This window comes from Dioscorea cayenensis, chromosome 9 (genome assembly GCF_009730915.1).
Source record: "Dioscorea cayenensis subsp. rotundata cultivar TDr96_F1 chromosome 9, TDr96_F1_v2_PseudoChromosome.rev07_lg8_w22 25.fasta, whole genome shotgun sequence".
In the NCBI taxonomy this organism is placed as follows: domain Eukaryota; kingdom Viridiplantae; phylum Streptophyta; class Magnoliopsida; order Dioscoreales; family Dioscoreaceae; genus Dioscorea; species Dioscorea cayenensis.
Genome location: NC_052479.1, coordinates 878,037 through 1,000,437, shown reverse-complemented (window position 1 = coordinate 1,000,437; position 122,401 = coordinate 878,037). Strand labels below are relative to the sequence as shown.

Genomic DNA, 122,401 nt, shown 5'->3' with positions numbered 1-122,401 from the left:
TGAAAAGAGAACAAACTTTTTATAAAAATTTGTGAAATAACTAAATTTATTGATATGTGAGATTCAGATATTTATAACAGATAAAAAAGAACGGAGGGAGTAATAGATTTGTTGTTTTTTTATTTTAATATATAATATAATATGATATATATATATATATAATATACTTATTAATAAAAATATTTTTATAACAAGGGGCTTATAACGTAGCGGTACTTGGTTTATGTGAAAAACAAGGGTGAGTGGTTCAAAGATCTCAAATTTAAAATTTATTGGAATCATTAGTTGTCATCTATTGACGATTGTGAGTATGAGCAAGTAACCCAAACTTCTAGTCCCTGATTAAGGATGCACACGATGGATGGTCAATTCTTGGTTCATACACACGTTTCTGGTGTATGTATCGCTTGTTGCTTTAGTAAAAAACGATATTTATATTATTTTTTAATATTATTTTGAACAATAATCAATAAATAGATTTTTTTTTTTTTAATATATAATATAGTATAATACATACTATTAATTTTTTATATATTAACATACATTAATAGTATAAAAGTAAAAATTGTTAATAACAGCCTCTGTGTGATAGTTCTTCTTTATGATACTTGTCATTCAAAAAGCCTAAATATGATATGAAGAAAAAAAAAAAAAATAAAAAAAAGTATGAATATTAATTTTTTGATTTTGTGCTCGTCCAATATTTTGACATCTTTTTACACCACATAATTAATATGTTAACCTGTTATAAATTATTATGTTGTAATAATACGCCACATATATTGTTATCTGTTAATGTTAATATATATTCATCAATAGCAACCTATGAATAGTATTTTGTTCCCATTCCATAAAACCCTCACAATAAACATTGGCTTCATACTCAGTGATCGTGAAACAAATATATACTCCATCCGTTTCCTTTTTAGTTATCACATTTAACTAATTCACACCGATTAAAAAAAAGTTGTTAAAATTAATTGATTACCTATATTTTATAAAAAAAATCTATTACATTTCAAAATCATCCCTATTTAAAATCCAACTAATGGAGAATATAATTTAATACTTAGTTGATTTTGATATATTGAAAATTATACAAGTACATTAAATTAAAAGATAAATTTTAAAAAATTATTTAATACTGCACAAAATTTCTAATGTGACAAGTAAACATGAACATGGAAGAACTCTAAAATGTGACAACTAAAAAAGAACGGAAGGAGTATATATATATTGACAACTTTCAGAAGATAAAATAACAACATGAGATACATGCACAAATTTTATTTATAAGTTCAGATGGCAGCTTTAGGTCTAATCTATAAATATGAAAAAAAAAAATTCTAAGCCGATAGTTATATTTATGCACATTACATTCACAAGAGAATATTTTTATTTTATTTTATTTTATAAATAAACGATAAGAGAGAATATTTTTATTTTATTTTATTTTATAAATAAACGATAAACATCTCATATATAAAAAAATTAAGAACATACATCAAAACACAATTGCCACACTCATATATAAATATCTATGTTTTTATTTTAATTATAAAAAAGTTGAGATTCTATTTCTAATCCTCCCAAATTAAACACTTTATATATATATAGCCATTCATTTATAAACGTCTATTATCAGTCATTAGATCTCGATCCAACAACTAATATTAATAAACAGAAATTAAATACAGTAATAAATACAATAATTATTGTTTCAAGCAGTTTGATATACAACTCTACCGTTCATCAATATCGAATCCAACGGCTGATAATTGAATATCCATATATTTCGTCTATAGATGATATTTTGCAATATATATATATATAATTATCTTCTACCGAATGAACCAAGTTGCATGCCACCCTCGTTGAACTGAATTGCATCATATAGTTACAAAAATATTGTCTCAAACAAAGAAAAAAAAAAAATCAAACAAGTTCACATCGCATGCATGCACAGGTATTATTTGCTGCTGCATCATAAGTGGTAACAACACACTTAAAATTTTGGAAATAACATTTCTAAGGGTTGAACTACCTCAACCATGCATGAGAATGAAGAAGGTGGCAATATATGTTCTTGTCCTAAACTTATTTATAAAGCAATGATGCATACATACATACAATCAAGTGTCGAATTAGAACTGGATCGGTTCTCGTTGCAATGCCTTTTGGACAAGCTCGGTCTGCTCCTGAACATGAACAGAATAGAAACCGGTGGCGGTGGCAGCTGACGGTGGCCGACCAACGTATTTGATGTCGTCCATTGTTCCTCTGCCAAGGGCCTTCATTGCTGTGCATAGACGGGGGCTTATATAAGTGTATCCGCCCATGTTCATAGGCTCTTCCTGGCACCAAACAATCTCGGAATCTGAAGTATGGGAATAAATGACACTCAAGTTAGATGAAATTTCATCGGCCAAGGAGAATGGTCACCAAGGCTTGCATTAGCTATAAATATCTCAAAAATCTAAATAATTTGATCTATAATTTGCAGTTTCTTCCTGAATTAGCATGATAAAGGGTGTAATAGATAGTTTCAAGCAATAATTTCCAAAATCATTAGTGAAGAAGGCACTCAAGAGAATCCTACATCAGGGTACTCTAATCTACCAGCAGACTTGTGTATGTGTGTGTTTATTAGTGTAGAAGGCACTCAAGAGATTCCTACATCAGGGCATTCCAATCTACCAGCAGACGTGTGTGTGTGTGTGTGTGTGTGTGTGCAGCTAATTGAAATTAAAACAAGTTGTAGGCCTAATTTTTCGTACTTGGATATCGCTTCAACTCTCGCTGGATAAGGTCGTAGGGGAATGGGCAAAGTTGTTCAACTCTACATATTGCAACATCCTTGCGCTCGGTTTTCTTCCTTGCTTCATCAAGTTCATAATAAACCTGTAAGGCAGAAGTCAGTTACAGATTTTCCACAGGGATTCTGATGGAAGAACTATTATTTCCATCAAACTGAACCAATGAGAGAATATGAACACAGAGAAAATGCTTACCTTCCCGGAACACAAAATCAGACGATTAATACCCTCCTCGAGATCTTTGTGGTCATTCTGATCTTTAATTAGGCGTTTGAAACGTGTTCCTTGCTTATCAAATCCTAGGTGGCCTACAACATCATCAAATTCGGAAAGATTTGATTTGCAGTCCTTGTGCCGCAGCAGATTCTTGGGAGCCATAACAATTAGAGGCTTCCGGAATTCCCTGTGTATCTGGATAGAAAACCATATTTGAGCAAAATCCAAGAATCACAGAAGTACTGGGAGCCAATATGCACACAATGTCGACTAACCTGACGCCGCAGGACATGGAAGTAATTTGCTGGAGTCGTGACATTGACTACTTGCCAATTGCATTCTTGGATCTGCTTCCGCAAAGTTGGATCCATCTCAGGGATGACAAAAGGGTTATCATCACTCATCTGCAAGAGTAACATAAAAAAAAAAGGCAAATTGACAAGAATGATTAGAGTCAGCTATATATCACAATAAATATGCAAGACTGAGGTCTCATTTGGATAAGCTTTTTTCGGCACAGAAGCACTATTGGAGTTAGCTGAGTGTTTTTTTTTTAAACATTTGGATTGGCTTCTTTGGATCCGGAAAAGCAAAAGTAGTTAAAAAAGCAAACATTGACAATTGGATTAGAAAAATGTATAACAGACAATACTGCAGGTGGTTGAAACAAAAGGGCGAGCAGTTGACATAAGTTACCTGAAGGAAACGCTCTAATCGTGCACTTGAATGTTCCGGACCTTGACCATCATAGCCATGAGGAAGTAAAACAACAAGCCCTGTTTGGCGAAGCCACTTTGACTCTCCACTACTCACGAATTGATCAAATATGACTTGAGCACCATTAGCAAAATCACCAAACTGAGCTTCCCAAAGTACCAATGAATTAGGATTCTCCATAGAGTAACCCAATTCAAATCCAAGTACACCAAACTCTGAAAGAGAGCTGCAAGAAGAAAAAGAGAAGAAAAACAAAACCACCACTTTAGTTGTCTTTATATATGACTATAGTTTAAATTGTGGAAAAACAACAATTGAAAATATAGGAAAATCCAGCCAGAGGATTAAAGAGGATTGCACCAATGAAGGCATATGAGGTTGTGCCAAGAAAAGAAGGGACAATGAGCAGAGCAGGAGTCAGGGTGACACATGAAGGTATAGTAAACTAATCAATGTTTCTCAATGTATACAGACTATGATAAACATAACAGAGTTGTGTTTATCAGAAAAGTGAAAAATAATAGAAGCAAGACATAAAATCACAAAACTCAAAGACAAACAATTACACACACACACATATAACATATATATTGAAAGCAAAAACAATGAAATAAAAAAAGAAAGAATAAAACACAAAAAAATAAATCTATCAATGAGAAAATAAAATAAATATATATATATATATATATATATATAATAAATAGCTAGCCTACAATTTCAAGACTGATTACTATAGAAACTTGCAAAATCATTCCCTCTACTTATTATACAAACTTACAAAATCATTACACAAGGATTATCTCTTCATAAGAACCTTTATCATTTAGAAAAACACAGACCAGGATATACACAATGGCAAAAACCCCACCCTAAAACATTTTGATCAGAAGATATTTTGTGAAAGAAAAAATATGCAAAATATTTAGAAAAAATCATTCAACCTCAACGCAGATGGGAATATTAAAATTAAAATGCACATACCTGTTGCTTACAGTAAACAATTCTTCATCTTGATTCATGATGAGATGGTCCAAAGGACAGTACTGTTGTCCAGTCTCCTGATCATGAATGACAGCATGCCTATGACTGAATGTACCCCTTTCAACATCCTGGCCACTCAACCTTACATGGTTACCTTCCACTATAAGGGTAGCAAAAGCAAGCGCTTCTCCAACAGCCCAATCAATGCCTTCGCCAGTCTCAATCATCTGAGCACGCTGCTCAAAAATCTTCTTCACCGCTCTGTGAGGCTTGAAATTCTCAGGGATAGTTGTGATTGCTTGGCCAACACGCTTCAGTATCTCTGGCTTGACACTGAAAATATGGCAAATGTTTAATCAAAATGCCATCTGGATAAAAGTGAAATAGTAGAATAGAAAATTCAGATGGGAGAAAGAAGTCAGTCAGTATACCCAGTATTTCTAATACGAGATATCTGTTCAGGTGATTTGAAACCAGCCCAATATGCTGAAAGCCAGTCTCTTCTTCTGGGCACATAATCTTTGCTGTTAATGAACTCTTCATTCAGGATAGTATCAACCTTTTTGTTAATCCGCTCAATGTCTTCTTTAGAAATCTGTCCTGACTCTAGGAGTTTTTCTTGGTAAATATCAAGTGCTCTTTGGGTGGTTTCTAATTATCTATTCAAAACAGGAGGAGTCAGACTGGTGGATAATCATGCTGATAACAATCCCATGATAACTAAGATAAAACTCAAAACCACTATGGAACTAGAACAATAATTTCTAATATATATATATATATATATATACTTTCCCAGTACTGAATTTATCCCAGACGAAGGGAAGCTTCGTCACTGTGTATAGTTCATGCCCCTTCTCTATTGAGCAAAGGGTCTGTAATGCTTTGAAATTGAGATGGATTACAAAAGACTGAATAAAAACGGGCCAATCTTATGCTTTTGTGCAGCATAGAATGCCAAATATCAACATATACATGTGAAGTGTAGAATCTAACTATGCAAACAAGTATGCATATGCTCCACATTCATACAGAAAAAAAAAATTGTTCATTGGAGTGCTAGAATAAACATGAGAAGTGAGAACTCACCTGGTACATTTTAGGCTGAGTGAAAGAGGGCTCATCAATCTCATTGTGACCAAATCGACGATAACAGACAATGTCAACAACGACATCAGAATGGAAAGTTTGGCGCCACTCAGCAGCAAGCTCACAGACATGAACCACCGCCTCCACATCATCACCATTCACATGGAAAATTGGAGCATTTAGGGCTTTGGCAACATCAGTACAATACTGTGAAGACCTCCCAGCCCTTGGATCAGTTGTAGAATGCAACCTGATTGTTGACCACCATATGAATCGTTCCACCAGTAGTATAATTGGGAAGGGCACTAAGATGCAGTGTCTCATAAACAACTCCCTGCCCTGCAAAGCTCCCATCTCCATGAATCAACACTCCAACGTTTCTTGTCCTCTCAGTGTCATTAGAATAGAAACTGTTTCGCACGGGTCTTTCCAACCACAACAGGATCAACAGCTTCCAAATGGCTCGGATTTGCAACAAGAGACAAATGAATTCTATTCCCACCTCTAGTGGGTCTATCATAAGAAGTGCCCAAATGGTACTTCACATCCCCTGTTCCAGTATACAATCCAACCTCATCCACAGGCTTGGTACCACCACTAAACTCACTGAAAATCTGCCTCAATGGCTTCCTAACAACATTGCCCAAAACATTCAACCTCCCTCGATGAGACATTCCAATGACAATGGTCTCCACACCAAGATCAGCTGCTCGATCAAACATCTCCTTCATTCCCAGGGATCAATGTCTCAGCACCTTCAAGACCGAATCTTTTTGCTGCAGTCCACTTGGTGGCAAGGAAATTCTCAAACTGGGTGCTCCAAATAAGCCTATCAAGGATAACTTCACGGCGATCCAAACTATATGACCTTGGCTTCACTGTCTCAATCTTGTCTCTCAACCAATTGCACTTGTCCCGATCAGGGATGTGCATATACTCATATCCAATGCTCCCACAATAGGCCTGCTCGAGCCTGGTGAGAATCTCCCTTAGGGTTTGAACAGGACGGTTCTCCGACAAGAACCCAGACATCCTCCACACTCCGAGAAAGAACTCTCGATCGAGATCAGCCTCAGTGAAGCCATAAGAGGCAAGATCAAGATCATCAGGGATCTCACGCTGCTCTAACCCTAACGGATCTAGCTTAGCTTTCATATGGCCATTCACCTGGTAAGCACGGACGAGAAGAAGAAGACGCATGCTTTCCTGAATGGTCTGACCGGAGATGCCGGGGGAGGTGGCCGCCTGGCCGACAAAGTTGCGGAAGAAGTTGTCCCAGGACTCATCGACGCTATTAGGATCAGCCTCCCATGCTCGCTGGAGTTCCTCGAGGTACACGCTGCTCGTGCCATCAAGGAAGCTGTCGGTGAGCCGTGAGAGCGGGACCGGGCGGGGAACTGGAGCAGCATTCCGGCGAAGCACCGTCGAGTGGAATGGCCGGACGGCGGTGCTCCGATGAGGCCGTTGAGCTAGGGTTCTCCTCAACGCCGATCGAGCAACCGCCGATGCGGCCATCGCTCTGAACCACACCATCCTGATCGAATTTTCCACCAAAAAAACACCAAAATTCTCGGATTAAAATATCTCAGAGACTGAGAATCCACTGCTCATTCGTAGCTGGATTGAAATTCCTGCAAAAATTGGGAAAAAATTGGAATTTATGAATTCAATTGCAAGAACAACATCGCGAAAAAGAATGGATGAAATCGAACCAGATCGTGAAGAGAATGAGAATGAAAACTGGAAATCAATGCACGCGCGCGCGAGAGAGAGGAAGAGCTCTTTCTTAGATTCTTCTCGCGCTTTCGGAGACGGAGGTCGGTGGACGGCTGAGATTTAATCGGATGGAGATGAACGGTGAGATGGTTGTAAGTACATGCCCCATTAATTGGGAAAGCAATCACTAATTTTAATGTTGAATTTGAACGGATAATGTTATTTATTTATTTATTTAATATAAATTATTCTTCTAGAACCTTTCTAATTTTAATTCCGTTAAAAAACTATGTAAAAAAGGGGAAAAAAATCCAAAGTTTGGCACCTGCATGCACTGTCCTTATGTCAGTTTCAATTAACCGCATATTTTTAGTCAATTAATTGAGAGATTAATTTATTGTTAATCAAACTGAGTAATTCAACCTCTAATAAACTATAAAGTAAAACAGAACATTCGTTGAATGGGTCATATTTCTTGTGTAAAAGTTCAATAGGAAATACAATAACGTTTTAAGGTGTTATTTTCAGTTTAAAATTGGAACATTGAATTTAATCATGATTAAATTAACTTCATATGTCACACTAAACAAATTAACTTTTTTTTTAAAGAATAGCAACTAAACTGCTAAGAAAGACAGAAATCCGTACATACGTACGTGAGTGCTAGGATCACTCATATACAATTACCGCTCACACTCCTAAAAAATATATCCATATCTAGTGATTCAAACTCTCACCGCTTGTGAAAAATTCTAACAAGAACCAGGATATCAATTGTCAACCCTGTGTTAGTAAAATAGGTTTCAAACATACAACCTTCCCAATGTGGAAGACCAGCTTTTTTTATTACCAAAATGAGTGGCCTAACCACTAAGAAAGACAGGGGCATGCACAAGCCTTGACGGAACAAATGGGAGTGGGGCCTGCGCATACATGAGTGCTGGAACCACCCGCACACAACCACTACTCACACTTCCAGAAATATGCTCTCGCTCATGTGAAAAAGTTCTATTAAAGACCCGACTACCAATAGACCACTTGGTCGTTGGTTATGAAAGGTCAACTTTAAAGACATCTTTGGTGTGGAATGCAAAGCAGTTTTGTAACTCCAAGCAAGTTCCATACAAAAATACAAGCAACATAAAACATGAAAAAGGAAGTTGATTTAAATCCTACATTATGAGCTAAATACTCGAAAAGAATGATAGGATTAGAAATACAAGCAGTAGCACACTGTATTATTATCATCATCTCCAATACATCATAAGCTATATGAGCCAATTGGCTTCGAATAGAGTTCAAGACAAATAACTATACTATGATTTACGACTTCATGTAGCACCGCAGCAAGCTGATCGCTCAGGAGCTTTGGCATCACCAGCCACCTCAGGCCTGTTGATCTTGATTGTTCGATCCTGGAATCATATAATTGAAATGCAATGTCAAATAAAAGCGGAAAAGTAAGCGGGTCGAGAGTAAAAAGGTTTTTACAGTGAAAATATTTGTACCTCAGCTTTAGAATCTGTTTCTGCAAGTCTTTGTTTGATATCTCGAGCTATTGAAAAGAAAACCTGCTCCACATTAAGGTCGGTTTTTGCACTCTGAAAAACATGATATTTAATTTCAATGATCTCCACATATTTCGGTTCGGCATTGTCACTGTACAAACCAAGTAAATCTCGAAAAGAATTACTTACAGTCTCAAAAAATTTGATCCCATATTCATCTGCAAGTGCTTGTCCCTTAGCGGTGGATACAGCCTGGGGTAATGAAATTGGTTTAAGTGAATTACATTTGGAAGAATAGAAAAGATAGAACAAGTAAACACCAAATGTAGCAGCTGTTTATAAACCATCAAAGAAACACAAGAATAATAGAAATGAGAAAGAAACAAAAAAAGCACAGGCCTGTCCTAGGACAGGTTGAACATACCCTTTTGCTTTCATCCATGTCAGCCTTGTTGCCAACCAAAATCTTGTTTACATTATCAGAAGCATGCTGTTCAATGTTCCTAATCCAATTCCTTATATCTACACAAAGCACTCAGGACAATGAGAAACCAACAGAGGAGTACTTGAGAAAATCAGGTTTAAGTAAATGTGAAACAAATGATTACTGTTAAATGATGACTCATCAGTAACATCATAAACAAGCAAAATACCCATGGCGCCTCTGTAGTAAGCTGCATACAATATAAAGGAAAGAGTCAAAATTCCAGTACAGTAAAAAATTTCTGCTGTTCCACATGTCCCAAATCCCAGTTTGAAAGCTGATAAGAAAATTGAGTAAATAAGTACAAAGTTACCAGTTGTAATAGTTCGAAACCGTTCCTGACCAGCTGTATCCCAAATTTGTAGTTTGATTCGTTTGCCATCCAGCTCAATAGTTCTTATTTTAAAGTCAATGCTATATAGAGCATGCTTGTGCAATTAGAAACTAAAGATAGAAATTATAATAAAAGCAGGGACATAAAAGCAACAGTAGCAACATACACACACAAAGTAACAATAGAAACTAAAAGCAAATGCGAATAGGGAACTTACCCAATAGTTGTAATGAAACTGGTGGTGAAAGACCCATCTGAAAAACGCAAGAGAAGACAACTTTTTCCAACACCTACAAACAATAGATTGCATGTCAAGGGATCAGCTCCAACAGTAAGTTCTTGTCATATGGATCTTGTGATGAATTGTGTCTTAATGCGGCTACAAATGGCGAATATATGTGTGTATATGTGTAAGTAACTAATGGGTAGGTTTCTCCAATGACTGAAGTTTCTCCCAGTAAGACAGCTCTCAGCATAAGCCTATGGTCATCTTCAGATAAAGTTAGCACTATATTTTGATCCTTGCATTAGTTTAATGGGGCTATCATACTAGAGATTTTTAGGTGGTCCAATCTAACTTGTTTGTTATCCATTAATTTAAGCAGACTGATGTCAGAGGATTTGCTTGAGCAATGGGTTAACCGGATCATTCATCAAGTAATATGATAAATTCTGCATATTAACTGAATATATATATATATATATATATGCAGAGAAACAGAAGACAATATAATTTAGGGAAAAGGACCTGCAAGTCATTCAACATTTACAGTATGACCTGCAAGCCCCTCTAACAATTGCAAGGCCCCAGCAGATAATTGCTTTTACCATTATTCCTCTGCAACCCCAGCAGACATCAAATCAATCTAACTAATTCCTTTCATACCAAAATTATCCCTATTTCTTCTTTCTCTTTCATTTTTTTTTCTTTCTCATTCTTCTTCATGTTCATCATTTTTTCTTTTTGTACATATTCCTCTTCTTGTTGTTCTTTTTTTTTTCTTCTTATATTTGTTATATAACTCCAATAACAACACCCATTTCTCTTGCATGAGTTAAGATGGTGGGGAGGGAAAAAAAGGAATAGAAATAAAGAGTGATTCTAGAATAGCTTGATGGCTAAGAGGTAAAGGAGAAATAAGGAGGAAGAGCAATGGGCGTGAGTCTAGAAATAGCATGATGGTTAAGCTGTTGGGGAAGACATGAGTTATTTTCCACTCAGAGGTGTCCACTGCCCGCTCATATTACAAGCGTGTTCACTCTAATTATTAAACTGCCCACTCATAGATATCCACTACCCACTCAGATTTTAGGTGTACCCACCCAGAGATGTCCACTACCAACACAAATATCACTCAGATTTCAGGTGTATCCTCTCAGAAACATCCACTAACCGCTCAGGTATCATGTATACCAACTCAGAGACTCCACTACCTACTTAGATATCAGGTTTACCTGCTCAGAGATGTCCACTAGCCGCTTAAATATCATGTGTGCCCACTCAGAGACATCCACTACCCACTCAAATTGCAAGTGTGCCCATTTTGAATCATAAGTACCTTGTTCAGAAGGTAAAAAGAGTACATTTCAAATCTATAATTTAACTTTGAGTCATAGTAAGTGGTATAGCTTGATGGTTAAATTGTTCGGTTTCACTATCCAAATATGGTTTCAATCCCCATAACTACAATTTTTTTGCTAAACAAATAGGTGAAAAGAATAGGTTCAAATATATAAAAATTTAACTTTAATTATAATTAACAGGATAGCTTGATGGTTAAGATGTTAGGTATCACCATCCAACCATAGTTCAAATCCCTCACACACCAAACATATGGGTACATAAGAAATCTAAACATATAGATGTGGCTAACTAGTCAGAGAAAAGATACTTTACAGGTTAAAAGAAGCTTTATTTATCCTAAATGTACTTCTCTAAAATTCAAACTTATTAAAAAAGAGCAACAATGTCATTTCCTCTAGCATTAACTAGCCGTTATCTTTCTAAGGAATGCTTTCAGGGGGACTTTGAGATCACCTACAAATTTGGAGAGACTCAAAGTTAAGTGAAAATATATGGACCAAATGATTTTCAACATTAGTCCTTGTGGAAATTTAAATTTAATTCAGAGGGTAGCTCCAACAACTACATAGGACCCCATGAAGAAAAGAAAAATGGCACAGATAACCTCTCACAACTACATAGGACCTCATGAAGAGAAGAAAATTGGTACAGAAATTCAATCATGCTTGAAATAGAATTAAAAAAGCCACCAATTGACTGTTACAAATTTAAGGAAACAATAAATTAGCGCATATTAAAAGAACTCTAAAGTGGATGGATGGTCTCTAGAGTTAAGCTTAGCACATCTTTCTCAGATAGTCCCAAACAAGATATCTTGTTATATCACTGTGCCCAACAGGCTGGTAGGCAAAATTTCTAGTCCAAATATCACCAGGAACTCACTTGCTAAATGCAGAAACACAAGTGAATAAAAAGGAGATTCGAATTTCATGCAATTTCAAGACTTAAAATAAATACAGAATTGCTGGTCATGGTTATTTAAACGCATAAACTGCGTAACCTGTTCTACTCAGTAAGAATAATAACAGGAATCAGAAAAAATGACTAATGTCAGATCAGCAAGTTTGTCACTTGTATAAATATCGAACAAAAATTATGGCAGCCAACTGGCTTAGAAATCTAAGGAACCACCAGCCAAACTTTATAGTTTATTCATATAGTTCTGATTAGTTACTTGACAGAATATCTTCAAAAACTAGGCACATAATCTTGCCAGAAACATATAGAATCGAGAATAGAAATGATATATGACAAGAATAAAAACACACATGTTAACTGCAACCACTGACAAGGAGGAAGCAAAGAGAGATTTGAGCCTTATGAGGAGATTCAATACTCTAAGCCTCCCTGGTTGGGAAATAATGCATGAATTGCTGCCCTCTAAATTAGTGAAATCAGTCTAAAGAAGCAAAATAAGTGAGATTTACAACCACAAAATTCACACTTCAGCAATCAGAAAACCATATTCAGCACACTCTCAATTGCACCTTCTAAAACTCAAAGAGGCAGGCACCCACAAACTAGTCTGCCTACGAAGTGAAGATACGCATCACATCCAAAATGTTAATGTGACAAGGGCAAGGGGATTGGTGTCATGGGCTAAAAAAATTCCATTTCCTCTCCCATCATAATAGGCCTACACTGGTGTGTTACCTGCTGCTCAAAAAGAAAGTATTTGAATATTGGCTAAATCATAACTTGCTTCCCTCCAGACCAACTTTGTGAGATACATTATAACAACCAAATCACAATAACCAGTTTATTTAATTAATAGAACCAAACAAAACACTAATAATGCAACACTGAAACTAGACCCACCACAGCAAACAGGCAATTATTGCAGAACAAATTTCCAGAATAAAAAATGGGTTATAGTACACCAAAATTAGTAATTTCAGTAAAAAACCAGACGCAAGATCATGCTCCCATATACCAACCAAAGCTAAAAACAGAAACGCAGTCCATAGTGTTCTTACGAGCATGATATCACAAAACAGTTAACAAAAAAGCCCCACCAATGCCACAAAACAAAAATCACATTTTTATGCAATCAATACAAAAATCACCAACAATCGCCTAACATGGAGCCTCCCATGATTACCAGACAAAATCATATAGAACTACAAGCTGCTTCAGATCCCCAACCGATCATCAATTTCAACACCAAAACAAGCATTCCAACGCGCAAACAATCTCAGATTAATCAACGAAACATAATAATAATTCACAGAAAAAGAAAAAAAAAAATCCAAGGAATCAAATCGCAGGGCTTACCACTGTCGCCGATGAGGAGGAGCTTGATGAGGTAGTCGTAGTCGGCCCGAGCCCTCGCCGGAGGAGCAGCCATTGGAGACGATGAGAGAAGAAAGAAGCGATCAATGAGACGGGAAAACCTCCCAAAGTTTATATAACAAAATCACAGATCCGTCCCTGAAAGAAGATCAAATTACAATAAAAGAAAAAAGGAAAGTGAAAATTTGACAAATTTTAGAGGGGGAAAGCGAAAAAAGTACTATAGAACGCCGAGATGATGAACAGATCTCTGAGGGAGGGGATGATGGAAAGGGCGGTGAGTGTACCGGGGGTGAGTTGAGAAGGGGAAGAGAGAAAGGAAGGAAAAATGCTGGTTTTATGGGGAGCTGGTTGGACCGGTTCCGGTTCTGACAGCTCGAGTGAATTGGAATTTTCTCCGGCTATGGACCGGGTTAGTCTTATGATCTCACATGACTTGTTTTTCTAGACTGTTATATATATATATATATATAAAATAAAGAGTGAGGGTTTGAATGTCTATTGATTTTATTTCACACCGTATAGTTATATGTATTTTTTTTATTTTTTTTAAATGGACGAGGATCGGCACCTAAAAAGTGAGAGTATAGATGTTTATTGAGTTTACTTCACATCTGTATGATTATATGATAAATCCAAAATTTTTATACAGTGGAGGTAAAATTTATTATATGTATATTTAATGGTGGCAAATGATAGTATAACTATGTATACAATAATGACTCTATAAGCATAGCCGATATTTCAAGTTTCGTTGCTCCTGCTAACTCTTATGTCGATCCATTCTTGATTGTATACGTTTCTGGTTTTTTTTTAAATAAAAAAAATCATCATCTATTCATCAATATATATAGATGGATATGTGTGTGTGTGCGCCCGCATGAGGGGCTAAAAAAAAATTTAAACTCATAAATTAGACTTTTGATTTTTCGAAGGGGAAATGAAATGTTGATTCTTGTATAGAGCCATTATTAAAACCCTTTTTATTAAGAAAAATGTACGTTGAGTAGAATATAAGAAAATGCACCGTGTTGAATAGAGCATAGGAAAAAAGTACAAGACTGTTTCAAGTTTCAATATTATTTTAACATGGTGATGCTTTGTTTTCTATGAAATACCTTTTATTGTAAAAAAATAACTTATTATTTTAAAGTATAGATGAATTATACTCCAATGTTTAACCGTCTTTAAATGGTAAAAAAAATGTTGTTAAAAAAAAGTGCTTTTTTTTATTTTTGAATGAAAAAAATCGATCCATTCTTTTTTTATATATATATAATGTACTTATTTTTGTCATAAATATTATAAGTATGAATCATATATTAAAAACATACGTGAGATTTTGAAATAAATCATGTAGCCTCATATTATGCAGTGACAATTAGGTCTTTGGTTTTCACCCATGTGTAAAAGACTCATTACCAATAGGTTAAAAAGCCATTGACCGATTATTTTATAATTTTTCAAATAAATTAAATTCAAAGTTAAAAAAATAACTAAACAACATTTTCCATACAATGCATAAGCCAAAAAAGTCATTCTATTGATTTATGAACCAAAAACATATGAAGGCAGTTTTATTGCTGACGGTTGGATGGTGGGCATTCATATATATTTCATATATGAAAACAAAATATAAGTGATCAATGATTAAATATCATGAAATTTACCCAACTCCCTTTATAAGTGAACAAAATTATGTCAAAGAAAGCTAGGATGAGAGATTCAGTTATCTCAGCCAGGCGCAGTCTGAAATTTCTTAGACAGCTTACAAGATCTAGTGATGAATGATCAGCAGTTTAATGAGCGAATGCCTTCGTCTGCTCGCAGCCTTGCCCCTGGCTTGGTTAAGAATTTTGTTTCCTTTGTTTTTCATTATTTCTTTATAGTGATCTCATATTCTTTTTTTTATTATTTTTCGTTTGTGTGTTATTTTGTTGCACATTATCAGTTTCCACTACTAGTAGGGGTGGACATGGGCCGGGCGACCCATGGTCTAGCCTCTGAACCCAGATTTTAAAAATACAGGTAGCTGGGCTTTGAAAGTACCAAATGCTTTGGTACGATTACGTTGAAATTTCACTGGGTTTGGGTCGATGAATTTTGACTCGACCCGACCCTGCCCGACCGAATAAATAAATAATATATATATCATATATTATTTATAATATATATAATTATATATATAATATTTGTTGATAATATTACTACTTATTTATATAGAATTTATTTGAACCATTTTATAATACTAGTATTGCATTTTTTTAAATGTTTGAAAAAATTTTAGGGGTTGTAGTAGTAGTTTTATTTAGTTATTTCAATTATTTCATAAAAAAATTATTTATTTTTTTGGGTCGGGTTGCACTTTGGGCGCTGCTAATGACAATCAAAATGGGTCGGGGTTTGGATCAAAAACAATTTGGCGACATACTCGTACCCAAATTTCGAATATATGGAGTTATATTTTTTTAGTCCCAAATTTGCAGCCGACTCCCAGCCCACGTCCAGCCCATCCCCTAACTACTAGTGGACTATTTTGCTATTGTTGTTCTTTTCTTTTAATGCATGGAGTTTATTTATTTATTTTAATTTTAAAACTTTGAAAAAAAAAAATCCAACAATCATCCAAAGAAATCTATTAAATTCATGATGCCAACTTTTTTATTTTTTATTTCTTCTTAAATATATAAATATTATATATATATATAGCATGCTTGGGCATGAAGTCTAGCTGGTTAGGCTCAACCACTTCCTCTCGTCCAGCAAACACTAGTTGGCTCGTCCACCCTCACAACACCCCAAGTAAGTGCCGGCCGGGAACCAAATTGGTTAGACGGCAAATCCCAATCGTCCGATTAAAAAAACGTACGATCCAGATCCTTCTTCATCGTATCAGCACAATCAACCAATCAAAACTCACCACGTCACACTCCTTCTGGAACAATGTCGCACTCCGTTTCCGTTACCCTGTTTCTTTCCAATCCCTTCCGTCCCGTTCCGTTCCGTTCTGCCATTTGCCAGCTCAGCAACCGGAGTTGCTTCTCACGAAGACGAAGAAGTCGAAAAGAAGCGGGAAATCTGGCTCCGTACCATTTTTCAACTTATTTACCGAAATGCCATTCCTCTCTCCGCTATAAATACCTCTTTCGAGCTTCACTTTTTCTCCAGAGCTCGAGGTCTCGCAGAGCCATTGTTTGGGATTCGTGATTCCTTCCCATTTTGGTACGTTTGGAATCAATCTCTGATTTCTTTGTTTTTTTTAATTGTCTTTTTTCAATGTATGTGGTTTGGTTTGAGATCTACGTTGTAGTTTATGGATTTCTTTCTAGTGATTTGTTGTTTTTGAATCTCTGATGTAATGGATTGGATCTTTGATGTGTTTTTCAATGTATGTGTCTTGGTTTGGGATCTACGTTGTAGTTTATCGATTTCTTTCTAGTGATTTGTTGTTTTTTTGAATCTCTTGCTGCAATTGATTGGATCTTTGATGTGTTTTTGAGGTTTTGATCCATGGTGTAGTTGTGATTAGTGTATTTGAGCTCTGTCATCGATGGAACTTCTCACAATTTGATCTATTTTTTTGGTATTCGTTGTTATCTCAGCATCAATGTTCAGTGTTTTCATGATCTTGTACTGAGAACCTTGATGTCTGTCATTCTGTGGTTTATGGATGGGAATTTGAAGACTCTGTTGATACTATCAGTTGTTATGCTTACATTGTTTTCATTTAAGCTGTGAGTTGCTTGCGTTGGATTATTATTTATTTATTTATTAGTATTTTTCAGTCTGAAATTTCAGAGTATGTGATGGATCTATGCCACTTCATCAGATCGGAAGAATTTTGTAAAAGAGATTATTGAATCATACGTAGCATCTGTGTGCATTGTTTGCACCATCTTTTACTGGAACCCTGATTTCCATGGTTTCTGGATGAAAATTTTAAGATTTGCAATCATCTGCAGTTGTTATGCTGATATTGCGTTGGATTTTGTTTTTCTTTTTAGTATTTCTCAGTTTGAAATTCTGAGTATCTGATGGAACTTTGCAATTTCATTGGATAGAGTTTTCCGAAATAGATGATCTAATAATGAATGAGATTTTTGTGTTGTTTTGCAATCTTATTGGCTTATAAGTTAATCACTGATGAGATTTCTGTCATCTTATTAGGCTAATGTGTGAATAGAATTAGCCTATAACTTGTGAAGTTTTAATTGTGATCATGATTTTCCTATCATGCTTAGCACTTTATGGACACATATGTGCGTACTTTATTTTCATTTCTTCATATTTTATTAGATGTGAAATATTCTAACATATTTGAATATAAACTATGCTGTCCGTCAGCTTGCAACTTATGGCTCCAGGTCTTGAAGTTCAGAGCATGTTTGGGGCTAAGGGATCATTGCCTCTCAATGAAAGAATAATTTCAACCATTTCTAGAAGTTCTCTTGCAGCTCATCCCTGGCACGATCTGGAGATAGGTATTAGCTTGTGCTCTCTGATGGCATTTATATCCTAATTTATTATAAATCTTTGGCCCTTTTCAAGTGTTATTGAATGATCAATCCTTGAGCCATTCTATTATCTTGCATCACTCAAGGGGCACTGGTTCATGGTTTCTTACATATGGATTTCTGCCTGCAGGAGCTGGAGCACCTGCTATCTTTAACTGTGTGAGCATGCTAATCTCTGTAGATCAAAATGATGAGCTGTTTTATTATATTTGCTGCAAAATATGAAATGTTGGTTATGGAAAAAGATCACCTTTGCTAATCTTTTGTCATGGGTCATAGGTATTCTCTTGGTAATAACAGGAAACTCAATTTTACAGTGACATTTTGTTTTAATCAATTCCTTTGTTTATCTTAACCCATGGTATTGCTTGCATAAGATCACACAAGCATTATTCAGTGTATAATCCTTAATTCATTTCCCCCTGCTTTTCTTGTTTCCTTTTTTTTTTAACAGAAAAGATGCTCGTTTGTGGATTTTGTTGTAGCTGTATGTGTTATTCATAGGGTTGGAAAAGTCAATTTAATTTATTTTTGTTTAACTGCTTAAAGAAATGAAACATGGTTTTTACACGGACCTATGTTCTTTCTCATTCTATGTTTTGTTTCTGCCTCTGTTTATAATTTATGTCGCCATATCTACACGAAATGATCTGTGGGCATATTTCATCTTTGTTTTATAATATTTCTGTCTAACATGACTTCTTGCGTGAATGTAATGGATGTGGTAAGAAAGTGTTTCAATTGATTTGGTGACCAATGCAGGTGGTGGAAATAGGAAAAGGAAGTAAGGTGAAATATGAACTTGACAAGAAAACTGGCATGATAATGGTAATAGTACTGATTTGTTACTGGATTTCCCTTTTTCTTTTCTGAATATCTATTTTACTAACAGTGGTGGGCATTGTATTGCGCTATTTTTCTTTTTGCAGGTTGATCGCATACTCTACTCATCTGTGGTATACCCCCACAATTATGGTTTCATCCCTCGCACCCTTTGTGAAGATAATGATCCTATGGATGTGTTGGTTCTCATGCAGGTATGATTTTCTTGTAGTTATGGTTACCATTTGAATTCACTTAAACGTATCTATCTATATGAAATCTTGTGCATGGGCAGACACCCACATGCTGAGAGTGACCCGTTATAATTCTTAAGCTGTAGTTGTGCATCAACATCCATGTTCACTTTGTAGATTTTTTTTTTTCATTAGAAATTTGTCCAGCAGAGAGGAAGGATCATCCAGGTTTTAGCCGTCAACTGTAGTAACAATATTCACGTGATTTCTACGATTCACTAAATAATTGATGAAATGCATTGCCATATCCAATAATGATGTAATCCAATTTATTAACATTTTAATGGGCATTTCTTTCTAGTTTTGTATCTTGTTTTAAGTTGAAATTAAATTGTTCATCTTCCCATTTTGCTGATACTGATGCACACAGGAGCCAGTTGTAAGTGGTTGTTTTCTGCGGGCTAAAGCCATAGGCATTATGCCTATGATTGATCAGGTAACCTTCTGCTAAGATCAATATGCTAAATTTAATTAACCATTTTAAAAACACCTAGTTGTCATCTGTCAAATTACCTGTGTAGCATGAAGAGCTAATCAGATTCCATGTTTTCTTCTTGAAAACAGGGGGAGAATGACAATAAGATAATTGCTGTGTGTGCTGATGACCCTGAATACCGACACTATAATGACATTAGTGAACTGCCTCCCCATCGCTTGGCTGAAATCAAAAGCTTCTTTGAAGACTGTATCCTTAATGGTTTCTCTTTTTGGATTTTATATGGTATTTTGCAGGGTCTCATGTTATATACAAGGTTGCTTTTAAGATCAGTGAACTGCAGGACAGTTTCTCATACATACATTTTAGTTCGCTAGTCTTAAAGTATTTGATATATGATCTGATAACTTCTCTTAAGATGCGAGGTTCGATTTATACTTACAAATTCTAAATTCTTGAACCAAATTCTATATAAATTTATGTGAAACCACTACTATGTGTCAGATATCAAGTTTTTTTTTTTAAAGTTTATTTTGTTCTTAATTTGGTTTGTTAGCATCTTGGTCTGGTTATTCCTTGACTGGTAATTGCATCAGATAAGAAAAATGAGAACAAGACTGTGGAAGTGGGTGAGTTCTTGTCTTCTCAGGATGCTCGTAATGCCATCCAACGCTCAATGTAAGTAATTCTTTGACACTAAAATCTAGTTCCATTATCCTCTAAAGTCAAGTCTATCTGGTAGTGCTACTAGCATAACCAAAAAGTCATAGGTGGGATTCATGCAAACATAGAGTTTTAGGGCCATTGCCTGATGCTTTTAGAAAATGCTGCTTCTATAAAAGTGATATATTAAGTATTTTCAAATGACTTATAATCTCATCCAATTTATTTTGAGATAGAGCTGAAGATAGTGCTGAAGGTTTATTAATGATGCTTTTAGAAAATGTTAATTCTATAAAACTGATTTATGAAGTATTTTCAAATGACTTATAACCATTCAATTTATTTTGAGATAGTGATCTGGGCAATGTCTTGCCGCTAGTGCTGAAGATAGAGTTCAAGGTTTACTCATGATGCTTTTAGAAAATGCTACTTCTATAAAAGTGATTTATTAAGTATTTTCAAATGACTTATAACCATTCAATTTATTATGAGATAGTGATCCAAGCAATGTCTTGCCGGTAGTGCTGAAAATATAGTTCAAGACTTATTGATGATGCTTTTAAGAAAATGCTACTTCTATAAAAGTTATTTATCAAAAATTTTCAAATGACTAACACCATTCAATTTATTCTGAGGCAGTGATGCCAATGAGTTTTTAAAACATTAATAGTTATTATTTATTTTATCATTTCATTTTCTGCATGCAAGCCAACATAAGTAAATTTATGGCCAAATTTTTTATTATTTTCTTGCTATTTTTCATTATTTCTACAAACATAAATAATATTATTTTTTTAATAAATATTATCCTAATAAGAACTTAATTTAACTCAAAAACTTAATTGAATGAGAGATTTATGGTTACTAAGTCAAATGATGTGGAATTATTAATTAGTCTTTTCAACGGCTTTTTAGTCTATTGGCATTGAGTCTCTTATGTTGAGCTTTTGTTTTAAAGAAGATCAAATCTTAAAGGCTACACTAAAATAAGGCATATGTGCGTCGAGATATTAATTCCACACTTTTGCACATCTTTAATTATCTTTAAATGGGAAGTGTTTGACATTAATTTGTTAAAAAAAAATCAATTTGTTTAATACCAAAATACACACAACTAAAATGTGAGGTAGTCTCTGAGACCAGCGTATTAATGTTGCACATTTGGATCCACATCAATATTCTTATTTATAAATTTCTAAAGTTTTCATTTTCCGCGGAGTAATGTTTATGCACTGTTTATCAGTGTCAAATAATGTACACTGAGACTCAATGTGTGCCAATCCATTTTACCATCTAGAAATAGATTCTAAAAACATCTACCAGCGTTCTTTTTAGAAGTTTTTCTGGTAGCATCTATCCATTCAAAGATGATTCTAAATCAACTTATTATTGTAACATTTCTAGGGATCTTTACGGACAATACGTGGTGGAGAGCCTAAGGAAGTAGTAGATAAAGATTTGCATACACTTCAAGGCTGAAAAATATAAAAGGTAAAACATAATCGACGTCATATTTTCATACTAAATTTACATGGTGAAATTTTCTTCTGTTTCCTTTCTCATATGTCTCAATAAATCAAAGACATTATTTCTTTCCCATATTCATCCCTCACAGTTCTTTCACTTGCTTGCTATAACTAGTCTTTTATCTCTATAACCATGCAATTTTTCTTAAGTTAAACCATATGTATGATTTTAATTCATTGCAATGAGTGGTTCTGCTTGATAGAGTGTACATTGCAATGAAAATGACAATAATTAGAGACTATCAGTGAATTAAGCATAGATTACGGAGTTCAACCAATCATTTATCAAATTCACACTAACTCATTGTATCTTTAACTTCAAAGGCATAAAAATAAAATAAAAAAGCACATAATAAGCTTAAAATAATAAAAGAAATAAAAAAAGCACAAAACTAAGGTGGATTCTCACAAAGACATGCTGAAAAGAAGTACACCCATGAGGAAGCATATGCTTGGAAGATCCTTCTCCACTTATAACCCACCAGCTGCTCTTTCCCCTCATGCTTTTATATGTATATATATACACACCCATTCTGAACCTAAATGAGCCCTCTTTATCCATGAGCCATCTCCAGTTCCAAATGTGGTTTGGTCTCTTGGATTTCCCCAGCAATGGCTTGATGAATTAGAGCTAGTGTTGAAGATGAGGCTTTGAAGGACCATCAGGGATCAGTCAGGCCATGTAGGGCAACTTTAGACTCTTTGGCATTTACTAATTGGTTGCATCTCTTAGTTCTAGTTCTAGAGATGCTGATCAATGTTGTTATCTATCTCTATTCTATATGTTCTTGAAAATGCTTTTGTTCTTCATATATATATTTATATAGAAAGAGAGATATTATAGCATATCAAGTTTGGGGTCATTATTTGGTTTGAATGGATGGAATTTACTCATTTAGATCAGTTTGTTTTTAAATTTTGTTTGATTGTCTATATATATACATGTGCATATATTCTAGCATGTCAAATTTGGGGTTCAACCGTTCAATAGTTGGTTTAAATGGATTGAATCTACTCAGTAAGTTCATTTTGTTTTTAAAGTATGTTCGATTGGGTTTTCTATTATGGTTTTAGCAGAAGAAAATTGGAAGAAAATGAATTAACTGATCTTTTATTGCATGTATTTTAGGTTATATAAATTAATATTGTGACTTATGACTATATCATATTCAACAAACAGAACCAACTGAATATATGCCTCCAGCATGATACGTGTACTTGTTCGGATAAGCAGGGTAGAACTCATATGTATATATATATATATATATATATATTATTAAACATCATCTAGATGAAATAAGTGAGAGAGAGAGAGAGCTGTCTGTAGATGTCTACAGGTGATGAAGAAGTAAGAGAGATCGAGAGTGACGGGTAGGGTTAGGATTGAGAGAGAATGCGGCCTGAGGGGCTGAAGGAGTCATTAGATATTGAAATCTATGGATATCTATAGATGACGTGGATTCTATATACAGATAGATTATGGAAATCTCATGTCCATAGATGACGCAGGTTATATATATATAAACGGATAGATTTTGGAAACTTCACCTATTTGTTAACTATGGCTCTCAAGCTATGGTGGAGTTAGGAGGGCGAAAAAGGGGCCATGCCTCCAGAGCAGTCAAAATGGGCTGGCAGGGGCGGGCCGGCCCATGCTCACCAAAACCCGCCATTTGAGCGGGGCAGGGGTGGGCACGAAAACTGCCAACCCGACCCGGACCCGTTTTGGGTTATGGGTTGGGCGGGTCGCCCACTAAAAATCAAAAATAATTAATTTATTTTTATTTTTTTATAAACGTTGTAATATATAAAACATTAAAACATTCATTATAAATTCATAAAAAAAACTAAATTAAAAATTAAAACTTAACACATGCAATAATTAACAAAATGAAAACATTCATTATAATATTCAAAACCTAACAAAATCAACAATAATTACTAAAAATCTCTAAATAAAAAAACACTATTATAAATTTACAATCAACAAAATTTAAAAAAAAAACAACAAACCACAACATAAAACATCTATTACAATTATAACATTCACTATTACTAATCAACAAAAATTTAAGAAAATTAACAAAGACAAAATAAAAAGCATCCATTACAATCATCGTAATATTCATCAAAAATCAACTAGTCATTAAAATGTTTTTGTTATCTCCGGGATTTCTTTTTAAAAACATAATTAAATGCATATTAAACTTCATTAAAATTATTTATTTATTTTTTAATTTAAATCCTTAACAATATTTCAATATCAATATATATATTTATTATATAAAAATATATTATATATAAATTAGGAGGCGCGGCCCGACCCGCCCAACCCACGGCCCGCGCGGGTTGGCCCATTTAGGCCCGCCTGGAGGCGGGCCTATAAATGACCAACCCGACCCGCCCATTTTTATTGGCGTGGGCGGGCACTGACTGGCCGGCCCGAATTGACAGCTCTACATGCCTCCCTCATAATGAAAAAAAGATAAACTTAATTATTCTTAATAAGAATTTAAATAAAACATGTATTGATTGTTCAGATGTCATTCAGATAGTTAATTTTTGGAGCTAAAATCTAATGATATTGGGCATCCCAAATCTTTTGCTTGCGGATAGTTTTTTTTATTTGTTCAAATACAAGAAATTATTTTATCATGTAAGTTTTTATTTTTTAATTTGTATTGGTAATTGAAATTATGTGATTTTTTTATGTATTATTAATTTTTTTATTTTTTATTCACAAATTATAATAGGTCTAAGAGATCCAGACTAGACTTTTGAATAAAATAAAAGACTAAATTTTAAATGATTGCTTGATTGTTTACAACGAAAAAAAAATTGCTACTAAATTTAGTTCTCATCCAATTTTAAATGGTTTCAATAGCATGAAAGAGCAATGAATTAAATTAATTTATGTAAAAATTGAATACTAATTTTTTTTTATCCGGCCTCTCCTTAAAAAAAATTTCTAGCTCGCTCACAAGAGGGCCATAGAAGTTAAAATTATTAGCGGCCTACAGACAAATTGCCCTAAGCATTTATGTTTTACTTTCATTTTTTTAACAAAAGAAAAACAGAATTTGTTTCTTTTAAAATAATTCAAAATTCTTCATGCCACTTTTGGTGGCAAAACTTGAAAAATAAAAAATCATTCACAGTAGAAAATCTCCTCCATACACAAACTTGGATTACATTACACAGCAAATGACTAGTGAGTGGCATTAGTCAGCTTGGCGATCAATTGCTTTACATATTTAATGGTTGAAAAAGATTCTTTGCTGCATCACTTAAACGTTACTCAATTGGAAGCAAAACCAAAAGTCGCTTTGCCTCATCACTTAAAAAGATCACTGCAGTACAAAAGTACAATTTAAAAGTTGCTATTCCTTTATGTCACCATCTGTTATTATCTAAATGATCATTCTGCTTTCTTTCCTCTATGGATTTTAGTATTTACACATATCATAACCTGTATATTTTTAAGGCATGAATAATATTAAGTTACCAAGCGGTAGCTTTTGGATGTAAAAGAAAGATTAGCAAAAAAATTAAATACCAATTAAAACACAAGAGCACAGCACACACAGTATTTGTTTGGAATAACATGAATACAACGCATTTGATGAGAAAACAAAATCTACGATCAAAAAAACACTCTTTTAGTTCCACATCACTTGAAGATCTTAAAGAAAATAATCAATGCTTAGCATGAACTTCAACAAAACTTAAAAGTCTAGTAAAAGAAACCAAGCACTTTTCCACCAACATTCTTCTTCCTTGCTTCTTCATGGTCCATGATGCCCGCAGATGTCGTCAACACGATGAATCCAAACTATGAAATAATGTGCAAGATTAGCAATTAAACTTTAGATATAACATAGTTCATGATTTTTAATGCTTAAAAATACAAACCTGACGTGATGGGAGCAATCTTGCAGTCCATGGCTCAATTTCTTTGACACCAACATCAAAGCGAGGGCTAATGACGCCACATTTGTTTAATCTCCCGTTCAACTCCACCACTATTTTACCGGCCCTATGATCATCCACATATTCAAACTCACCAATATAACCTATAACACAATAAACAGCCAGGGAAAATCTTCATAAATGCACCTTCCAAGTGAGAAAAATGAGCACAAAATATGCGAAATATCTCAAACTAACCGTGCTTCTGCATGACAAGAAGGAACTTGACGATCACTTTTGAGGATGGCCTAATCATCACTTGCCGCTTTCCACGCTTCTCAGCATTATACATGCTCTTCAGAGCATCATTCAGAACACTAACTCTAACCATTCTTACTTACCCTGCATGTAATAAGGAACATACATGTTCTGGTGAGAAAAAGATGACACATGCCAGATATTGCAGGGCAGAACTCATCTTCACCAACTTATCTAGATGATACACAATTACATCAAAACTGAGAAGGAACAACCAATCGCTGGATGGTTTAGTCAGCCATGGTGTACAGAAATATATACATATTTGATCAAATACAAACATTTAACTGCCTAAATGGCTTGACCTAACAGAAAATTCCTCATCTATCAAAAAGCATGCATAAATGAAGAAAGTGGTAATAGTGCCTGCAAACTTAAATCAACAACTCATTTGAGCATCTAAATTTCACATGACAGCTTCTCCAGATAGAAGGAAGATGTCCACCTCAAGAAGAGAGTCACGCCTATTTTGTAAGCTATTCCCAAATTACTCCTTATTCTAGTTGGTGTACCTTGCCCCCATAATGCCCTTCAACAAGACACTTAGTACCATTAAACTGTATACTATGTGCTATAATAGAAGAGTCATAAAGAAACTAATACATCAAAAAGCAAAGTTACAAGACAACACCAGTGGCAAATACACACAAACCAAGCCACCAACCATATCATTCTTTAATTTAAATACAGTGCTAAGTACACACAAAGAAAAAATGACACTCCCAAATCACTCTTTCTTCTATTAATTGTAACTTAAAATCCTGTAATCCCTTCCAAGAAAGACATTCAATACCCTAAAACCATATACTATAAGCTCTAACAGAAGAGTTGAAAACAAAATAATACATCAAAAACAAGGCTTTGAGGCAACAACTGCTACAAATGCATTCACTCCAATTCACTGACCTTTTCATTCTTATACTACAATATGATGTTACATCCTAAAAAAAAAATATTCATAAAACACTTTTTCTGCTATTCATTGCACTTCATGGTTCGTAGAGGAAGAACCAAACTAATCAAATACATCATAATGAAGACTCCAATTCATGACCTTACCATTCTTATACTAATACAAGCAATTCTAATTCTCAAAAGCACCTTTCTACAAAAAAGCACATCAAATCTTAGCTCAAAGTCATCATATATGATCAAAAGCAACATCAAAATAATGGCAATTTAACTTGAAGGATTAAAAGCAAGCATATCAAGTACTTGCTTACAAATCACAACTAATAGCTACTGCATGGTTTATAGGAAACAAAGAAAATGCTCAGGATTCAGCAAAACTATGAAAGATCAAAGCCATTACTATCAAACTTATCATCAAAGATCAAACACTTCAATGAAAACATTTGAGATGTAATCAAGTTCAAACATGACCATTCCTTTAATTTCAATCATAAAAATCATCTTCACAGTGAGAATTTAAAAAGAAAAACTATGAATCTAATAACAAAAACTCAAGAAAAACACAAAAACAAATCAATGACACCATCGGATGACTCCTCCTCTCCAGATCTAACAAACAATGCAATTAATACGATTGAAATTAAGAACAATAACTTTGATTGCTGTCGAGATATAGAAGAGAAAAAGGAGTACCGGAGATATCACCGGCGGTCGCTGAACGGAACGGCGGCGGCGGCGGCTGTGCAAACCCTAGCGCGCAGCGAAGACGGGTGAAACTTTTGAGATGGCTCCAAGCGAGAAGAGGTTTTGTGAGACTGAAAGGGCTTTATAGGGTTTCATTGGCTTTTCTGAACCGTCGGATCGTGCTAGTGAAGATGATCCAATGGTTTAGAATTCGTTTAATGGACAAACCCTAAAAAGAAATTTGCATAGACACCCTTCTAAAAATGTTTATTTACATAAAAATCATCTAACATTTTTTATTATGTTTTCTTATATAATTTTCTTTAATATATGCATCTTAAAATACACCATATATATATATATATATATATATATACCTCTCACCTCTGTTCATTGGTCTTAGGTTACATTTGGAATATGGAAATTTGAAGTATATTATAACACAATTTTGTTTATTATTTCTAATATTATAAATAAATTAGAAGTATAGTAAAAAGTAATTATGTAAATCATAATTTATTAACTTTTTTATACTCTAAAACTTATGACAAAAAAAATTGTTAAGTTATTCCACATCAAAAAATTTACTTTTAATATATTTAATCTCAACAAAACATAATAAAAATGTTATGCTATTAATTAAATATTAATCATAAAACACTACAAATGATACTTATTTTGTAATTTAACCATTTGTATTATACACTAAATGTTTATATAATTATCATTTTATTTTAATAATATTTTTAAATAAAATAAAAATATTCTTTTTTAGAATTAAATAGACAATAATATATTTTCATATAACCTTAAATAACCCATTTTTATTTAAAAAAAAGGTTAAAAAAAATAAGCAAAAAGTAATCCAATAAAACTTAGCAGTTAAAAATTTCCATAAATTTAAGGGGTTGAAACATAAATTCCTCCGATGAAAACCAATCTCTCTCTCTCCATTGCTAAACCCTAACCCTAGACTCCATTGTTCGAGCTTCACCGAGCCCTCTCCAATGGCGAGTAACCCCTTCGGAACCTCCTCCCCCTCCTCCTTCGATCCCCTCCTCCTCCCTTCCCTCTTGTCCCGCCTCCAGCTCCGCCCTCCTCTCCCATCGCGCTCCCCCTTGGACGACCTACTGCTCCAATCCCTGTCCACCGTCGACCACCATCCCGATCTCGACGAAGACAACGATGACCTATCGCTCACTGGGGACGAAGAGAAGCGCCGCCGCCTCCTTGCCCGCGAGGTAGCCCGGCTTGAGCGAGAGGTGATCCGTATTATCCAGTCCGGCGACTCCGATCGGCTCCTCAAGCCTAATTCCGGCCGATCCGTCGCCATCGGCGACCACAACATCTGCGTCGCTGCTCGCGATGAGCCGGGATCGGAGTACCGCGTCTGGGAGTGGCATGGTCACATCATGTTCTTTGACCATGAGAATGGCTTCGACGCTGAGTATATTTACGGGAATTACTTCGAGAGGCTGCCGGAGAGGAAGGGCGGCAGGAATCAACCCAAGGACGATGAGGAAGAGGAGACGAAGCTCGGCGGGCTGAGGGATTTGATCGGAGATTCCATGAGTTCAGTGATGAATGGGGGAGGGAGAGTGATTCACAGGAACTCTCTCAGTGCTTCATCTTCGAATTCCAACAATTGATTGGTGAGCTGTTGTTCACTGGTTCTAAATATCATTACATTTTATAGTTTTTATACTCTTTTCTTTCATTGCATCTCTGCAATCCCTTGAGGTAATTTGATACTTTTCTAGTTTCACTACAATTGGGAACTGAGATTTAGTGGCATTGTTAGTTCAATCATACCTTGTGTCTATGATTATTATGGGCTGATTTGCATGAGTTTCACTTATGGAACAATAGTGATTTTTGGCTTAGTTTATTGTAGATAAGCAATCGCATCGTCATAATTTCTTGTTTTTTGTGTTGATTCACTATAACTTGTACCTAGAGTGTGGATTGTGCTAAAGATGAGGTTTTGAAGTAGAATTGTCTGTATGTGCCTTTTTGTTTAGAACAGGACAAAGTTCTTGTCGCCATGATGTCTCTTGATTAGCCGCGGCCTGGAGATAAATGGTGGAAAAGTTAATGCAGTTATAATACTTGGTCGATGGGATTTGTGGCATTTATCTACAATCCTGTTTTTCTGCTTTTTGTTTCTTGGTGTTGAATTGTTTTGTTTGCAGTGCAATGTTTGAATCTACTTCCATTTGGAGGTCTTAGGAGTTTCTTCAAAATATCACTTTTTCCAATTGCATGGCATGTATTGTGGTTAGGCTTCCAACAGTCATACATCGTATTCCTTTAAGGGAAGTATATGTTCTTCTCTCTGAGTTAAGAATTAGTGCTACAATCATGTTTGTACTTCTCTCTTGATTGCAACAAATAAATGAACAATTAGTGCTAAAAAAATGATCGATTTAAAGCATTGGATTGGGAATAATTATGTCATCATATGGAAATTTGCTTTATGTATTGATCTGGACGGGAAAAATTGGATTGATATATTTTGGAGTTGTGGAATGTTTTTGTGTCCATGACATGCCCAGTCCTGTTGTGAATCGAGCTCCTTTTACCGTAGGCATGGGTTGACAGGATTGTGATGGTATGATGAAGGCATGCCTGCTATATTATTATATATGGTAACTACCTCTATTTATCACATGGCAGTTTTTACCTATGATCTTGCTTTAGATTATTTTCTAATTGTTCTTATTAGAAAAACATGCATGGGGTGTCCAAACTTTTCTCCATGCACATGTTTTCTGTGAAGAGCTATGATTGGTTGGCCTTCAATTATTATGTTGAAAAATTTCGAAGCGCATTAATGATTTCCCATTTTTGATTGTGATGCCAAGTTTATCTATGTTAACGGTGAGCCCTCTTTGTGATGCAAATCAAGATAAATTTTCACTTGGGTTGTATTAGGTATGTAAGGATTAACCATGCGTAGGCAAACTCGAACGTTAGTTACCGTCCTGGACTTGAATGTATACCAAAATCTGATGGGAAACAAACTTAATTCATCTATACTTGATCCAAAAATTTTAGGCTCCTGAAAATTGAAACATTTCATTCTTTTATCTTATTCATAATTCTTATGAGAATTTGCTCCGGTTGATTATAAATGCAGGCCCTACAATCTTTATCAAGTAATACAATTGTTGCGAGTGGTTTTTATTATCCACTTGACTACTCTACTTGGAAATTTCTTCGATTGTCAATATTGTATTGGTAGTGTAACCTGTATGATTTGATCAGAGCTAAAATTTTGAATGAATTAAAGAGCTGCCATCTTTAATCTTCTCCTCATATTAGTTTCTTAAAAGGTTTGAGCAATGCTCGATTGTTCATGTTTGAATCTTTATGTTCTTCTTGTCATGTAATATTCTAATATGGTTTTTTGTTTTTTCTTGGTCTTAAAGTTTTATTTCTTAAAGCTTTTCTTGTTTCGGTACTGTTTTTCTAGTACTTATGATCACGAGGCAGATGTGGCATTTCGCAAAATGTTCCTTGTCCGGAGACTGGCACAATGTGTATAAGCCTTTCTTGGTTGTGCAATGTCTTATTTTATTGTGCTGCTTGATGATAAAGAGTGTATTAGCAGGAAGTTGAAATTGGGCTAATATTTGATGAAGTCTTAAGGTGGATCTCATGGGAGGATTTGAGATTGCCTTAAGTTGTTGTAGATCATATTATATTAACAAGTTCATCAAAGGATATATTGCATGGCTCTATGTTTTGTATATTGTTTTAGCTTGTTTCTAATGTGGTTTCTTTGCATTCATTGTTTTCTTCTTTTTCATCAGATCTTGTAGACAAAGTCAAACATTCGCCCTTCACTTTTTCACTTTTCATTTTCTAAGTTAAAAGTTCTCTTAGAATGTTTTTATGTCCTAGGGGAGATAAGAGCCAAAAATCAGTTTTGTTATAGGTGGGGAGAATAAAATGGATAATTAATTAACTAATGGGTAATACCTTTTTTGTTCAGGTTTCAAGTCTGGAAAATAAACGTTGTAATGATGTTTTGGTTGCTTGATAAGGTATTTGCTTTTTAAAAATTTTGGAATATATACTTATATATTCATATTTATATCTGTTCCTTTAAAAACAATGCGAGTAAAGGACCCACGTCCAATACGTTCCTAATTCACCAAAATGGTTACTAGCGTGGTTGGTCACTGTCATTCAATGTGAGGTCCACTATGTATGATACATTGATACTGCTCGGATGAGATTATTGAAGATGATCACCCCATTGTTTTATTGAAAGAAAGCTACTAAAATTTACACTCCTAAAATCCGATATATAAATACTTAAATATTGTAGTACAATATATATATATATATATATAAAGAATTGGTAATCTAGGGATGTTTCACAACAATCGTTAATTCATATTGAAATGAGATTAACATCACTAACCTCACTTCCGAAATTAATAATGTGAGATTAACATCACTAACCTCACTTCCGAAGTTAATAATGAAACGCCAACCTAAATGAGTGATTTAACAATTATTGGGAGAACATCCTTAGATTCACTTAATGGGAATATTTTTAGAAAAAATATTATCATATATATATAGGAACATTTTTAGAAAAAAAATATTATCATATATATATAATAAATAGATGACATACACCTCTCATTTTAAAAGAAAGTTTGTGTATCTTTATTTAAATATTCATATTTTGAGTTTATGAAAGGCTACGTGAAAAAGAGAAAATTTTGAAAAATACACATTTTAAATTGTGAGTCTGCATCATTTTAAAACTTAAATGCATGCGTATATCTTTTTGACAATATGTACAAATCACACAACACACATTCCACATACATACTCAACAATGTTTTTTTCAAAAGAAGTTGAATTATATAATATAGAAGTGAACTACACTACTACTACTACTACTCATCCATTATAACAGTGGTTACATGGAACTCATGGCATCATCTTCCAAAGATGGTTTGTCACGGAACAAACTCATGGCACCACTTGATTTTCACAAAGTTTACTCCACATGTTTGATAGAGAAATAAGGACTATTTTTCTAACTAAACAACTTAGCCGTAACTAATAAAAAACTATTTTTATAAAAATTTAAATTTTAGATAAATATATTTAACTAATAACTTTGAAAATAATATTTGACAGTTAGCCTTGCCTCCAACCAAGCACATAGAAAAATCAAAGTAATGAAGTGGTCATTAAGATAGATATATATATATATTATAAATTTTAATTTAAGTTGAAAGCAGTCAGTCACCTATCATTCAAAAACCCCATATAATAAATAATAAGGTTTGCGGAGAATTTAAACCATGCAAAACTTTAATTCATCAGTCATTTATAAAGAATCAAAACAATTGAGCGCAGATCTTGTTTCTATGATAAATTCTATACAATCATGGTGGCCACTTGACCAAAACATATGTTCCAAGAAAAGAATATGCCTACCATTTGCTTAGCTGGGAATACATTCTATAATTCATGCCGCATCACTAAGAACATTAGTGCTAGAAAACAAACATAATGGCAAATGCCCACACGCCATGACCTGGCCATGAAAGTTTAGTGCCAAAGAAGCAATCAATGTTTCATGACAAGCAAAAGTTTATATATTTCACATGTATCCACTAATAATTAGTTAGTGTGTCACTACATAAAAGGCAATCAGGAAGCCCTAACATAATACATCAATCTTGCTAACTTTGAGTCTTGTCCAATTATTTATAGTTCTGAGCACACAACTCAAGCCACAAAAAAGTATGACATTCCACATGTTTAATGAATGTAAGTTCAGCAATAGCATTCATGGATTAACCGTACTTTTAAAAGAACAGGTAAACCAATACTGTGATATTTATTATATAGTTAATAGCTGATACTTATCATTTGACAGTTATGCCAGAGAACTAATGAAGAAAAGCTCTATGAGAAAGTAAAGAGTAGAAATATAACAGCATGACAGTCACTGAGATGCAGTATACTTCGATCACAACATCTACTTTATGCATGAGCAAACACCCTTGGAATGATTTTGAAGGGAAGAATTTGAAAGAAGCAGTAAAGCCAAAATGATGAACCTTATTATTCAACTCTATATGACAGTGATGTTTGTCAATTTTAAATTTATAAAGCACAACAATAAAGACCAACAATAGCATGAGAAACAAAACTTCATATATGACCTGATTAATAGCATAAAAAAAAAACAGAACAAAACAAGGAAAAGCACACTCAATACGAAAACTTCAACATCACATCAGATTATTGGTGTATGTTTATGCGAAGGATCATGAAATTGACCATATCTAATAGCATTCATTTTGCTGATCAAGGTTCTCAAGTAATAGAAGATAATGTTACATTTGGATGAATATAACCTTGCAGAGTCAATGGATTTTAAGAGTAAATAATTCATGACAGTGACATAAGAACTCAAATTTTATAGATGATCATCCTTTGATGATGATCTTAACCAACGAAGAACGATCATATAAAAGATGAGTAACATAGAAACAATATCAGATTAAAAAGAAAAAACAAAGGTTAATCCATGTGCAAACATTTTTGTCTTCACTTAATTATCCATGAACACAACCCATGAAAACTTGTCAACAAGAATAAAGCATGAAGTGGTGTTATATAAATAATTAAATAATATCAAACAGTAGTTGCACAATCAATGTAAGATGTTAAGTCCAAGCCACATCAAATGTCAAGCAACAGCAACAACAACTTCAAAGGGAAGAGATAACTTAAAAAAAATCATCAAAGACCCAAATCTGATTAACCTTTCCCTTCAACCCTATCCCTTCCAAATTCTGGTCTTCAAATCATGAGAATGAAACACAGATCTTGAAATTCCTTTTCTAACAAGATAATTATAATGAAACCACATCTCATAAGCATCCCCATCAAGAGAAAGTACAAAAAGCTAGCATCATAAAAGAGAACAAACCACCAAAGGTCCTAATCCTAGAAGAGAAGCACAATGTATGGTCACTAAGAAATGCTCATAAACCTTTCATTCAACACCAACTATTTTAAATTTTAGTCTTCAAATCATGAGAATCAAAGCTCACAACTTGAAATTCCAGTTTTCACAATAGTATTATAGTAAAAGCACATCAAAGCAAACAACTTTCCAATAATTTCTAATGAAAACCACATCTCATTAACACTCCAAGCAAGAGAAAGTACACAAAACTAGCACCATAAAACTAATAAGTACAGAAAGAAACAACAGTGAAATACGATGATACCCCAGAGAAGATCGCCACGTCAAGCCTTCTTCGGAGATTTGGTCGCCTTCGATGGCGACTTTGGCTCCTTCGCAGCCGCCGCTGACTTCTTCGGCAGCAGCACAGGGTTGATATTCGGCAGAACACCACCATGCGCGATGGTCACTCCGGCCAAGAGCTTCCCCAACTCCTCATCATTCCTCACCGCCAGCAACACATGCCTAGGGATTATCCGATTCTTCTTGTTATCCCTAGCCGCATTCCCAGCCAACTCCAACACCTGAAGAAACCCTAGAAACCCCATCAGCAACAGCAACACTAGCAAAACGATCAAGAAGATGAGGAATCAAACCAGATCATACCTCAGCGGCGAGGTATTCAAGGACGGCGGCGAGGTAAACAGGGGCTCCGGTGCCGACGCGCTGAGAGTAACGGCCTTTCTTCAGATACCGCCCGATACGCCCCACCGGGAACTGGAGCCCGGCCTTGACGGACCTGGAGGTGGGCTTCTTCCTCGGACCACCGCCCTTCCGGCCGCCGGCGCCCTTCTTGAGCTTCCCTCCGGACTCCATTGGAGCACCTTGCTGTTCCTCTCTCGAGCTCGCGATCTCGATCAAAGCGAAGAGCGAGGAGAGTGCGAATCTCAAGGGATTGCGTTTTATATAGGCAGTGATTGGCTCTTGACCGTTGGATTAAAATTCAGATTGACGGTTGAGATTAACTTTGTGGTGATCCGGAGTGGATGTTTCCTGGCCAATGGCGTTTTAGATAAATAGATGCTTATTAATATTTGCTTGCAAATTCTAATTTTGTGAAATAAAATTGATAACTAAAATTGTTATGATTTATTAAATTGGTATTATTGTATTGATAATTTAAAAACAAAAAGATATGTAAATATTTGACGCTTTATGAAGAAAACCAATCATATTTTCTGTTTTTCAATTTTTTTCTAAATTATATATATATATATATATATAGATTGATTCAGTTGAAGGCATGATGATTTAAATTTACTATAATTTAATAATTGGATTGTTTTATTGTAATTTTTAATTAAAAATTGCCAATTTTTTTTAATGATGTAAAATATTTTATTAAACACATAATTTCAAATATTTCCATCATCTTCTTGGATATTGAACAATATTTGTTTTTTAGAATGGATAAAATAACTATGTTTGAACATAAGATTTTTTATTTTTTATTTTTTTTTAAAGGAGCTACTGAGTATCTGATTTATTCAGCAACAAAAACAAAAAAAACAAGGACTCACATAGGCTAAGAACATACCAAAAAAAAATCCTTAAAAAGAATATAGAATTTGAAAATTAAAATCTAAAACCATTAATAACTGTCACCTCAGTCATTTAGGGTAGGTCCATCCCTTTATGAAACAAAGATAGCATATGAGAGCTTCTTTCATGAGCTTTAAGTCTATCAACTATATGATTTCAGTCTCTTATGAATAATTTTTCAAAGCTCCAAGTGGCAGCTAAAGTTACAATACTGATGTTCAACCCTCCAAGTGGATTTACAACTTCCCTAATGAATAATTTTTCCAAAGCTCAAAACTATCCATAAAAGCATAAGAAACTTGTAATTGTAATTCCCCAGCTAATTTAACACCCATCTCCAATAATTGAAACTCCACATCTAAGCTTGAGATTGCATCAATCAGTTTGCAGCCTACAACACAAATACAAAAAGAAAAGTATCTACAATAAAAAAAACCTAGTTCCACCAATTGTAGAATTAGGGATCCATGAGGCATTAGAGAATAAAATAAAACTAACAGAAGCAGATATGAAGCAATTGCTTGAACATCAAATTCAACAACATGATTTATCACCCTACCTACCATCCAATTGAGATTAATTTGAACACCTTTGGAAAATCTTATTACAACGAGCCTTCCAAACCATCCGGGCCATAACAGGTATGAAGGAAGCTATCTGTTTCAGACGACCTGCTCTGGAAAACTACAACGAAGGCCCAGTAGAGTAGCCTTGAGATAGATTAATATTTATACCAGTCTCCCATTCCACCAAAGATTTAAGAATTTGAAATTTAGAACAAGAAGAGAAGAGATGCTAGACATTTTCCCAACAAAGTCCACATAAAAACACAGTTTTAAATATGACCTATATTGAGCGAATGGAGCAACTCAAAGGTTTTAATTTTGCCATGAAAGAGCTAACCAATTAAAGAATTTAACATGAAGGGCAACATTTAGGGTTCCAACAATTACTCCAACCTTTCCAATAAAGTATGTCCATGTCTTTATCAACAAAAAAATCGATAAATTGAAGCTGATAAATTGTTTCTATGTGAATCAGGATACCATACCCAAACAGAATTTGAGCTCGGATCAACAATACCCTTGTTCAGCGTTTATGAATTGAAATTTTCACTCAACAGAGGGTTTAAAGCATCAATATTCCAAGAGAGATCAAAAGTAAAGTATGAGACTTGCATCAAATCTACATCAAACTCCATGTTCAAAAAAGGTAGGTTTAAAGTGCAACGGAACTTCAAACACTATGGATCATTCATAAAAAAAAATATAGGTAGGATTAACTGACTTCAACTAAAGAAAAGGCCTGATGTCAATCATGTTTTTACACAAAAGCTCCATAAAACCAAGAACACTTAGCAGGTATGCTCAAATTCCAGGGGCTTGGTAGGGCCATATTTGAAAGTAACAAGGTTCGGCCCATAAAGAATCACAGCCATTGAGATACTTAAAAACATTTATCGCCATTAAAACCTTTTTTGGCTGCATAAAGATTACGGATTCCAAGATCCCCCTCAGTTTTTGCAAGTGTAATTATGTTCCAACCGATGAGGTGAACACCACTTTTGTTGGTGGCTTGAAAGATAATATTGAGAAATAGTCATAAGACTGCTATTAATGAGGATATCTTTGCCTGCCCCATACAGAAGCTGTTTACTCCAAAAATCAACTCGACGTTCAGCCTTGGTAATGAGGTTGTCAAAGATGGCAATAGGAAGCCTTTTGGAAGAGATAGAAACTCCAAGGTAACTAAAAGGGAAACTTCCAATCTTATTGTTTAAACTAGAACGAATGCTTTTGCCAATTCTCTCATTCAACCATTAAGGAAAAACGGACTTCAGATTTAGCATCATTAGAAACCTGACTAGTTAAAACAGAATAATTGGACAAACAAAGTTTACAGTTCCTGGCCACCTTCCTTGAAGCACGAGTGATCACAACTAAATCATTAGCATATATTAGATGGTTGAAATTTTTTGCAAGATTCAAATTGAAGTAAGGAATTAAGGAAAGTCTCTGGGCCTAATTACACATAGCAATTAAGTTTTGGGTAACAATAATAAACAGATAAGGCGAAAGGGGATCTCCCTGAATAATTCCTCTCGAGGGATGGATTTTTTTTCTTAAGGAAGCCCATTGACTAAAATAAAATAACTATCAAAGCTAATGCAACATTTGATCCAAGAAATCCACTTAGAAGGAAAGTCCATAGAAGAAAAAGTGACAATAATAGTGTTCCACCTAAAAGTATCAAACGCTTTCTCAGTATCAATTTTAAGCAACATCCTAGGGAGTATTTGTAATCATGTTCCAAAGAATGGATCACCTCTTGAGCAACTTAGAGAAGTTCCTCCAATCAATTAGGTTCTTTCGAGTTCTAACAAGTAGATGAGAAAACCGATGCATAGGAAAAAGTTAGGAGTGAAGTTTAAAGAGTGCCTAACCACTTTAAAACAATCCAAGTGTTCAAGCCAATAATTTTCAAAAAGAAAAATGCTATGCTTGGATTGTGAACAAGGAGAAGTAATCAATAGCAACGGGCATGATAAGATGAAACTCTAGCTAGATGATTTACAATGCAAGAACTAAACTTGGAAACTCAATCAACATTAGCTATGCATCTATCCAACCTTGCCCAATGGTGGGAAAGGCTAGATTGCCAATTACACCAGGTGCATAAAAAGACTAGAGACATTTATATCAAGCAGAGCATTGCAAGAATAAAATGATTGAAACACTTAGCTTTACGGGCATAATACTTGAATTCTCCACCTTTATGTTCCTCTTGAGAAGAGATGCAATTGAAATCTCTCGTAACCAGCCAAGGCAAGTTTAGGGATGCAATACTAAACAATTGCTGCCACAGGGTTCTCTGATCTGCGAGACCTTGAGCTTTGTACACAATAGTTAAAATCCAAGCATCAAGAGAACTAGAAGAAATTATCAAATGTAGAGTACGCTGAGAAATAGCGATCGGAGTAACACAACCAATCGACCACTTCCAAAAGATAATAATGCCTCCTGAAAAACCAAGAGCTATAATCGCAGATCACTCCCAGTGGCTAGCAAATTTAGAGCAAAGCCACATAGGTCTGGTTTCATCTACCCTAGTTTCCACCAAACACAACAAAACCAGGGTTATACTTCTTTATCATAGATAGAACACGATTAAGAGTGTCCTCTTCTTCACACCTTTACAATTCCTAGTAATTATTTTGGTAGCATCCATGAACCACAGTAACGTAAAGACAACATCAACAATTACAAAATTATAGCTTAGTAAAAGAGAGCAAAAACTTCCCTTGACATTAGGAAACACCACAAAAGCTTGAAGAAAAAAAACTTGGAGAGCGACTACTCCAACGAGATTTAAGATTCAAGTCTCGCCTTCTTATGAAAATTAGATGTAGTTATAAGCTACATTTTAAAACAAGAATAAAAACATCACAAATCACACTAAAAATACAAAAAAAAAAAAAGGTCAAAATCCCTTATAATCCATCAATAGTGAATGAGAGCCAAAAGGAAAAAACCGATTAAAATTGACATGTCCAGAAGGTAATTGTCAAAGTTGGATCATCTGTTATAAATGGCATTGAGATTAGATTTACAGTTGCATTACTTAAGTATAACGTTGGTAGTTTGGTTATCAGATGTAGTGATGAAAAGGTCAAAAAAATCAAGGTTTCCTCGTTAAAGTTCTAACTTTGAACTTTTTGTGCCTGAAGCTTCCCTAGAGATTTTTTTAAAATTAATTTCTTTTTCTACATAAACATGAGATTAATTGATATTTATTTTCAATAATTTTAACACCAATATTATGCTAAATGTATAAATAATTTTAACTTTTCCCCAATTTGACAAAATTAATTTTTTATCTGATTAATGCAATATATTTTATGAAGAAAAAAAATATAATTTATAATTTTTTATATTTTGCAATGAAAGAAGTACAAGCTAATTCAACATTACTTATAGGATAACTATTATAATTTCATCATTAATAATGATTCAATGAACATTTGATTTGAAACACTCGTTGACATAGCCAAGCAATTAAATGAAACATATTCGCATTTGTTTTTGTTTATATATATTTTTTTTTGTCAATTTTATGTATTTGTTTGAACATGGTATTAATTTTGTTGTTTGAGTATTTTATCTGTCAGCCCATTTTTTATTTAATTTTTAAATAATAAAACCAATAACAAACTTAAAATCTTTATTTTTATAAACCAATAAATAAATACAAAAAAAAAAATAAAAAAAAATAAACGAAGAGTGGCATCAATCGTAAATAATACTCCCAAAATAGGCGCCAAAAGTAATTTCACTGGTTTAGGAAGTGAGAAATCCAAACACGGCGGCTTCACGAGAATTATAATTGACTCGACACGTGGCGAGCGATTATTGGTTGAACGTTGCTTTATGGCGGGGACTGAGGAACCGCCCACCAAGAAAAGAGCCATTGTTTTCTCTCTTGATCTCATCGCACGCTGATGCGCTCAGGCATCATCCTTTGATCTCGGAATCCCTATATTTCCTCTCAGTTCCTTGCTTTCGATCCTCTTCCTTCTTGTCATCCGATTGCATCTTCAAAAATGGTAGCTTTTGTGGATTTTTATCTGTTTTTTATGTTTTGTGGAGTTTATTTTGGTTTTTTTGATGGGTTTTTAGGTTTTTGGAGTTGGATCTATGATCTAGTCTCTTAGATCAGTTGATTTTGACTTTATCGGTGAATTTTTAACTGGGTTTTTGTTTGGCGTTGTTGATTTTGATAGATTTGTATGCTAGGGTTTGGGTTTAGATCTGATCGGTGTTTTGTCGTTGTTGTTGTTGTTGTTCTTGGTTTGATTGGGTACTGGTTTTTAATTGCTTATTGAGAAATTTAGGTCTGGTGGATCGTTTGATTTAGATTGCTTGTATTGTGATCTTGACCTTTGGTTGAAGAGATAATGTGATTTACTGTTCATTGTTATGTTTGTTTGCTAGAGTTTTAGAAATTATTTAGAACATTCGATTCAAGTTTGGATTTTTTATTTTGATGGCTGCTTGGTTTTGACCCGTTCCATGTGTTATCTTGCAGGCCAATGCAGCGTCTGGAATGGCTGTGAACGATGACTGTAAGCTGAAATTTTTGGATTTGAAGGCAAAGAGGACTTATCGATTCATAGTTTATAAGATTGATGAGAAGCAGAAGGAAGTCGTTGTTGAGAAGCTTGGTGAACCTGCTCAAAGTTATGAGGATTTCACTGCCAGCCTTCCCTCCGCGGAATGCCGCTATGCGATCTATGATTATGATTTTGTGACTGAGGAGAACTGCCAGAAAAGCAAGATCTTCTTCATTGCTTGGTAGTTATTTATTTATTTTTTAACCATCTATCTCATCTTCTTGTATACAGACCAAGTTCATCATTTTATCGATTTTTGTAGGTCCCCTGATACAGCTAGAGTGAGAAGTAAGATGCTTTATGCGAGTTCTAAGGACAGATTCAAGAGGGAGTTGGATGGTATTCAGGTGGAACTGCAAGCCACCGATCCAACTGAGATGGGCCTTGATGTCATTAGAGGCCGCGCCAATTGAGTATGTATCACCCTGTTTGTGCATGGAGGTTTTCTCCATGCTATATGGCTGCTTTAGTGGATTGTTTATAGTTCTATGTGATGGTCCATTGTTAGATCCTTATGGGTTTGTTGTTCATCTATTACAATGTCTTTGGCTTCCTTTATCCTTGATTTTGGTATATCATATGATCTGGTCTTTTGGAAGATATGCGAGGGGTGTTCCTTTGTACCGTGAGGTCTACAAGCTAACGGTATGTAACAGTTTGTTGAATTGTCCTAAAGGTGGCTTCTTTTTCAGTTTGTCTTTAAATTTCGAATGGTTTCTCTTCTTTTTCAGCGCTCCTGGTTTGTTATATTATTCCAACACTTTTGGTGATTTGTGTGATATTCAATTTTCTGTTGTATGTATTTCATTTATTCCTTCACCGGTGGTTAATTTCTTTATCGGGGATCCTAATGTGTATTGGCTAAATATGTAAAATTCTGATCTTCTGGTCTTCAAGAAACGAACAAAGGTTATGAGAGGCTTGATAAAGATAATCAAGGATGAGTTTACTGCATTTGGTTCCTTGGTGCTTTGATAATTTTTGGTGATATGCTTTTGCTTTACCATCTTGATTGAGTTTACTCAATCAAGATAATATTTGGTTCCTAGGTGTTATGAGAATTTGTACAGTAGAATGAGATATGAAATTGGTATATAAGCAAATTTGGAGGCGTACAGGATGTGATGTTGATATATTTGTGGGGTTTTTGGTAGGATCTAAGTTATTATATTAAGATCTGAATTTCGCAAAAACTTTGCTGTGAGTTGCATCTTCTAGTCAAACCTTGATTGAGCTTTCAATGAGAATCATCTTAGATGTTTATTGGTGATATCTTTGCATATCTTGTTATTGGTAGTATTTGGGCAAGTGATTCATGTTTTATTAACTTCCTGGAAACTGGTATTCTATATAAGATCAGCGATATTGTGTCATGGTGTTTATATTAAGGTATTATAGGTTGTATACTTTGATAAGATTATGTTGAAACAAACTACCCTATATATATATATATATATATATATAGAAGTATTGTTAGTTCTGTAATGCTTTGCTAACTTAGTCGGCACCATCCTAGGACAAGGGTTCTGCATTAACCTAGCATCAATACAAATTCTGTTTCTATTGGATAACAATTTTGATATAGATACTATCCATACCTGGAAATCATTGATACTTTTCCAGGAAGCTATACAAAGTCTTGTGTTGTTTACTGTTATTGAACTTTTACTGGGCAATGCAGAAATGATAATTATTTTTAGACAGCTATTAAATCTTGGCAATAAACATTATTTTATAATATATTTCTGTCAATAGACTCCTGAATTGATTGGACACATGTCTAAGATATATCATCCTTGCTTGTCCTTTATGTTTTCTTTTGCCATTTGTCTGGAAGTGATTGGTACTGTGTTCAATTTTGTCCTAGCATTGGCGAGTAGAGTGCAAGCCAATCTTTTCTAGTACGGTAATACTGTAGAGATGAATTGAACTTGAACCACCATTTAAATTGAATTAAGTTCTAATGTCCGCATTGTGTAACTTGGCTTTGTGTTCACTGATGACATCGTCTTCTGGCTTTGTGTTCTTTCTTGTAGTATAATAGTGGTTGTGTGAATTACTGCCCAAATAAGATGCATTGGCTGTAGAAATTACTGCAGAAATACGGTGAGCTGATTATGCTGTGTGGTTTATAATTTATGACGAGATTATCGACTTTCAAAACCAATACTTAACAATTGGATGTATCAAAGTATGATTTTTTTTGCTTAATAGATGAGGTTTGATGAAATTGCTAGAGACCAAGTAAGGGGCTGAGCTTCCTTGGGAGAAGAAGCTTGCTTTTTGGGCTTTGTTCACCTTCATCTCTTGGTGGAGAAAAGGTCTTGGCTGTGTTGTTGGCTCATGGTGTAATCTTGGTTTCAAATAAGTGAGTATGTTTTTCTCTCTACTTTACTTGTCACGGCCTTCCCGATCGCCCCAACGATCACCGCGCGGCGCTCGTCACACCACCTAGGCGCCGAGCCAGCCTATGGCCAAGGATGAGCTACAACGAACAAGATACAAACAGCCATGCACACAAACAAGGAAAGTAGAGAGAAAAACATAAACTCTCTAATTTGAAACCAAGATTACACCATGAGCCAACAACACAGCCAAGACCTTCTCTCCACCAAGAGATGAAGGTGAACAAAGCCCAAAGAGCAAGCTTCTTCTCCCAAGGAAGCTCAGCCCCTTACTTGGTCGCCTTACAGATACCATGGAGCACTGATTTTGTTGTATTGTATATGATGGTTGATTCTACTGATTTTATTGATGGATGTGTAATGATATGTTCTTCCTTTAAATGACTTTGATTAAGTTTGTAGCAAAAGGTTGTTGGTAGTCAGGCTTCTCAGTTCCCTGAACTGGTTAAATATATTACTTTTCCTTTTTTTATTTATTTATTTATTTTAATTAATTTATATCAATTAAGAAGGTAGATTAGTTAGTTGGTACTCTAAAATTTATAAAAAAATATATTTATTTAAAATATAATTTAATGGGATGTGTAGTTGAATATGATTTATTAAAAATTGTAAAAATATATGAAATATTAGAGATTAATATGAAAAAAATAATATTTAATGTTTTATAAATTTTATAAATTTTTTAAATGGATAAAAGAAATTTGAAAAAAATTCTAAAATGAGTAAGTAAAAAGAGCGAAAGAGTTTTAAATTACTATACATTGTTTTCTCTGTTGTGTATAAATTGTTTTCAGCCTCTAAAATTAATAATTATATTTTTGACCATTTTTTAAATTTTAAAAATTATCTACATTTAAATTCTTAAGACCACGTTTGCTTGGGAATAAACCACTCTTCTCCCCGTTAAATATATCAAATAATTGACTCTAAAAAAAATATTAATACTAACAAACACTTACTATTATTTTAAAAAATAAAAATTTAATTTTGAAATATATAATAATTTTATTAACAAGAATCAAATCCTTGAGTTAATAGTATTGTTATATATTTATTTGTCCCTTGACATTTCCTAGAACGGTGTTTGTCACTCCTGTTATATATATATATATATATTTAATATTAATTCAGCAAAAAAAAAGTATATTTAATATTAATTCAGCAAAAATTTGGTTAGGAGTTCTAAACTCATGACTCTTTCTCAAAGCGGATGTAAATCCACGCCCGATAAGACGTAAACAATCCGAAACCCGTTAAGTCCCAAAACAAAGAACCAATTGAGTTTCACCCTCTCGCCCAGAACTCTATCCATTTCGATGTCCTTTTCTCTTGTTCTCTTCTTGCTTTCTTTCTTCTGAGAAAGAGAGCTCGCAAGGTGTTCGATCAATTGCCTCAAAGAAATCCAAGCACTGCTTCCATTGCTCGCAAGGTGTTCGATTGATTGCCTCAATGGCTTTCTCTCCATCTCTACTCCACCATCCTCGGATTCATCCTCCAAAACCAGCGCACAGCTTCCTCAACTCCGCTCGCAAGACACTGCACGCGCGCGCTGTGTCATTTGCTTCCCAGGTTCCTGATTCCACTCTAATTCATCAAGTTCCACCGGATTTCACCCCCAAGGATTTGCTTTCCATCCTTCGCCGCCAGAAAGATCCGTCCTCTGCTGTTCACTTACTCAATTGGGCATCCAAGCAGGAGAATTTCAGTCCCAACCCTTCTTTTTATGAAGAAATCCTGCAGATTCTTGGAAAAGCTGGGTTTTTTGATGACATGAAGCTTGTTTTGAAGGAAATGCAGACCTCTGGATGCAAGCTCAATCAAGGTAGTTTCCTGATTCTCATTGAGAGTTATTCGGAATTCCAGTTGTTTGATTTAGCCATAGATGTTGTTCTTGAGCTGATGCCAGAGTTTGGGGTGAAACCTGATTGTCATAGTTATAATCATCTGCTAAACATCCTTGTTGATGAAAACAAGCTCAAATTAGTTGAGTCTTTGTATTCTTCAATGAGTAGCAGAGTTGTGCAACCTGATGTTTCTACATTCAATATCTTGATCAAGGCATTGTGTAAAACTCATCAAATTAAGCCTGCGATAGCGATGATCCGAGAGATGTCGAGGTATGGTTTGTCGCCTGATGAGATAACCTTCACAACCATAATGCAGGGTTATATTGAGCAAGGTGATATGGAAGGAGCTATGAAGATGAAATCTAGAATGTTGAGTATGGGTTGTTGTCCTACAACTGTTACCGTGAATGTTCTCTTGCATGGGTTTTGCAAGCTCGGGAGAATTGAAGAAGCTCTTATCTTTATACAAGAAGAGTTGTCGAAAGGCTTTTCCCCGGATAAGTTCACTTTCAATGCATTGGTCAATGGTTTGTGTAGGGCTGGACATGTTGAGCATGCTCTTGAGACAATGGATGTGATGCTTCAGGAGGGATACGATCCCGATGTTATCACCTATAACAGTTTGATATCGGGCTTGTGTAAGTTAGGCGAGATCGAAGAAGCCATGGCAGTTCTCAAGCAGATGATCCAGAGGGATTGTTTGCCGAATATGGTCACCTATAACGCTCTTATTAGCACTTTATGCACTAAAAACAAGTTTGATGAAGCCATGGAGCTCGCCCGTGGATTCACTCTCAAAGGTCTTTTACCAGATGTTTATACTTTCAATTCGTTGATCAGTAGCCTCTGCAAAGCGGGGGATCTTGATATTGCAATGGAGTTGTTTGAGGAGATGAAGAAAAATGAGTGCACTCCCAATGTATTTACATACAATATACTTATTGACCATCTTTGTGCCATTAAGAGATTGAACAAAGCTCTGGGCTTACTGAAGGAAATGGAAGCCAATGGTTGCGCTCGGACTGTGGTGACATATAATACCCTCATCGCCGGCCTCTGCAAGAACATGAGAATTGAAGATGCGGAAGACATGTTCGACCAGATGGAAGAACAAGGGATTTCGAGGAATTTGGTGACTTACAACACATTGATAGATGGTTTATGCAAAAGCAAGAGACTTGATGAAGCAACAGAGCTAATGGATCAGATGATAATGGAAGGTTTGAAACCCAATAAGCTTACATACAATTCTTTGCTCACATATTACTGCAAAGAAGGAAACATACAGAAGGCAGCAGATATTGTCCAAATGATGAGTTCCAATGGCTGTGAAGCCGATTTAGTCACTTACGGAACTCTCATCAGTGGTTTGTGTAAAGCCGGAAGAGTACAAGTTGCTTGTAAGCTTCTTAGAAGCATACAAATGAAAGGAATGATCCCAACTCCGAAAGCATATAACCCGGTAATTCAAGCATTATTTAAGCAAAGAAAAACTAGAGAAGCAGTGAGGCTCTTTAGGGAGATGATTGCAAAAGGCGAACCCCCGGATGCCATTACATACAAGATTGTTTTCCGAGGTCTCTGCCTTGGAGGAGGACCTATCCGGGAGGCTATCGATTTTCTCTTCGAAATGACTGAGCATGGATTTGTTCCTGAATTTTCTTCCTTTTCAATGTTAGCTGAAGGTCTCTTGGCCTTGGGCATGGAGGATACCCTTCCGAGAGTTATGGATCCAATTATGAAGAATGCTGGTTTTGCAGACAGTGAAGTTGCTATGGTTGTTGGTTTTCTTAAGATTCAGAAATTCCATGATGCATTGACAACCTTTGGAAATCTACTGAACAGCAAGAGACCAGGAAAGTTTCACAGGTGAGTCTTTTAATCCAAAGAACAAACAAACACTCTTTAGTTGTGAAAGATGATTGCATTGCAGTGAGGATTTAATGGTTTTGGCCAAGAGATTGATTGCATTACTCTCATGGAAAAGAGATCAAGTTAAGCAAGAACTTTGCCAAATTTTGATTTTAAGAGACACTACTTATTAACAGTGTATTATTAATATGAATCATGTTAAATTTTACTTGAAATATTTTGTGTTGTTTGTAGTTATTAACTTATTATAGTGATCTTTTGATTAGTTTCATTTTTTCTCTAAAAAATTGATTCTTTTGAGTTTTTATTTGTTATTTTTCTCCAAATTATTTTATTTTAAGTTGTTTAATACTCTTATAACGAACTTCATAAAAATTAATTAAAATATCATTTTTATGAAAACATCAGTTGATTTTCATTTATATATTTATAAAATATAAATAAATCACAAAAATTTATTAAAGAGAAATAAGTGAGGGATATCAGAGCGTGTATATATATTATATAGAGATTTTTTTAATAGGTTATATACACGTAATTATATTTTCTCAATAATGCATAAATTTTAAAGTCTAAGCGGCAAAGTCTCTAACTAAATGACAACAACGTATGCCTAATTTTTCATTCTTAATTTCTAATCCACTTGCATGTTGGTTACTGACAACGATTGGCAGTAGATATTATTTAAACATTTTTATTTTTATTTACTATGATTATGTAATCTTATCCATATAATTATTTTAAAAATTTTTAATTTTTTTAATATAACACTTAATTTATTATTACAATATCAATATGTAACAAATTTGCCTTAGACCCCGTAATTTTTTTTTTAAGGTTTCACAATTTATTTTTTATTTTATTTTTAAATTTTTTTATTTATTACCATCCAATAATTCTATTGATATAATTATCTTGAAATTTTTAATTTTTTTTAAACTATAACATTTATAATATGCCTTATAAATTTTAAATGCCTCACAATTCATATTTTTTTTAAAAAAATTTACTATTATATAAACCTATCCATATAATTATAATTTTAAAATTTTTAATTGTTTTTAAACTTTAAAATTTATCTTATTTAATTGATTCATGATAAAATTTTTTTTTATTTTTATTATAAAATTTATTATTTAATAAAAATAATTTAAAAAAATATTTGTTATGATTTTATCTAAAACCCCATTTTCTCAAAACAGGTCCTGCCCAAAATAAAATACCATGACTTTCTATGTAATCTTCAATATAAACATTGATTAAATAATAATATTCAATATTTACATAGTACTAAGGCCAAAAGATTTCGAATCCTGAACGGCTTATTTACCATTTTATTAAGAAACCAAGTTACCATGTGTTTTTTGGTTTAGTAATTTCCTTTTGATTTTTATGGATAAATTTCACATAATATTTTATAAAAATTATAATAAAATAAATAAATAAATATATATTAAAAATTAAAAATTGCTTGCATGCCTTCTTCGATGTGACGATAGCTTCAAATATCGGTCATTTGTGACAAAACTTCAAGCTTGGCTCTTCTTCTCGTCTTCATTCATGGCCGGCGATGCCGGCTCTGAGGTCTTCTTCTCCAATCCCTTCTCCCTCTCTATAGATAGCAGTGAATAGGAGCTAGGTTTGCCGGAATTGGATCTCTCTTGGTGTTGGAGATCATCGCCATGGATGAGCAACAGCGAGAAGATACTGCTCCACTGGTGGCTGTGGATGAAGAGCTTGGATCGCCATCGGAGGTGAAGCCGCTCAAGAACCATGCTAGGGATGCCCATATTCTTAGTATTGCCTTCTTGTTCATCTTCTCGGCTTATCAGGCGGCGCAGAACCTTGAAAGCACTGTCAATACGGTTAGGGTTTGATGGAGGTTTGTGGATTCTTTGCTGTTTTGGTTTTGAATCTTTTGATGAGTTTTGTGAATTTAGGAAGGGGATCTCGGGACGACTTCGATGGGGATTTTGTATATCAGCTTTACTCTTTTCTCGCTTGTGGCGTCACCGATTGTCAGAGGATTGGGATCAAAGAAAGCTCTTGTTCTTGGGACTAGTGGTTATTTGTTGTTTATTGCTTCCAATTTGAAGCCTTCTTGGTATATTTACTGCATCTTGTTTTTCAATTCTGATGCACTTTTCTGAGACTTTGTGATACTAGTGAGAATTAAAATTTTGGCTATTGTGAATTGAAGAATTTGACCTTGAAACTGAGTTTTAAAAGCATGTCTTGTAGAATTTAACTCGCATATAGATCAATTAGCTTAAGGCATTGTCTAAGTTTGATGTATAAATTTGTAGAGGCTTGCTGGACTTCTTGGTATATTCAATGCATCTTGTTTCTCAATTTTGATGCCTTTTACTTTTTAGTGTCCTACTGAACTGATGTAGACTTTATGATGCTAGTGAGACTTAAATTTTAGCCAGTGAATTTTAAAGAACTTGATCCTTGAAAGCTATGTTTTGAAAGAATATCTTATTAGAATTTAGCTTTGTATTTAGCTCAAGTTTGTTGTATAAATTTTATGATTCTTGCTGAACTTCTTGGTATATCCATTGCTTCTTCTCTCTCAATTCTGATGTTTCTTAGTGTTGTAATGAAATCTGTGAGTTTTTATGTTAGTGAGATTTAAACTTCTAGTGAGCATCAAAGAACTTGATCCCTTATCTATGATCTGAAAGGATATCTTATAGAATTTTTTCTTGTATTGAGCTCAATTAGCTCAGCTTTGTCTAAGTTTAATGTTTTAATTTGCAGATGCTTACTGAATCATTTTTCTGAGGTATACTGTGCTGCCTCTTGGTTTAAATTATTTATGCGTGTTGCATGGTATAGATTTTGATTCTTGGTTTATTTAGGATGTTATTCAGTTGATTGTTCTACTTGCTTTAGTTTGAGGATTATTTGCTCTTTAGGTATACGATGGTGCCAGCTTCTGTTTATCTTGGCTTTTCTGCGTCAATAATATGGGTTGGGCAGGTGAGGTGTATATATTGTCTCATATGGTTTCCTTGATGTTTATTTCTTCACATGTTTAGTTCTAAGAGATTGATGGGTGATTATTTTTTGGTCTGCTAGGGCACTTATCTCACTTCTGCAGCACGAAGCCATGCAAATGACTCCCATCTTCATGAAGGCACTGTCATTGGTGACTTCAATGGAGAATTTTGGGGGATGTTTGCGAGTACCCAGGTGCAAAAATGCTTCTTCTTTAACCAATTATGAATTGAATTCCAATTTCATGCTATCGTTTTTGGTTCACTTCTTTGCCTGTGTTTGTATACTACATTCTGATTTGAAATGATGATTTTTTGACCCTATATTTGAATATTGCAGGTTATTGGCAATTTGATTTCACTTGCTCTGTTGAAAAATGGAAAGGTGGGTGTCATGGTTTTTTTAAAGTTTTGTGCATATTTGAATCCATCATTCTGTTAATTTTCTTTTACATGATATAACTGCAGGAAGGGGGCAGTGTTAACGGCACGAGCTTATTATTTACTGTCTTCCTTGGCTGTATGATTTTGGGCATCATACTCATGTTATTCCTTTCTAGAAGAGATGACAAAGAGGAAGGTTTACCAACACAGCAACAATCTTTTGGATCCCTGCTGAAGTCCATTATTGCCCCTTTAATGGAAATACGGGTGCTGTTGCTGATTCCACTCATTGGATATTCCGGTTTACAACAAGCCTTTATATGGTAAACTAAACTGCATAGGGTCAGATCATCATTTCTGCTTTTATTTAGTTATTTCTTTTGGTTTTATTGGCTATAATTTCATCTTTTTATTTCTAAATTAGGTCTGAATTTACAAAGCATGTTGTAACACCAGCACTTGGTGTCTCTGGCGTAGGTGGGGCAATGGCTCTTTATGGGGCTGCTGATGCTACTGTATGTAAAACATGCACTTAGCTCATTAAGCTCATCATTTATCTCTCTGTCACTAGGTTATGTCATCCTATCAAATTTTGACCATCTCCCTTCTTCTTTTTTGTTTTTTGTTTGGTCTTGAGGTTTTTTTTAGAAAAATGACAATAAAATAACAATTTGTTTTCCGACCCCCAAAACCCAACCTGATTTCACTTGATCCTCTATGTATTGTATAAGCACTAACATGAAAGTTTTCTGATGCACTGATAGTTTTCCATGTCAAGTGGTGATGCTGTCTGTTGTTTGATTTGTCCTTTATAATTTAACCTTCTCTCTTAGACGCAACCAGTTTGAGAGTTCTTGCATGAACAATTTCTGAGGAAGCTATGGCTTCAAAGATTATTATGTTACATTTGCATCAACATGCATGTTAGAAATCTGTAAACTTTAATCCTGATCAACAATAGAAGTCAATTGACATACCAGTAAAAGATAATGACTATAATTCTGATTCCTCTGTATTTAAGATTTTTCAAGAACCTTGTATCCCTTTTTGTTTCCAAAGGAACATCTTCTCTTCCTGTTGTAACAAGTTTGGTTTACTCGTCATTCTGTTTTAGTGTTCACTGGTTGCTGGCCGGCTTACATCTGGCATCTCTTCAATCACTTTGATTGTCTCCAGTGGAGCAATTCTTCAAACCTTTGGCCTTCTATGGCTTCTATTTGGTACCAGGTAATAATGAATTCAATTGCACATTTTTACCGACTTTTCTTGAAACAACTCTTACCATAGCTTGTGAATAATACACCAATGCTTCTCTTTGCTGCTTTGCAGTACAACTACTGGAACAATTGGCTTTGTATATCCACTTCTCATGGCTGCCTTATGGGGTGTAGGCGATGGGGTGTTCAACACACAACTCAATGCATTAGTCGGTATCCTCTTCAAGCACGAAACGGTAATTCTAAGTCCCTGAATATTTATATCTCGGCCGATGATCTTTTCCTGTATTTCAAATACACTGACAAAGAACAAATGACATTTAATTCAATTGATCATCGTGATTGTCTTTTTTCGAGCAGGAATCCGCCTTTGCACAAATGAAGGTCTGGCAGAGTGCGTCGACCGCAGTGGTGTGCTTCTTGACTCCATACATAACATTTCAGGCGATGTTAATTCTAATGCTCGTCGCCCTCTTCGTCGCAGTATCTGGATTCTTTTATCTTGTCATCTTTGTAGAAAAATCCTTCTTCCAAGGACATTGATAATGTAAGCTGTTCTTTGTTTTTTTGTTTTTTTAGTCCAAGCACGTTATTGTTATTTTCAAACACTTCTTATTCCGTTCAAACTTTTAATTTATTTTGATCTTTTAAAGCAATCCAAAATTTGAATTATGTTGCATTTCTTTATTTTCTTTTGTTTTTTGTTTTCTTTTATAACTTCAGAAAAGATTAATTACATGACAGGTAATTGATTCTTGCATCTTTGAGAACCTCCATTTTACTCTCTTTTTATTTATGTTATGTTATTTCTTTTGAAAAATCAGTATCTTTATATCTCGACTGAGTTTTCATATATTATGTAATTAAATCTTTTAGTAGCTATTTTATAGTTTTCATTTATGTAATTAAACATTTATACTTACTATTTTATAGAAAACTATAATCTCTACAAAGCACTAATATTTACTCATAAGCTAACATTCAATGTAAAATTTATATAAAGAACATATTTTTTATTTTTATTTTAATATCTTCAAAAAAACACTCTCACAAAATATACAAAAACAAAAGGGCCTTGTTGAGCCATACTGTATAAATAAAAATAAAAAAATGGTAACATTTTGATAGAAACCAATTAAAATAATAAAAATTAAAAATTTCCAATAAGGGCAAATCCGTCATTTAACACAAAGCCAATGGCGGAATTTCCCACGTCGCCCCCGCTGACGCGGGAAAACAGTCAACGCTCCGGTAGCCAACTCCATCAATAGAGGAACCGTTCGTTACAAAAGCCACACAAAACCAAACCAAACCCACGCAAAGGGGCATTTCCGTCATTTCAAGTCCCCACCATCAAACTCAAGTATCATCTCCGATCACCTACTCACCTGCCCTTCCCTTCTCCCTTCCTTATTTATATCCCTCTCCAAAACCCTAACCCTAACCCTAACCCTAATCCAATGACTCTACCTTTCCTTCCAGAGGCTCTCCGAGTCACACTACTCCGGCGCCGGCCGCTGCTCGTCTACTCGGTGGCATGGACGGCGCTACTCACATCGACGGTGGCCGTGGCTTCGTTCTCTCCGGAAATCGCTTTTCGTGTGGGCGATGGGGGTGGAGTCGGCGTGCGGGACTGGCGCGGTGAGAGTTCCGATGGAAGGGCCACCGGGGGAAGTGGTGTGCGTGCCGGCGAAGCTCTTTGAGAGGTCGAAGATGGATGTTGTGGTGCCGCCGTTGTTCGCTGCGATGGTGGTTGCCGGATCAGCGTGCTTCGTGAAAGCCGTAGGGCTTGTGGGAAGACGATGAGGAGAGATGAGTGGTTGGGATTTTGTTGTACGTGGACTGAAATCCAATGCTGACCGTTGGATTTTTGGTGGTCCTTTTTTAACCAATTGTTATTTTTATTTTTTATTTTAGTGTTTTTGTTCGGGATGAATAGAGTGTAGAAAGGTCAGGTTCTGACAAGAAAAGTGTATATATATATAATAATAATAATAATAATAATAATAATAATAATAATAATAATAATGAAAAAGGTAATTTAAAACATAGAGGAAAAAAAATTAAAGTTGTAGTTGTTTTAAATAGTTTGTAATATGGATGATTTGTTTGGTTATAGTAGGCATGAAACCGGTGTTGGAGAGCTCTAACTAATTTAAGTAGTTTGAATTTTGTTTTTTAAAAAGAAAATTTTTTTATTTTTTTATTAAAAAAAATACATAATATATTAGATGTTTTACATAGTTTGTAATATGGATGATTTGTTTGGTTATAGTTGGCATGAAACTGGTGTTGGAGAGCTCTAATTAGTTTAAATAGTTTGAATTTTGTTTTTTAAAAAAGAAAATTTTATTTTTTGATTAAAAAAAAAATTTATTGTATATGGCGTCGCCCGGACTCGAACCGGAGACCTTCAGTGTGTTAGACTGACGTGATAACCAACTACACCACGACACCTTATATGCTAATTTTGAAGCTAAAATATAATAAAGTACACAAATCCAATACGTTTCCACGAGTCATAATACGAGAATAGATTTAATGGAAAACATCACCATCATGCTTCATCATACACTCAAAATGATAAGAAAAACCTACATCAAGTGGTACAACCAAAGAAAAATAATAATTAGTAAAAATGACATACAACAACACCACTAAAACAATATCACCATAATACAACAAGGAAACTGTAAGAGATGGTTTGAGTATATCTTTTTTCTTTTTTACACAAAAAAAAAAAAAAGGTCTATGTTGAGATTTACATCTTCTTGCGTCTCATGGTATCCCAACTGGAGAAAATTAATTGCAGAATGGAATAGAAGACAGCCCTAATGCAAGTGATGATGAAGTTCCAACAAGATGAAGGCCAGTACCAAGGATAAAGCAGTCGGAAAAACAAGCTTATTACATGCCTCGGATGACGACCGATCTACACTCCACAAAACAACCGACGACTAGTCAATAGCATTCCATGAATAACAAATTAGTAGAACAATCACTAGAGTCGACAAGATAAACTACTTACGGGGAAGAGTAAATCTAATGTATCCCAGGCCGCATGACGAACAGCTCTTGTTGGATACATAGGACCCCCAGGAGATGTAAAGCTGTACAGGCATGCCTTCAATCTTGTGCTTGTAGTCATCCTAAGTTCCCATCCTTGAAAGGAACAAGAATAAACAAACTCTTACATAATTTAAACACAGCATCAGGTCATTCATGTATATAATGACATGCATTACAATGACATTGCTGATTACCTTGGAGAGCTCTCATGTGTGTTAAGTAATGTAATAGAACTGGCTCTACTTTTAACTTTTGAAGCTGAAGAAAATGGATAAAAATATAATGAAGCCCAATAAATCCATTTAGCATGTTATTGCAATGACTTTTCACTAAAGATACCTGATCTGCGAGTTCAATAACAAATATGTCAGCTGGACCACCAAGTAAGAAAGAGTTTGGAAAGTCCGGAAATTGCTTCAAGAAACTTTCGAGCATATAATCTGCATTAAAAAACATAAGTGATAGCAAAGAACTAACCATCTAAGTATTCAAGAGGTGCTATGAGATGATATTTCCGCACCTAAATTGTAAAATATGATGAACCTGGAAAGGAGAAGAAAAAGGTCCCTATGAGCCTGAGAAAAAAAATAAAATACGTCAGCGCAACTTGGCTGATAAAATTGAGTTAATTAGATCTGCAACCTTTATTTTGAAGGATAAATTTTCTTATAGAAGGCTAAAAATAGTGCAGATAGCAAGCATAACCTGCAAAGAAATTTTCTGGAGGTGGCTTGGGACCAGGGCAACTTCCTCAAGGAGATACTGATGCAACAAAATGTAAACAAGAAAAAGAATTTCTTTACATACCATCATTTCACTTGGACTATAAAAGAGAAAGGAGAAAGTATTGCAAATTTGGGAAGGGATCTACAAGAATCTTACACGAAACAAAGACAAAAAGCGCCTTGTATTTGTTTGAATGTCAATCCTGAAAATATATGTGTTATGTAGATCAGTATAGACATTAGAAATGAGATACAAAACTTTGAAGAAAAATATTATCAGTGAAACAAATCCTCAGCAAGCAAATTTTTTCCTAACTGAATATACTACAATGCTGTTGAGATAGCATCTTCTTGAGGCCGTGTCATATGTGCTAAATGGTTCAAACTTATAGTTAAACAAAACAATATTTAGTTTTTTACCTTTGAAATGCTTGTGCATCGGTGATTTGAACTATCAGTAAAATCAGTCAAAAGTCTAATTATATATCATGCACATTATCTTCATCGCAACCCAAATAAATAAGAAACCAAAACAAAAGGGACAGCCGGATATGAATTCATGAAAAGAATCAATGGACTAGTGCCAAGTTGAGCCTTGACTAGCTGTGGCTTGGTTATCAAGCTAGCTTCATTGGGTTTTCATCTAAAGAGGTAAGAAGCTACTGGTCTCACTATAGCTTCAGCAACAATAGCATGGCACCTTGTAACACACCTTTTGACGTTAACCATGCTTTAAATAATTTAGTTCTGATGGTGATCTGGATGACCCAAAAGTGGCTCAGTAGATTAATCCTGCTAGCATTCTGGTATATACTACGTTCCTAACTTAGGTACTTTCAGCTTATCTGTAAGTAAAATTTTATGCTAAGGCAAGCACAGTGGATGGTTCTCATGATTTGGATGTGTAACACAATTCAAACAGATCCCATAATCTTTACTCACTATGAAATCGTGATTCCACTCTTTGTTTTCTTCTTACAACCAATGATACCAACCGAACTCTCAAGGGATTATATTCTGTTACAATGTTGTCCTCCACAAATCTGATCAATGAACTTATACTTTGAGGAAAGACATGAAGTTGTTCCATCAAAATCAAAGAATAAAACAACCACCATCATATTTTCGGTCCTGTGACAAAAGATAGTCAAACCAAAGGCTGGCTTAAGAAACAATGTTAGGTTCATAAGAGCTCCATGCTACTCCTTCCATTTTTAACTGAATCTCACATATCACATATCAATAAATTTAGTTATCTTATAAAATGTTATAATAATTAGTTATCTTTCCAAAATTACCCCTAATTTATATTTTCACATTTCTCTCTCATATTTAATTCCAAGAAGAGAATTAAATAGTGCTATGGGTAATTTCGAAAAAAATAAATAGATACTTCTTGATGTTAGAAAATGAACAGATAAAAATGAACATGGATTTGTGACAAATAAAAAAGGAACGGAGGAGTATTAGTTTTTCCAAGCTACACATTAAATCTACTTTCGAAGAACAATAAATATGAAAAATCATCGCACCCTCTTCTCCAAAAATTGCTAGCTGGACATTCAGACAGTATGACAATTTATGAATTCACGACTGGAAGTGGCTAGAGAAAAATAAGAAAATGGCAATACCAACTTACACCATACCAGAAAACATTGGAAGAACCTTGAACAAGAGCAGAACCGTATCGTAGTAGGGCTTCAGGATTATCAATTGGAACTTCAAATAACTACAACAATAATCCCATTACATGTCAGGCTTCAATGTATACATGCAGCCATCAAAAAGAATTTGAGACATTGCAATAACATATTTTCCAACACAATTTACGGCTTGAAAGGCTGTATGTGCTATTTTCTTCTATGCAAGAAATTTTACATAATGAAATGCATTGAGCACTGAAGAAACAATAGAAGGAACAAAGTTGTCAGAAATTAGCATCATGAAATTCCTCTATGCTCAACTGATAATAGATATTTTAAAGCACAAGCTATACCAAAACATTAATAAAGGGTATACAGGAGAAATAAAGACCAAACCATTAGAAAAAAAATATATCAAGAAAGACCTAGCTAGCTATTCATGAAATTATATTTTGCAGTAAAACACCATAGGTATGCCTAAAAAGCTCCAAGAAAACTTCTCCTAATTCAATAAAGAAATTAAAAAAAAAATCTCCAAATGTGAAGCCTGAATGAATTACACTTTTACAACCACACTATGCCTGCTACAACGTATATTTTGGTATATAAATAGACTGCTTCTTGAACAAAAAAGAATGAGATGCAGTGCTAATCTATACTATTTGAGAAAGCCAAGTTAATAATCCTGAGGGTCAATAAAAGGCAACAATGAGAAAATAAATAAAATGTATTAGGAAAAACATCAGCATAACTTAAGGTAAAATTATGACTCTTTGTACATGGGAGCAAGCAGATATTAATAAAACCAAATTAAGGTATAAGAAAACTTAGGTCCATTAAGTATAAGAAGGAAAAGGAAGGAAGAATTAATAATACCTACCCATTTATGGAAAAGGAGTGCAAATATATTCGACGCAAAAGACTGGCTCCATAGTTGGACAATCAGGTCAAGAATGCATTTTCCACTTTCAGGTACACGAACAAAATGATCAGCAAGGACATCATAAAAACAAAGTTGGCTTTCAAATTCATCATCAGCTGAAACAATTTTATCTTCATCTCTTCTGAGGATTATATCTGCTTGTAATTACATTCATCAGAAACCCCCAGCTTTCCTATAAAAAGAAAAACCATAATCTGCTGAGTATGAATGAGACGCAATATAAATTAAAAATTTCACAATACTTTTATTTGGTCTAGGTCTTGTCTATATACATTTAGAGAACATGATAATGTCAAACCAAGAAAAAAACCTAATTTCTCACAAATTTTCATTGAACACTCGGGACGAGCAATACAAACCACACAACTCAATGTCTCGCTATTATTAAAACTCATTCATTCGAATTTTTCCCAAAAAAATAATATATATATATATATATAAAAGTAAGAGAAATCAGCCATCAAGGGCTCAAACCCAGAGTTTGCGTATTCATAGAAATCCAATTCATACCTCGAGCTCTATCATCAATCTCTAAGGCTATATCAGCAAACAATTGCTGCAGCAATTCAAGCCGCTGCGATTGCGAGTTCAACGCCTAGATAACCAGAAAGAAAAGAAGAAAAAAAACAAATCAATGATAGAGACCCTATCAACGAACTACTCCCCCAAACCCAAATCAACAGCCCAATACCAGAAAATCAAAGAGGAAAAAGAAGAACAAAAAAAGACCAAAAATCCAAGACGAAACCTTTTGCAGCTTCCTCTCGATCTCCTGTGTGAGCGCGGTGAGGTACGCCGATTCTCGCTGCATTCTTCGCGCGGCCCAGCGGCAAGAGCATTTGAAAGAGAGAACGAGAAGGAGAACGGAACCCTAACCCTAGATCGCCGGAGGCCCGGAGATGAGGATTTGAGACGAAAAAGGTGGCAACCCACAGCTGGCGAAATGCGTACATACATGGCGACACGTGTCCGACATAGAGAACCGTGAAATGACTAAAATAACCTTCCCATAGTTTGAAGCATCTAAGTAATTTTATTTATAATTAATATAAAATATAAAATTAGGGATTAGAAATAGTAAAATAAAATATTTATTATTACATATATATATTTAGTTTGGGTAGTTATTTTATTTACTTATTTACGTTAATTAAAGAAAATCTTGTTAATTCCAAAAAAATTGGAATTGAATTGTGACTTTTAATGTACCATTTAAATAACTAAGTCACTTTTTTTGAAAAAAATTCTTCTCTTTTTTGAGGGGTCTTTTTGGTACTTTAAATTAAACAAAGATTTTATGCGTTTTGGACCCTGAAAAATACATTTTTGAGTTGAGAGAAAAGAAAAACAGGATCATGAACCACCTTCCAAAACAACAAACTTGATTAAAACCAACCTGAAAAACAAAACCATTTTTCTCAATGTATTATATCCTTAACACACCACCAACCAAGAAGCCAAAACAAAGAAATAAATCTCTTCTTCATAATTTTGGATAGGATGATAAATTCAATCAGAAAATTTGAAGGGGAAAAAAAAAACAAAAAAGAAATGAGGGATGATATCCAAGCATTTATTCTAAAGATGATCAAATGATGACATTTATAGAACTGGAAGGAACTTGGATGATTGGATTCAAGCATTCTTCGGCACGCCGAGCCTGTGACGGAAATCCTCTTCCATGAGAGGCAGGCCGTCTCTCAGTTTAACCTTCGGCTCCCATCCGAGCAACTCCTTCGCTTTTGTGATATCCGGCTTCCTTTGCCTCGGATCGTCTGGTGTGTTCTCGACTATTGTCACACTCACGGACGGATTAATCAGCTGCATTTCAAACCTCATGTTACTGATCTCTTTTAAGAACACAAAAAATTCAATGGCAATCACAGGTAAAAGTGATTTTTAGAAGATGATTAAAGACCCACCTCCTTCACAGTCTCGGCAAGCTCCATCATTGTGAATTCACCTGCACCCGACAAAGAGTATCATTCAGCTAATGCACATTTAAATTCAATCAGGGAGAAAGATCGATGAAAATTTACCTGGATTTCCTATGTTAATGGGACCTGTGCTTTCTCCTTCCATCAGCCGGATTAGGCCATTCACCTGAGATAGTTGAGAATGTAAATCATACATTCAGTTTTCCGATCAAATTGCACTCATATAATGGATCTTTTAAATTATGTAACAAAGGGAATGAGTTAAATGACTATCGATACCATGTCAGAAACATAACAGAAACTACGAGTTTGTGTTCCCGGAGCTTGAACGGTTAGTGTTTCACCCCTATATCAACCAAAATTTAAATAAAGAATTATTAGATGATATGAGAAAGTAGAACTTGTAAGAACAAACACATAATTAAATTTTGGAAGATTGAACAGTAGAATTAACCTGATTGCTTGAGCAATAAAGTTGCTGACAACACGGCCATCGTCAATGTTCATTCTTGGTCCATAAGTATTGAAAATTCTAGCAATTCGGATTTCTTCAACCAGAAATATAAAATCCACAACAAAGAACAATTTTTTAGCATATAATATAGAGCAACTTTTGTGCTAAGAGCAGGATGAGTTTTAACCTATGCCATGTTGCCTGTGGTAATCAAACATCAAAGTTTCTGCCACACGTTTTCCCTCATCATAGCAGCTCCTGACTCCTGTAGGAAAAAAAATCCTGGTGTTAAACATCTTAAAATTTGAAACTGGCACACTTGTATCCTCAGACATCAAGGGGAGGACTTGCATTTCCATTAAAGAGCTACTACTATATATTCTCACACTCAAGGAATGATTAGTGAAGCAGAAAACTAAAGTGGAGTATCACAAGGCAGAGATTGGGATGATAATCAAATCAAGTAGCGGAAATAATTTGAATGAGTGATGAAAACATACCAATTGGGTTAACATTTCCCCAGTACTCCTCCTTTTGGGGATGCTCAAGAGGATCACCATAAACCTCAGAAGTTGACGTCAACAAGATCCTATGAGCAAATTATGCAGGAGAATCAGCAGCTATTTTGTTTCATAAATGAACAAGTATCAAACAACACAATATGCATCTAATTTTACCTAGCTCCAACACGCTTTGCAAGACCCAGCATGTTCAAGGTGCCGATGACATTTGTCTTTATTGTCTGTCATGCATCAATTTAAAGCCAGTCATTCCTTTTGAAGTTTAATAAATTTATATTGGCCCAAAAAACATGCATGCAAAAAACTAAGATTGAGAACAACTATGCTCATAACACAAAACACCAACTATAAAGAACCACAACAAACGGTAAAAAAGACACCAGATGCAACAGGTGATAAAAGAGTTTCCTCAGAAATCTCAAGGCTGATAGAACTCCATGTTGTTCACCCTCCTCGATGTGGAAAGTTAAGCATGAGAGTAAAGTTTCAAATTTAAAACAGTGGGGCTCCAAATTAAAGGGTTAAGCATGAAAGTAGAGTCCATGGCAGCAATCAAGATTATTATAACAACAGTTAGGCAACAGAAAGACCATATGAAGATACTATTTGCTTGGTACACTGCCAGAGTGCCTTGAATTGAGTATATTACTTTCATTTGTCCCTGTTCCCTGTTCTAAAAATATGCTTCTGATGGTAGAATTGTAGAGAATTTGTCACAAAAAAATGCTTCATGAACTCAGTAATATTCCTATTGTTCCAAAAATGTAACTTTGCTCCTCATTTGATGCAGTCATGCAAATAGGCATACCTTCACAGGATTGTATTTGTAAAAAATTGGAGATGCAGGGCAAGCAAGATGATAGATCTGATCAACCTCAACTAGCAAGGGTTCAGTGACATCTACAAGGGCACATAGATTGACATTGAGAATTAAACACATTAAACAGTAAGGAAAAAATACCAGAAAAAGTGCTTCAATCTTGTAATTTTATCCATATTCATATTCTGATGGAAGTTTTAAAAATGGGAGGTATTAAGCTTGAAATGGTAACATAACAGTACCATGTCGGATGAGCTCAAATCTTGGATGGCCAATCCATTTCCTAAGGTTGTCCTTTGACCCAGTGAAAAAGTTATCAGCAACAATAACCTGTGTAGAAGAAATAACAACGACCATTAGTGTGATCACTAAATAAAGTAGGAACATTCTATGATAAGTGTTCACATCAGAAAAAATAATTCTTATTTCCAATAAGTGTAATAAAACCAAAGTTAAGCCAGTGATAACAGTCAGCAGTTTGTGATATAAACCACATGATCAATTGAAAATCACAAGAGGAATGGCAGACGTTTTGCATACACAATGGAGGATTAAATGTTATTTGTGCATGATTAAATTTTATGACAGCATTTCTTTTGATAGAGCAAAATGGAAAAAAAGAAAAAGAAAAAGAAAAAAAGCTCAAGACTTTTCCGAATGGACCATATGCATGTGGGGTCAGACCTCAAAAGACTATGAAATCTAAATCTCTGAGATTATAGCATAAAGTGCATCTCTAGAAGTTAGTAAATTAAATAATTCTAAAATTATAAGAAAACTCAAAGAAACCATCAGAGAAGAGTACCTCATTCTTCTCATTCTCCATCAATTTGTCAACCAGATGAGATCCAATGAAGCCAGCACCCCCAGTCACCAAGATTCGCATATTTGACTGCCATTCAGTGAAATTAAAATGAAAAATTCTCATAAAAAAAATGATGCCTTTTCTAATGAATCAGATGAGAGATCTAATCTTTTAACTTCTAAATCAGTGGATTCAAAGATACCAAAGGGCAATGGTGATCTGATTCCCAGTAACTCGAAGTATACCTGAAAAAACTTGGAAAATCGTAGAGGGGAAGGAGTTGGAGGAGGCTTAGTCACAGAGTGATTGTCCCCATTGGTAGATTCCTTCGCCATTGCTCTTGATCTCAAACTAGTAACAAAAATCACACAGATCTCAACAAAAACATACAGAAAATTTAAAAGAAAAAAATCGAAAACCAGAAAACTAAATTAACAAAAAAAAACAATTTCCTAACACTTAAAATCAACCGAAATAACCCAAAACTACAAACTGAAAAAACAATTTCCTAACACTTAAATCAACAAAAACAGCATTTTCACAACCAAAAACAAAAATCTAGAAAAAAAAAGAAAGAAAAAAATTAAAAACCTTATTTCCACAGCTCAAATCAATCAAACAACAACCTCAAAAGCTCACAAAAACACTATAGATCCATTCAACCTTATATAGACCTCGCACCAACCGATCAAACCAAACGACATATAATAAATCCCAAATCAAATGAAAAGAAAAAGCGAATTGAAAAAGAAAGGGACTAATGCTTAGAAAACACGAAAACAACCGGATGGTGGATCGAATAATGAAAACGCCAGGCTAACGACAGTACCAAATCGAGATCTCGAATTCCCAATTCACCGATGTGGATGAAAAATCCGAAGAATTCTTACCTTTATTGAGAGAAAAAAATCTCAAATTTGTGAGAAATTTTGGGAAATTCCAGGGTTTTTAGGGTTTTATTTATACATGAGAAATGCAATTAGAGTGGAACGATAAGAATTGAGAGAGTTTTGTGTTGACTCATTGAGGAAATCGTGACCGTCCGTGACGTGGTTCATGGACGGACGTGATAATCTTATGAGGTCATTTAATTATAAAATTAATTAGAGAAGTTTTAATAAATGTGACTATTCTGATTTTTCAAATAAAATACTTTTATTATGTTAGTGGTGCTTTATAAAAGTTATTTGCCAAAATATCACCTAATTTTAATTTTTTTTTGAAAAAGACGATAAGCACCCTAACCCCAGGGGAGACCGTTGGTTAAAACTTATATATATATCCATCATTTATGAATGTCCGTAAATTTAAAATTTATGGTGTGCAAGATACAATAAATGGCATCATTTATATTTATAAATAGTAGCATAGTAAAGAGTGGGATATTATCGTTCAATCACTCAACAAATCTCAATCGTTCAACTTTATTTTCTATTAGACATGCATCAATTATAAAAAAACCAAAAATCTAAAAACTAATCAACTCAATCAAATCTTTATTAGCACTTCAGCAGTTCACGTGTCATATATATATATATATATATATATATGACTCTACTAGTAAATAATTGTATATATGATTCCACCAAAAACTTAATTTTTTTTTTTAAGAATATCATTTTCATGTGTTATAAAAAAAATAATAATAGTTGAATGATATATTGAATCAATGTCAATTATATGAGGGTATGTATATATTTGATAAAATGGGTCAAATTACTATTCACATTATTTACCAGCTATACTTAATATATATATACCATCATCTCCATTTCTATTTTTTTTTTATTGTCATTGCTAAAATAAGTGTATAAAAATAAATCTTATTTTAATGCGATGTAATAATTATCCATGTTTCCAAGGATATATATGCTAAAATCCCAAACAATCATTTAATGGCAATAATGACAAATGGTGTTTATTCATATGGATTAATAAGAAAACTGAAGTCCAAATCACTCGTTAAAGACGAGTTCATTATAATCATATAATAATAACAACATGTCCACCACGCAGCATTTTCATAAAGTGACAAAATTCATACAATTGCTTCCAATTCTCTTTGAAACTGAAAGCAAATTACAATAATTTTCTCAGAAAAAGATAATGTAAATTTCATTGGAACAAATGTTCAAGATTACCCAAACTGAGGTCTATAAATCATATCAACAATGAAAAACATGGGCATCACACTTATTTTCATCATCACTGTTTATCTGTTGTAACAAGCATGAACTGGTACAAAATGATGGAATTATTACTGATTGAGAAATGGCAATCTTGGTGTTTAACAAGCAGAGCCATAGCCACCACCACCTGGAGTCAGTATCTGAAGAATTTCACCGGCATTCACAAGAATGGTATTCTTTCCGCCGAGATAAACTTGTCGTTTGTCTTTCCTAATCAGGTAATTAGCCCCACGGGCGCCATTGTTTCCGCCGTTCAATCCTCTTGGAGCATGAACTCGCCTTTCTGAAAGAATGCTGACCACAACAGGACGCCGGAACTCAATCTCTCTGACAAGGCCATCACCTCCTCTGTGGAGGCCAACACCTCCGCTGTTTTCACGTAAACCAAACCTGTGCAGAATAACTGGATAACGCTGCTCAAAGATTTCAGGATCGGTCATTCTTGTATTTGTCATATGACACTGGACTCCGCTTGTGCCATCCCAGCACGGACCAGCTCCACTGCCACCTCCAATGGTTTCATAGTAACCAAAGGTGTCATCTCCGAATGTCAGATTGTTCATGCAGCCCTGCGAGCAAGCGCACGCCTGAAATGCAGTGAGAACAACATCGGTGACTCGCTGAGATGTAAGCACATTACCACCGACTACAGCAGCCTTGTCGCTTGGCGAAAGGAAAGAACCTTCAGGAATATGAATTTGTACGGGAGCTAAACAACCTTGATTTAGCGGGATGTCGACATTCACTAAGCAACGGAGGCAGTAGATCACTGCAGCAGCAGTCACTGCTTTCGGTGCATTCCAGTTCCCGTAGACTTCAGAACTAGTCCCTTCAAAATCAAAATTCGCTTCACCTTTTTCACCGTCAATGGTTAGTTTTAGATGGATCCGAGATCCATCATCCATGTAATCTTCCTCCTCAATGACTGTAGAATTCTTCTCTTTCACCAAATTAGATGACACTGCTTTGAGCATTTCCCTAACAGCTTCTTCTGCATTTGTTTGCACGTAGGTCATGTAGGACTGGACAGTTTCTAGGCCGTATTGTTCGATGAGTTCTTTGATGAGAATTATTCCCCTCTGGTTTGCAGCCACTTGTGCATGGAGATCTGATAAATTGTCTTGAAGCCTACGGGTTCCTGGAATCTTTGGACATGAATAATCATCAGAACGAGGTGACAGAAGCAGATTGATAATTCCTTCTTCTTGGAAGACACCTTTCTCTACAAGTTTGAATGCTTTAATTGCAGCACCTTCTTCCCATATAGACTTTGAAAAGGGCGGCATGCTTCCTGGAGTTATCCCACCGATCTCCGCATGATGTCCTCGGCTAGCAACAAAGAACACCACCTGCCCGTTGTCGAAAACTGGTGTGATGACAGTTATATCAGGAAGATGGCTACCTCCTGAACACGGATGATTAGTAACTAGAACATCTCCTTCACTAAGATTATCACCCCAGTAGTTCAACTGCCAACAGACAGTACTAGACATCGCACCCAGATGAACTGGAACATGAGGTGCATTAGCAACAAGTCCTCCATCTGGACCAAAAAGAGCACAAGAAAAATCGAGGCGCTCCTTTATATTTGTTGAGATGGAGGTTCTCTGAAGTGTACGACCCATCTGTTCAGCAATGCCCATAAATCTATGGTTAAAGATTGATAACTGGACCACATCTGCAACCCTCTCTGCGATTTTAACAGTGCTTTGGGCTGCACCGATCTCAATTCTTATATTGCCATATTTTGTGATTGATGATTTACTGTCTGGTTCTATGATTACAGTACTGTTGCCATTCATGATGATCGCTGGGCCCTGTAGTGTGTGCCCGTAACCTAAATTCTCCAGCTTGAATAAAGCTGTTTCTTGCCATCCATTTTGAAAGTAAATCTTGTACAAGCCTTCAGGTGTAGGATTTCCTGAAGCTGGTTGTAGTTCCTTAGGCTTCAAGATGTTGGTAACCCCTATACCTCGAACTCTTACATCACAGATGAGGATCTTTCTGTTCTGTAGTTTGAAGCCATACTCTTGCTGGAAAAGTTTCAAGAACTCGGCAGCATAGTCATTCTCCGGCCCTTCTTTCTGTCGCTTCACCATGATGGCGGTGTCAGTACCCTCGTATCTCAAGTTAAGATATGACTCTGTCAAAATGCTTTCGTCTCTAAAACCCTGCTCTCTCAGTTTTTCTTTTACTTGCAATGACAGAGCAGTCTCCCTGCGAGACGCCTCAAGCACAGAATCTAAATCATAAACAGAATAATACGGCTCTTGTGCCTCTTCAACAACATCAGCCAAGCCCATGCCATATGCACTTAGTATCCCACAATATCGATGGATTAAGACTTCGGACATGCCCAAAGATCTAGCAATGGAGCATGCATGCTGGGGGCCAGCTCCTCCAAAGCACGCAAGTGCATGGTTTCTTGTTTCATGACCTTTCATTTCTGTCAACTGTCGGATAGGACGGCACATGGTTTCATTGGCAACATTTACAAATCCAAGAGCGATCTCCTCCACCGACATGTCCTTTACTGATGGATCCTGATTCTTTCTATAAGAATTAATCTCACCCGACAGTTTTTCAAATGCTTTCCTTGTAGCTTCAAGGTCTAATGGCTGATCTTCATGTGGGCCAAAGATGGATGGGAAGTAGTCTGGTATGACAGTTCCAAGTATCAAATTAGCATCTGTCACAGCTAATTCACCTCCTTTTCTGTAACAAACAGGACCGGGATGTGCCCCAACAGATTCTGGGCCTACACGGAAAGAGCCAAACTGGAACTTTAGCCTTGACCCTCCTCCAGCAGCAACAGTATTGATGTCAAGCTGAGGTGCTTGAATTATCGCACCGGCAATTTGAGTCTCAAGAACTTGCTCATAGCTCCCATCATATCGACTGACATCCGTGGAAGTGCCACCCATGTCAAAACCAATCAGTGGTTTCGTTGTTTCAAGCCCAAAAAGTGTTTGCGAGTAACCAACAACTCCTCCAGCAGGACCTGACAAGACTGCCTTATGCCCGGAAAATCTCTGTTCAGGTGCAAGGCCTCCATCGGATTGCATAAACAATACATTCACCTTTCCCGACCCACCCTCAAATTTGGACATAAACCCTGATAAATATTCCTTAATGACTGGTGTCAGGTATGCATCTACACTAGCTGTTAGACCACGAGGCACAGCACGAACCATTGGAGTCAAAGCTGATGATAGAGACACATGCCTAAAGCCCATACCCAAAGCAAGCTCCTCAACCAAGATCTCATGGTGAGGGTAAGTGTAAGAATGCATCAGAACAACGGCCAAACAACTTATCCCTTTATCAAGCAAACCTTTGAGTAAAGGCTTTAATGCTTCTTTGTCGAGTGGCCTTGCCATCCCTGATAAACTCCCCAGATATCCCTTCCACCAAAGAAGATGACTCAGTTTCCTTATCAAGAACAAGCTCAATCCTCTCATCAACCTCTATAACCTCCTCATATAGATTTGAAGGTTTTGCAACAGTAAGATCAAAGATATTCGGGCGAGCTTGGTTTCCGATTAGAAGCAAATCTCTGAAGCCCCTGAGTCACACAAAGAGCAATTCTCTCACCTTTCCTCTCAAGGAGAGCATTGGTGGCAACTGTGGTACCCATGCGAATCCATTCAATCTTGTCCGTGGGGATCTTAGAAGATCGAGGGATCTTCTGACCACTGCATTCTTCTAGAATTCTTCGAATCCCTTCCACCGGAGCATCTTCATAATTCGCTGGATCCACTGACAAGAGTTTCATCACACGGCAATCTGACTGACCAGGGACTTCAGCATAAATATCTGTGAAAGTTCCTCCTCTATCGATACAAAACCTAAACTTTTCCTCCTTGATACTCCCCATTCCAATGCCCTTTCTTTTCCTGAAATCAATCTTAATTAGAACTCTGCTAGCCAAAAAAAAAAAAGGCTCATCTTTAGAGCTTTGCCATGAAATAAACAAATGTGGACAAGCCATATTAGAGACAGAGTGTTTTACCATATTATCATTGTAGAAGTGGTTGAAAGAAAAAAATTATAACCAATTGAATCTATAAGAACCCTAAATTTTTTTATGTTGACTTGAACATCAACACACACACACACACAAAAACAAAAGCTAGAACAGCCACTATGCTTATCAACATGGCTTAGTCTAGCAAAGTAAAAATGCATAAGGATTGAACATAGGAAGAACAGAAGGGGCTAAATCTCTTCCTCTTCTGCTAATAAAGATGAAATTTTTACTTTCTTCACCCAAAGAAAAGGATGCTATAAAGATGAAATATTTACTCTTTTCACATAAAAAGGATGCACTATAAAGAAGAAACTTCATTTTATTCACATAAAACATGATGCCATAAAGATGAAATTTTTTTACTTTCTTTCACTTAACAATTGATATTTACATATATATGTATCAAAAGAACTCGTTGAAAACTACGGAAAGAAAACACATGGAATCACTTCAACTATTCATCTCCTGAATATTCTCCAAAAAAGAAAAAAAAGAAAAATCATTCATCATAAAGCAGTAAAACGTAATTGGAAAAACACATCCTAGAATCATTCCAATACTACTTCAACTCCGAAAATCAAGGAATTTCACAATAAAAGTTCCAAAAACACTTATCTATCGACTCCTAAACTCTCATCTAAATCAAACAACAAAAGCACAGTGCATGAGATCAATGAAAACAATCGAAATAGAAGAATCATTAGAAGAAAACAATGAGTAATGATCGAACTGGTTACCTTCAAGAGAGATGGAGATCGCTGATGGTGGTCAAGCAAGAGAGATAAGCATGAGTCAAGCTCGAAGCGAAGCGGCTGCGATGGAAAAAGATGGAAGAAATGAACAAATGGGGCCAGTGCTGGTGGCGGGTCCCATATGTGGCCATGGGCTCAAATGGGCTCAAGTTAAATGGGCCTGCAAATTTTCATTTATGTCCCTGTAAAAAGAAATATTTTGGGATAATTACTTGTACAGCATTATCACATCACAAAGTCAGTAATACTGTACATAAACCTCACATGTGGAGCACAGAACATTCATTTTTACTTATATATTTTTATCTCAAAGTTAATAACACCATAATGTGTACGACATATTAGTTTTTATTTATATATTAGTTCGAGCCCAAGTCTTTCGAAGACATCTATAGATTCAAAATATACCAATATCCATGAGTCTATTGGATGTTGTTGCTTCCCTAGATTTGTCCCCATACCATTCTCTCTATAAAGTTTATAAACCCCTAACTTTACCTATAGTCTTTTTTTATTTGTTTAGTTTTGTCTTTATGGACATTGATTGGGAGGGCATTGAATGCCCCATGAACGTTTGCAGATTTAAAATGTCTGTAGTTTCCAGAAGATTGTAGGTTCATTGTATACTATTTATATTAAATATTAATTTAAATTTTTTAATATAATATGTTTATCTCTCAATCAAGATGGATAGCAGAGAAAAAAAAAAATAGTTGGTTCACATATATATAATTTTTTGGTCAGTTATATATAAAGAAATAACAATGATTTATAAAGTGCATATAAATACATATAAACTTTATCAAGTTATATAAATAATGATTTTTATTATTTGTGAAAATTTATACATGAACAATGGGTTATTGGGTCACTTGTCTAAAATTTTAACATTTTAGTTGTATTTTTTATTTTCTTACCATTAAATTCCAAGTGAGATTTATGGTATTGGCTTGGGTGTCTTTACCAAGAAATATATTTAACCCTTGTAGTTAAAATTATTTTTTATCTTTTAATTATTTACTAATTAGAGATCTGTCAAAATGCACTTATTTACTGATAGTTGCTGACCCAATTTATAGCTGCAAAAAACATCAATAGAATCTCCTATTGAGGAATCCGCCCAAAATTAACAAGAAAGCAAATATTGCAAGCAATACTTATTCTGATGACTAAGAATTAATACTAGTATACAGATTTGCATTCATCACAACATTGCAAAAGCCATGAAAATGCCAGAAGCATCAGTAGAAGAATTTTTCGACATTTCAAGGCTGTTGTTGGTTCATTAAGGAAGATATGAGAGGGAGTCAGGATCATTCATCCCTGCAAGAAAAGCTATGAAGATCCAAACTATAAGGAATGCGACTATTCCCACCCGGAGGATATGCTCGAAGTTGCCGTTCGATCGAAGCTCTGGAATGGGATGCGAAAGAAGCCCTACTTCACCGTCAGGGGTGTCCCGGAGGAGATCAGCTCTTCTGCTTTCTCTTCTTTCCTGTTTAATTTCACCAAGAAGGATTCGGCAATGTGGACACATGCAGCTTCCACCAAGAAATGCCGGAACTGCTTGTTGAAGGTACTCGGAAAGAGCTTTCAGGTAGCCTTCTCCCTCGATGCGTAGTTTCTGTCGAGTTGGTGGTTTTAAAACCTGGAAAAGTAAAGAACAGCAAGCTCATCATTTGTTCTGTTCTAGACTTGCATTTCTGAGGAACTATGGTAGAGAATGAGATAAAAGTGATAATTTACTTGAATAAAAGTTTGTGCTACAACTCGGACAACAGGAGGAAGTCGTAGAAGAAATAAAGTCGCGAGGCGATTTGGAAAATGATCTTGTACTAGAGTTGAACAGGATCTCATCATATTCATAGGAAATCTAAGCGGTGATAGTCCTTCGCAATCCATCAAGACAGTGATTCGTGGATCTTCTATATTGACCAGATCAAGAATCCCATGGTCAAGTTGAGACACTGCAGGAAAAATAGAAGTATGAAGTTAACAAAGCAAATTGTGGTCACTAATATACTAATGTCAAGACCGACAAAGATGTGTGATAGATAATGAAACAATTAAGCGTTTATTGGTTGGTGGCACATGATATGTTGAAATGACCAAGAAAAAAGAAGGCAGATAAGATGAAGGAAACCATACCAACAGCTTGAGCAAACCGTGGTCTATCCTGAGGCAATAAACTAGAGCATGCAAGTCCAAGGCGAATGACAAGGCATGGTCGATGCATCATATCAAAACCATGCCAAAAGACCAAATGTGACCATGGTTCCAATTCTTTCGTTGAAAGCAAACTGTATGTTTCCCTCCACCTAATGGTCTTCTTGATTGATGCAAGTAAACATGGAAAATACCCATTTGCTGCAGTATAGAACCTTTGAAGCTCATCCTGATTAATCCTGGATAAAATTATCATCTAGCTCATGTATTCCAGAAAAGGTTATTATAATTCAAAATAAACACCAAATGGCATAAATAAAGAAGAATGATATCCATATGATAAAATTAAATTTACCACTCAAGTATAAACATAATAAGGTGAGTCATAGATAACAAATGAAAAGAAATTCACCTTTCAGGCAAAGTGATTCCATCCTTTGCCAACTCTACTCGAAGTTGAATTGACCAATTTTCAGAAGTCATGTCCTCAAGGGGTTCATCAGAGTTCCTGGAATCCACAATTTCAAAAGATATATTAAAAAAAATGATTCTGTATGGAATTTACTTGGAAAAACATAAAAATAGTTATGATGGATAACAGATTCAACCTGTGAAGATAAGAATTTCCAGAAGTAAAAAAGTTGATAGGACACTGACCAAAGAATATCCATATATTTTTCACTTGCAGAATATTTGAGGTCAAACATAGTAAATGAGGTTTTTGTAATCTTTAAGGGTATATATATACTCCACCATTATCTAATATTGTGAAATTTTTTTTTATACAATGTCTCACATGCAAGAATATGTCAATTTTTGAAACAGTTACGGCTATAACATACACAACATCCTCAGCAGTAATTAAAGCCTAAGAACAACTCATGGGATGATTTTCAAATATCATACTTTACCTACCCAATATCAATAGTTGATGGTTCCTCAGTAGATTCAGATTCTGTTGGCGAGTCATCCACTGCATTGTTTGTTCTATAATCACTCTCAGAAAGCTCTGACAAGGCCGATGTAACAGAAAGAAACAATAATGGCCGGCAAAGTTTCTGCCAAAATTGAATATCACCAAGCACCAAATAAGGAAAAATTGAAAAGAAATAGAACCAAGTATAAAAGTAAATGGAAAAACAGATTGTTGCAACTCCAACCATCATAATAAGTATATTATGGTTACTGAACAAATTTTTTCCATTAACAGATAGTGGATGTAAAGGCATAATTATGGACAACAATCAAATTAGAATTGCCAAATAAAATAATTTCATAAGTTGATAATGTAAAGATCATAAGGGGTAATAAGTTCCTGAACATATGACTTCATATGACTACAAGATGTGCTCCTAACATGACATCTCGAATATCAATAGTTAAAATCTATTGGCAAGCCAACAAAGCACTCTAAAAAAATACCATACAACATCCATTAAAAAGGAAATGAAATCCCCCGGCACATGATGGAATCAATGCTATTACAAACATGTAACCACTTTCACCAACATGTGAATACACCTTCTGATGTGAATAAAAAATCTAGGATGGTGAAATTTGTCGTAAAGTATTAGCTCTTTGATACATTTGATGAGAGTCATTAGACAACTGTTGCTCCACTCTGAACCAATTGAAGTCAAATGTGCTTAGGGTTATATTAAGGCTCATGTATCCATATCAGTAAAGAACTCAATCTTACACAAATTCAAATCGGTATGTTGTACACAAATATAGAGGGGAAATATAGTTCTCTAAGGGTAGCATACAAATATAACTCTAAAGACATGACATAGAAACAACACAGTAGATTCATACAGCATTAATAAAAATGAAATAATCTATTTAACCAGACATCAGATTGCTATGAACTTTTTTTATCATTGCCAATTGTTAAGAAGACACATAAAGCATAATAAGATCACCATAAACCCATACGAAGTCCATGCAGAATTGAACTGAAAGAGTTTGGACAAACCTGTGCACCATGTACCAATATCTTAAAAGGTGCCCATCTCTGTATCCACTTGAGTGGTGGATAGCAAAGAAATTGTACTGCCTGAACTGCTCTCCATACAAATGGAAACCTTGGTGTAGAGAGCCTTCGAATGCCTTCCAGAGCTGCAACTTTTATTAAAAACCAGACAACCTCACTACTGGGCCCTTGCCCTAATCTTAATGATTTCAAAGGTGCAATGTGATTAAAGGCCTTGGGCAAAATGGTTCCCCTGCTAGATGCAGTGATTCCTTTTGTAGGCATGCTTTTGTTTGGAGCCATGCTCTGAGTCTGAAATTTATCACTTGATCCAGACATAATTATTGTATGTCTCTTGAATCCAAAGAAAGAAAACCCTCCAATGTCAGATGCACCACCAGCTGAAGATAAGAAGTCTAACACTGGATCATATATAGACTTTCATAATATCAAGTCTCAAACCATTTGATGCTCTCTTGAGTTTAATTAGCCTGAAATAAACATAAACAAAGAATTTATCAGCAATTGCAGATCAAGATATCTCTGTATTTCTTTAAGCAGTACAAGGGATGATTCAAATTAATATAAAAAAAGAATTTATCAGCAATTGTAGATCAAGATATTTTTGTATTTCTTTAAGCAATATAAGGGGCAATTCAAATTAATATAAACAAAGAATTTATCAGTAATTTCAGATCAAGATATCTCTGTATTTCTTTAAGCAATACAAGGGCCAATTCAAATTAATATAAACAAAGAACTTATCAATAATTGTAGATCAAGAGATCTCTGTATTTCTTTAAGCAATACAAGAGGCAATTCATTAATATTTTAAATAGATCATAAACTTTGTACAAAAAACAAAATTCAAGAAGCCATATGCTTGGAGAATATCTTTGTATTGCTTCTATTTTCACAACTCCCATACATGTTTGAATACAGCATCACCTATCTCGCACAACATCAATTTTCACCAATTACTACTAAAACTACAAATATCCATCAAAAGGTATCATCTTTATTCTGATTCAAAGATCACACCCACGCTAGCGAGCATGAGAGAAAATTTCGATATTGTTTCCAGTTTCCCATTCACATCGTCCATTTCCATTTTTCATTCAATTCAACAAGAACATTTCAAAATCCACAAGAACTCAAAAACAAAAAAACGAAAAAGCGTAAAAATCACACAAAAATATAAATATTCTTAACCAAAATCAATAAATAATAAAAAAAAACCCATAATTCAAAGAATTCAAGATCCAGCGGTTCCCGAACTAGGGTTTCGACGGAATACCTTATCAAAGACGATGGATCACAATACCGACATCGTCCACTGACCACGGATCAAGAGAAAAACACGGAATCGGGAAAAAAAATGAATCAGGGTACGAAGAATCTCAGCAGAGCTTCGAAGATTTCGCGTGCGAACGAGAAAGGTCCGCGCTTTCAAAGGAAAAGGATTGAATCGTAGTATTCGCACGTGTCCAAACCCGGGCTGCGCACGTGCGTATTTTGGCTACCTACCCAACTGACCTTCTGTAATGGGCTTATAGTTACTTGTTTCGGGCTTTGGGCCAGTTGGGCTAGGCTTGAAAATCCTGGGCTTGCTAGGGCTCTACCATCAGATATTTTTCTCTAAATTATAATACTTAATTAAATATATTTAATAAATTATCTTTGGAAAAAAATATTATCATAGATAATAACCTGCCATTAAAATTTTAATTTTAAAGTTAAATGATTATTTTTTTTTATTATCACTAATTATAATTAAAAGCTTTCGCACATACATTGATATTAAAAATAATATTCTTCTTTAAAAAAAATGGTAATATCATAATTTTAATTTTTTTATCATCCTCACATAAAAGATCGAGAAATTGAGTTTCTGACAAATAAAAAAATATTTAAAAAAATAATATAGTTTAAAAAAAGGTAAGCCCAAGCCGGCCCACAAAGGCCCAGCCCAAAACTATATTAACCCAAGAGGGCAGCCAATGAGACGATGCCACGTGGAAACCGCAAGCAAAGCAACCGCTTAGCTAGTGCATTCTAGAAAGCACCAGAGAGAGCAGGAACCCTCTGGAGGGAAACGAAGTCACACATCACCGTCCGATCAAATCAATCCAACGGTCCACATTCGCCCATTCGAAGATTCCGGAAAGCCAAAACCTTATATATATGGACTTCATCGTTTTCCAATGATTTCATTGAGACTTCATCGAAAGGTTTGGTTTTTCGTTTGAATTTCTTTTGGTTTCCGATCTATTTGTTTGCTGAATTTCCATGGCGAAAGGCGAAGGTCCGGCGATCGGAATCGATCTCGGGACGACGTACTCGTGCGTCGGCGTATGGCAGCATGATCGGGTGGAGATCATCGCCAATGATCAGGGCAACCGCACTACTCCGTCCTATGTTGCTTTCACCGACACCGAGCGACTCATCGGCGATGCTGCGAAGAATCAGGTCGCGATGAACCCTACTAACACTGTCTTCGGTGAGTCCTCTGCTCTGGAATTGAGTTTTTTTTAATCTCTGATGTGGTGCTCTTGATTGTATCATTGCTTGATCTTATTATTTTTACTATTTGTTATTTTAGATGCTTTTTTTATTAAGTCTTAATTCTTATATTTGATTGTGACTTTTTAGGGTTTATGCTGTTCTATTTTCTTAGTTGTTAGTGTGGTTTTTATTGTTGGTTTGAATGATGTGAAATTGTTGGAATTTAATGATATTCAAATGGATGAGGATTGAATTGGGTCTTTTATTGTGGTAATTTTTTCCCATCGGTGGAAATAGATATTGATTCAGTTCGTAGGTATATATACTCATTGATAAAGGAGGTAAAAAGTTCATTTAATAAAAGATTGGAAATTTTGTAAATCTGGATTCTCATATGAACTATCTCCCAATTTGCGAAAGATGATTTTTTTTTATTTGATGACTGACAATTATGTTATTTACATTTGTTATCCTGATACTAGAAAATTTCAAACATGCTTATCAACTTAAATGTCTTTGAATGTTGTTAATTATGTATATATTATTCCTGGTAATTGTTGTTATTGTTCATCTGCTTCGACATTGGTTATCATTTTTGGTTGTTCATTCAATGGAATGATCTAAATGCATTTGATTTTGTTGCGGCTAATGTTGTACTTTCGGATGTTAATTAGATTTAGCCTTTGTTGAAACATAGGTGAAAGAATTTACTAATGATTTTGTTATGGTTGATGTTTTCTGGTATTCAGATGCAAAGCGATTGATTGGTAGAAGATACACTGATCCCTCTGTTCAGAGTGACATGAAGCTCTGGCCATTCAAGGTGATTCCTGGCCCTGGTGACAAGCCAATGATTGTAGTACTTCACAAGGGTGAAGAAAAGCAATTTGCTGCAGAGGAGATTTCATCAATGGTCCTCATCAAGATGAAGGAGATTGCTGAGGCTTATCTCGGCACCAGCATCAAGAACGCTGTGGTTACAGTCCCTGCCTACTTTAATGACTCACAGCGTCAGGCTACAAAGGATGCTGGTGTCATAGCTGGCCTAAATGTCATGAGAATTATTAATGAGCCTACGGCTGCAGCCATTGCTTATGGTCTTGACAAGAAGGCCACTAGCTCAGGCGAGAAGAATGTCCTTATTTTTGATCTTGGTGGTGGTACATTCGATGTCTCTTTGCTCACCATTGAAGAAGGTATCTTTGAGGTGAAGGCAACGGCTGGTGACACTCACCTTGGCGGAGAAGATTTTGACAACAGAATGGTGAATCATTTTGTGCAAGAGTTTAAGAGAAAGAACAAGAAGGACATCAGTGGCAACCCAAGGGCTCTCAGGAGACTTAGAACAGCATGCGAAAGAGCGAAGAGAACCCTCTCTTCCACAGCACAAACCACCATAGAAATTGATTCTCTCTATGAAGGGATTGATTTTTACACAACAATTACCCGAGCCCGGTTTGAAGAACTCAACATGGATTTATTCAGGAAGTGCATGGAACCAGTGGAGAAGTGTTTAAGAGACGCAAAGATGGACAAGAGCTCAGTCCATGATGTTGTGTTAGTCGGTGGCTCAACTAGAATTCCCAAAGTTCAGCAACTATTGCAAGATTTCTTCAATGGAAAAGAACTCTGCAAAAGCATCAACCCTGATGAAGCTGTTGCTTATGGTGCTGCAGTTCAAGCTGCAATCTTAAGTGGTGAAGGCAATGAGAAAGTTCAGGACTTGTTACTGTTGGATGTCACACCTCTTTCTCTTGGTCTTGAAACTGCTGGTGGTGTGATGACTGTTTTGATTCCAAGGAACACAACCATCCCCACAAAGAAAGAACAGGTATTCTCCACCTACTCAGATAACCAGCCTGGTGTTTTGATCCAGGTCTATGAAGGAGAAAGAACCAGGACCAGAGACAACAATCTTCTCGGCAAATTCGAGCTTTCCGGCATCCCTCCAGCTCCCAGAGGAGTTCCTCAGATCACCGTCTGCTTTGACATCGATGCCAACGGCATCCTCAACGTCTCTGCAGAAGACAAAACCACTGGACAGAAGAACAAGATCACCATCACCAATGACAAGGGAAGACTAAGCAAAGAGGAAATCGAAAAGATGGTGCAAGAGGCAGAGAAGTACAAGTCTGAGGATGAAGAACACAAAAAGAAAGTTGAAGCAAAGAACTCATTAGAGAACTATGCTTACAACATGAGGAACACAATTAAGGATGAGAAGATTGCATCAAAGCTTGCCCCTGCAGACAAGAAGAAGATTGAGGATGCCATTGATGAAGCAATTCAATGGTTGGATGGCAACCAGCTGGGAGAGGCAGAGGAGTTTGAGGACAAAATGAAGGAGTTGGAGAACATTTGCAATCCAATCATTGCTAAGATGTATCAGGGTGAAGGTGCTGGAATGGGTGGTGCCGGAGGCGTGGATGAAGACATGCCTTCTGCTGCTGCTGCTGCTGGTTCTGGTTCTGGTTCTGGTGCTGGGCCAAAGATTGAGGAAGTTGATTAAGTTGGCAAAGATGTGAAGGTTTATTTTGGTTGGTTTTTGTTCATGTTTTTAGTCTTTCTGGCATATAACTATTTTAGTAGACTTTTTTTTTTATTTTCTATGTGGTTGGGTTTTTTTAGTAAATTGTGACTCTTTTTACAGTGGTCTATTTTATATTTGGGAGTCTATAATAACTTCATTTTCTTTTCTTTTTTGTGTTTTTTGTTTTTCACCGTGTGCTTTTTTAAGTGATGTTTAAGGTAGGATAAAAATTGTTTTAAATAAAAAATTAATTAATTAATAAACAAAGGAAATGAAGCGAAAATTGCCTCCAAGAAGCTGTAAAACAAGAAAATAATATCATATATTCCTTGGCCAGCATTAATTTGACTAGAAAAAAAAATTGAAACAAGATGTATATCCCAACAATTTTTTTTTAAATATATATATATATATAAAGCTTTAGTTAGGTAAATTTAAATTTAAATGGATCAAACTATTAAATATATTTTTTAATAAAATATCTTTAAATAAGGTCCATGTTGGTCAATGCCAAGGTGCTGCAAGCTGGAGAAAAGCTTTTAAACAGCAAATTATTTATCTTAAAAGGAAATAAAGGAAATTAGATAAGTGATTATTTAAAATAAAGCTTGCAAGCTGCAACGCAGAGACAAAAAGATTAATTTTTTTTTAAAGAAAAGAACATTATATTCATTAACGAAAGACAATTACAAGAACACAAACATTAAAATAAAAATATTTATATATGAAAAAAAAAGATAATAACAGCCGGCCGGATAAAACCAAATCCCTCATAGATACCAACTAAGACATAAACCCAAAGCCAGACCTTTTTTTCACATACCCCCCTAAAATTCACTCAACTAAAATACATATATTCCCTCCATTTCATGTTAATTGTTACATCTGAGCTTTGTATAGTAAATATTCAGTCATTAAAAATCTTAAAATTTAATAAAAAATTATGAAAAAAATATTTTTGCACAGCTTTTTTTTTTAAAAAAAGGTAAAATTAGAAATAATATATTTAATACTTATAGAACTTATAAAAATAATAAATAATTTGAAAAAAAAATTTCTAAATATGACTTTTAATATGAAACGGATGAAGTACTTAAAAAAAATCTCAACAAAGAATCACAAGGGTTTTTTTTACATATATATATATATATATATATATATATATAACAACATGGCATCTCAATTTCACATTTCAAAAAATCCCTCTTTCAATATACACATATATATTTAAAAATAAATAAATATTATATATATATATATAATAACATGAACTAAATAGTAAATATATATGTTTGAAATTTTTATTCTTTCAAATATTTATATGAATATATATATATATATATATATATATATATATATATATACCTTGTACGGAATTTCAAATTTTTGAAGGGGTTATTAAGAAAAAAAAGAAATAGAGGAAAAACAGAGAGAGCATGGTTGATCTCTCCAATGGAGATGGGCCACTCCACCGGCTTCCTTTCCCCAATCTTCGTAGCTCTCTTCGGCGTGATGTCGGCCGCCGTCGTCCTCGCCGTCTACCATTGCGTCATTATCACCTTCTGCCGCCCTCGCCACGCCGGTGGCGGCCCTCCTCACCGGCCAAACGATGTTGAAGCGGCCAGCAGCATCGACCTAACATCAGCTCAGCTTACACCTCCAGCTCGAAAGTATGGGAAAGAAGGCGACGGAGATAACAACACTTGCGCTGTTTGCTTGTCTGAGTTCAAGGCCGGTGAGGCAGTGAGATTGTTGCCGGAGTGTAAGCATTGTTTTCATGTTGCTTGTATTGATTTGTGGCTTCAATCTCATTATAGTTGTCCTATGTGCCGGACTGTCACTGCTCCATGGCTGGATAGGAGAGGAGAAGAAGAAGAAGAAGGTTTTTAAGGATAAGATTAATTGTTGTTTTTTGTTATGTTCTTGTTGTTATTGATGAGGATGATGATTCTTGAGTTTATGGAGGAAGGAAAGATTTGATTTTTGGTTTTCAATTGTGGATATCATTTTTATTTTTTTCTTCTTATGTTGTTGTTGTTGATGATGATGATATATGAGTTTATGGAGGCAAGAAAGATTTGATTTTTGTTTTTGGATTGATGATATCATTTTATGTTTTTTTCTTATGTTGTTGTTGTTGATGATGATTCATGAGTTTATGGAGGGGAGAAAGATTTGATTTTTATTTTTTAAGTTGTTGATATAATTTTTCTGTTTCTCTACTTTGATGTTTGATCTTTTGAAACTTATGATCTTTTTCTCTGTTTATGAGTTCATGAAGGAAAGAAAGATTTGATTTTTATTTTTCAATTGTTGATATCATTTTTTTTTTCTTCTTATGTTGATGATGATGATGATGATGCTCCAGAGTTCATGGAGGGAAGAAAGATTTGATTTTTATTTTTCAAATTGTTGATATAATTTTCTGTTTCTCTTCTTTAATGTTTTCTCTGTTGAAACTCATGATTTTTTTTTCTTTGTTTATGAGTTCTTGATGGAATAGAAAGATTTGATTTTTATTTTTGCATTTAATGTTCGAGCGTTGTGACCTTGTTCTTTGTTTATGAGTTCATGGACCTTTTTTCTATGTTTCAGATGCTTAAAGTTTGTGTTGAGAATGAAGATCCTGTTCTTGATTCATGAGTTCATGAAGGAAAGATTGGCACATGTTGACATAATTTTTTTGTCCTCTCTTTTCCTTTGTTCTGTTTTTTAGTTCTTTATTGTTCTATGTTTTGAGGATTGAGATCTTGTTCTTTATCTATGAGCTCATGAATGAATGAAAGAAAACATGCTGTAGTACATGCAAAAACAGGAACAAGATGATATATATATATATAGTCCCTGTCAATTTTGTTCAAATTGAATTTTGAAATTTACAGCTGCTTTGATAGATTATACAAAAACAAGAACAAGCATCATTTTATTCTATCAAACCATAAAGATTAGTTTCAGTACAATGGGAAGTAGTAAAAGAGTTTGAATATGTTTTTTAATCATATGTTCATTGTCAAGTTTTACATTTTTCTCAGATTGTCTAATCTCGCCTGTAAATCATCATCGATTCCACTGTCACTGGTCCCGGTTGCTTCTGCTTGAGGAACCTTGCTAGTAGATTCAGCTGTCGCCACTGCAGTTGAAGGCGCCTTAACGAGCTGCAGAAACAAGAAATCTCAGTTTAGTTTTTTACAGAGTGAGGAACAAGTGGAAAGTCGAGAATTACCTCTGAGTTAATATCGATCCCGATTTCATCAAGGACTTGGTTCACAAGTTCTTCAGTTTCTTCTTCTTCTTCATCTCCTTCCAATGCGTCATCTATGGCATCTCCCATCACTTCACTGACCATCTCCATCTTTTCGTTTTGCCGCTCAAACTCTTGCATGATCTTCTGCAGTGCAGGGAGGTTCATCTGCCTGTTCATTTGTCCCATTGCCTTGGTGACACCTTTCATGGCCTCGCCCATTGCTTGAGTTGATTTCAGTGTCTGCAAGTAGAAAAGATAAGACAGAAAACAAGTTAAGATCGATGCAGCAAAAACCTATGATTTTCACATATTTCATCAGTATGATTCGTTTGGTGCTCAACAAGCATCACGGTAACATTGTTGAAGTAACCGAAAACAATATGTTTATGGACTCTTTGTTTCTCCATATCATTTAATAAGCACATATGAAGATCTTATGTATTTGCCAGTAAAAGATATCATCTGAATTCAAACTTCATTCACATCCGCGGTTAAATTTGCTCGAGTTTAATTATGAAAAATTTTGACTATTAGTCTATTAACCAAAACCTTTTACATTAAAGAACATGATGAAGGGAAAAAAAAGGGTTACCTGAATTCGGAGAGATACACCTTGCAGTTGTGATTTGAGAGCATAAAACTTGGTGATCTGATGCCTCGTACGAATCAAGTCTTTGGCCATAACTTTTACAGCTCCCTGTCATGATAAAAGTGTAAGTTTCTCAACTGATATAAACAAGCACATAAAAAGATTAAACTTTTCCCTGTTTGCAGATAAAATTTTTCCAGAGATAAAACATAATGGTGTTCGTAAAAAGTTAAATGGATGAAGCTTTTTGACTACACCTCTCATAAGGATACTAACAGAGTGTCATCAATGTTGATACAGCATCTAAAAATCAAGGGAGTACATGTAATTTTCTCTCTGTTAACATTACATTAATTTGTAGAGTTAACATTTCTGATCACTAAGTAGCACAAATAAACTAATTTTCCATTGTGGAGTTCTTTTCATTTAAAGCAAAAGCTTTATATTCTATCAGAGAAATAAGGAAACAACTAATTATCTAAAGCATTCTATTAATGCACAAATGGAAAAATATGAGATTCATCACTGGACCAAAATTAGAGAAAGCATGATATACCTTTTAAGTTAACAAAGTAAATCACATATACCAATTCCTACACTACAAAGAACCATAAATTCTGTTCCACCATTCACTGGATTTAAATCACTGTCTTTTGCAGTCTTAAAACTTTTCTCAAACATTTAAATTTAAATTATGATCTAAACTTGCACAACCTTGAATCAAAAAAGGAGAAGAGCATGGCTCAAAACAAGCAACTTTCAATAAAAAATCAAGCAAAAGTCAAGATAACAATATTCCTCAAAACAACACAACAAGAGTACGGTAAAAGGGCATACCATTTGGCCTTGCTTGGCTGTTTTCTTAATCTCCGCAATGAGCTTCTTCTCCTGTGTTTGAAGACCCTGCCTCTCCCTCTCTATATCCCTTATTGATCGATCCAACATTCGCTTATTCTCCCGCAATAGCTCTACAATCCATAATCCAATTAATTCTCACACCCACAGCTATACCAGAAAAAAAAAGTAAACACGCGGTAAAGTTGATAATGAAACACTGAGAAGTGAGAACTGAAGATCAATAGAAGAAAAATCTGTGTCCTGTCAGGAGCTTATGGTCTGGAAGTAGCTTTGCTATTCATCAGCCAATCAATCCTCAAACCAAAATCCTTCTTTTTAATCAGGTACACAAGACTCGAACCTCTAAAACATACACAAAATCAGCTAATCCTAAGAATTGAATTTCCTTATTAATCTGCAATGATGAATCAATGAATTCTTTCAAGAAAAATCAAAATTTTCACCTAAACTTAAACATTCAAAGAAACAAAGAAAAAAAAAAGAGCATGAAACCATAGACAATGGACCTCTGTAATTCATCAACCAATGAATTCTCACCAAAATCCGATCTTTTCTAATAAAATACACAGGAATCAAACCTCTACAGCATCCAATAAACCACAAATTAAGAAACCCTAATCATTGGAAAAATCAATAGCAAGACCAGTAGCTATCCAACTCATGAACCAATGAATTCTCAGTCCAAAATCAAAATATTTATCAAGTAAGCAATAGAATAATCACTAAAACCATTCAAAAAAACCAAAATCATGAATCCATAAACAACAAAACTCAATTCCGGACCAAAAAAAATAGCGAAAAAGACATCAAAATTCCAACAAAACTGAATAGAAACCTGCGGGGGATTTCCGCTTGCCAAAAAGGAAAGCTCATTTCCACCAAATTTGGATCGGAGAAGTCCAAAGATTTCGCCTTTTGGGGTTTAGAACTTCAGATCAACAAATCGAAGCGATCTGGTGGAATACTTGGGAAAGCTTCGGCGAATCGCATTCCGCGAAACTATTTCTTTCAAAATTACGATTATACCCTTTCTTTTTTATTTCTTTTTTTAAAAATATTTTTAGAGTTTAATTAATTATTCTTTTCCATTTAATATTAAAAAAATACTATATATTTACTTTTGACATGATTTTCTAAAATAGTTTTACGTTATAATAATTTGTAATATAAAAACATATTTAAAAATTATATTACTTTCATAATTACTGAACTATACATCCCACATAGTAAAGATTATAGAGATAATAAAAATTTCAAAATAATTAAATAAAGAGAAAAGATTCTTTGATAAAATAATTCAATAATTAAATGCAATAAACCATGATTAATCTTAAAACTATTTTAAGCACGTATGGGATAATTTCAATTTTTTCAACTTTTTATATATAAAGATATATTGATATTAATCTTATAAAAATCTAAAATTGCCAAAATTCACTAAAAAAAAAAGATAAAAAAAGCCACCATCTTTCTTTACTCAGTAATGTTACTCAAAAGTTGACAACAAAAAAACACACAAAAAAGAACAAAGACCAAAACAAAAAACAAAAGAAAAAGAAAAAGAAAGATCTCACTTCATACTTTCAGCACAACCTTTGAGAGCCAAAGAAGTTAAACAAAGTCATATTCTCACAACCAATCACTTCATCTCAATCACCCAAACTCTCATTAGAACTTGCACATTTGTCTTCAAGAATTCCAGTTGGATGCAATGGAAACAACTCAAGAGTTTGGTAATGATCAGAAGCAGCACTGAATCCATTAATGGCAGCTGCTTTCTTCATCTCCATCCTCACATTTCCACTTGAACACATTGAGTTTTGGCACTGATGCAATGGTTGTTCATAGAAACCAATACTACCAACTTGATGATGATGATGATGATGATGATGACCTTGTAAATAAGCTGAAAAATAATTATAAGTGCATATATATATATAAGATATATATATAATTAAGATGGATTGAGAAAATAGTATACCAGTGTTGTATGGAGGAGGAGGAGGAGGAGGATGAAGGAGGGTGGTGAAGTAAGCAAAGGTTTCTTGTCTTTGCTTTTGTCTTTGTCTGGCTTTGTGGTTTTGGAACCAGTAAAAGACATTCTTGCCCTCAATGCAGCCATATTGCTTCAACCTTGATGTGATTTGTTGTATTTGTTCTGCAGTTGGTGTTCTAATGCCTTGCTTGTATAGGCCTTCAAGAATGGTTATTTGTTCCTTTGTAGGGTTCCATCTTGATGAAGATGAAGATGGAGATGGAGATGGAGATGAAGAGGGAGGACTACTAGTGATGACCTTGTGATCAGGTTCTTGATCTTCTACTTCCATTGGGACGTGGCAGAGGTGGTTGGAGAGGAAGAAGTGCATGGTTGGTGGGGATATATAGATGCATGGATGGGAATTAGGGTTAGGGTTAGTGTTAGGGTTTGACATGAGTGTTGGTGTTGGGGAATGGAGAGAGCTCTGAAAAACATGGAGAGTAGCGGCTGAAGGTGGCTGGGTGGTGGTGGTGGTGGTGAATGAGGAGTGTGAGTTGAAATTACCAAATTAACCTTGTTGGGATTTGCATGGACTTTGAGGACTGTTTGGACTTTTCAACTCCTCGGGAATAAGTGATATTGTGATTCATTGATGTTCTCATGCACTTCGCTCTCTTCAACTCCTTCAAATGGATAACACTGTCCTTCTTTTCTCTTTTCTTCTTTAAAAAAAAAAGAATAAAATTAAATAAAATAATGTATGTACTTAAACAATTAATAAATGAGTCGTATTTGGCATGCAACAAGATTAGATATAAAAAGTACGTTTATGAATCTCATAAAAGATTAATTATAATATACTACTAATAAATAGTTATAAATAAATATATATATATTTATTCTCGTATGGAGTAAAATCTCATTTCAGATTTCATATATTTGTCATTTGTCAATACGATGCAATACATGATTATCAACATATTTAAAATAAAAGCACTATTTCGAAAGTTTTTCCATTACAAATCTCAAACCCATAATAAATAAACAAATAAATTGAATAAGCATGATTAACATAAATACAAGAGAAACACAATTTACAAAGTTTTTATTATTTCGAGTCAACAGCCCCAAGCATTTTATATATAAAAGTTTGGTAGACTTGATAGATGGTGATTAAATGGAGAGAAAGCAAGGAAACAATAAATGAATCAAAAGATAGATTGTGGGAATCCAAAGGACCATTAAATAGAAAGAAAACAAAAGGAAATGGTACGAGAGAGGAGATATATTGCATGGAAAAGGGCATGTTTGTGCATGGTAGTCAGGGCCAAAACAGTAGGTCTTCTCATAGCTTAATAGGCTCTTTGACACATAACCAAAACTTAGGAGATAGAGATGACTTCTTTGGGAAGTGGAGCTCCTTTTTAACACCCAGTCATGCTTATGCTTTGAGTGGGAGAAGGAACGGTGATATATAGTATATATATATAGATATATACATAGATATATATATATAGATATAGATATATCACTAGCTTTGCCAATCCCCATGCAAGGCATGCATGCATGCATGGGTTAGTTATGTTGGCTTTATGAAAGAGGGAGAGGTGTTGGGGAGTTTTTGGGAAGAAAGAGTTTGAAAGTTTGAGAGAGAAAGAAAGGCTCAGACATTGATGCATGGTTTTCTTGACTGTGTGTTTATGTTTTGGTGGGCTCGAGTTGGAGTAATAAGTGTAGTCATGCTTGGAGTTACTCCTTGGTTGCATGCACGCATGCATGCTTTGAACCAAGAAATTATAAGGTGATCGAAAGCTAGCCACTTGGTTTTTGTGTTTAGGGTTTTTTGCTTTTTTTTTAATGTTATATAAGTTGTGACAAAAGTTTTAATCTAAAATAGTTGAGTCTTTATGTAGTTTAAATTATATTCATGAATATATATATATATATATATGTATTATATATGAGGAATAGTATTAAAAAAAGTAATTATATATCCTTTTTGCATGATGGCAATGTTTGACATAGTATGTTAGTCAGTGTCAATCAAAGTTAACATGCATGGAAGAACATCAAACACATGCATGGCAAAAATTTAAGTCAGGGGATTAATGCAAGAGAAGACACATGAAGGTGGCGTGCTCATCATGTATGTCTTCTTGTTCTTGGTCTTGTCCCTCAAAAGATGCCTTCATTTGTTATGATTAAAATTAATGCACATAATTATTATATCATAATCAATTGCTAAACATGCTCAAATGTTTATTTTATTCATTTTGTGTCACATTGTTGATCGCGTGATAGTTCGTCTGTTTAATAAGTTATTTAAATTTTTAATTCACTTGTGGTATATTGTAGAGGATTAAAATGAATATACATTTGTATATTTCGAGGATTAGAGTGATCATATTCTCAATTTTTTAGAAACACTAGTGATTGTAATTATGATCACAATGAATATTTTCTTATAGTTTATAGACTAAGATCTGATATTTTCTTAAGTATAAGGACCAAAACAAACATTTAAATTAGCTTTTAATTAAGACTAATTGTGAATTATCTCTGCTTGTTAGTTTTAAATCTTTTGATCCATAAAAAAAAAAACAACAACAACACCACATTAGTGATTAGTACGAGGACTAAAAAAAAATGCTTCTTTTGATTCTTTCTTGTTGATTGCATGGCTAGTTAATTATTTTAAATTTAAAATTAGTTAAAAAATTATGCAAAACTAAAGCCAATAAATTTGAAATTTAGGGTATAAAATAAATATTTTTTCAGTTATTATAATTTTTTTAATATATATATAATATAAAATTTATAGTTATGATCCCAAGGCAATGTGAGAAAGTCCCATGGCATGTGCCACGTGTCTTAACCGTTATTAACGAATTGGACCGGGATTGAGCCATTACCCGCCAAAAGACCAGCTCACATTCCTCTCTTTATCTTTCCATATTCATTCTCATTATTCCTCTCGTTTTCTCTCTTCTCATTTTCTCAATATTCATTCTTTGTTTCCATTTTCCAAATGGATGAAGAGTATGATGTTGTTGTCCTTGGAACATGCCTCAAGGAATGCATTCTCAGTGGCATTCTCTCTGTTCATGGCTTCAAAGTCTTTTCCTTTTTCTCACTATTTTTCCTTTCAACTTTTTCAATTGATCTCTTTTGCCCAATAGCTTGTTTTTTTCTTAATTTGATTTAGGTACTTCATACGGATAGAAATGATTATTATGGCCTGGAATCGACATCGCTCAATCTCAATCAAGTCCTTTTTCAACACATTGGATCATTAAAAGACAAAAACTCTGTTGTTTATTGATGTATCATGATGTAAAATAGCTTTGGAAAAGATTCAAAGGTGACGAAAATTAAGCCTCCAGAGAGCTTAGGCAATAGCAAGGAATACAATGTTGACATGATTCCAAAGGTGAATTAAAAGATAACATCTTCAAAGTTTGGATTTTGGCTTATTTCTGCAAATTTATTGATTTTTTTACTGAATTTGTAGTTCATGATGGCGAATGGCACTCTAGTTCAAGTTCTTATTCATAATAATGTGACCAAGTACTTGAATTTCAAGGTTGTTGATGGTAGCTTTGTGTACAACAAAGGAAAAGTACGAAATTCAATCTCGGTAATTGCTTAGTTTTTCGTATTTGTATTTTAGATAAGAGTGTTCAATTTCTGAAAACTTGAAAAGATATACAAAGTCCCCGCCACTGATGTTGAAGCTTTGAAGTCTACATTGATGGGATTATTTGAAAAGCGTCGAGTGAGAAAATTCTTCGTTTATGTGAAGGATTATGAAGACAATGATCAGAAATCTCATGAAGTACTTGATCTTAATAAAATTACTGCTAGAGAACTCATCTCGTATTTCCTTAATCTCAAGCCATTTTTATGCTAAACAATGCAATTTTTACATAAACAAACACAATTTTACAGGAAATTCAGCCTCGAAGATGATACGATTGAATTTTACGGGTCACGCATTGGCATTGCACATTGTTAATAAGTACTTGGATGAGCCTGCAATCAATATTGTAAAAAGAATGAAGGCCAGGATTATTACTTAGTACTTTAGGCACATCATTTATGAAATGGTAAGTTAACCAGTAACTCTCATATTTGGTTTAGAATAGCTCTATGCCGGATCATTAGCGCGGTTTCAAGAAAGATCGCCGTATATATATTTACACCACCACCTTTCTCTGCAAACATTCTCTTCAACTTACTTGTACTATTTTTTTTTTAATAAAAATGGTTCAGGAAAGTTTTTGGTAAAATTTTTTCTGCATAATTTATGATTTAAAGATATTTATTTATTTTTCTCTACTCTCTAAACATTGAACCACAACATTTCGTGCAGGTGAAAACACAGGGCATCCCTATAAGCGATAAAAGTAACTTCATTGTTGAACTTTTTATCTCATAATGCACACCATACATGGATCTAGTCTTTTGGGGAAGCTTATATTTATTTCCTGGGATAGTGAATCTCTTGTTCTTCATTATGCCATGAGATTATGCCATGAGGTTTGTCGGATTGTTTTTGGTATTGCTCTCCAAAAGGTTCTTTTTTAAAATTTATAATTTTAATAAATAGCACATCCAACAAAGGCTCATGGCATAATGTGTAATTCATGAACACAAATAAGTATTGTATGAACCAATACATCGTTTTTTGGTTTTTAAATGGGCTTTTTCCATGTTAATTCTTTTTTTTATTTAATATTGTCAAAATGGTCCTAGACCATTTTATTTGTCAAAATGGCCTAGGGCAATTACATCAATGTCAGTCAGCACATATGTGCTGGCTAGACCGCTGACTGGGTTTTATTTATTTTTTTAATTACAGATTTTTTTATTTTAGCCTTTAATCTCTTTTATAATTATTAAATAGTTTATTTATGGTTTTTTTAACCCAATTTTATAAAAAAGATAAAGGGCTAAAATAAAAAAACTATAATTTAAAAAGCCAGGTCAATACTGATTGGGCATTGATGTGATAGTCCTATGGTCATTTTGACATATAAAATGACTCTATGGCCATTTTGACAATATTGAATAAACATTTGAGTGCATGGTTTCATTCTATTTGTTCTTCTTGTTTGTTTTTCACTATTTTTTTTTTGTTCTTCTTGTCTTTTAGCTCTCACTTTGACTTTATATATTTTAAATGTTAAACAAAGCAAAATTATTATGAAAATTGAATTCAACTCAAACAAAATTAATTCATTGACATAATGGAGGAAATTGAAGGTTATAAACTTATAAAAATCAAATTCTTGTGACTTTAAAAATTTATCTTAACAAAAACTATATAGTCATTTGAAACATTTTTGATTTTGACAAAAGCAACTTCATTATTGAACTCTTTATCACATAATGCGCACCATACATGGATCTACTCTTTTAGGGAAGGTTATATTTCTTGGGACAGTGAATCTCTTGTTCTTCATTAATGTAGTATTTTAATTTTTTTTAAAATCTCCTATAGATCAATATCATAGTAGACAAAAAACATACATAAGAACAACTACATCAAGAAAAAAAGAACCTCTTGGAGAGCAATACCAAGAACAAATAAAAATTATCAAATAAAAACTACATCAACATTAAACTAAATTATTAGATTATCTTCATAAAAAATTATCTATAAATAATAAAATATTAAGAAAATTAATGAAACTTAAATGAATAAATAAAAAAATTTATAAAATAATCTTAAATTTATACTAAAATGTATTTTGTCAATAAAACTTTTTTAAAACTAAGTCATACTGGGTGAATTCAAATTCAATTACCGCTAGGATTTGATTAGAGTTGGATTAAGATAAAAAATAATAATAAAATTATTTATTAAAAATTTAATTTTAATTTGATTATAATTACAGTTTGATTAGGATTAAATAATAATAAAAGCACACTTGTGTCTCCCGTCTCACCTCACTTGACTCAATCACCTTTTAATCAATATAAACTTCCTTTGATTCTTTCTTGTTGATTTGCATGGCTAGTTAATTATTTTAAATTTTAAATTAATTAAAATTTCATTCAAAAATAAATTTAATAAATTTGAAATTCAGGGTTTAAAATAAATATTTTTTCAGTTATTATAAAAACATTGTAATATATTTATATATATATATATATATCTATATAATATTCCTAGTACTGATCCCAAGGCAAGGTGAGAAAGTCCCATGGCATGTGCCACGTGTCCTAGCCGTTATTAACTAACTGGATCGGGATTTGAGCCATTACCCGCCAAAAGACCAGCTCTCATTCCTCGCTTTATCTTTCCATATTCATTTTCATTATTCCTCTCGTTTTCTCTCTTCTCATTCTCCCAAAACTCATTCTTTGTTTCCATTTTCCATTGGATGAAGAGTATGATCGATGTTGTTGTTCTTGGAACAGGCCTCAAGGAATGCATTCTTAGTGATCTTCTCTCTGTCCATGGCTTCAAAGTCCCTTCTTTTTTCTCACTATTTTTTCTTTTTAACTATTTTCAATTGATCTCTTTTGTCCAATAACTTGTTTTGTTTAATTTGATTTAGGTACTTCATATGGATTGAAATGATTATTATGGCGGGGAATCGATATCACTCAATCTCAATCAGATCCTTTTTCAACTCATTAGATCATTACTCAATACCTGTAACTCAGGACAAATTGGATGAATTTTGATTCAGGCAAAATACCCAACCATGGCATCAAAGATGCTTAACCTGCATTTTTATAGTGAGGGAAAATTTTTTGACCAAAACAGCAGGTAATGAATAACACATTTTATAAAGGCATGGAACAAAGAAACAATCAACATGAAAGTAACTCCTGAATAACTGAACTATTGGAAAAAAGACAACAAATTAATCCAAATATATATATGTGCATTTCTGCTTAAAACTAAACAAACTAACAATTCTAAATATACTGCACATAATCAAATCCTTTAGATTGCAATTGAAAAAAAGATGGTTTTGTCTTTGTGGACTGTTATATTTCATTCTCTTTGTGGACTGTTATATTTCATTGAACAATGATTTGCTTGTTCCTCATTAACGTATCCCCCATCTCTTGCCATGTTTCCTAAGAGAAAATTAAATAAAAAGAGAAGGATACAGCACATGAAAGTCAGGGGTTTCATCAGTAAAAATAAATGTAATGCCATAAAATTCAATGAGAAATTGTAGAAATAAACATGGAAATATATGATCCAAAAACTTCTTACAAACTTCTCTAGCAGATGAGAAGCCAAGCCAAGAACCTGAGTTCAAACACAAAACTCAATCAAGAAAATCAATTCTATACAAGTTCAACAATAAATTACATAAAAGAAACTAGAGCAACATCAGCACAATTAATGAACAACAAACCTTGTTCTCCACTAGAAGAGAAGAAGAAAGCATTAAGTTCCAAGAACCTTAATGGAGTTTCCAATCTTGTCGCTCTTCTTCCATTCAATCTTCAGTTAATATAAGTTTCTGTCTGAATTCTCTGCTGCCGAACGATCTTACCCTCACCTCCCTTCTCAAACTGCAGTATCAGATAAGGGCAATTTATGTCTTTTCACTCTTTCGACCCCATTCAGGAATCCCCGGACCAAAATGGATTCAACCACCAACAGCTTTTGGGTCAATTGGCATCGGATCCTTTGCGTAGGGCGTTCGTTTCGGAAAGAACTCCAGATCGAACCTCATGCTCTATGTAAGATGAAGGAACGTGGGTTGGCATTGAGCCTTACTCCCCACACGTGCATATCCTTGATTTCGGGTGCTTGTCGTCTTTCTATAAGAAAAAAAAAAAATATATATATATATATATATATATCCTTCAACCTCCCATTCTAACAACAATAACCAACTGGGGTTAAATAACTTTTCAATTATATTGAAATTACCAGCATACCCCTTCTTCAGGTATCTAATTAAAACTGAAACTCTCTCCTTCTAGCGGGCATTTTTATCAACTTCTCATCTATATATATTTTCCACGTTTGATGCAAACTTTAAGTTATTTAAGTGAGAATAAAAAAAAAAATTTAACAATTTAATAATATCTCTGTTTAAGAAAAAAAAAATTTAATAGTTTCATGTTAAGCCAGCAAAAATTAAAGAATTATTTCCACAGTAAATAAATACTTTTCATTAAACCCTCCAAAATTATAAACTAATACTTTTTGCACGTGATAATAATAATCAAATTTTATTTTATTTAGTAAATGTTTTTAATTTTTCATAAAAAATAAATATTTTACTTATGTAACATAGAGATGAATTTATTATATATATATTACCAACAATTATTAAAATCTAGAGGATTCAACATTAAACTAATTAAATTATCAGGTTATCTTCCTAAAAAAAATATATAAATAAAAAATTAAGAAAATCAAGGAAATTTACATGAACGAATAAAGAGTTTTATAAAATAATCTTAAATTTAAACTAAATGTATAATATTAATAAAACTTTTAAAAACTAAGTCATATTGGGTGAATTGAAATTCTATTACGGCTAGGATTTGATTAGAGTTGGATTAAGATAAGATATAATAGAACATATTTATTAAAAATTTAATTTTAATTTGATTATAATTAGAGTTTGATTAGAATTAAATAATAAAAATATAATAAAAGCACACCTACGTCTCCTGTCTCAACTCACTTGACTAAATAAATTTTTGTTCCATCGAGTAAAGGTATGTTTCTCTATTTATTTTTTTTATTACTATATTATTATATTATTCTTTTTACTGCTAACAAAAAAAATCATAATTCATGGTATCTTGATACTGTAATAGTATTAAAAAATTTCTCTCGCCCTAAAGTCTCACCAGGCGTGCGATTTTATTTATTTATTTATAATAAAGGGATAATTTTGATCTAAACGAATAAGAAAGACATCACCAGCAGTGATGCATTTTCAAGAGGAGAACATTATTTTATATATATATTTATTTATTTAAATTGTTGGTCTGAGGTTTCCATGCACAACACCACTTTTTCTTTTTCTTTTTTAAAAGCAATACCTATACACAGTATAATCATCTCATTCTTATTTATATATTTAATTTCCTCCATATAACATATAATGCATATTTCCTACTAAAATTTCAACCTATTTATAAAGTTTTAATCTAACTAGGACCACCTTCTCTTCAAAACTCAGGCTCTATTGCCACACCTTCGTCCCCATTCACTTTTATTGCAAGAGTTTCTCTCTTGTGGTAACACCATAATCTTTTTTTTCCCTCTATTATTTTTTAATCCCTAATTTTTTTTATTTTGAAATTTTTATTTTTTAGATTTGTATCTTTTTCATCCCAATATTTCTATTTTATTGGAGATTAGGGAATTGGCACTATGGCATGTTCCCCATATCACTCGACACCTAAAAAAACTTGATCAATTACTAAAAATTAAAATAAACAAAAATTTAATTTTAACATGACCAAATTAGTTATCATAACCATAGTTCGGTGAGCTCCCAAGATTTTTACCCTCTTACAATCTCTCTTTTGCTAAAAAAATTTGAACGAAATTATCTGGTTTTGGGTGATTTGATTATTTTTATTTTTTTTCATGGTTATATGTTCTATTGATTATATATGTTTTTCTAAATGCACACTTGTCTTTATGTTATTTTATTTTATTTTATTTTATTTTAAAATTTTTTCATCATTACAAAAGATATCAATATATATGATTTTATAATTGAATACGTGGACCATTTTGTCTTGGGCTATCACAGGCCGTTGGGTTGGACACAAAGGGCAGTTTGATTGCAATTATTCTATCTTTATAAGTAAACCGTATAAATTATAAAACGAAGTACAAATATCAAATGTTAAAGAAAATCCAAATTAAATGTAAAAAACATCTAAATTGAATAAACCAGTTGTATTAAACAGATATAAGGTATCCATGTCCTAGATCTAATAGTATTCAATAAACAAATAGAGATGGCACTTGTACCCTCACTGACGCAGATTAGACCGCATCCCGGTCAAAGAGGGTATTACCCTCTTGACCGGCATCTGCACGGCACTGGGTACTACCCGTTAGTTTTTTGAGCAGATGCGGTCGGGTAAGGGTATGCCCCTACCCCTACCCTGCATCCCTTACCCTTACCTGTTGAAGAGGTGCACGGGTAAAAACCCGCACTGCATTCCTTACCCTCTCATATATATATATATATATATATATAATTTTTTTATAAAACTAAACATTTACTCACAATTTACTCAATATCTATTTTCATAGTGATTAATTTGAAAATAATACTTCAAATTTTCTCTTAATATATTATTTTAAATTTTATTTAATTTCTATATTTATATTTGATAATATTATCAAAATTGAAATTTAGATATATATTAAGAATCATAATTAAATTAAAAAATAAACAAATATAAAAATTATAAGAACATCATGAAAAATAAGATACTAATAAAAAATCAATTGGATATAACTTATGAGAATTACTTATAATGTTTTTTATATTCAAAATATTACTAGATATTTATAAAATTTGAAGCTATATAAAATATAAATAGTAGATATATGAAAAAAATTTAAACAAAAACCAAGATGGTTAAACATGAACAAAACAAAAGGTAGAGTTACCATTGAGTCCTAAATAGACGTCATTTTTATGTGATTATATAATTTAAGATAAGCAAATATATATCAACTTGTAATTTTGAATTTATGGATGTGTTTAAAGATTGTAATATGATGTATAATTAATTTTTTTTATTATTATTTAAATTTAATTCGATAATTTGAACAACGGGTGAAAGCGGGTACCTGCATGGTATACCCAGTACCTGCAGGGTAAGGGTAAGGGTATGATTTTTTTACCCGCAAGGGTACGGGTAAGGGTACGGGTATGGGGTAGGGGTTACAGTGCAGGGTAAGGGTTTTGACATACCCTACCCATACCCTACCCGTTGCCATCCCTATAAACAAAATTAAAATCAATGTCTTTATGAAATCATGGGAGGAGCATCACATAATTTTATTTTATTTTATTTTATTTATTTATTTATCTAAAGCACAGGAGTTATGGCAGATTATGGAAATCTTCCGAGGGACATTTTGCAAGAGATAACAAAGTTTCTCTCATTTTCGGATTATGTTCGGTTTAGCGTTGTTTGTTCACATTGGTTTGAAGTGGCAAATGAGAGATATTACCCTCCTCAAAAACAGCTTCCTTGGTTGCTATTCTTTGATGTTGATTCTCCAAGATTCTACAACCCGTCAGAGGATAAAATTTATCAAATAGAAACACCTGAGTTACACATGAGACATTGTGCTGGTTCTTCACATGGTTGGTTAATTACAATAGACCTGGATCTCAATATAAATTTGTTGAATCCTTTTTCTAAAGCTCAGGTCAAGTTACCTTTACTGCCTTTTGATGCTTCTGATGATTGGCCTGGAGAATATTATGAAACCTTTATGATGAAAAAGCCCGAAGAAAAACGTGATGAACTTATTTATAAAGCAGTGTTATCCGCGGATCCTTCGAAGACTTCTGACTATATTGTGATTGCCATTTACTTTGCATTCTTCAAATTAGCATTTTGGAGACCAGGTGATTCAATATGGACTGTGATAGATAGCGATTTTTATCTTGAAGACATCATATGGTATAATGGAGCATTTTATGTTATTGGAGCACATAATCAAGTGTGTCTAGTTGAATTTGGTGTGAATAACATGTTAAGAGAAGTCACTCCATATAATGGCTATTTAGAAGAAATGAAAAAATACATGGTAGATTTTTTGGGAGATCTATTATTTATTTATAGGTGGACTGACTCCATTGAGGCAAAGGATGATGTTGATCAAGGCAATGACCCGAATAGCAAAGGTTCGATGGATTCTTTTCGTACAGAGCGTTTCAAAGTATTTAAGCGTGATCAAGAAAAAAATCAATTCATTGAGTTAAAAAGCATAAATGATCATGTTTTTTTTTTGGGTTCTAATCATGCGATGTCAATTACAACAACAACTATGATGGATAAGACAAAAAATGATATTATTTATTTCAGTGATGACTTTATGGATCCGAGCTACAAGTATAAATATAGTGATTCAGGCACTTACAACATAAAGGACAAAAGCATCACATCATTACCTCTAAACAACATTTACCACCAAATAAAAAGACCAATATTCATAGATATTAATCCTTGGTAGCTTTAGACTAATTTAAATGTAAAAAAAACATAAAGTTGTCTATCAAATGTATATAGTAGACTTTATTTCTTTATAAACTATTATTTTAATTTGATTTTATTTTTTTCCTTTATTGGAAGGAGAACATGTATCCTTTATCAAATCTTCAAGCTTGATTATATTTTACACTTTTCTTTAATTAGATAAATATTGATATGAGAAAATTATTTGATGATGTTCTTGTGATATTGTTGTCTATATATTTTACTATTTTATTGTTTTGTGAAACTTAAAACACAAATAATTATTATTAATGCTTGTAATTAAGACAAAAGTTAAGTTAAGATTATTTTTAATATAACATTAAAAAAATTGACTTGCAACGACATGATATGTATAAATGTACCACGGATTTACGGACAATTACAAAATCTTTTTGAGTGTGTGTGTGTGTGTGTGTGTGTGTGTGTAGAGAGAGAGAGAGAGAGAGAGAGAGAGAGAATCTTTTTGAGTGTGTGTGTGTGTGTGTGTGTGTGTGAGAGAGAGAGAGAGAGAGAGAGAGAGAGAGAGAGAGAGTGTGTGTGTGTGTGTGCGCGTGAATTAGAGCCCTTAATAGTTTTTAATTTAATGTATTAAATTCACATCTTAACCCCCATCCTTCCCTGAGAATTTGTTGATTTATAAATATATTACTTATTTAATTTCTTACATTATTCGGTCAAACTTAATTATTATTAATCTTTTACTTAAAACATTTGTTTTTCATTATCTTTATATTAGACACGCACATGCACCTTTCTAGCTGGGGAAATTACATATAACAAAATCTGCAAAGATTCTAATATATATATATATATATATATATATATTATAATATATATAATGACTAATATTCTTTTTAATTAGGAAAAATATCAATAACAAATAACATCTTTAAATTTCTCAAAACCAATAATCAAGTCACCATAGAAATATTTCTGGGAGAGTTGGGCTAATCTGAGGATTGAGGTTGCTAAGAGATATATAACAAAATCTGCAAACATTCTTTCAATGTCTTTAAGGGCAACTAACCATCTTTCTCTGCAAACATTCTCTTCAACTTTCCTGTACCAATTTTTTTTTAATTAAAATAGATAAACCACTAACTTATTAAACAAAATGAATAAGTACATGAAAGACAACAACGATTGAAACAATAAAGAAAAAACAACAGACAGATAAGTTAGGCGATCATCACCAAAAGTGATGAAACACCAAAAACTTGATTACAGACAAATAAGCAAATAGAACAACAACAAATAGAAAATAACACTACAACTGGGCAAGACGAAGATCACCAGAAGATGTCAAATGTCTTTTCACCAGCTAACATGGGAAGGTGAAACAATGGTTGGATCACTCACGAATCGAGGATGACGAGGCGGAGTTGTTCTCAACTGATCGTGTATTCAAGAAGTCTAGAGAGTGCTTGAGTGTTTGCACTGAATTCGAAGGTAAATGTTAATGGAGAGGATCTTGTGCTGCAGAAATCCAAGCAAGAAGCAAATGAATAATTTTAGCAATAATATAAAGGAAACATTGTGGAAGAGAGAGAGTTAAACAAGCGATTATTTCTTTTGAGCCAAATAATCCAACAAATGGCTTTAGAAATTAGACCCCACAAGACTTGTTGTTGATCGTTTAGGGATAAGATCCAGGAAGTCCAGATTTCCGAAATAAGATATGAATGTGGGTGTGTATTTAGGGTTTGTTCAAAGAACGCCCATATTCTTTCAGAAACTTCACACTGGAGGAAGAGATGATTTACTGACTTGGAGTCTTTGTGACATAAAATATAGGTATCCGTCGCATTTTAGAAATTGCAACTTTTTTTAGCTAGGTTAACTAGAGTAAGAATTTTGTCCTCACTTGCTAGCTAGCATAAAAAGTAAATTTTATTAGTGCACTCAGTTATCCAAAATTGAGGGTACAACGCACTTCGAAGGCCCCCATCAATTAAAAATTTATAAAAAGAGTGAACTCAGAAGGCTCTGGAAGTCTCCAAATTCCATATCTTTAAATCTTGTTAGAGCATTATGGAATAGAAGAGAAAAAAGACAAGCTTTCTAAGGGAGTGGAAGTGCGAACGAAAAGTTTCCTGAGGAGACAGGCCTTGAGTGAATTGTTTGACTATAATCCACAGGAAAAATTACAGTCATAAAAGAGGTTAGGCCAAATGTTTTTAGGAGCTCATCCTTCTAGCCAGTTATGATGCCAAAGCAAAGTAGAATCTCCATTTTTTATGACGACAGAGGTGCAAAGACGGAAAGATGGTATGATCGGAGTGATTCCCGCCCACAAAATAGATTTTTCTTTTTTTTTGGGCAATGAATGAAATAATGATTCTGGAGAACCATTGGGTAAGTAGTTGGAGTGAATTATTTTTGACCAACAACTATTTTGGCCTGAGTAGATTTTCCACTACCATTTACCTAGGTGAGCTTGATTAAAGTAAAATAAACTATACTGATTTAAAAAATAATAAACTTTTTTTTTTTTTTAAATGGATGATAGCAATTTCGTTTAGAATTGACTACTGAGAGCTACAACAAAGTATACATACAAATAAAAGGGTATGCTCAAATTGAGTGATGAACGTGTATGAGTACATAACAAGTAAAATACATGCGAAGTCTCAGACCTGTTTAACACAATTCCTAACCTTACAATGATTATCCAAATTCATATTGCACAGGTTCAAAAGTGTTAATGGTTTGAACCGGAACAATAGGAATAGACTCCTACCACTCCCGAAGCCGCCGGTGACCTTGACCTTGGGCTTGCAAGCTTGACGTAGATTTCCCGGAGTTCAACGTCGCCGTGAAGGTGGTGATCACTGAAAGCATTAGTATGAACTTAAATGGGATCACCACTAATATCATGGCCAATGCAGTCAAGGCCAACATCACCTGGTTTGCTTGCTTCATTTTGCATGCATATTGAACAAATGGAAGTCATTTACTGATGATAGATAATCAAGGTATCAATCGGCAGAAATAATTTGCCCATTAATTAATTTTTTGTCGATGATGAAACAGATATAAGTATTAATTCAAATCGAATACCGGGATTCAAGTATTGATGATCGAATCTTCAGTATAGTGATTAGTGATGTTCGTATTCTTGACCATATCATGCACACTTGTCAAACTATGTTGTGCTGCGACGATGCTTTCAATTGTTGTTTTATCAGATGAGGTAGAGACTACAATATATCTCCTGATGATTATTGCTAATCCTTTCACATCACACAAACTACTAATACGATGCCAACCCATTCCCTAGCTAGGTACAAATATAAAGAATTATATATATATATATACATACTTAAATTGCTGGCAATGATCTATCTATGATGCAAAACAGCTTTGGAAAAAGATTCAAAGGTGACGATAATTAAGCCTCCAGAGAGCTAAGGCAATAGCAAGGAATACAATGTTGATATGATTCCAAAGGTGAATTAAAAGATAAAATTTTCAAAGTTTGGAATTTGCTTTTTTTCTGCAATTTTATTGATTTTTTTTTACTGAATTTGTAGTTCATGATGGCAAATGGCACTCTGGTTCGGGTTCTTATTCATGCTAATGTGTTCAAGTACTTGAATTTCAAGGCTGTTGATGGTAGCATTTTGTACAACAAAGGAAAAGTACAAAATCAATCTAATCTAATCTAATCTTGTTAACGTTTATTTCTCGTATTTGTATTTTATATAAGAGCTGTAACATTGTTATATATACATATTCAGTTAAGCATGGATGAATGAATTGAGAGACCTTTCTCCCCATTTTCCCACTGTTTTAAGTTTATTTTTCTTTTTCAGTTGTTCCTTTGTATGTCTGATAGTAGGTTCAGTTTGTCAACAGATCACGCATTGGCATTGCACAATGATGATATAAGCACTTGGATGAGCCTGTAAATGGATACTGTAAAAAGAATAAACGTCAGGATGATTACTTTAGTACTAATTAGCACATCATTTGAATTCTCAAACATGATTAAACACATTCAAAACACAATCAGGCAGTATTAAGCAGTAAAACATAATAGCATCTTTGTAACAACATATTTATCTAGGAACAGTTAACCTTCTTTTGCAGAGATCAATTCACAAGACAGTATTTAGACATTCAATTAGGAATCTGAAGTTTCATAGTACTCAAAGAGAGAACAGCAACAACAATGAAGAAGACAAAGCATATGATCAGAATTTGACAGTATTTTCTGCTGTCTTTCAGAGGATAAAAACTGGTCCAAGTACTAACCCAATCTCCCTAAATTCATCCACTCTTTCCTGTGGCACCTGAGATAAAAAGAAAAATTAAAGAGTTTAATGCATATTATAAATATAAGTTAATAAACAAAAAAAACAAACCTCAGAGGCTAAAAACTGGTCATAGATCAAGGTAGTAACCCAATCTCCCTAAATACATTCACTCTGTCCTGTGGCACCTGGGATAAAAGAAAATTTAAAGAATTTAATGCATATTATAAATATAAGTTAATACAAAAAAAAAAACAAAAAAAAACAAAAAAACAAACCTCAAGGATATGATCTTGGGCTGAGGCTTCAGTTTCAAAACTCTGATTACACTTAACACAGAAAAAAGTATATTTTGAATGTATAGCGGTTCGATGTGAGGTGAGACCCTTTACATCTTTGAATTTTGTGTCACATAGATAACACCAAGCTCTGATCCATCTTTCCTGGTAAGGGTTATATACCCTGGGGCAGCTAATCAACAGATTTTCATTAACATTTCTTCTTCCCCTCCTCCCTCTCTTTCCTCTTGCCATGATTCCTAAGAGAAAAAAATTGAAAGTGAAGAAACCTAAGAAAATGTAAGACATAAAGAAACATACATGATAAGAAAAGCAATTCTGATAACCACAGAGTTCACTTAACCAAAAAGTTAGGGGTTTATACTAAATAAGTGAGAACTAGTGTTTTAGAACTTCTTATGGGATTAAACTTTTCCCTGTTTGCAGATAAAATATTTCCAGAGAAAAACATCAAGTGTAAGTAAAATGTTAAATGGATGAAGCTTTTGACTACACCTTTCATAAGGATGCTAGAGGAGTGTCATCCATGTTGATACAGAAACTAAAAATCAGGGGTTTCATTCAAAGCAAAACAATGTTTTTGAAGTTTCTCGAATCAAGAAAATTAGCAGAAATAACAAGAAACATAATAGCACACTCCAGATCAAAGCAATGCAATGCAATGCCATGCCATCAAGAAGAACAAGAAACAATGCCATCAAGAAGAACAAGAAACTAGCAGAAACAAAAGGCATCAAGAGGATATAAGTACTACAACATAACTCATCAGTAAAAATAAATGTAATGCCATAATCAATGAGAAAATGTAGAAATAAACAGGGAAATAATGAATTTTTTGAATCAAGAAAATCAATCTATAACCACAGAGTTCACTTAACCAAAAAGTTAGGGGGTCATACTAAATAAGTGAGAACTAGTGTTTTTGAACTTCTTATGGGATTAAACTTTTCCCTGTTTGCAGATAAAATATTTCCAGAGAAAGACATCAAGTGTAAGTAAAATGTTAAATGGATGAAGCTTTTGACTACACCTTTCATAAGGATGCTAGAGGAGTGTCATCCATGTTGATACAGAAACTAAAAATCAGGGGTTTCATTCAAAGCAAAGCAATGTTTTTGAAGTTTCTCGAATCAAAAAATTAGCAGAAATAACAAGAAACATAATAGCACACTCCAGATCAAAGCAATGCAATGCAATGCAATGCAATGCCATCAAGAAGAACAAGAAACAATGGCATCAAGAAGAACAAGAAACTAGCAGAAACAAGAGGCATCAAGAGGATATAAGTACTACAACATAACTCATCAGTAAAAATAAATGTAATGCCATAATCAATGAGAAAATGTAGAAATAAACAGGGAAATAATGAAAATTTTGAATCAAGAACCTTTTCTCCACTAGAAGAGAAGAAGAAAGCACAAAGGTCCTGATATGGAGAAGTAGAAATGCTGATATAGAAGTGTTGATATAGAAATGAGGTTGTGAGAGAGTTGCTGTGAAGGAGTTGGGTGTTGCTGAGGTTCTATTGATATTGGGGAATTAATGAAAACAGAGAAGTTTTGGATGAATTAGAGGTATTTATATCTGAGTCAAGAGGTACTTAATGAGGTGGATATTGGCCGAAGTTGATCTGCTGGAACATCTTAAGGGGGTCATTACAAGTCACTACATCTGAACTGTTGCATTGGTTTGTAAGGAATTGGGACCCAGGATTAGTTTAATCTTGGCCATCAATGTAGACATAAAAGAACTAATGACTTGTATTGGAGAAACCAAGTAATGAAGTGTGTTTTGAGTATGATTTTCACTTTTTTAAATAACTCTTCAATTATATTGAAATTACCAAAATACCCCTTCTTCAGGTATCTAATTAAAATTTAAAACTGAAGCACTCTCCTTCTTCGTCTTCACCACCGAGTACCTCCATCCATTAATGGCGATCAATGGCACTGAGAAAGCTAGCGTGCATTTTCATCAACTTCTCATATATATGTATTTCCCACGTTTGATGCAAACTTCAAGTTATTTAAGTGAGAATATTTTTTTTTTTTAACAATTTAATAATATCTCTTTTTAAGAAAAAATATTTAATAGTTTCATGTTAAGCCTGCAAAAATTCAAGAATTATTTTCACAGTAAACAAATACTTTTTACTAAACCTTCATAATTATAAACCAATACTTTTTGCATATGATAATAATAATCAAATTTTATTTTATTTAGTAAATGTTTTTAATTTTTCATAAAAAATAAATATTTTACTTATGTAACATAGAGATGAAGTTATTTAAAATATATATATATATATATATATTACCAACAATTATTAAAATCTAGAGGATTCAACATTAAACTAATTAAATTATCAGGTTATCTTCCTAAAAAAAATATATATAAATAAAAAATTAAGAAAATCAAGGAAATTTACATGAACGAATAAAGAGTTTTATAAAATAATCTTAAATTTAAACTAAATGTATAATATTAATAAAACTTTTAAAAACTAAGTCATATTGGGTGAATTGAAATTCTATTACGGCTAGGATTTGATTAGAGTTGGATTAAGATAAGATATAATAGAACATATTTATTAAAAATTTAATTTTAATTTGATTATAATTAGAGTTTGATTAGGATTAAATAATAAAAATATAATAAAAGCACACCTGCGTCTCCTGTCTCAACTCACTTGACTAAATCACTTTTTGTTCCATCGAGTAAAGGTATGTTTCTCTATTTATTTTTTTTATTACTATATTATTATATTATTTTTTTTTACTGCTAACACATAATTCATGGTATCTTGATACTGTAATAGTATTAAAAAATTTCTCTCGCCCTAAAGTCTCACCAGGCGTTGGATTTATTTATTTATTTATAACAAGGGGATAATTCTGATCTAAACGAATAAAAAAGACATCACCAGCAGTGATGCATTTTCAAGAGGAGAACATTATTTTATATATTTATTTATTTATTTAAATTGTTGGTATGAGGTTTCCATGCACAACACCACTTTTTCTTTTTCTTTTTTAAAATCAATACCTATACACAGTATAATCATCTCATTATTATTTATATATTTAATTTCCTCCATATAACATATGATTCATATTTCCTACTAAAATTTCAACTTATTTATAAAGTTTTAATCTGACGAGAACCACCTTCTCTTCAAAACTCAGGCTCTATTGCCACACCTTCGTCCCCATTCACTTTTATTGCAAGAGTTTCTCTCTTGTGGTAACGCCATAATCTTTTTTTCCCTCTATTATTTTTTAATCCCTAATTTTTTTATTTTGAAATTTTTATTTTTTAGATTTGTATCTTTTTCATCCCAATATTTCTATTTTATTGGAGATTAGGGCATTGGCACTATGGCATGTTACCCATATCACTCGACACCTAAAAAAACTTGATCAATTACTAAAATTTAAAATAAACAAAAATTTAATTTTAACATGACCAAATTAGTTATCATAACCATAGTTCGGTGAGCTCCCAAGATTTTTACCCTCTTACAATCTCTCTTTTGCTAAAAAAATTTGAACGAAATTATCTGGTTTTGGGTGATTTGATTATTTTTATTTTTTTTCATGGTTATATGTTCTATTGATTATATATGTTTTTCTAAATGCACACTTGCCTTTATGTTATTTTATTTTATTTTAAAATTTTTTCATCATTACAAAAGATATCAATATATATGATTTTATAATTGAAGACGGGGACCATTTTGTCTTGGGCTATCACAGGCCGTTGGGTTGGACACAAAGGGCAGTTTGATTGCAATTATTCTATCTTTACAAGTAAACCGTATAAATTATAAAACGAAGTACAAATATCAAATGTTAAAAGAAAATCCAAATTAAATGTAAAAAAACAACATCTAAATCGAATAAACCAGTTGTATTAAACAGATATAAGGTATCCATGTCCTAGATCTAATAGTATTCAATAAACAAAATTAAAATCAATGTCTTTATGAAATCATGGGAGGAGCATCACATAATTTTATTTTATTTTATTTTATTTATTTATTTATTTATCTATAAGTCACAGGAGTTATGGCCGATTATGGAAATCTTCCGAGGACATTTTGCAAGAGACAACAAAGCTTTCTCTCATTTTCGATTATGTCTCGCTTTAGTTGCGCTGTCTCACATCTGGTTTGAAGTGGCAAATGAGAGATATTACCCCTCAAAACAAATGTTTCCTTGGTTTGCTTATTCTTTCGACGTTGATTCTCCAAGATTCTACAACCCATCAGAGGACAAAATTTATCAAATAGAAACACCCGAAAGTTACAATGAGACATTGTGCTGGTTCTTCATATGGTTGGTTAATTACAATAGACCTGATCTCAATATAAATTTGTTGAACTCTTTTCTAAAGCCTCGTGTCAAGTTACCTTTATCGCTTTTTGATGCTTCCGATGATCGGGCCCCGAGAATATTATGAAACCTTTATGATGAAAAGCCCGAAGAAAAACGTGATCAACTTATTTATAAAGCAAAAGTATCCATGATCCTTCGAAGACTCGACTATATTGTGATTACTATTTACTGGTATTCTTCAAATTAGCATTTTTGGAGACCGTGTGATTCAATATGGACTCGTGGATAGATAGCGATTTTTATCTTGAAGACATCATATGGTATAATGGAGCATTTTATGTTATTGGAGCACATAATCAAGTGTGTCTAGTTGAATTTTGGTGAATAACATGTTAAGAGAAGTCACTCCATATAATGGCTATTTAGAAGAAATGATACATGGTAGATTTTTTGGGAGATCTATTATTTATTTATAGGTGGACTGACCCCATTGAGGCAAACGGGATGATGTTGATCATGCAATGACCCGAATAGCAAAGGTTCGATGGATTCTTTTCGTATGCAGAGCGCTTTCAAAGCATTTAAGCGTGATCAAGAAAAATCAATTCATTGAGTTAAAAGCTATAAATGATCATGTGGGTTCTAATCATGCGATGTCAATTACAACAACTATGATGGATAAGACAAAAAATGATATTATTTATTTCAGTGATGACTTTATGTATCCAAGCTACAAGTATAAATATAGTGATTCAGGCACTTACAACATAAAGGACAAAAGCATCACATCATTACCTCTAAACAACATTTACCACCAAATAAAAAGACCAATATTCATAGATGTTAATCCTTGGTAGCTTTAGACTTATTTAAATGTAAAAAAAACATAAAGTTGTCTATCAAATGTATATAGTAGACTTTATTTCTTTATAAACTATTATTTTAATTTGATTTTTTTCCTTTATTGGAAGGAGAACATGTATCCTTTATCAAACTCTTCAAGCTTGATTATATTTTACACTTTTCTTTAAGTAGATAAATATTGATATGAGGAAATTATTTGATGATGTTCTTGTGATATTGTTGTCAATATAGTTTACTATACTACTTTATTGTTTTGTGAAATTTAAAGCACAAATATTTATTGTAAAAAATAAATAATTTGTTATGTGCATGGCTATTGTAAAAAATTACAATATAAAATACTTGCTGGATATAGGCACAAATTTCTGACACAAAACATGCATGTTACTAATTAGAAACTGTGGGGCACAACAGCAGAATTTCTAAGGTAAAGACAATAGAAAGAAATGATAACAAAGTAACTTGCTTCATACCTGAGCATCAGCACCAAAAGATACTAAAATGATAAGATTATTTTTGAAAGCTAAGCCAGTTATACGCTTCAGATGACCAATCATTTTTGTTTTCACCTACAAGAGAATGGAAAGAACCAATTAACATGAATTAAGGTTTCAAAAATAAAAAAGTCATCCTCTCGGATGAATATTAACTCATCCACCCAAACATTATAAATGCGGATTGTAGAATCCTCCATTCCAATAGTGATGATGTTATTGTCCAGTAGATGGAAGGCTAAATAAGTTGAAGCAGGGAGTGGCAGCATGAAAGTTGTCATCACCTGCAAAGACAATGATCACATGAAATTTCATTTAGTATTTTTAATAGGAGCTTACCTTGAAAGTCATCATGTTGAACAAAGAGACCTTCCCTCCACAAGCAGGCATCACATAAGAACCATTCTTTGAAAAAGCTATGCAAGGAACTGCTTCTTCAGGGTTTGTATCTGAAACATCATTGGTCATAACAGGACCACTGTTTGGTTGCCATTGTTGGGGAGCAACACTAGCAGTGGCCTTTATTATAATAAGGTCAGAAATTTTGTATGTCACACAAATATCAATCAAATGGACGGACACAGATATGATTCCATTACACAAGCTCTTAACTAATCCAAATAACAAATAGATTTCAGATTCATACCTAAGAAATATGGATCTGATCAATTCCAATTTGGAAGATTCCGGAACTGTGTAGATATTGCTTCTGTCAAAAATTTGACAAGCTGGTTCCTATCAACCTCCCATTCCTTCTTCAGCTCAAGATGATGAACCTGCACATGATAACTTGTGGATTGTTCACAAAGTACCTCAAACACAGATATTAATGTAGCTGCAAGCTGGAAATATAATAAATAAGCTTCTAAATAGTTCAAATAAAATGATAATAAATTACAACTTCAATAAGAACGCCACTACAATCTCTGGTTTTCTCCATCTTTGTAAGTATGTCAGAAAAGCTGTCCACCCGATTTAAAACAATTAAATGCAGGCCCCACAAAGTATATAGAAAGCAAATGAGACAAACACCTTCGCAATCTCCGGAAACTGTGAATTATATCATTTGTTTGAAGACAATATCATCTAGCAGTGGGGAAAAAATAACATAAATCATTCCTAAAGGATGAAAGAAATTAATACCTTACTAGACCTGTTTGAGATAGACCAGCTTCAGTTATGACAATAAGGCATTTGAGATCATACTCACTTGCATATTCATATTGTTCAGTTAAGCTTGGGTCTAACAGAGGAACAAGTTCTGCCTGTAATTAAGTTATTTTTAAGTTATAAGGAAAATAAACCATAGCAACAATTGTCTGATACGTTTCACGTGAATGATTCAACAGACTTCAAATTTGTTTTGCATAACCCGCAACAATTTCCATGCATTTCTTTGCAGCAGCCCACCTCCACCTTTTGAACAGACAAGCATACTGATATGGTTTTCACAGACCATATCAGAGTTGTGGCAGGTTGTAAAAATTCTTCAGAAAGTTGTGAGTAAACTTAGAGCAAATCAATTTAATGACAACAGAAAGATCAAAACTTGAAATTTCGGATATCAACCGAAGAATGAGGAAATATCTTTTCCAATGCAAGGCTGACCTAAATGTGCATTCGGAGAGTAAGATTTCTGTAAAAAGAAATTCCGAAAATGTGAGAGCACATCTAGTTTATTTTCAGACTTCTTGCAGATCTAAAAATAGGGAGCATTCTCTTTGAAAAACAAAAGTACGAGTATATATAACTGTGTTTTGTTTACTTAGTATTTGGTCCTTATTTAAGTAAGTGTGGCTGTACATACGCATTTTTATGTTAGATTTGGCCAAAGATATAACTTACCACTGATTATCCGTGTAAATTTTCCATGGAGAAAGGTGAGTTGTACTTCATGACTGTTTAACTCACCAAATTCCTAATTAAAAATCTACAATTTGGGGTCATGACTGAAAAGTTATAAGGGCTATGACCATATATGAATAGATATCTCACAAATTTTATTCGTTCATAGGAACATGGCTAATTAGGACTTAGTCAGATCTTTCACGATAAACAAATATAGAATAAAAAGAGAAAGTAGAGCAAAGAAAGAACAAAAATATGGGAAAAAGAAAATTATAGAAATATGGAACATGATACTATAGACGTAAAGAACCCAAAAATTATGAAGAACACACCTTTACTCTCTCTGCATTGAGTAATGAACTCTTTGACCCAAGATCAGTGGATTTTCAAGTTAAGATGTTATTAGGAAACACAATTAAAGCTTCTAATCAACAATCAATATATAATGCTAAAATCTAGAATTTTTCAGATTCTGTCATACCCAATTCCTATGTTTCAGTTGAACAGAGAGAATGTTCTATCATAGGCACAAATAAAGACGTGCAAATAGATGGCATAAAGCACAATAAATGGCATTCAAGACTTAATACATAACCAGGTCTGGGCCTCTCCCGTCCCTGTCCCGCCCCACCTGGTTACCACCCCTAAAACAATCTCAGCATATGTGATAAAATCACCTCAATGAATATCTTTTGAAAGAAAAATATAAAATAACCCAGTTTTACTAATTTACCTTATAAAAGGGCTATGTGCCTATTATAGTTGTTATCTATGCTAATGACTTAAATATTGTCACAACTCCCGAAAAACTTCCAAAAGCAATAAGCTATTTAAAGAAAGAAAGAAAGTTGAAATCAAACATTTTAGCAAAACAAAAAAGTTGTCTCAGCTTGGAGATTTTTATTATTATTATGAACAGTCAGCTTGAGATTAAGTATTTAAAAATAAAAACATTTGTTTTTAATGAACTTATTTAGGTTTTAAAATAATTTTACAGGGGAAAAGCATATCCATTCAGTATCCCTATGGTTGTGAAATTGCTTGATATAGATAAAGATTTATTCTAAATTTTAAGAAAAAGTGATAAATAGCTTCTCAATCATGAAATACCATACACTAGTGTTATTGAGGCGCCAATGCTTCTTGCTAATGGTGTGTACAACCAGATATAGCATTTTCTAAGAGCTTATTAGCAAAATTTAATCACTCAAACACAAAAACATTGGAATAGAATCAAGCATATAATTTGATATCTTTGAAGAACAATTAAAATGATTTTATTTTATTCCAATGAATTTAGATCTCAACTAATCCGCTAAGCAAATGCAAGATATATTAATCCAATGCCCATAAAGCTCAATCTCAAATAGGTTATTTATTCACAAACTCAAATTTTGTCTAGAGGCACTCATAGCTTATAGCAATATGGTAAAATTAAATGATAATACAAAAGATAATGGCCCAATAATATCATCATTATCGCGTTTTATAGAAAAACAAAGCATACTAATCATCTTGCAAATCCGAACTGCAAAATCATGCTAAAAGGGAAAAGGAGAAGGAAAGGCAAGTCTTTATTCCCATAACCAGTTATCAAACCTTTAAAAAGGTAGATTTTCTAACAAAGTAACACCAAGCAAAATCAGGACCGAAACTTGGGGAAAATTTGAGATGGCATTGTCACACTCATGCTGACACAAACACAAGCTAACTTCAGGTTGACGTTAACACAACAAACATTCTTCTGCCTGGGAATATAAATAGATGACCACATACCCTGCTACACATCATTTGGATTTATATAAGAATATAACAAGGACATGGTACTTGATTGTAAAATGAAGATTGCTGTCCAAACTTCTAAAAGAAAATTTTCAAGGAATAATGCACCATAAAGGAAAAGGCGCAGAGTCTGCAGACATGGCATAGTCTCTCACCTGAGAATAGAGATCCTTATTTTTCTCAATCCCCCACATTCTTAAATAATTTAAAAGGGCTGACATCTCTTCAAAGGCCTTGTGGGTAAATTTATCAGCAATCTTTTTGTAGTTATCATACATAGTTTTTCTCAATCAGTAATAGAAAGAAAACAAATAAAGAAGTGACAAAAACTGGAGAAAGAGCCCCTCTCAATCTAGCAAGGGTTTGTTATGCAGATCACAAAATCTTAAGTCCGTTGTTTGTAATCTGTCAACTGTTGCTGCAGAAGCATTACGATAAACAAGCTATTATTCTGTTTTAAGAAAAATGGCCCTTCAGACAAGTGCATGCAACATCTTTCACACACTTAATCATCTTTGTTCTAGTTTGGAAGAAGAACATTTTACAAAGTCTAATCAGTCAATTATTTTCATGTCGTGCTAACTGATAACTTAAACATCATGTTTTCTACTTTATTTTTGGTGAATTGAGTCAACATTCAACTCAATTTGAGGATGAATTCATAACTATATTTCATCTAAACAAAGAATTCAATGTATGAATACAAAGCTTTACAAATCACCATGGGAGAAGTTTTTGATCTACAGTACAAATAGAGAAAAAAAATCACATGAATTCCAAGTAAATAATCAACATATCTATGATCCAATCCAAATCAAACTAAAAATGAACAGATCGCCTCAAATTTTTCACGATCTGCAAACCAGATCCTAAACAAAAACCTAAATCCTTCACAACAACTTAAAAACACAGACATCATCAACAATCTAAGCTTCAACAAGGATTTACATCAATAATTCCATCAGCTCACCGATCAATTAACATAAGACTAGTATCAAAAGAATCAGATGAAAAAGCATAGCAAAATGAACCAGATCTGAGGCAAAATCTGATAAGCGAGATCCCAAAAAGAGCGAGATAAGATATCGAGGTAAACATACTCCACATTAGAAAAAGAATCGCCGGCGTCGAAAGAGGAGCAGCGGCAGGGGAACGTACGTGACGATGAGATCAAGGCTCAGGTGGAGAACGCCGTGCTAACCACACCGGCGGCGGAAGCACTCTGTTGAACGGAGAAACGAGCTCGAGCCCTCTTGTTCCTCTCTCGTTTCTCTCTCTCTCTCTCTCTCTCTCGCGCGCGTCGCTCTCTCTTCTTCCTAAAAAAATACAAAAACTATATATAATAAGAATAAAATTAGTATGTGGAGTTGTGATGTAATTATATTAGTAAAAATTGAGGGTATCTATAATTAATTTTTATGAATTATTACCTTTTAAGAAAAAGAAAATATATAATTAAATTGTATAAATTAATTTATTGGAAAATACCTCAAAAATCCCCTGAAGTTTTGGATAATCCTATTTAATCCCCTAAAGTATCGAAATTAGTTACTCGGGTCTCTTTTTCTTTTTTATTTATTTTTCACCCCTATTAGCAAAGTAATGGAGAAAACGAAGACGTTAAAATTCTTGTGTAATTACACTAATGCCCTTAAGACAAAATATTTGAGAAAAATTAATTGCCTATCATTTTCAACCCCATTTTTTCCTTGGGAACCACTGGCATGAACGGTTGGCTCGTTGATTCGGGATCAAAACTGATATTATTATTATTATTATATTTAGTTAAAAATTGAATTTGAAACTTTGGTTATATGAAGATAATAAATTTAAATTTTTATTTTTTTCTTAAATTTATAGTATTTTTAATTTTTGTTTAAATGTTAAGATAATTTTAAATAATATTTAATTATTATTTTATAAGTAATTAATGGAATTATTTTAAGTTAGTTAATAAAACTTATTTTATTTTGTAAGAATACCGATCTCTTAATGATTTATCCCAATTTCTTTTCCTTCTTCTTTACGCTACTTTTGCTGTGTTATAATTTTTATTAATGAAATTATGATTTATTCAACTTCATTAAAAAATTCATTACATATCTAATTAACCGTTATTCATAAAAAAAACCATAAAATATATTAAGTTTTTCTACAATTTTAAAGAATTATTGAATTGGTAAATTGGTTTTATTTTTTTATAATTTTGAAAAATTGGTCCATGCAATATATATATACATGTTTACTAACTGATTTAATTAAACTTTTCTTAATCATAAAATATTAAAATGAGTGGAAAAGGAATGACAAAAAAAAAAAGAGGATAGCTCAATAGGAATTGAAAAAGTAAAAAAAAAATTGATAAAATAACTCTTATCACTCTTACGTAAATAAATAATGTTATCGGTATATTTTTTAATATATATAAATATTTAAGTATATATACAGAGATGATAATAAGTTTTACTAAATAATAATTGCTTTTAAAAATTTTAATTATTACTAATAAATATTTAAGTTTGAGAAGCCACATCAATGAAGAGGAGAGAAACCCTCATTCTCTCACATGCTTTTATTTTAAGGGTAAAACTGTCATTTGATCATTCAAAAATCACAATCTTCCAAAATTTAGACTCGTTGAGATGTTATTCTTGTTCCAAGCCTTGAAACCAAACACCCTATGTATAAGCTGATTAGTTTTTTTTCTTTCTTTTTTTTGAGAAAGGCGGCAAGCACCATAACTCCATATATATATATATATATATATATGGAGTATATTTTAATATTTGGAAATTAATACTAAAAAAGATCCAAAATAGGTGGCAACCATGCATCTTTTAGTAAAGTTATTGAAACATTTCTTAACTAAATCCATTAAAATGAGTGAATAAAGCAACATCAATTCCTATTGTGTAGCAAGACACATCATGATCGATATCTAAGTCTAAATCATCTAGGTACATAAGCAGTTGTATTATTTATCATGATGTTTGTTTGCAGTTGTTGAATTATGATTCAATAACTATTATTTATATACATATTGTATATAATTAATATAATTATTATATGTTACTGTTTAATACTATTTAATATTGTTCATGCATGGATCATAACTTTTAAATACTAATCCATATCTAGCTACTATGAACGCTTTTTAAATTTGGGGCCATTTAAATCAATGAGAAATGACAATTATTATGGATTTGGTTGAAAAAGAAAAAAGTTTTTCTTTTAATGAAAATTGGAAGAAGACAAGTCATGTTGGTGGCTTTAGTTTTTAAATCAGTTGTGATATAATTGTATATGTAGATGATCAAGGTCAACATATTTACAATTTTTTTACAGACATAAGTGAAAATAATTGTGATCAAAATGAATATTTTCCCATAGTTTATAGCCAAAAATTAATACCATTTTTTATATTTGAGAAGTAAGGACCAAAAACAGATTTCTAAGGAGTTTTCAGGAGCAATTATGAATTATATCTGAATGTTAGTTTTTGGATTTTAATTTTAATGTTCTACAATTTTACTGGATATTTACTGAATTTGAAGTTCATCATCATCAATGGCGGTCTAATTTGCGTTCTTATTCATTACTAATGTGACCAAGTATTTGAATTTCATGGTTGTTGATTGTAGCTTGTGCACAACAAAGGGAGAAGTAAGAAATTTAATCTCTACTTGTTTGCTATTCCTTAATTTTTCGTATTCGTATTTTAGATAACAATGTTCAATTCTGGAAAAACTAGATCAAATTTACAGAATACCTGCAACTGATGTTGAAGCTTGAAGTCTACATTGATGGGATCATTTGAAAACCGTCTTGCGAGAAAAATTCCTTCATTTATATGCAGGTATTACTTTAAGAGTAGCTGATCCACGATCTCATGGTGAAGAGCTCGCGATCTTAATAAAAATTATCATGTAGAGAGCTCATCCTCGTATTCTGATCTCTCTCACATTGAAATCTTATAGCCATTTTTATGCTTAACAATGTAAACTTTACATAAACTAACTCGTTAACTTTGTAGGAAATATGGGCATTTGAAGATGTATACCATTGATTTTATTGGTCATCATTGGCATTCCACATGAGATTATACTGTACAAAGAATGAAGGTCAGCATGATTACTTATTACATTTTTGGAATATCATCTCTTAAATGGAAGTAATAAGTTAACTGATATTATTAACTCTCATATTTGGTCTTGAATAGCTCTATGCCGAATCACAGTGGCTTTCAAGAAAGATCTCATATTTTTACTCTCGTTTAATTTACGATTTGGGGAGAGCTTCCCACAGGCGCCTTGTTCGCAGGGTTTCACCCATCTTAGTCCCGCTTGCATGGTAGCACCCTACATGCTTAATAAACCTGTATGCAAGGCGAGACTTTCATCTCTATTGAAGAACTTAATAATGAAATATCACCGAACATGTGATCTTGATAACTTCTTGTTAAAATGTATAGGTGGAGTTTGACAGTAATGGAACGGATTATGGTGCAGGACAGGAATGATTCACATTTGTTAAAATTATTCTGCTGCAAAACAACCAGGAAATCAGAGTTATGTCAGTTGTTCATGATTTTAAAGTTTTATCTTCCAAATGTTGATGCATTCATGTATGTATTTTCCTGCCTCATATTTTTACACAATAAAGTCTGTAAAAGGGAAGTACATTGCATTTGTTTTCAACTGAAATGCTGAAACCAATTCTCGGAGACCGAATAAAAGCAAGAATCGATCTACTCGAAGCTGTGGATGAGATATTTCTTTCGGGAAAATTATCAACAGATATGAACGGGACTAACAATCCCAAATGACAAGAATTGCATATGTTCCAAAGTAAAGCATCATGAATCATTTCGAGTATACGTTTGTGCTGATAATTTTTATTCGTATCTTTTGTCTCTGCAGGGTTATGATGCAACAATACACTCTGGAATCTACGGTACAAGAACCACGAAGGTATCTACTAATTTTATATTGACCACAAATTCAAGCTTAAATTTTGATTATTTTGAGTTATATGTGTAATGAAACAGTAACTTAATTTGAGGTGGATTTAATCAAAAGTGCTGCTTTCTTAGGAGCAAAATGTAATTGGGAGGATTGTTATTTGTTGTTTAATTTTCTTTTAATTGATGATTATGAATGAATAATTATTCATGAACATTAAAATTGTATTGGTTTTTTTAATTAATTATTAAGAATTAAAGGTTAAAAACTTGATTAAATTAACAAAATTTTCATCAATCGATTCTCAGAACTACTCATTTCTACTGTTATATTGTTGCTCTGAATTCCTCGTAGCTGAGAAAAAGCTGGGTATGAAAAGCACACATGCTTTATCCGCCACGTGGCATAGACCCATTGGTTTAGTCATTGAGTAGTTTATAGCCGTTGGATATTCCAAAGCTGTTGATTGATTGGATGTCTCTGATCTTCTTGAAAGATAAAAGAAACAATAAAGGCAAACTACTGAGAATTTGTTTGGAATTATTCGGAATTTTGAGAATTATTTAACAAATTGTAGTATTGAATTTTATTGTTTTTTGGCTTTTATTGGTCCTATATCAAGTTCATTTTATTTTTTGGTAAAATCATTTGTTTTGGAATAAAAAGAAAATGTTTTATATTATATATATTGACAAATTTTAAATTAGAATTTGAAATGGTCCTTATTGACTCCATCAGGTTTATTTTTAAAAATGATATTTAATATGCAATTAAATATCATCTTTAAATATAAAAATATTGTGGAGTTAGATAATTTCTAACCCAATAACTGCAGGGAATTGGTTAAATATCATTTTGGGGCTATCATTTTAAAATGATATTTAAATATAAAAATATTGTGGAGTTATAGATAATTTCCACCCAATAACTCGTGGAATCAACTCTAATTTTAGTGAATAATAGAAAACAAATTCAAATAGTATATATTAAAATTGGGGTAAGGCAAGTAAATCTGGAAATAGTCCTTCGACTTGACCTAATTGTAATTTTATTTTAAAATAATATTTAATATATCCATTAAAACTATATTAGCTACTTTTTTGGTGAAAATAAAAATACAATACGGTCCTAGTACTATTTTTAATTCTCTAATAAACTCCAAATTTATTAAATCCTCAAGTTGTTACTAATTTTTAAATTAATATATTTATATTAAAATTAAAATAAATTTATAAAATTATTTCTATCTTATTCTCCCCACTTGAAAGAAGACTAAGTGCACCTTTTTATTTCTTTATGCTGGCGCCATGTCGTGCTTAGCACCACCGTCATCAGAAACAGCTTATTTTTAATATTTTATTATTTTGATAATTAAAAGATTATTAAAATAAATTGAAAAATCAGTACTCATAATTAGAATGAAAATATATAGAGCTCTTTGTAATTTTATTATTTATAAATTTGAAAAATAGGAGCGTTATATATAAAAACGGTGCTACTTAAGTGTGGACTTATGGATAATTCCAAGCACAATAAATAGCGTGAATAAAATGGGATAAAGAGAAAATTTATTTAGCACTGAAGAAGGGATAACTGCCCCTTTGAGATGTCAGTCGGAAGGTGAGTTGACTTTGAACCATGCTGACCTTCCCAACCACAATCATCCCAATAAACCCCATTTCGTAATGATATCCAGTTTGTTCCTCTTTGTTTTCGAGTGGAAAGCTTGGAGAAATTTTCAAAAAATGGTTGAGTGCCCTTAAGTGTTTATGCTGTTTTCCTTTTGTGTTCTCTGTTAAAGCTCGGGTCTTTTAGCGTCCGTATGTTTTCAGTGGATTTAGGGCCTTGCTTCAGTTCTGGTTGAGAGTCTCTGTTGTTTTGTTCTTGATCTTTGTTTTTTAAGTTTTGCATCTTTCAGCTGTTGCTGTTGCCTTTTCTAAACTCTGTAGCCTGGTGACTGGAGTGCTGTTTCAGTGAAAGGCTGAACTTTGATCGGTGAGGCTCTTTTGTTGTCTTTGCTGGGGAGCTCGAGTAGCTCGGGATGGTTGACTTCGCGAAAAGGCCAGTTTCTGTGGCCTTTTGTTGTTGCTCTTGAAGGATTGATGAAAAGATGAGAGCCTTAGCCAGTCGAGGGATCAGCCCCAGTCGGCGTTTGGATGTTTGTTGGGTTGGCCCCTGCTGCAGAGCTCCACTTACTTAAGTGGTGGAAGAAGAGGTCAAATGGACGTGAAGCTGACGGCTTATGCAAGTCCAGCAAAGAAATCTTCGCTTGTTTTGCTGGAAAAGACCCATCCCTCACTGAGCTCCACTCTGCACTCCAACTCAAGCTCATGAATTCCAGTGCAGTTGATGATGTATCGGCAACCATGGTCACTAACTTCCATCCCATTCCAACTTGTAAAAGACCACCTCCCTCAAGTCCTTTGATAGTAAAGAAGGTTTTAGGAGTCAAGGAGCCTCCTGGCAGAGATTCACAAATCTCAAGGTCCTGGGCTAGTTCTTGCTCACTGGGCAAGAGGAGACTGCTGAGACTCTGGGAGTCAGGAGGATGGCAAGTCCAGTGTGGAGGAGTAGGAGAGGCCCCAAAGGAGAAGCCCCTTGTGTGATGTACGCTTTCCCTGTTGAGACTCCATTCCTAACCTCCTTCTCCCTCCTTTCTACCTCCATTAACCCTTGTCTCTACTAATACAACCAACATGGCCTCTTAACTCTCTTTGAACTTCCAAGCAAGATGACTTGGTTAGTTTGAGGTCTCTCCTCCAAAGTTCAAGTTCTTAAAAGATGTAGAGGAGAAGGCCAGAAAAACATTGATGGAAGAAGCATTGAGTTCAAGAAACATGGTGAAGGAAGCAAAGATGAAGATGGTTCCTTTATAACTATTATTATTGGGAAATAGAGACAAAGGACACCATTCAAGCTCCCTGCTATGCAATACCACTAGTTCCCATCCTTCCCAACTATTAGATCTCTCATGCTTAAAACATCACATTATTATCATTAGCTATTACTGTTGTTCCTTAATAAGTTGTTGTTGTTGATGAGTCTTTGGTCAAAAAGTGAGAGAAATATGTCCAATTGTCTTCCAATACTTGAGACAAGTTCGTTGGGTGGCTTTCCTTTCCTTTACTTTTGTATCTCTAGCATGATTTTGTCTTGTCTACCTGGTTCAAACAGTGGAAAGTTACTGAGAAGATAATGCTGTGATTCTGCATATATATTACAAAATGGGTTGTCAACTATTGATGGAACAATTTGTTCAAACAGGATGTGTTTGATAAATACAGCCTGAAAGGGTCTACTGCATTGTTTATCCCGGTTGCAAAGGCTCCAAAGCCAGTAAAAGAAAACCGAATGATGTGGAATGGAAGAGCTCTATTTGGGGCTGGAAAAAATTTCAATTCTTACTAGACTTTGCTCTCAATTTCTTGGTTATCTCTTTGAAATTACTTGAATTGCTACAACATTCACTAAGAGTTGTTGAAACGGTCATTCATTAGAAATTGCCATGTTTCTCTAACCTTATTGTCTTTGTTTCATATACATGTTTTGTTTCTAAGTATTAAATCCATATGTTTGTATTTTATTTCTACATTAATCTATATCTTGGTCTCTCGACATTAAATTGCGGATACGACAATAGATGCTAATCTTTGACGGTAACGTCTGGTGTTTTTGCATCTTTGTTTCATATCGTATTAGTTAAACGTCGATGCTTGTCGATAACATCATATTTTATTAAACTATCCAAAGACTCCAGCCAGAAACAAAGACATGTTGAAAGTTCATAATATAAGTTCTCGAATATTACCTCGCTCATTGAATCTAAATTATATTTATTTTTTATTATTTACCTCATATAAATTAGCGGTGATAATTATATAAATTGAATTCATGGAGACATCTCATTAAATAACTATTAGTATTTTCAAGTATTTGAGGATCTAGCTGTTAAAATTAATTTAAGTAAAATAACTGATTATTTAATAAAATATTTAAATAGATTTAAAAAAATATTTGATATTTCTTAATTTTATTACTTAAAAATTTTATAATAAAAATATAATAGTTTATAGTTAAGCTATGATAGAGTTATAAGGCCCAGTCACATGTAGAGTTGCCATAAAAGCTGTATTATGGATTTTTTTTTTTTTCGTAAATAAACCCCTATAAAAACTCTAATTTTCTAAATCAATAAATAATTCTAAATATTTACTTTTCTAATATAGTAGAAGGCAAATTAAGGAGAAAGCCATTGACTCCTAATAGTTATTAAAATGTGAAGTACATTTTACCATTTGTCCTTTCCTTTTAATTTTTTTGATATATTTCTTAAAATTAGGTTACTTTTGTAATACCCATTTTAAAAGTGGTTAAAGAATACAATTCTCTGTTTTGAAAGGTGAGTAGTGTGTGGTGATCAAACTTACCTTTTATTAGTGCACGCATGCCCTAGCAGAGCCCCTGCATAGGACTCGTTAAATCCTAGTGATTTTAATTAAAACAAAATTAAAGGGAATTCAGAATTGTAAATTATCACAATTTATTATTTTACATTTGAATAACAAGGAAAACCACAAACTATAAATTTAGTTTAAAATGAGATACCAAAACTTTATAAAATATTAAATTTTCATATTATATGATTTGAGTTTAAATTTCTTTAATTATATATAGTAATATATATATGCTATATATATAATTAAAATTTAAAACCCAAATCACCGTGACATTCGCTTTTACATCACCACTGATTCGTCTAAGCATTGATATAAAAGCCTTCCACTAAGTAGTTAGTCGACCTCTTTCATAAATAAACAATTAAAATAAAAACAATCAATTAATCATTTGTTTGAACAGCTGATTAACCGGAAATCGAATGTTGTTAATTATTTAACACGCAAAACATCTTTGGCGCTGTAATAATCTCAAAGCACGACACGCTGAATCCTGTACACAAATCAAGGGCAACGTCGCCAAAAAAAAAAAAGTTAAAAACCTATGTGACTCATCCGCATAGAAAATAAGCCCATCATCAACTGCCGGTTTCAAATCAGGTGGTGATCTTACGGCCCCAGAAGCTCTAGAAACCCTAACTTCTATATAAACTTGTCGTCTGTCTCTCTCCCTCCTCTCAAAACCCCAGCGGGCGGGATCCGTGCTTCTCTTCTCATCTCTTAGCTCCTGATCGCCAACCTTCTCATAAAATGGCCAAGGAAGTGACCAGCTATCGGCATTGATTCCTGCACCAGCCGCATTTGGTGTCGGGTGTCTGGGTGCACGATCGCGTTGAGACTGTCATCGCCAATGACTAGGGAACCGCACCACACTGTCCTAGCGTCGCCTTCTACTGACACTTT

The 122,401-nt window shown here is 33.8% G+C and overlaps 18 protein-coding genes, 1 long non-coding RNA gene, 1 other non-coding gene and 2 pseudogenes across 24 annotated transcripts; 9 read left to right on the top strand and 13 right to left on the bottom strand.

Moving 5' to 3' along the window:
• Positions 1-1,849: 1,849 nt before the first annotated feature.
• LOC120268823 (2-oxoglutarate dehydrogenase, mitochondrial-like) lies at positions 1,850-7,695 on the bottom strand. The gene is given in 13 exon segments (XM_039276085.1): positions 1,850-2,377; positions 2,778-2,901; positions 3,012-3,227; positions 3,308-3,436; positions 3,729-3,975; positions 4,731-5,063; positions 5,162-5,367; positions 5,369-5,389; positions 5,820-6,059; positions 6,061-6,228; positions 6,230-6,553; positions 6,555-7,450; positions 7,532-7,695. Coding segments are annotated over 12 exon segments (3,039 nt in total). The 5' UTR covers positions 7,353-7,450; positions 7,532-7,695; the 3' UTR covers positions 1,850-2,144.
• A 1,025-nt stretch (positions 7,696-8,720) lies between these two features.
• LOC120269369 (ras-related protein RABE1c-like) lies at positions 8,721-14,077 on the bottom strand. The gene is made up of 9 exons (XM_039276710.1): positions 13,960-14,077; positions 13,721-13,876; positions 10,079-10,151; positions 9,841-9,941; positions 9,652-9,717; positions 9,468-9,565; positions 9,233-9,295; positions 9,044-9,136; positions 8,721-8,950 (listed from the first exon to the last, which is right to left on the bottom strand). Exons 2-9 carry the CDS (start codon positions 13,791-13,793, stop codon positions 8,867-8,869), a joined length of 651 nt encoding a protein of 216 aa, XP_039132644.1. The 5' UTR covers positions 13,794-13,876; positions 13,960-14,077; the 3' UTR covers positions 8,721-8,866.
• Positions 14,078-16,906: 2,829 nt separating this feature from the next.
• Positions 16,907-22,064, top strand: LOC120269168 (soluble inorganic pyrophosphatase 4-like). The gene is made up of 9 exons (XM_039276491.1): positions 16,907-16,960; positions 18,083-18,219; positions 18,383-18,411; positions 19,015-19,080; positions 19,182-19,289; positions 19,699-19,764; positions 19,893-20,013; positions 20,361-20,442; positions 21,832-22,064. The coding sequence occupies exons 2-9, from the start codon at positions 18,093-18,095 to the stop codon at positions 21,872-21,874; spliced, it is 642 nt and encodes a 213-aa protein (XP_039132425.1). The 5' UTR covers positions 16,907-16,960; positions 18,083-18,092; the 3' UTR covers positions 21,875-22,064.
• Positions 22,065-25,512: 3,448 nt separating this feature from the next.
• Positions 25,513-27,921, bottom strand: LOC120268250 (40S ribosomal protein S15a-like). The gene is made up of 4 exons (XM_039275691.1): positions 27,786-27,921; positions 26,121-26,264; positions 25,866-26,026; positions 25,513-25,785 (listed from the first exon to the last, which is right to left on the bottom strand). The coding sequence occupies exons 2-4, from the start codon at positions 26,251-26,253 to the stop codon at positions 25,687-25,689; spliced, it is 393 nt and encodes a 130-aa protein (XP_039131625.1). The 5' UTR covers positions 26,254-26,264; positions 27,786-27,921; the 3' UTR covers positions 25,513-25,686.
• A 797-nt stretch (positions 27,922-28,718) lies between these two features.
• On the top strand, positions 28,719-31,528 carry LOC120269492. Of its 3 annotated transcripts, none has more exons than XM_039276825.1 (2): positions 28,719-29,428; positions 31,252-31,528. In XM_039276825.1, the coding sequence occupies exon 1, from the start codon at positions 28,784-28,786 to the stop codon at positions 29,423-29,425; it is 642 nt and encodes a 213-aa protein (XP_039132759.1). In that variant the 5' UTR covers positions 28,719-28,783; the 3' UTR covers positions 29,426-29,428; positions 31,252-31,528. The 3 variants fall into 3 exon arrangements, with proteins under 3 accessions (XP_039132759.1, XP_039132760.1, XP_039132761.1); XM_039276826.1 differs by lacking the exon at positions 31,252-31,528 and adding an exon at positions 29,803-31,191; XM_039276827.1 differs by lacking the exon at positions 31,252-31,528 and adding an exon at positions 29,798-31,191.
• Positions 31,529-34,790: 3,262 nt separating this feature from the next.
• Positions 34,791-35,676, bottom strand: LOC120269494 (histone H2A). Its single transcript, XM_039276828.1, has 2 exons — positions 35,398-35,676; positions 34,791-35,315 (listed from the first exon to the last, which is right to left on the bottom strand). Exons 1-2 carry the CDS (start codon positions 35,605-35,607, stop codon positions 35,076-35,078), a joined length of 450 nt encoding a protein of 149 aa, XP_039132762.1. The 5' UTR covers positions 35,608-35,676; the 3' UTR covers positions 34,791-35,075.
• A 5,101-nt stretch (positions 35,677-40,777) lies between these two features.
• On the top strand, positions 40,778-42,271 carry LOC120269495 (actin-depolymerizing factor 7-like). Its single transcript, XM_039276829.1, has 3 exons — positions 40,778-40,936; positions 41,419-41,684; positions 41,766-42,271. The coding sequence occupies exons 1-3, from the start codon at positions 40,934-40,936 to the stop codon at positions 41,914-41,916; spliced, it is 420 nt and encodes a 139-aa protein (XP_039132763.1). The 5' UTR covers positions 40,778-40,933; the 3' UTR covers positions 41,917-42,271.
• Positions 42,272-45,148: 2,877 nt separating this feature from the next.
• Positions 45,149-47,836, top strand: LOC120269330 (pentatricopeptide repeat-containing protein At3g53700, chloroplastic). The gene has a single exon (XM_039276665.1). It carries the CDS (start codon positions 45,361-45,363, stop codon positions 47,629-47,631), a length of 2,271 nt encoding a protein of 756 aa, XP_039132599.1. The 5' UTR covers positions 45,149-45,360; the 3' UTR covers positions 47,632-47,836.
• A 1,298-nt stretch (positions 47,837-49,134) lies between these two features.
• Positions 49,135-52,885, top strand: LOC120269346 (UNC93-like protein 3). The gene is made up of 10 exons (XM_039276682.1): positions 49,135-49,495; positions 49,571-49,734; positions 50,552-50,615; positions 50,715-50,828; positions 50,973-51,017; positions 51,101-51,339; positions 51,441-51,531; positions 52,131-52,243; positions 52,346-52,469; positions 52,594-52,885. The coding sequence occupies exons 1-10, from the start codon at positions 49,313-49,315 to the stop codon at positions 52,774-52,776; spliced, it is 1,320 nt and encodes a 439-aa protein (XP_039132616.1). The 5' UTR covers positions 49,135-49,312; the 3' UTR covers positions 52,777-52,885.
• Positions 52,886-53,520: 635 nt separating this feature from the next.
• Positions 53,521-54,099, top strand: LOC120269327 (annotated as a pseudogene).
• A 517-nt stretch (positions 54,100-54,616) lies between these two features.
• TRNAV-AAC lies at positions 54,617-54,690 on the bottom strand. The gene has a single exon. It is a non-coding gene; the product is annotated as a tRNA-Val (tRNA).
• Positions 54,691-54,852: 162 nt separating this feature from the next.
• Positions 54,853-59,540, bottom strand: LOC120268274. Its single transcript, XM_039275715.1, has 11 exons — positions 59,362-59,540; positions 59,124-59,208; positions 58,551-58,747; positions 57,674-57,756; positions 56,185-56,230; positions 56,008-56,064; positions 55,823-55,877; positions 55,642-55,742; positions 55,497-55,560; positions 55,262-55,395; positions 54,853-55,165 (listed from the first exon to the last, which is right to left on the bottom strand). Exons 1-11 carry the CDS (start codon positions 59,422-59,424, stop codon positions 54,995-54,997), a joined length of 1,056 nt encoding a protein of 351 aa, XP_039131649.1. The 5' UTR covers positions 59,425-59,540; the 3' UTR covers positions 54,853-54,994.
• A 538-nt stretch (positions 59,541-60,078) lies between these two features.
• Positions 60,079-64,143, bottom strand: LOC120269128 (UDP-glucuronic acid decarboxylase 6). Of its 3 annotated transcripts, none has more exons than XM_039276414.1 (13): positions 64,041-64,143; positions 63,396-63,501; positions 63,151-63,237; positions 62,588-62,675; positions 62,334-62,425; positions 61,682-61,746; positions 61,505-61,593; positions 61,192-61,269; positions 61,005-61,098; positions 60,830-60,896; positions 60,653-60,716; positions 60,536-60,576; positions 60,079-60,434 (listed from the first exon to the last, which is right to left on the bottom strand). In XM_039276414.1, the coding sequence occupies exons 2-13, from the start codon at positions 63,483-63,485 to the stop codon at positions 60,249-60,251; spliced, it is 1,041 nt and encodes a 346-aa protein (XP_039132348.1). In that variant the 5' UTR covers positions 63,486-63,501; positions 64,041-64,143; the 3' UTR covers positions 60,079-60,248. The 3 variants fall into 3 exon arrangements, with proteins under 3 accessions (XP_039132348.1, XP_039132349.1, XP_039132347.1); XM_039276415.1 differs by having other exon boundaries at positions 63,980-64,098; XM_039276413.1 differs by lacking the exon at positions 64,041-64,143 and adding an exon at positions 63,742-63,839.
• Positions 64,144-65,138: 995 nt separating this feature from the next.
• Positions 65,139-70,191, bottom strand: LOC120268821 (5-oxoprolinase). Its single transcript, XM_039276084.1, is given in 4 exon segments — positions 65,139-68,719; positions 68,721-68,906; positions 68,908-69,235; positions 70,107-70,191. Coding segments are annotated over 3 exon segments (3,777 nt in total). The 5' UTR covers positions 69,217-69,235; positions 70,107-70,191; the 3' UTR covers positions 65,139-65,437.
• A 1,056-nt stretch (positions 70,192-71,247) lies between these two features.
• On the bottom strand, positions 71,248-75,702 carry LOC120269284. The gene is made up of 7 exons (XM_039276619.1): positions 75,557-75,702; positions 74,263-74,750; positions 73,203-73,345; positions 72,700-72,795; positions 72,270-72,526; positions 71,868-72,088; positions 71,248-71,769 (listed from the first exon to the last, which is right to left on the bottom strand). The coding sequence occupies exons 2-7, from the start codon at positions 74,596-74,598 to the stop codon at positions 71,407-71,409; spliced, it is 1,416 nt and encodes a 471-aa protein (XP_039132553.1). The 5' UTR covers positions 74,599-74,750; positions 75,557-75,702; the 3' UTR covers positions 71,248-71,406.
• A 756-nt stretch (positions 75,703-76,458) lies between these two features.
• LOC120269250 (heat shock 70 kDa protein 4-like) lies at positions 76,459-79,428 on the top strand. The gene is made up of 2 exons (XM_039276588.1): positions 76,459-76,759; positions 77,514-79,428. Exons 1-2 carry the CDS (start codon positions 76,549-76,551, stop codon positions 79,271-79,273), a joined length of 1,971 nt encoding a protein of 656 aa, XP_039132522.1. The 5' UTR covers positions 76,459-76,548; the 3' UTR covers positions 79,274-79,428.
• A 1,296-nt stretch (positions 79,429-80,724) lies between these two features.
• LOC120269252 (RING-H2 finger protein ATL52-like) lies at positions 80,725-81,258 on the top strand. Its single transcript, XM_039276591.1, has one exon. It carries the CDS (start codon positions 80,747-80,749, stop codon positions 81,182-81,184), a length of 438 nt encoding a protein of 145 aa, XP_039132525.1. The 5' UTR covers positions 80,725-80,746; the 3' UTR covers positions 81,185-81,258.
• A 931-nt stretch (positions 81,259-82,189) lies between these two features.
• LOC120269251 (vacuolar protein sorting-associated protein 2 homolog 1) lies at positions 82,190-84,975 on the bottom strand. The gene is made up of 5 exons (XM_039276589.1): positions 84,821-84,975; positions 83,965-84,095; positions 83,131-83,235; positions 82,518-82,778; positions 82,190-82,449 (listed from the first exon to the last, which is right to left on the bottom strand). The coding sequence occupies exons 2-5, from the start codon at positions 84,070-84,072 to the stop codon at positions 82,312-82,314; spliced, it is 612 nt and encodes a 203-aa protein (XP_039132523.1). The 5' UTR covers positions 84,073-84,095; positions 84,821-84,975; the 3' UTR covers positions 82,190-82,311.
• A 539-nt stretch (positions 84,976-85,514) lies between these two features.
• Positions 85,515-86,312, bottom strand: LOC120269065 (WUSCHEL-related homeobox 2-like). Its single transcript, XM_039276352.1, has 2 exons — positions 85,967-86,312; positions 85,515-85,849 (listed from the first exon to the last, which is right to left on the bottom strand). Exons 1-2 carry the CDS (start codon positions 86,310-86,312, stop codon positions 85,635-85,637), a joined length of 561 nt encoding a protein of 186 aa, XP_039132286.1. The 3' UTR covers positions 85,515-85,634.
• Positions 86,313-88,991: 2,679 nt separating this feature from the next.
• On the top strand, positions 88,992-92,659 carry LOC120269064 (annotated as a pseudogene).
• Positions 92,660-97,174: 4,515 nt separating this feature from the next.
• Positions 97,175-109,720, bottom strand: LOC120269063 (protein TPR1-like). Its single transcript, XM_039276351.1, has 6 exons — positions 109,597-109,720; positions 109,100-109,229; positions 108,793-108,972; positions 108,433-108,528; positions 97,381-97,413; positions 97,175-97,225 (listed from the first exon to the last, which is right to left on the bottom strand). The coding sequence occupies exons 3-6, from the start codon at positions 108,919-108,921 to the stop codon at positions 97,175-97,177; spliced, it is 309 nt and encodes a 102-aa protein (XP_039132285.1). The 5' UTR covers positions 108,922-108,972; positions 109,100-109,229; positions 109,597-109,720.
• On the bottom strand, positions 102,242-104,347 carry LOC120268816. Its single transcript, XR_005539045.1, has 4 exons — positions 104,146-104,347; positions 102,738-102,997; positions 102,571-102,647; positions 102,242-102,498 (listed from the first exon to the last, which is right to left on the bottom strand). It is a non-coding gene; the product is annotated as an uncharacterized LOC120268816 (long non-coding RNA).
• Positions 109,721-122,401: the final 12,681 nt, after the last annotated feature.

What these genes read in the sequence shown, in the direction of transcription:
- LOC120269369 (XM_039276710.1), bottom strand. Translation starts at nt 13,793, where the DNA reads ATGGCTGCTCCTCCGGCGAGGGCTCGGGCCGACTACGACTACCTCATC. An exon ending in AGTTTCATTACAACTATTGG is followed by an intron (nt 9,942 to 10,078) that starts GTAAGTTCCCTA and finishes TGCTCTATATAG; the next exon opens with CATTGACTTTAAAATAAGAA. An exon ending in GTTTCGAACTATTACAACTG is followed by an intron (nt 9,718 to 9,840) that starts GTAACTTTGTAC and finishes TATTGTATGCAG; the next exon opens with CTTACTACAGAGGCGCCATG.
- LOC120269168 (XM_039276491.1), top strand. Translation starts at nt 18,093, where the DNA reads ATGGCTCCAGGTCTTGAAGTTCAGAGCATGTTTGGGGCTAAGGGATCA. An exon ending in AGAAAACTGGCATGATAATG is followed by an intron (nt 19,081 to 19,181) that starts GTAATAGTACTG and finishes TTCTTTTTGCAG; the next exon opens with GTTGATCGCATACTCTACTC. An exon ending in ATGTGTTGGTTCTCATGCAG is followed by an intron (nt 19,290 to 19,698) that starts GTATGATTTTCT and finishes TGATGCACACAG; the next exon opens with GAGCCAGTTGTAAGTGGTTG.
- LOC120268250 (XM_039275691.1), bottom strand. Translation starts at nt 26,253, where the DNA reads ATGGTTAGAGTTAGTGTTCTGAATGATGCTCTGAAGAGCATGTATAAT. An exon ending in TCTTGTCATGCAGAAGCACG is followed by an intron (nt 26,027 to 26,120) that starts GTTAGTTTGAGA and finishes ATTGTGTTATAG; the next exon opens with GTTATATTGGTGAGTTTGAA. An exon ending in GATTGCTCCCATCACGTCAG is followed by an intron (nt 25,786 to 25,865) that starts GTTTGTATTTTT and finishes ATTATTTCATAG; the next exon opens with TTTGGATTCATCGTGTTGAC.
- LOC120269492 (XM_039276825.1), top strand. Translation starts at nt 28,784, where the DNA reads ATGGCGAGTAACCCCTTCGGAACCTCCTCCCCCTCCTCCTTCGATCCC.
- LOC120269494 (XM_039276828.1), bottom strand. Translation starts at nt 35,607, where the DNA reads ATGGAGTCCGGAGGGAAGCTCAAGAAGGGCGCCGGCGGCCGGAAGGGC. An exon ending in TTGAATACCTCGCCGCTGAG is followed by an intron (nt 35,316 to 35,397) that starts GTATGATCTGGT and finishes GGGTTTCTTCAG; the next exon opens with GTGTTGGAGTTGGCTGGGAA.
- LOC120269495 (XM_039276829.1), top strand. An exon ending in AAGATCTTCTTCATTGCTTG is followed by an intron (nt 41,685 to 41,765) that starts GTAGTTATTTAT and finishes CGATTTTTGTAG; the next exon opens with GTCCCCTGATACAGCTAGAG.
- LOC120269330 (XM_039276665.1), top strand. Translation starts at nt 45,361, where the DNA reads ATGGCTTTCTCTCCATCTCTACTCCACCATCCTCGGATTCATCCTCCA.
- LOC120269346 (XM_039276682.1), top strand. Translation starts at nt 49,313, where the DNA reads ATGGATGAGCAACAGCGAGAAGATACTGCTCCACTGGTGGCTGTGGAT. An exon ending in TTGAAAGCACTGTCAATACG is followed by an intron (nt 49,496 to 49,570) that starts GTTAGGGTTTGA and finishes TTGTGAATTTAG; the next exon opens with GAAGGGGATCTCGGGACGAC. An exon ending in TGGCTTCTATTTGGTACCAG is followed by an intron (nt 52,244 to 52,345) that starts GTAATAATGAAT and finishes GCTGCTTTGCAG; the next exon opens with TACAACTACTGGAACAATTG.
- LOC120268274 (XM_039275715.1), bottom strand. Translation starts at nt 59,424, where the DNA reads ATGCAGCGAGAATCGGCGTACCTCACCGCGCTCACACAGGAGATCGAG. An exon ending in TCCAGAAAATTTCTTTGCAG is followed by an intron (nt 55,878 to 56,007) that starts GTTATGCTTGCT and finishes TTTTTTTCTCAG; the next exon opens with GCTCATAGGGACCTTTTTCT. An exon ending in CATTAGATTTACTCTTCCCC is followed by an intron (nt 55,166 to 55,261) that starts GTAAGTAGTTTA and finishes TGTGGAGTGTAG; the next exon opens with ATCGGTCGTCATCCGAGGCA.
- LOC120269128 (XM_039276414.1), bottom strand. Translation starts at nt 63,485, where the DNA reads ATGGCGAAGGAATCTACCAATGGGGACAATCACTCTGTGACTAAGCCT. An exon ending in TCTGTTATGTTTCTGACATG is followed by an intron (nt 60,717 to 60,829) that starts GTATCGATAGTC and finishes CAACTATCTCAG; the next exon opens with GTGAATGGCCTAATCCGGCT. An exon ending in CATTAACATAGGAAATCCAG is followed by an intron (nt 60,577 to 60,652) that starts GTAAATTTTCAT and finishes TGTCGGGTGCAG; the next exon opens with GTGAATTCACAATGATGGAG.
- LOC120269284 (XM_039276619.1), bottom strand. Translation starts at nt 74,598, where the DNA reads ATGTCTGGATCAAGTGATAAATTTCAGACTCAGAGCATGGCTCCAAAC. An exon ending in GGAATCACTTTGCCTGAAAG is followed by an intron (nt 72,527 to 72,699) that starts GTGAATTTCTTT and finishes AATTTTATCCAG; the next exon opens with GATTAATCAGGATGAGCTTC. An exon ending in ACGGTTTGCTCAAGCTGTTG is followed by an intron (nt 72,089 to 72,269) that starts GTATGGTTTCCT and finishes TTTTTCCTGCAG; the next exon opens with TGTCTCAACTTGACCATGGG.
- LOC120269250 (XM_039276588.1), top strand. Translation starts at nt 76,549, where the DNA reads ATGGCGAAAGGCGAAGGTCCGGCGATCGGAATCGATCTCGGGACGACG. An exon ending in CCCTACTAACACTGTCTTCG is followed by an intron (nt 76,760 to 77,513) that starts GTGAGTCCTCTG and finishes TCTGGTATTCAG; the next exon opens with ATGCAAAGCGATTGATTGGT.
- LOC120269252 (XM_039276591.1), top strand. Translation starts at nt 80,747, where the DNA reads ATGGAGATGGGCCACTCCACCGGCTTCCTTTCCCCAATCTTCGTAGCT.
- LOC120269251 (XM_039276589.1), bottom strand. Translation starts at nt 84,072, where the DNA reads ATGTTGGATCGATCAATAAGGGATATAGAGAGGGAGAGGCAGGGTCTT. An exon ending in GTGTATCTCTCCGAATTCAG is followed by an intron (nt 82,779 to 83,130) that starts GTAACCCTTTTT and finishes TTCTACTTGCAG; the next exon opens with ACACTGAAATCAACTCAAGC. An exon ending in GGATCGATATTAACTCAGAG is followed by an intron (nt 82,450 to 82,517) that starts GTAATTCTCGAC and finishes TTGTTTCTGCAG; the next exon opens with CTCGTTAAGGCGCCTTCAAC.
- LOC120269065 (XM_039276352.1), bottom strand. Translation starts at nt 86,312, where the DNA reads ATGGAAGTAGAAGATCAAGAACCTGATCACAAGGTCATCACTAGTAGT. An exon ending in TCCTCCTCCATACAACACTG is followed by an intron (nt 85,850 to 85,966) that starts GTATACTATTTT and finishes ATCATCATCAAG; the next exon opens with TTGGTAGTATTGGTTTCTAT.
- LOC120269063 (XM_039276351.1), bottom strand. Translation starts at nt 108,921, where the DNA reads ATGACCAATGATGTTTCAGATACAAACCCTGAAGAAGCAGTTCCTTGC. An exon ending in TCAACATGATGACTTTCAAG is followed by an intron (nt 108,529 to 108,792) that starts GTAAGCTCCTAT and finishes ATTCTCTTGTAG; the next exon opens with GTGAAAACAAAAATGATTGG. An exon ending in AGCATCAAAAGGCAGTAAAG is followed by an intron (nt 97,226 to 97,380) that starts GTAACTTGACCT and finishes GACGGGTTGTAG; the next exon opens with AATCTTGGAGAATCAACATC.